Raw genomic sequence first — 144,179 nt, 5'->3', positions numbered from 1 at the left:
AATCATTTTTTGGCATTTTAAGATTTGCACACTAATTCCAAGTTTAATGAACGTACAGTTTTGTTGTATACCCAAGAGAAGAAAGTATTTGATGAATTTTCCAGTAAATTTAGTTGAAATACCAAACCGTTTTTAAATATGTCACATCTACATTTTTTAATAAAATTGAAAATATACGCTATGTTTGGAATTATATATGGCCAAGTCAAAACGTGCTGCTACTGTTTTGACATATTAAAATAGAATCTATAAGGTATCTGCTTTACTCCGAATGTGTCGTAGTGATGCCTTTATTGGCGGTTTTTGAGAAATCGCCTTTTCAAAAACGATAATTTTTTGAAATTTTGAAAATAATCCACAAAAGGACGTAAAATGCTTTTTGGTATTTTATACTTTCCGCAACTTATTCCAAGTTTAATGAACGTATAGTATATATGTATGTCCAAGAAAAAAAGATGTTTGATAAATTATCTAGGAAATTTATTTGAAATACCAAACCGTTTTTAAATATTTTACGACTGCATTGTTTATAAAAGTTTGAATACACGCTATATTTGGTATTATATATGGCCGAGTCAAAACGTGCTGCTACTGTTCTGACATAATAAAATCAAATCTATCAGGTATCTGCTTTACTCCGAATGTGTCGTAGTGCTGCCTTTATTGGCGGTTTTCGAGAAATCGCTATTTCAATTACCATAATTTTTTGGAATTTTGAAAGTAATCCACAAGAGGACGTAAAATGCTTTTTGGTATTTTATACTTTCCGCAACCTTTTTCCAAGTTTAATGAACGAATAGTATATATGTATGTCCAAGAGAAAAAGATGTTTGATAAATTATCTAGAAAATTTAGTTGAAATATCAAACCGTTTTTAAATATGTTACGTCTGCATTGTTTATAAAAGTTTGAATATACGCTATGTTTGGTATTATATATGGCCAAGTCAAAACGTGCTGCTACTGTTCTGACATAATGAAATCAAATCTATAAGGTATCTGCTTTACTCCGAATGTGTCGTAGTGATGCCTTTATTGGCGGTTTTTGAGAAATCGCCTTTTCAAAAACGATAATTTTTTGAAATTTTGAAAATAATCCACAAGAGGACGTAAAATGCTTTTTGGTATTTTATACTTTCCGTAACTTATTCCAAGTTTAATGAACGAATAATATATATGTATGTCCAAGAGAAAAAGATGTTTGATAAATTATCTAGAAAATTTAGTTGAAATATCAAACCGTTTTTAAATATGTTACGTCTGCATTGTTTATAAAAGTTTAAATACACGCTATGTTTGGTATTATATATGACCAAGTCAAAACGTGCTGCTACTGTTCTGACATAATGAAATCAAATCTATAAGGTATCTGCTTTACTCCGAATGTGTCGTAGTGATGCCTTTATTGGCGGTTTTTGAGAAATCGCCTTTTCAAAAACGATAATTTTTTGAAATTTTGAAAATAATCCACAAGAGGACGTAAAATGCTTTTTGGTATTTTATACTTTCCGTAACTTATTCCAAGTTTATTGAACGAATAGTATATATGTATGTCCAAGAGAAAAAGATGTTTGATAAATTATCTAGAAAATTTAGTTGAAATATCAAACCGTTTTTAAATATGTTACGTCTGCATTGTTTATAAAAGTTTGAATATACGCTATGTTTGGTATTATATATGGCCAAGTCAAAACGTGCTGCTACTGTTCTGACATAATAAAATCAAATCTATTAGGTATCTGCTTTACTCCGAATGTGTCGTAGTGCTGCCTTTATTGGCGGTTTTCGAGAAATCGCCATTTCAATTACCATAATTTTTTGGAATTTTGAAAGTAATCCACAAGAGGACGTAAAATGCTTTTTGGTATTTTATACTTTCTGCAACCTTTTTCCAAGTTTAATGAACGAATAGTATATATATATGTCCAAGAGAAAAAGATGTTTGATAAATTATCTAGAAAATTTAGTTGAAATATCAAACCGTTTTTAAATATGTTACGTCTGCATTGTTTATAAAAGTTTAAATACACGCTATGTTTGGTATTATATATGACCAAGTCAAAACGTGCTGCTACTGTTCTGACATAATGAAATCAAATCTATAAGGTATCTGCTTCACTCCGAATGTGTCGTAGTGCTGCCTTTATTGGCGGTTTTTGAGAAATCGCGCTTTCAAAAACGATAATTTTTCGAAATTCCGAAAAGAATCCACAAGAGGGCGTCAAATCATTTTTTGGCATTTTAAGATTTGCACACTAATTCCAAGTTTAATGAACGTACAGTTTTGTTGTATACCCAAGAGAAGAAAGTATTTGATGAATTTTCCAGTAAATTTAGTTGAAATACCAAACCGTTTTTAAATATGTCACATCTACATTTTTTAATAAAATTGAAAATATACGCTATGTTTGGAATTATATATGGCCTAGTCAAAACGTGCTGCTACTGTTCTGACATATTAAAATAGAATCTATAAGGTATCTGCTTTACTCCGAATGTGTCGTAGTGATGCCTTTATTGGCGGTTTTTGAGAAATCGCCTTTTCAAAAACGATAATTTTTTGAAATTTTGAAAATAATCCACAAAATGACGTAAAATGCTTTTTGGTATTTTATACTTTTCGTAACTTATCCCAAGTTTATTGAACGAATAGTATATATGTATGTCCAAGAGAAAAAGATGTTTGATAAATTATCTAGAAAATTTAGTTGAAATATCAAACCGTTTTTAAATATGTTACGTCTGCATTGTTTATAAAAGTTTGAATATACGCTATGTTTGGTATTATATATGGCCAAGTCAAAACGTGCTGCTACTGTTCTGACATAATAAAATCAAATCTATTAGGTATCTGCTTTACTCCGAATGTGTCGTAGTGCTGCCTTTATTGGCGGTTTTCGAGAAATCGCCATTTCAATTACCATAATTTTTTGGAATTTTGAAAGTAATCCACAAGATTACGTAAAATGCTTTTTGGTATTTTATACTTTCCGCAACCTTTTTCTAAGTTTAATGAACGAATAGTATATATATATGTCCAAGAGAAAAAGATGTTTGATAAATTATCTAGAAAATTTAGTTGAAATATCAAACCGTTTTTAAATATGTTATATATTTTTAAACCGTTTTTAAATATGTTATATATTTTTAAATATTTACGCAACCTTTTTCTAAGTTTAATGAACGAATAGTATATATATATGTCCAAGAGAAAAAGATGTTTGATAAATTATCTAGAAAATTTAGTTGAAATATCAAACCGTTTTTAAATATGTTACGTCTGCATTTTTTATAAAAGTTTAAATACACGCTATGTTTGGTATTATATATGACCAAGTCAAAACGTGCTGCTACTGTTCTGACATAATGAAATCAAATCTATAAGGTATCTGCTTTACTCCGAATGTGTCGTAGTGATGCCTTTATTGGCGGTTTTTGAGAAATCGCCATTTCAAAAACGATAATTTTTTGAAATTTTGAAAATAATCCACAAGAGGACATAAAATGCTTTTTGGTATTTTATACTTTCCGTAACTTATTCCAAGTTTAATGAACGAATAATATATATGTATGTCCAAGAGAAAAAGATGTTTGATAAATTATCTAGAAAATTTAGTTGAAATATCAAACCGTTTTTAAATATGTTACGTCTGCATTGTTTATAAAAGTTTGAATATACGCTATGTTTGGTATTATATATGGCCAAGTCAAAACGTGCTGCTACTGTTCTGACATAATAAAATCAAATCTATTAGGTATCTGCTTTACTCCGAATGTGTCGTAGTGCTGCCTTTATTGGCGGTTTTCGAGAAATCGCCATTTCAATTACCATAATTTTTTTGGAATTTCGAAAGTAATCCACAAGAGAACGTAAAATGCTTTTTGGTATTTTATACTTTCCGCAACCTTTTTCTAAGTTTAATGAACGAATAGTATATATATATGTCCAAGAGAAAAAGATGTTTGATAAATTATCTAGAAAATTTAGTTGAAATATCAAACCGTTTTTAAATATGTTATATATTTTTAAACCGTTTTTAAATATGTTATATATTTTTAAATATTTACGCAACCTTTTTCTAAGTTTAATGAACGAATAGTATATATATATGTCCAAGAGAAAAAGATGTTTGATAAATTATCTAGAAAATTTAGTTGAAATATCAAACCGTTTTTAAATATGTTACGTCTGCATTTTTTATAAAAGTTTAAATACACGCTATGTTTGGTATTATATATGACCAAGTCAAAACGTGCTGCTACTGTTCTGACATAATGAAATCAAATCTATAAGGTATCTGCTTTACTCCGAATGTGTCGTAGTGATGCCTTTATTGGCGGTTTTTGAGAAATCGCCATTTCAAAAACGATAATTTTTTGAAATTTTGAAAATAATTCACAAGAGGACATAAAATGCTTTTTGGTATTTTATACTTTCCGTAACTTATTCCAAGTTTAATGAACGAATAATATATATGTATGTCCAAGAGAAAAAGATGTTTGATAAATTATCTAGAAAATTTAGTTGAAATATCAAACCGTTTTTAAATATGTTACGTCTGCATTGTTTATAAAAGTTTAAATACACGCTATGTTTGGTATTATATATGACCAAGTCAAAACGTGCTGCTACTGTTCTGACATAATGAAATCAAATCTATAAGGTATCTGCTTTACTCCGAATGTGTCGTAGTGCTGCCTTTATTGGCGGTTTTTGAGAAATCGCCTTTTCAAAAACGATAAATTTTCGAAATTCCGAAAAGAATCCACAAGAGGGCGTCAAATCATTTTTTGGCATTTTGGGATTTGCACAATAATTCCAAGTTTAATGAACATACAGTTTTGATGTATGACCAAGAGAGAAAAGTGTTTGATGAATTATCCAGTAAATTAAGTTGAAATACCTAACTGTTTTTAAATATGTTACATATACATGGTTGATAAAATTAAAAATTATACGCTATGTTAGGTATTATATATGGCCAACTCAAAACGTGCTGCTACTGTTCTGACTTATTAAAATCGAATCTATAAGGTATCTGCTTCTCTTCAAATGTGTCGTAGTGCTGCCTTTATTAGCGGTTTCCGAGAAATCGCTATTTCAATTACGATAATTTTTTGAAATTTTGAAAATGATCCACAAGAGGACGTAAAATGCTTTTTGGTATTTTATACTTTCCACAACTTATTCCAAGTTTAATGAACGTATAGTATATATGTATGTCCAAGAGAAAAAGATGTTTGATAAATTATCTAGGAAATTTATTTGAAATACCAAACCGTTTTTAAATATGGTACGTCTGCATTGTTTATAAAAGTTTGAATACACGCTTTGTTTGGTATTATATATGGCCAAGTTAAAACGTGCTGCTACTGTTCTGACATAATGAAATCAAATCTATAAGGTACCTGCTTTACTCCGAATGTGTCGTAGTGTTGCCTTTATTGGCGGTTTTTGAGAAATCGCCCTTTCAAAAACGATATTTTTTTTAAAACTTCGAAAAAAATCCACAAGAGGGCGTCAAATCATTTTTTGTTATTTTAGGATTCGCCGTCTTATTCCAAGTTTAATGAACGTACAGTTTTGTTGTATACCCAAGAGAAGAAAGTATTTGATGAATTTTCCAGTAAATTTAGTTGAAATACCAAACCGTTTTTAAATATGTCACATCTACATTTTTGAACAAAATTGAAAATATACGCTATGTTTGGAATTATATATGGCCAAGTCAAAACGTGCTGCTACTGTTCTGACATATTAAAATCGAATCTATAAGGTATCTGCTTTACTCCAAATGTGTCGTAATGCTGCCTTTATTGGCGGTTTTTGAGAAATCGCTATTTCAAAAACGATAATTTTTCGAAATTCCGAAAAGGATCCACAAGGAGCGTCAAATCATTTTTTGACATTTTAAGATTTGCACACTAATTCCAAGTTTATTGAACATACAGTTTTGATGTATGACCAAGAGAGAAAAGTGTTTGATGAATTATCCAGTAAATTAAGTTGAAATACCTAACCGTTTTTAAATATGTTACATATACATGGTTGATAAAATTAAAAATTATACGCTATGTTTGGTATTATATATGGCCAACTCAAAACGTGCTGCTACTGTTCTGACTTATTAAAATCGAATCTATAAGGTATCTGCTTCTCTCCAAATGTGTCGTAGTGCTGCCTTTATTGGCGGTTTCCGAGAAATCGCTATTTCAATTACGATAATTTTTTGAAATTTTGAAAAAAATCCACAAGAGGACGTAAAATGCTTTTTGGTATTTTATACTTTCCGCAACTTATTCCAAGTTTAATGAACGTATAGTGTATATGTATGTCCAAGAGAAAAATATGTTTGATAAATTATCTAGGAAATTTATTTGAAATACCAAACCGTTTTTAAATATGTTACGTCTGCATTGTTTATAAAAGTTGGAATACACGCTATGTTTGGTATTATATATGGCCAAGTCAAAACGTGCTGCTACTGTTCTGACATAATAAAATAAAATCTATAAGGTATCTGCTTTACTCCGAATGTGTCGTAGTGATGCCTTTATTGGCGGTTTTCGAGAAATCGCCTTTTCAAAAACGATAATTTTTCGAAATTCCGAAAATAATCCACAAGAGGGCGTCAAATCATTTTTTGGCATTTTAGGATTTGCACAATAATTCCAAGTTTAATGAACATACAGTTTTGATGTATGACCAAGAGAGAAAAGTGTTTGATGAATTATCCAGTAAATTAAGTTGAAATACCTAACCGTTTTTAAATATGTTACATCTACATGGTTGATAAAATTAAAAATTATACGCTATGTTTGGTATTATATATGACCAACTCAAAACGTGCTGCTACTGTTCTGACTTATTAAAATCGAATCTATAAGGTATCTGCTTCTCGCCAAATGTGTCGTAGTGCTGCCTTTATTGGCGGTTTCCGAGAAATCGCTATTTCAATTACGATAATTTTTTTGAAATTTTGAAAAAAATCCACAAGAGGACGTAAAATGCTTTTTGGTATTTTATACTTTCCGCAACTTATTCCAAGTTTAATGAACGTATAGTATATATGTATGTCCAAGAGAAAAAGATGTTTGATAAATTATCTAGGAAATTTATTTGAAATACCAAACCGTTTTTAAATATGTTACGTCTGCATTGTTTATAAAAGTTTGAATACACGCTATGTTTGGTATTATATATGGCCAAGTCAAAACGTGCTGCTACTGTTCTGACATAATAAAATCAAATCTATTAGGTATCTGCTTTACTCCGAATGTGTCGTAGTGCTGCCTTTATTGGCGGTTTTTGAGAAATCGCCCTTTTCAAAAACAATAATTTTTCGAAATTCCGAAAAGAATCCACAAGAGGGCGTCAATTCATTTTTTGGCATTTTAACATTTGCACACTAATTCCAAGTTTAATAAACGTACAGTTTTGTTGTATACCCAAGAGAAGAAAGTATTTGATGAATTTTCCAGTAAATTTAGTTGAAATACCAAACCGTTTTTAAATATGTCAATCTACATTTTTTCAATGAAATTAAAAATATACGCTATGTTTGGAATTATATTTGGCCAAGTCAAAACGTGCTGCTACTGTTCTGACATATTAAAATCGAATCTATAGGGTATCTGCTTTTCTTCGAATGTGTCGTAGTGCTGCCTTTATTGGCGGTTTTTGAGAAATTGCCCTTTCGAAAACGATAACTTTGTGAAATTTATCAAAGAATCCACAAGAGGGCGTACATTTTTTTTCAGTATTTCAGACTTTACTCAACTTATTCTAAGTTTAATGAAGTGCATTATTGTTGTGTGACAAAGAGAAAAATATCTTCTTTGATGAACTATCCAGTAATTTCAATTGAAATACAAAATCAGTTTCAAATTTGTTGTATATACATTGTTTTAAAAATTGAAGAATATACGCTATGTTTAGTATTATATATATGGTCAAGTCAAAACGTGCTGAGACTGTTCTGACATATTGAAATCGAATCTTTGAGGTTTCTACTTTTCACCAATGGTGTTGCAATGCTGCCTTTATTGGAGGTTTTCATGAAACGACCATGTTACACGACGAAAATTCAGTCATTTTTAAACATCTCTCAAAGAATTATAAAAAAATTTTGTGCACTGTAACAGTCGCTTTAGCTTGTTTACCATATATTAACAATACGAGGAGTGTAGTTAATGATTGTTTTGCTTTAATTGCTATTGTGAAAATAATCAAAATATACACTTTCTTATAAAAATCATTGGGAACATTTAATTTTACGCGTGGGTATTTTCTGCGATTCTGTCAGTCACAATTTCGTGTTTTGCTGCTAGCTTCACAGAGGTCTCTTTTCGAGTTTCCATTTTTGTCTGATTGCTGGTTCGTGTATGTAGCTGCCCGAGGATTTCTGCATTCTCGCTGTCAGTAAATTTCCGGAAAGATGGATTCACGTGTGCACTTGAAATTGGATAGAACTGCTGGATCTTCCATCGATGCCTATTTAGAATATAAACGGTAAGCTCTGATTTTGGAACTGCCATGGTTCTGTGATAAAAAAAAATTACAATACCTGAATACACAAGACAAACAGACAGACAGGTATGACGAAAATTCAGAAAGCCTACAAACTACAAATGAGATTTGAAACAGCTTTCAGGATTTAAAAGTACTACATGAGACCCGACATAATGTTACAGACATGGTAAAACTCACCTTGTGCCATAAAATATACAAATATAGGTGAAAAACTTGATAAGATATCCTCAAATAGGCATTTAAGCTCAATGAGCATTGTAATAATCAAATATTACATAAACAAAACCTAGTATGCAAGGGAGTATATATCACATTGGAAATTGAAACTTGATCTCTTACAGAATTGTTGGAGACGATGATAATGGAAAACTTTTTACTCCTGAGGAGTATGAAGAATATAAGAGGAAAGTTCTTCCATTGCGATCTAAAAACAGGTATAAAAAACACTACCAGCGGAAGTATAAAAATAAATCAGTATTTGGATGCAATTCAAAATATTAATATGCATTAAGTATATTGGTTCTCCCCAACAATAGCAGCGTTGGTAACTTAGGATTGCATTTTGTGTTATGGATTCACTGAATTCAATAAAATAATGGTGTTTCAGTCGATACTTGTGTGAAAAATATGCTATTTCACACCTCATTTTGATATAAGAAACAAGTATGATACATGCAAGTTAGTGAGTAATTTTACTTTATAGTGTTTATTCTTTTTTATATTAATGCTCACAAAATGATTGAGAGTGAGTTATCCCAGAATAAAAACAAATGCAGGTATTTCAAGATTTCAGGGAGTGGTTTTCATCACAAATCCCTAGTGATCATCTTAGGAAATTTCAACTTTGCATATTTCCTATGTGGTCAATCACAGCTGGTGCTGGCCATCATACCTGAGCTGTTTCATTTTAACACAAATATAAATGCTATGACTTATTTTTATTAGATTGTATGTGAGCTGGAGTAACAGTCAAGGTATGGATTGCAAAATCATTGGACCTGAAACCAAATGTTTTTGTCAACACAGGTATGTATCAATAGACTGTTTTTAGTTCATTGATGTTTGAATGTATTATGTAAGATAGCAGAATGCACTGACCAAAGCGTATTAATAAGCGAGAGGTCTCTATGGGCAAGGCAAATGTTCAAAGCATATGGTTATGTTTCTTACAAATTTCTTCAAATGAAATAGTGAAGGGTTATTTGATGTTTTGAGAAATAGCCATGAGAAATTGTTATCCTTACTAAGGTTTGATTTATGGATAGTTTATCTTTTTTCTCTTGGGTAGCTTCTTTTATGTTGAAATGTAATTCATTTTGTAAGTATATATAAATCTGTTGTCAAATTGATCTAAATAGTATATAGTATGAAAAAGTTACAAATTGTGTAATATGGTGTGATATTTGTATTCATCAAATAAATTCTATTCTCAGATATAGACAACACCAAACTGATTTTGAATCAATTCCAGAAACAAGACCTATACATCTTCCATGCAAGGTTGACTGTTTTATTTATCGTATAAATCTTAATGTAAAAATCACAATTTCATGGAATTGGCCAAGCAAAAACCTATTTTTTCAATTATTGTATACAAGTATAAGCTGTATATTTTCACATATATGCTATATGTGGTCACCATGGAATATATTGGTAATACCTAATCCACCAAGCTCCAATACTCAGACTATGATTGTGATATTTCTGATAAATGTTGTTTGGATAGCAAAGCAACTAGAAACATTATAGAAATTGTTAATAATAATCTATACAAATAATATACTGATCTATTTTATTTTAAGGTGAAAAATTGCTCCTGTCGATCCTATGAATATATACCCACAATCGGCTCACAACCAATCAGATGTCACTGCAAACATTTCGCTACAGATCATTCTGCTAAAAATGATCATCAGTGTACTAAACCAGGTAGGTTCTTTGTAAGTATAATTCGAGACATCGATCAGAGGTCAAGGCCTTTTTACAAATGTAATGCAAGTTTCTTTATATCAAATATGTTTATTGTAATCCTGTTTACAGACTTGTCTCTTCTGGTGTGAACTTTCACCAACCGCATTTAACGAATCGAATGAAATCGTCATATTTATTTTTTATAAAATACCCCTGCGCTATGATTGAACATCAGCCAAATTATTATTATTTCTCTATTACGATGTCAGAAGTACCATTGTGTTATAAAATTTGGGTACTCCCGAAGTATGTGAAACAAGATGACGGACACCGGTACATAGTATGTGTACCAGGTTCTATTACGAGTTTGGGGACTAGCCAAGTGACTCTCGTAGAATTTGTACTTGAAATTATGGCCTATCCCTAACCTGGTACACACACTACTTTCCGGTGTCCGCCATCTTGGTTCACATACTTCGGAAGTATCAAAATTTTAGCATTTATCGATTTTTGTTAAGGTTCGATCATATCTTCACATAATCTGAAAATATGATTTTGGTATTTTGAGAATTTAATAAATTTTTCTTCCGATCTTTGCATTTCAACTATGCCAAGTTGGCAAAGTTTTCACAAAACAAAATAATTAAACTAAAAATGAAATGTTGAATTGAATTTCATAATAAATCAAGATATTTTAAGGTTGTACTTGTCAAAACTTTACAACCTCATTCAACTGTGGATGTGGAGAGATTGTTGGTTGTCATTCAATGATTGTTGAAACAAAAGAAGAAAGATTTGGACGTGGTCATCCAGTTGCGAGGGAAGAGCCAGGATATGCAGCAATGGGAGGTAATCGAAATATTCTGAGTTTATGTGAAAAACGTGATTTATATCAGTATATTCCTAATCAGAAGAAGGCTGTATTAAACTAGAATGTAGCGAGTATAACATATCAATATATAGCTGTTTAGTACAGTGTTTCCCAAGCTTTTTCAATATATTCCTTCCTAGTTTATAATGCGTGCATGATTATGTATTATGGTAATTGTAAATAAAGTAATGAATATTATTAATACTCCATCCTAATTGGAAATCCTTGTCAAAGACTTGTTCATAGTAAAACACGGGTATACAAATAGGTCAATAGGTCTTGCATTTCTTTCATTTTTCTTTTTTACCCATTATTCAATTTTATTAACCTAATATTCATAATATAACTGCAGGTATAACCGGATTCAGTTCATTAATTGATGGATATATGAGATTGGATGATAGTGGTGTAGGTGCTCCTCCTCTTGAATGGCTGGAGCAACCAACCACAAGTTCTGATCATCCATTTCTAAGAGCCTATGACCCCAAAGGTTTGTATACTTTCTTTTTTCAATACTCCAATAAAAGTAAAACAAAGTGGTAAGCTCGAATAGTCCATTTTCATGCATACATATGTTTGTAAACAAGATGGTATGCAATGATGTTTACAAATTTTTGTCATTGTTATGATGATGTAAGCTTTAGACTTGCTTGAACTGTTTACTCTAATAATTTTTGCTATTGGTGCTTTTCTGTGATATTCAGTATATTTGCTGCTTTTCTGTGGAGCAGCAGCAATACTGAATACCACAGAAAAGCACCAATAGCAAAAATTGTTTGATAGACTGCAAGCACATTCACAAAATGAAAGGCAAATTGATGTGAAAAACATGTAGCAGATGTGAATTTTACTCAAAATTTGATATTCAAAAACTGCTTCATATTTCTCATGGTAAGAATTGGTAATATGGAAATGTCTCTAAACAGGAGTGCAACCAGCGAAAAGCAGACCTGGCATAAAGCCAAAGCCATCATCTTTGACAACTCAGAAACAACCAATGACCAGAAAAGTTGCTTCAAAAACAACTTATCACCGGAAAGGGACTTGACAAACGCCTTGCCTGACTCGTTGTGGAATTGTTTGAAATATTTTTTATGAAGTGTTGTTAAATTCTTTGAAGTAGTGCTATCTGTATTGAAAAGATATCAGTATTCCTACACCTAAACCAACCATGATAGAGCAAATACAAGCCGAAGAACATAATTTATCAACAAATTATCCACAATTTTTGTGATGCAAAATTTCATTTCACGCGTAGCTGAAAATTTTGAACATGATTTTATCGTATAATTTCACAGACTGCTTTCAGCTTTTTTAAAGCATATTCTACATCTGAGGCATCTATTCCATTGTAAAACACTGCTCTCATTGATCGTTTTGCAAGAGCTAGTATTTTAACACATATTTTATTTTCACCTGATGTATCTGTTTCAAAACAAAATTTATTTTTGTTTGTTATGCTAATTTTAAAATAGTATGGTACCTTTTAAATATTCATTACATATTAACTAGTGTCTAAATGTCATGCACGTCAACAAAAGTGTTGAAGAGCCATTTTGCTATTACATCAGTTAAAAAAAGTATTGGACTTCACAGCAATTTATTAATGTGAGATTCGTCATCATCTAAGACTCCCCTTTACGATGTATAGACAATTTTGGGACAGTATGCGCACCAAGATGGCGCACAGCTTGAATTCAGGTTGTGTACCAGGTTAGGGTTCAGGCTGTGCGACATCTTGGTGCGCATACTCTAGGAGTACCCAATTTTGTTAATTCAGTTACCAATTCAATCTCAATGGCCGATATATGACTCAAGTCATTTTGAGTGTTTGGTTAATGGTGATGGTGACTAAGCATTATATTACCTTGCAACATTTTCACAAATTCTTCATCACTGCATTTGACATTATCTCGAAGATAGAACCAAACCACGTTGGTTTGGACATCATTCATTCTTATTTCTATCAAGTCATCAGCGAATGATTGCAAGCCTGAAAAAATTTTGCGTTAAATTTTTTCATGCTCTCCAATGGAAGCTTTAAATAGATGCAAAGAATATATAAATCTTATGTGGTGCAAGAAACACATATCATATATGGGGTGTACTAGAGTATTGTGTACTGAACTGCAAGTCCTTTCTCTTTGTTTCTTTCTATTACGGATTCGTATGTGTCAGTTGCCACAAGGATACTTGAACGAGATAGTATTGTGATCTAACGAGAGCTCATAAATAAACTTACTATTTCGTGGAAAGAGATTATATTATTCATAAATATATCCTAACTAAGAATAATCAAGATTTCAAATAATCTCAATGTCAATATCAAAATTAGTTCAAAGAGATTATTTCCTTTTAAAATGCTCTATAGGCAAATGCACAATTGCCTTCCAAAGGGAAAGTGTTTGATATGTAAGAAAAATTCATGTTTTTATTCAGCAAGTCCTGTATAATTTTTCACATGTGCCTTTTTGTCTCTGTTTAATAAAGCACTCACTGTATGTTTTGTATCACTGTATGCTTTTTTAGGTTTATTTGTTAAGCTTAATTATATTTTTGTATTCTTCTAATGTTCAATGTTAGTTTCCTTTTTTATTATAATAAATTCACCTTCAGCAAATCTTTTTGCATTGATATGATCATCTTCAAGTCGGTCTACCATTTTTGTTAAAGATATGATGCCGGCTGCAGCTAGTACACCACTTTGTCGCATCCCTCCACCTAACACCTGTTAATAAATAAAAAGTCATCGTAGCGTAATTTTTGAATTACTATATGTGAAATTGTTGTTCTGAACTATTTTTAATATCGCAGCATGAAGATATAATATTTGAAATCAAAACAAATGCCATAAAAGTAGAATACTAGCTATGCTTTTTGACTCAAAGATTTTTTTTGGTGTTGTCCGCTTCAAAGGATGCATTTTCAAACACAGAAGTGGTACACAGATTTGAAAACGGATTATACTGTAATTATATCTAAGCATTGCTGTTTTCTGTATTGAAGCACAATCCATCAACTTGACTACATGTGCCTTACTTTTCTCAATCTCCTTGCTTTATTTATGAAGTCTGTGCTTCCAACTATCACTGAACCAACAGGCGCTCCAAGACCCTGTGCATTATAAGGATTGTCAAGATTATAAAGTTTAAACAAAAACACAAACCAAGACAAACGAGGCGTGCGTCAGAAATGGCCATTGTATACTTTTGAAGCGCTCAAGGTGTAATCACCTGGTCAATCTGATACAATCACAGCATTTGGAATACAACGTGAAAAAGTGACAAAGATATTCCGAGTGAAAACTACTTAACTGTTATTCATCATTAATATACATTGCAAAATTACAAGACTTCGGGACAGTCACATTTCTTACGCCAGACGTCCAAAATGCGTTTTACCGTCAAATTTAGATCGCTTCTTATTGAAACAGTGCCATGCGGAAGTGTAAGATCAGCTAACAGCAAACGACTTTTATTCAGAAAAAAAACTTGTTTTAAACGATATTCAAAGGGTCGTGGCAACTCTACTCGGCATATCTCATTGAAGTATACACATACCGGAAAGAATATTTGACAATGTAGCGACAATTAGTGGGACGAAGCATTTGGTGTTACCTTCGAAAGACAGATATTTGCAGAATCCACCCATTTTGTTAGGTCAGTAGGTTTGCATTTAAGAGCAACCATCGCATTCCCTATCCGTGCACCATCCATATGAATTTTCAATCCCAAACTCTTGGCAGCATCATGCACCTGAAATATACCTAATTACATTATAAATTTATACATAATCAGCAGTCCTACGTGGTTGAAACAAGGGCAAATGAATAGCACTTGAGGCCGCTCTAATCGATAAAACCTAGTTCGGCCTTATCATGTTACTAATAAATTAAATGTTACCTCTTTCATGTATGAAATTGGAAGGACTTTTCCGTCAAACGGATTTTCAATTACAACAGCTTCGGGTTTAGCATGATGGAAATTTTCTCCAGTCCTGTGATGTCGGATCATGTCTTTAGTATTAAATTTTCCATCTGGCATCATAGGTAGAAACTTCGGAGAAATTCCTCCAATCTGTTCGAAATGCCCACAAAAAAATATTTTGAAAAAATATTATGAAATTGGACGTGTATCATCACAATATATAACATATAGTATATAATCATAATTAAGATATCTGGCATGAACACAAATTGTTAAATTTAAACCGGAAAGTCAGGGATAATGGAACTGTATAAAGCTGACACGAAGAATTGTTAATGGTCAAATTGACGACACAAAGATTATACTTCACCTGGGCAATGCCGCCTTGCTCCCAAACTGACATATGTGAATTATCTCCAATGTAAATTTGTGAACCTCGTCCCCAGCAGTGCGACATTGCAGACAAAAGGTTGCCCATAGTGCCCGTTGGTACGAAAAGCGCTTTTTCTTTTTCAAACATCTCAGCAGCAATTGTCTCCAATCCTAGCTTTAAAATAAAATAATTTATCGCATCTTATAGAGAGAAAATCGTGGTTTAATTTGTCTGCGACATGGACAGACTCTTTGGATCAGAGATATCCTCCATCGTGTAAGATATAAAACAAACCTAAATCATTCTAACAACCACTTACTGGCAACGGTTGGATCTTCCCCGAAAACATCGTCGCCAACTTCAGCTTCTGCCATTGCCTTCCTCATTTCATCGGTTGGTTTGGTCAGAGTATCACTTCTGATATCGACAACTCGAATTTCTTTACTGGTATCCATAAGGTCCGTCTCACGGCCTATTATTAAATCCTACGCCGAATGTATTCCAGATACCTTACGACAGTGCGAGGTCGAGAAGTTGTGCCTGTGAAGTGTAAACCAACCGAATCGGTCGTCACGTTTGAATCGTTGTGCAAACAATGCTGTTAATTCGCACGTTCTTTGTACTAGAGCTGAACCACTTGTCTGCATTCGCTTCCTCCTTATCAATCGTTAAACGCTATTATCCGATAACCTCCCGTAATGAACGCGGCATAAAACAATAAGTTAGCGGTCCAGCTTATTGAATAAGACACCTTTGGTGCAAGAATAGTTAAGTTTTTCTGCGATGAGTGAAATAAATGTATTGAACAGCTTGAAATGCGCCAACTTGCAAAATATACAGACTTAAAACTATATTTTAAGCGTATAAAGAAAATTAATACAAAACGCCCACCCTGGGGAAATGATTTTCTTCACAAATGCACGAAATCGAATGCAAATATCGGCTTATAATACCCAGAAATCATTTGAACATAGTAGATATTTTTCTCTTAGGGTAAGATTCTCACATTCATCTCTGATACGACAAAACCGCTTCGTACATCTTTGTCAGTAATAGCTACCATACCAGTGATTTCCCAACCCTCCCCCCCCCCCCCCCCCTATAGGAGGTGAAAACCCCCCTTAATGTTCAACCCCCCCCCCCCCACCCCTAATTTTGAGGTGCGATTCCACACTGTTATTCCCTGGTGCGATTCCACACTGTAATTCCTAACTCAATTATAATTGTATTCAAATATAACGATTATGGCATATTTATCAGTGTAGATGAGGGGGGCCAATTACATCCCGCGTAACGATTCAAAATGGCCCGCCGAACTTGAGTGAAATAGTTGAACCGTAAATATATGTTTAACCGTAAATATATACTATTGGTTTAACACTTCATGTGGTACCTCTTGAGTTTTAGATACCGTCTATCCTTACATCATTATCGCAGTTTAAGCACGTTTATTTCGTAACAATTGAATTATACCGGTATATCTTATGTATACGTATGGGTATTAAGATTACACACCGCAGTATTTTAGATATCAGCCGTATATTAAGAAAATTTAAAGATGTCATAAAACGAAAACTAGTCACTGGAAGCAGACATTTTCAGATGAATGGCAGCGTTTTTATTTCTTCATTGAAAAGAACCAAACTTCAGCGATTTGTCTTTCTTGCCAACAAAATATTTCAGTTCTGAAGGAATACAACATTATCCGCCATTGTGATCAGTTGACGCGCGTATTTCAAAATTTAATTCATTGCCTAATTCATACAAAAGTCAAACAAACATGTTCGAAAAAATGTTAAATGTGTAACAAAACAAGCCATAAGTAGCCATTCATACGATGCCAGGTGCTAGATGAACAAGTAACTTCATTAGTCACTATCATTTGTAAATTACTTGCTTGAAAGCCGTGCTTGTTATTTATTTCTCGGGAATTCTATCAGCCAAATATTATAACTATTAATTTCATTACATAATAAACTGCGATGCTATGTCTAGCTTAGAGCCTATTTTGGTGTCTATTTCTCAAAATTTGTGTCGTGTCGTCGCGCACTTTTCCTCGCTCTCTTTTCCAAGCCCTACAATTTTATTCTGCCGCGTATTTCGGCTCGCCGTCAATCAACTTGGGGGACCCCTCATGTACATCGTTTCTTAAATACATACAAATTTTTTAAAAATACAAATATCTTCCTCGCTAATAGCAAATTATTTACCACCCCCTAAATTTCGAAACACCCCGCCTAAAATAAAAAGCTGGGGAACATACTGTACCATACCACCAACATTTCCACAATCGCACTGCACCGCATACGCGATATCGCCACTTGCCAACGAGCTGTAATCAATGCAGACTTGAGCGAACTAAAACTATAAGTAGCGCAAAGACGTACATCATTTACTAACAATAAATATTTAGAAAGAACTACCACAACATAAAATAAATATAAGATATGAAAATATCAACTCAATTTTACTGCGGATCACCGGCACCCCGAATAAAAACTTTTGAAATTCCACAGAGACTATATCGTAATCCGTTGAATACAATTAAGAAACCTAATCCGATTGCCCTAACATTAAACGTGAAATTTAGGTTATGATAAATTTGGTAATCGTTAGTAACCTAAACCAAGAATCGAAGAATGGCAAGAAAAACTAAATATCTGAGTGAAAGTGAGTATAGAATAGAAAAGACAAGGCAGTGACTTTGGAAATAAAAGCATGGAAAGATATAGTTCAATGATTCAAGGAGAGATATGATTATTTATCTTTCTTCATAGTATAGACTTCGAATATGCTGGTGCACAATATTCCCTCATCTCATTTTTTTATCCTGAAAAAAAAAAATAGAAGAAATGAATACAAACAATTTAACAAAATTCTCAGCTGATGAACTCCCAAAGTTCTCTAACTGAAATACTTCAAGGAGTTATTAACTTGAAATGTAGTGGTTGAACTCTTAAGGATTTGACATTATTATGAATTTGAATAACTAGATGGGAAAACCGCTATCAGTGCAGACATGAAGCAATTTCAATGTGTATATTACTCAGAGTTCAGGCTTCCCAGATATTTCACAGCTTCATGTGTATTAAACTTAAAAAGTAATTTTCCATAATATTACCTAGTATTTTGTGCTTTGTTTCCTGCAAACGCTTTTTCGTTCTTAGCAACTTCATCATCGTACGATTTGAGAACATTTTTCTGAATCTCGTCCTGATAACAATCAATATTAAACATTAATGCCCAGTTTGTGGCTGTTTCAAACATGTCTCTATGTCATTTTTGTGTGACTGCAACCAGAATACAAAACCACAGATGGAATTATTCCATACTATGATGATAAAACTCTTATGAGTGAATTTTTTCATGAATGTCTGCTCAAAAACAGGGTCGGAAGACCCATTTATAAGCGAAGAAACTTTATTACAAATGAAATATATTTTAGCTTCCAGACAGAGGTCAAAAGACCCACATTGTTGTGATTCACTATAAAATTATAGTTAATTTGAACATTACGCTTAAAAGTTTACCAGAACTTGAATAACTGCAACATTCTTCACAATAACATTTAAATAATTTTTCATTGTCATGTCTTCTATTTTCTGGCAACCAAGTTTTAAAAATTTACAGTCCGGACTATGTGACTTATGTTCATCAAATGGAGAATCCTAGAATAAAATGAGTGAGTTGTTTTAGATGGGAAGACAAAGCAAAGATCTGCCGGTACATATAATTTTGTGACTGTGATATTGAGGGATTCAAATAGACAAAGATGTATACTGATTTAATATAGTAATAAAAACATATGGACTGTTATAATTTGGCAAACCAAATATACAATACTGAAATGAATATTTGCTATCATGTTTTATCTATCGCCAGGGATGGCCATTTCCGAATACTAAACTAGTCCGAATACATTCTAAAATAATGTTTTCGAATCTGGAATTCCGAATACATTCTAAAATCGAAAATAACACATTTTTGTTTAGTTTATTAAAACCCAGTAAATTAGGAAATAAGCTTCAATAAAAATATCAGAATAAAGCCACAAACCAACAATATATGTACACAAGATAATTGATAGTTTATAGCTATCAATAAAAAATAATAGCAACTTGTGACACAGTCAGTTTATTAAAATTATTCACTTTGTACAAATGACCATATGAAAAGATAGCCGAGGAGTTGTCTGACGCTTTCTATTATTGGTACCATGATATTATGATAATAGTCAAGTCTGTTGACAAAAATACTACTTGTATTCAGATAATTGTGTATATTTTCTGAGAGTAATAAAATTTATTGGCAATACAGGCAACTGAAACAAGCAACAATAATCGAAAATCCATTATGCCTTTAAAAATTCTAATATTTAAGCATAGAGTATTCTACTACCTACCAGTATATTTGTATATTAATTTATGTGAACCATATTGTTATTATGTGTAACATATTGTTGTGTTTGAAATTAGAAATAAATTAGTAGAGGATAAATGACCACCACTGCCAGCCGCGCAGCCAGGATTTTCGAAATCGGAAACTCCCATTGCCGCCTGTAACACCCAAAGTGACTTTGGTAACACCCACCGCGATTCCGCGATCGTTAAAAGAGCCGTCTTTTCGGCGTATAATGATCATCCTATTACGTAAAATATTCAATCCATGACAACTACGAGTTTCTAAAATATCTTTATATATTAATTTAATGTGTCCAACGTAACTCGCGGTTGCTTCTTCTTACGTCAAAAAAACACATTACTATTCGGTCCACGGCGATCTGTGACCTAAAAGTACGAGATAAACTGCCTGATGTATTTAATTTTAATACGTATTTTTGCAATCTTGCCAACTCGTTATCGCCGTTAGAAAAATCTCAAATAATGATATAAAATCCTGTTGAGTGTAGTAGAGTATAATTCATTTCATACAATGAATATAAATATAAAGTTTAGCAGTAAATTGAAAATAGGTATTCATCGTCTCGATTATGCCACCTGTTAAGAGAGTCGACTTTTACAACAAATAATATAACAATATATTTTTCTGTTGTGCAAAGTGATGAATTCGTGACCGATACGGGCATATTTAAAATGTCTTGCTTCATTATTAATTTAATTGTCTTCAATTTAACCTGCGGTTGCGTCGACAAAATAAAATCCTCACCACTCTTATATACCATTGCAATCCGCGGTCATAAAAATAAAAACGTGTGGTAAACTGCCCGATTAAATAATGTTTTGATCCGTGTAATGTTTTGCGAATTCGGCAAATATTTAGATGTACTTGTTAACAGTGTCTCCGCTCAATCGAAATGCTGCCACTCTGATTATTTTTAGATAAAACCGTTCGAAAAATCCGTAAATCTTCTGTAACATCTCGGAGTGAAATTTATTTCATCAAAATAAAATTGATTAAATATACTTTGAAAATATTCGACGGCAATTTAAAGTAATGGATAATCAGGCAAATCCCGCCCTCAATTCGTGACGATATGTTTCTAAACGCCGACCAAACATGATGTGTGCCAGAGGCACACGAAATTCTGCGATTTTCACTGCCTAGAAAAGCGTTTTTCAAATTTTCGCGGGCCTCAATAAAACTTATATTGTTTACGGTTTTATTATTAGTATTTTAAATTGCCGCTTTTCAATCAAAAAGTTGCGTTGTCTTTAGAAACTCGCCGCCGATGAACGTATTTACCAGATTCACAATTCCGTGCGCGTACAAAATAAAATAATTGTCTTGGTTACGTGGAACAAATTTGTGGAAAATTTTCGTTTGAAAGAAAATAACACAAACGTAAAGGCGTTTACGGCCTCAAAATAACACGTTACGCTGATGAGTGATGAAAACAATCACGCGCAAGTTTCTATCGAGAATGTTTTCATTCAACGGAAACGTTTTGAGGGCGCCGTCGAAAATGTGTGACGTCACACAAATATCCGATATTCTTATGAACGCTAATTCCGATATTCGAATGACGAGATATTCGAATACATTCGAATACTTTATTCGAATTGGCCATCCCTGTCTATCGCATTAGGATATTCACTACATGGGTGAGCGAACACCTACTACTTCCTTCATCAATACCTTTTTATCTAAAATCTGTACTTTTCGAACCCTTCTAGAGGTTTTGTTTGCTTTCCCGATTCTATTATCAGTTTTATTTATTTTGTTTTTTTAAATTACTTACCTACTCAAAATAAATTACTTTATCGCCTATTATGCTGATCATGGTGTCAAAATAAACTTATACTTATACGTTTAAAAAGCTATTTTTCAAGACCACAAAAATAATTCATACCATAGGTTCCCATCCCTCCAGTGGTTTCAAACATAGAAAGCATTGCAGAGCATCTGGATCACTGTCTGGATTGGGACAGAAGAAGCCAACTTCTGCTAACTAAAAACATACAAAATGGTTACACTGGTATTGTTCTAATTTTTGCAAAAGTGATATGTCTGGAATACAAAATGGCTGACTTATAAATGAATTTGATTTTAATATACAAAATTACAATATACAAATATACAAAATACAATTCACAAAATGAATAAAGTTGTTAAATAAATGCAACTAAACTTTTTGAAAATTTCTCTTATAGTATTACATATTACAAGAAATCAGAATGACCAACGTCCACTTGGAAGCATAACATATTTCATGGAAGCAAAAAACAAATTCAGAATGAACTCCTATCTGTCTAGGAAAAAAAAATTGTATTTTAATGCTGAAATATCAAAATGATCAACACATATTGATGTATTGAGATGCACAACTTCCGCAGCTACCGTATAAAAACATTAATCATAAAAAAACATGCAACACAAAATGTGAAATATACTTTTTCTGCAGTGCATGTAGCTCCGTCTCTTGCAGTGAATGGCCAGTGCTTCAGAGTATCAAGTCTTTTATCATATTCAATCATAGAGAGACGTTTGTCCATTATGACAAGAACTGTCTTGTAAAATATTTATTACTCCAAATGAATTGGTAGAACGAAAGTCTGCAAATACAGAAAGTGGAAAGTAATGGGTAATCATGTATTTGTACATTAAACTCAGTAGGCACACATCATCCTAATTGAAAATCTAGAGGCATAAAGTAATATATGCAAAATGAACAAGTGATTACTAAGAAATAGTGATAAGCGTTATGAATACGCTCGCCGCCGCATCTCGTCATTCAAAAATTACCTCACTGCAGTTTCAAGTTGCAGTGACGTAATAAAGTATAGGTAATAAATATAAAGTAATAAACAAAAGTAAAAGGGTGGTCGCCTAAAACAAGGAGATAAACGTCCGAAATCGTGCAAGCTATTTATCTTGTTTTCTCGTCTTAACGATACCAATAAGAGAGAGATTGCTGACGTTAGTGAGTTCATTATAGTCGGCACAGATGCAATTTCGGACCATCGTAGCTATACTTTAACAAGCTCTATGACATGATTGTGACGCCGTATGGTAACTTTCGACCCACTCAGTTGGGGGTTAATAATATTCTATGCAAAAATAGTTTAGCTACGCCCACTAGTAGTACTTGTGGGTACGTACTTCATGAGACCTGGCAAGTCTGCCAAATTGCCTATTTTACAGTTTTATTTTCATTGCCGTGTTATAACTGCAGAACTGTATAAAGGTACGGCGGTCATCTGCGTCTACCGCACAGAACAAGGACTTATGTTATACAAACAGGATTAAGAACAATACCAAGTTATTTCTCTATGGTAGTCTACCGTATCTCTGTATCTGGTGATGCCTTGCACAAGTATATTTCAACCCCATAATCAGCATAACAATACAGCAATAAAATGATTGATAAAAACAAAATAAATAAAAACTGATTATGGAGTCGGGGAGTGCAAACAAAATCTTAGATAAGGTTTATGACAGACAGGATATAAGATGGAAGGTTTTGCCAAGACTGCAAGAAGAAGTGGTGAGTTACCGTATGTGTTTACTCACCTAAAATTACTTCACACACACTCAATCCCCCCACACACACAACCACAGAGGAAATATTTAGGTATAAAAAAAACGTGATAAGCTTATAATACTGTTATAGCAGTATAGTAAACAACACACACTGACACATAGGGAGGTGGACAACTGACTACGGTAAGGTACACGGACAACTCGACTACAGAGAACCCTGGTAAGTTGTCCGTCTTTTCGAATTTTTTTACATCGGTGTTTTAGGTCTATAGAAATGTGATTTTGATATTTTTTGGGCTCAAATGTCGAGAAAAATACACAAATATTCTCTAGAAAGCATTTCTATTTGTATAAGTGGCTTACCGGTATTTTGCTCATGTTATATGAATACAAATAGGCCTACCGGTACCGGTACAGTCTCAAGACGAAACTCAAATTGGAGTACAGGAGTAACGTTAGCGAAGTTAGACTATTGACTTATAGGACGTTTAAATTTTTGAACTTTATTGGTACTAAATGTTTTGAATGAGCACCTTTAAATATATTAAAACCGGTACCAGCAGACACAGTACCGGTAGTCTAAACAAAAATGATGAAAAAAGGAGAAGATCAACAGACCCATTCAGTTTCATTACAAAACAAAGGCAACATCATGTTCCGTTCTATTAGAATAACAGGCGAGCGCGTTCGTGACAATACCTAACACCGACAGATTAACAAAATTTTTACACCCAACTGCCCAACGAAGAAAGAACAATCAGCAGCAAAATCTCGCCATTTAAAAACCCCGCGAAGGAGTCTACAGGCATTTTTCTACAACTTGCGGAGTCGTATCCGGTCAGAATTGTTCGTATTTAACTCGGAGATGACTATCGTGAGATTACCATTGGGATACACCTCAATGGAGATTACAGAGAGATATAAATATTGAGTGTGCTTCACTTTCATTTTAGCGGGACCAATTGAAGCCTCTCTCGTTTTGGCGATAGAGTTCCAACTTTTGCGTAACACATAATGCATTACTTATAGATTGGACAGAAATCAATCATTTGCGTCGATTTTTCTCGCCTATCCGCCTGATCTTGAATTGTTTATCATTAAATATGAGACGCTGATAGATCACAGTCCACTATGCCGTGCTTATTTTGACTTTTTATTTTTAATTTGCGTACGTCGTGGATGATCATATGGCCAACAACAAAAGCGAACATTAACGACCACAGAACATTGCCCAAGATGGCTTATCGGAATCGCCTTTCCATTTACCTGTATTTGGCCGTATTTTATCATCGTACTATATTTAGCGTTGCGATTTCAATATCATTGCATGGTTTGTCTTGGTACTATCCGAGCTATACATACAAATAGATCTGGAGTGCGCTTCGCCATCGTTTATCGGGATCATCTGAAGATCCCGTTTTGACTTTGGAGGTTGTTGTTATGAGATCAGTCAAAAACAATTAGTCTATTTATATCTATTGTGTCGCCTAAAGCTTAGGCCCTAAATGACCACATTTTCAAGCACGAGATTCCCAATAGGTCGTCTTCGACTGTCCATAACTAGCTGACGTATATTTACAGCGACCTATTTTTCATCCATATACAGCAAAACAAACGAACGCGAAAACAGGCCAGACCACGAGCAGTACGAAATTTGGAAGCATAAATTCCAAAATGGCAGTGATCAGATTGTCCGAAGCTCTGCCCACCGGCTGCCGCTCCGTTACTTCAGAACTTGGTCGGTCTTACCGAACCTTGCCTGACCTACCGTAGTGGTGTACATGTGCATGTCTTCTTGCCTGATCAGTTTTTTTTTATAACTAGGCCTCCCTCAATGCTGATCTCACCTGCGATCCTGCCTACCGTGGTCTACGCTTCCCTCATTTTCACTCACTTTTGAGCTTAATGTCGTCTCGCACGCGAACCTGCCCACTGGCCTGCCTTTCTGCCCTCGACCAAGGCTTCTGTTTTCTTGGCTGCTTGATACTGACTACTGCTGCTCTCCTGCTCCCTTTATTCTCATCGACCCATATCTGGTTTCTATTTTTGCTTGCTGCTCTGACTTGCTCACCTGCCCGTCAGCTTCCTTTTTCTCCCTGGGCCTCTCTCTCCCCTGTCCGCTGGTCCGCTATAGCTTGGACTACTTGGCAGCTTGTAGCTGGTCTGATGTCAGTCCTCTGGTTTCTATTTTTCTGGCTGCTTGGCTGATCGCCGCTGCTGCTGTCGATTGCTCTCTTGCTCGCCGGCTCCCTTTCATCTCTCAGTGCCTCTGGTTTCTGTTTCCTTCGCTGCTTGCTGCTATCGCTTTCTCCACTGCCCGCTGGATCTCCTCGGCCACCTGTCTGCTGGTCCCTACATATCGGTCTACCTTGCGGGGTTCGAACCCAACTTTGGACATTGTTACGCTTACCCTGAGCCTCCGCTACTGACGAGAACCGGTGGATCAGAATCTTACTTAATTAACAGCGGAAAATAATACGTTACAGTTCTTAATCGTTGCGGATTATGGTGAAACGCTATTCAAACGTTTAAGGACTGACACATTTTGACAATGTGGAAGTTACGGTGAAATGCTGTTAAACGTTTAAACGACTAACGCTTTTTGTGACAGTATTGAAGTAATCGTGAAATAATATTCAAACATTTTACAACTGACGCATTTTAAGAGTACCCTATCACTTTTATGTAAATTTAAGTCTTAAAAAATCTTTTACTTAAAATATCCTGTGTCCTTTCTCTTAATTAATGCCATTTTCAGTGATAAAAGTTGTCATTAGAAGGCTATTACTTTAATTTATTATTCAACTCTCCATGAAATGTAATATTTCACCAAAGAATTCGCTATATTATTTTTAATTCCTGGGAACACGGTTTTTAATCGGCCAACCGTGGCGATTGTCTTTCTTTTTGATTTTGCCAACTGGTGCATGACATTTTTTTGGAAATAGTTCTCATCCTTAAAAACATCAGTAGAAGTTTAAGAGGATACTTATACATCCCGCTTTAGGCGGGACAGTCCCGCTTTTCAGCGTTTTGTCCCGCCGTTCCGATAAGTCAGCCAAAAGTCCCGCTTTTCCAGCATAATACACAAACATGTTCTCGGTACTTGCTGAAGGTGAATGCGTTCGTTTCCCGCTGATTCCCATTGATGGCAGACGTATTGCATGTAAAACCAATTCTAATTAGTCTAAATTCGAATTATTTGTACCGGTGTCGTTAACGTCAATTTCTTCCTATTTTTCGAACTGAACCCAATATTTGGACAGAGAATATGCGCATGAAATTTCGATAACAATGTGGTCAATAAAGACAGCCGAGACAGCTTTAAATGTAGGAATGTTGGCCTATGTAGTAAAATCGGAAAATGTGAAGTTATAAAATCACAGATAAGGGGTCGTTGTCTTTCGAGGCGTCCCGATTTGAAGTCACAAAAATATGGTAACCCTAAGATTAGGGGTTATAGCAAATATATAATGGATATTGCTAATTCGTGGACTGTCTAAGTCTTAGACTCTTAGGTCTTAGACTCTAAGACCTGCCAGTCACCTGTTGAATTAGGGTAAACTCATGAGGGTTATTGCTATAGGATCGGCAAATTTTTGCCGTTCGCTGGCCAAAATAAAGGTTGCAAGTCATTGGAGGGCCGCACATATTTTTAGAAAATTGAAAACCGAGGGAATGGCCAATGAATCACATTTTTTCACACAGATTTCAGTAAAATTTTAAGCAGTGTGCGAAGATTGATCATTTGAATATTTCCTGCGCTATTAAACCATTTGCACTCAGCATCAACTTTTTTTTTACGTTCTGTTGCCATTTGTCTAATTATAATCAATTTATAGGCTCAATAAATGAGTGATTGTGAATTATATACTTGTTAGATTATAACATAATTTAGTCAAGTGTCTCAATACAAATTCTGTTACGTAAAGAATATAATCGTCAATACAGTTGTTCTGTTAATATAATTCAGTGAAGCGTCGCGGGCGGGATTATATTGTTCAGCGGGCCGGATCTGGCCTGCGGGCCGTAGTTTGCCGACCCCTGCTTTAGAACGAAAAACAAGCAAAAGTTCAATTTAACCGGGTCAATATTAAGCTCCGAGTTGTCCGACCAACTCTAATTATTTCATTGAAAATTCAACTAAATTTCTGCGGCTTCCCATAAGCACCTGCTTATTTCGCTTAAATGTCGATCCAAGTCTCTAGCACAGGTTTTTCCAGATGCTCCGTTCCTCAGTGTGTCCTGGACGATTCTAGCACTGTACATTAACCTTACACCCAACTACACACAGTCATAAATATCTCATGAAAAAATATATTAGAATACTGGCGTAGTGTAGAAAAAATTCGAGACACTGCCAAAACCATCCATTCACTTTGTAACACAATACCAATATTTCTTCCCCTCATTCCAATGTTGGGAGAGAAGTACATTGTAGTCACATGTCAATCGCATTCTTATTCTACGAATTGTTTCACAATATAAAAAGATCGGAAACTTAAAAAAGCTTATGAATTTAAAATACTATGGAGAGCAAATGCATCAATATACGAGGCCAGGGGACAGATAAGACAACTTAATCATATGGCAAACCACTTCCAATTACCAACCCATTCCGAGTATGGGATTAGTTGGCCAGATAAATTTACTTGCGTGGACTCGACGGTGAAGCCATAACTAACCAGTGGTTACGTGAACCCTTTATGGCAATGAGGAGTAGCGCAATCCTCTCGCACATAATTATTTTTTACATGATTCGAACCTGCTAACTCATGCCAAAATAAACCTATGCTGCGATGGCGAGTGTATTCCTATCGCTTAGCACTGTGTGCTACCTGCCACACAAGTGAGAAAATATCCTATTTATTACGAATTTATTCTGCCTGATGAAAGAGTGTAAATAATCACTTAGTATATAAATTCCATCCGGAAATTTGCCTGATGAATTTTTTCTTACATTAAAACACACATAGCCAACTTTACCACATAAGTCACACAGAAATACAATCTACCATCATTTAGATGTGTTAACTGGTGGATAAGGATAGGGTGGCATTTGTGAATAATTTAAGTTATGCGAGACTGCATACTGCAACTGATGTGTCTGTTGAGCAGCCGAAGGTGTGGATGATTGCGGTGGTATTACAGTTCGTGAAGATTGAACAGTCCGAGATGGCAAAGTAGGAGTCTGTGCCTAAAATCAAAAAAACATTTATAATCTTCAAAATTTTAAATTTTCTACATGCCATAAGCTATTGATAAAAGAGTTATTGAAGTTGAAATGGCGATTCGGCAGAAGACTACACTTCGCAAGAATTTTGACATGAAGTCTGGAGATTCCCTAGATCAGGGTTCTTCAAACTGGTCCCCATAGTTCTCCATGAAATGATTCTCCTAGAGCTGCAATTAAAGGCCTTCAATAGGTACCATATACCAGGACTACTGCAATAGAAGGCCTTAAATAGGAAGATTCAATACACCATGTCCATGACTACTTTAACTTGGAAGTAAATGTGACTTGTTTATTTATCATTTTTTCACATTTTTTTACTTTTGAATGATTGCTACTGTGATGAATTGGATGGAAACTCATTAAGGGAAAATTCAGGTATTATCTATAGATATAGAAGAGCAGAGGTGAGGCACGAATCATGTAAGTTGGGAATCGGATAGAACAGTTGAGAAGCACTAACCTAGATTGTACAATGTACACCATCACAGAACGTTCCTTTTCTTTAACAAAATTCATAAACAACGAAGACAAATTATTCGATTAGATCAGACCATTGATTATACATGATCTCTCAAAAATGGAAAAAAAAGTAACTCATATTTATTTTATACTAACTTGATGTGACATTGAAGTGTTGCGCTGTGTTGAGTTGTTTGAAGTGGTCGTTATTGTTGTTGACATATTATTGTTAGTTTGCAATCCCATCAATCTTGTTTTTATCAAGAGTAACTGGTCTCTCCTTTAACATATCAAAATACGAAGTAAATTAAAAAAAACTCTAAATATGGATATATAAAAGATGAAATAACAATACCTTCTGGCCATTTGTTCAATTGCTGATTGCATATTTCTGTTGTCTTCTCTGACCTTATGTAAAGCATCCATCAAAGCAGCAACTGTCAGAAAAATTATTTCATTCAACTTACCAATTAAATACTCAAAAGTAACTTAACATTAGCCAATTATTATCCTAAGTTATTAGTGTTTTAAAGTTAAACATTATATATCAACATACAAGTTGCTTGATTTGGGCCTGATAATTCAATTTGCAAAATAAAGGATTCACTGACAATTATTGATCCATCTTAAACTGATTCTTTGAAAGAACATATAACATATTATTGTCTTAGTCTGTCATCAGTATTATAACATATACATATTATAAAATTATTTGGAAAAGGATGGATAATATTCTATGCATTCACCATCAGGAGTTGTTCCATAATTCCGAAAAAACTCCAAACTGTCAGATTTTTGTTCTTCTTGAAATTGTTCCAGTGCAGTCACTCCATCGTAAGTAAAGTCTGGCTTGAAAATTCTGAGTTAACGAAAATAAGGATGCATGATAATAAGAGAGCAATGCTCAAATATATGGATACAAAGTTGGTACTCGGTACATACACACACTATTACAATGTGGGAAAAGTTTAATCCTGGAGTAAATAGAGAACAAAAAAGAAGACTTCTGGAGAGTTCCTTTCATACTTCATAGTTCGTATACTAGTGCAAATAGCAACAAACAAAGTACTTATTATTCTCTCCAATTTCATGAGGTCCATAGGTCTCACTTCTTCCACCAATATTCGCCAGAGTAACCACACTATGTCGTGGATATATAGCAGTACCAGCTTCTGTTGCAGGATCTTTCATTGTTAGTGAAGGAGGAATAGGCAAGTGGGCGACCACACCTGAAACCTGAGCATAACAAATAGAGGAGTGTGTTTTGTGTATTCTTTATGCCAAACTTACAGTCGTTTATATTAAAGCGAAACAAATATTCTCTCCTAAATTAATGTGATCAAAATCTGGGCATAGCCCAAATGATAACGGCCTTCACATACTGAATGTCAAGATGGTCAATTCACCTCACCTCAACCACAAAAATAACTAGCTAATTATATGCTACAAATAACAGATAGTAAGGCAAAAGTATGTTTTATTCAATAAACACAGTGAAAATATCCAAATAAGGCAAGCAAGATCAAATCGAACGAATATTTTTATTTTTAATTAGCTTCACGCCCTCTCAAAAATTGTTTATGCCCCACTTGTGGGTGGCACCCCATTGTTTGAGGATCACTGGTATAATTAAAATTTAAAGCTATATTTTTAAAAAGGGAGGCTATCCATGTCTTCTACGCAGTCTAGTATTAATGAACCCTTGTTAAGATTGTGATAATTTACAAAAAAAAAATTGTGTAGATGCCGTGAAGATAGTTTAATAATTATAAGGTAATATTTTTGTGCATTCTAAGCCAGAATAAACATTTGTAATCTATGATAAGAACATTTAATGAAAAATATGAATTCAAATACAAACCTTTGTTTTCTTTTTACTTTTACTTGCGGATTCCCCTTTCTTCGATGAATCTGAAGTCTTTTTTATTTCTAGAAATTAAAAATTTTGTTAGTGGCAAATGGCAATCATACTTGTAACAGACATTCAATTTGTTATTGCATATCGGTTTTTCAAGCAAGCATAGAAACGACCAATCATCAAGGTAGACGTAAAACTTGAACAGATCTGAAATATACATTACAAAATCATCTATTTGATCTATTTTTTTCAAAAATCTGATTCCGAAATTTTATACTATCAGGAGGCATACTGTAATTGTGGTCTCTCATCTTGCATGCGAGTGCATTGTTAGAAAAATACATTCAGCAAGTCACATGATGCAACAAGCAACGCTATTAAAATAGGGAAAACTGACCACCTCAAAAGCTGCAACATAATAGTATACAAACTTACTTGCTTTCTTTTCCTTTTGTTTCTTTTTTCCAGCTGTATCTTTATTTGTAGATTTCATTTTCTTTTTGTTTATTTCTGAAAATATATACAACTGCAGTTAACAAATGATTATAAGAACAGTCAATTATCATTACGAGTAAAATCATACCTCCTTTCGCTGAACTTTGACCTACTTCTTCTGCTTCTGCAGCTGATGACTGTGATATTGCAGATGCTGCTTCAGCAAGTGAGGATAAGGTTAAAGTAGAAGATGAAATTTTCATATTTTCTGTTGGAATCTGCGATGGAGTTTCTGTTATTGTAGAAGCGAGTACATTTGAATGTTCACTTGCTTCATAAGTACTGGTATCCATCTTTTCATCAGAATTTTCATTAACATTGGTACTTGTGATAGTATTGTTAGGTACAGATTCAGGATCTGCTGTATTAAGAGATTGAACACTAGATTTTATGACTAATTGTTCAACAGATACAACAGGTACAGGAGATGATTGAAGATTTGCTATTGTTAATGGATCTTTAGAAGACGGAGGTGGTGATTGTGGTGAATTTGTTACCGGCTCTTGACTTGAATTTCCTGAAAGGCAATATCGAATGAATTATCAATGAATGATGATAATTGAAGGAATGTAACATTCCTAGTTACCGGTATCCTAAAAGTTGCTTACTGTTCCCTCAAAAAATATCCTGGATGCTTTGGGTTGTGCCACTGACTCAGCGAAAAGATATTGAATTTATTGTAATAATAGTATAGCATCGATAATTTAAACCCCGTGGTACAGTCATACATGTGAAGAAAAATGAAGAAAGACCATATAATTGTATATATACATGAGAAAAAATAGTTTTAAAAAAAAAATTAAATTTTTAAATTCAAAATTTCACCTTCTGAAACCTCTTCTGATGAGTCAACGGAGGATGATACCTGAAATACTTTGAATGGTTACTTGAGGAAGACAGTCTACTATCTGCAGCCAATGCTTAAAATTTGGATATTTCATATTGCTAATGGGAATGTACATCAAAAAGTGGACATGCATGCATATAATATTGCCAATATGTATGATATATATAATAAGACTTAGGTACATTAATATACCTTGTTTTCAATTTCATCTGTAGCTAAACTTTCTTCCAAACTTTTGCTTCTCTTCTTTCCGGCTTTTGTGTATCTGATATCTCCAGGTTTCATTGTGCTATGATAGAACACATAAATAGCAAAATCTAAAGAAAACATCACCTACTACAGTGCATAAGTGACATTCATTTGACTATGGAATTTATGCAACATTGAAACTATGACTATTCATAACAAGATGCAAAATACAAAAATGATGCATGGCAATGGAAAAATATCACAATGCTGACATGGGCAAGATTACTATAACATAAAATTGAATTCTTACTTGATATGGCATAGAAATAATGTCCATGACAACAATTCAAGTTCAAACTTACTTCGGTAACAAAGGAATTGATCTTTCTGGAGAACCAAGCTCATCTGATGATGATGTTGTTGGAAGTTTGTAAACCTAAAAATAAGTCAAATATGAAGGACTTTATATTAGATCTCGACTCCAAACCCTGATTGATCAATCCATATAAAACACCAAATTCACTATCTCGCATACAGCACAGGGATTTCTGAAACGAATCGAATACATTCAAATTTCATTATATTCGATGAATTTTTGAATCTAGCAATAATCTAGAATATTTGTATTTACAAATTAAAAATTTTGAGCCATCAGACAAGCAAATCAAAACATACAATATCTCAACTAGTAACTAATGACCTTAATCTTTGTGCCATTTTAGATGTGATCAACATGAAGATATAATTATTTATGAAATTTTTCACATGAACTTGCCCCCAATTTAGAATGTATACAAAATTCTATATTCAAATATATTTTCTCAGAATGTATTCGAAATAGTGGTCGAAATAGTGGTCTTAGGGGTCGGTCGACATAGTTGACCTTGCAGTCTTGCCCATCCCCTCCCGATTATATTCTATAATTCTTCTTTTCCATTTATTGTAATTTTACATTTTTTGATATATTCGGAATATAAATCATTGTCTATCCATCTAGTGAAATATATACGGTTTTCGCCATTAAAGTGAAAAAAATTAAGTAGACAATGTCAAATACTAAGATTTTTTCCATGCCAGGGCAAAGCTGAAATGGATAGATTTCAATATTTATATGAAGTATTAGAAAATTATGATAAAAAAAATACTTATATAGTTAAGGACCTGGCGCCTCTAAATTTCTAGTAGCTCCAGCTCAAACGAAGCTAGAAAGCGCATTGTACAACATTCATAGTGTGGGTGTGGAAATCTCATCAAGATACATTCATGCAAATCATAAATTATACCTTGGCACAAGAGAGACTCTTATATGATGATGACATTTTCTTTCCCTTTGTTAAATGCGATTTACAATATCCACAATATTTTGTTTGATTACCTCCACTTGCTTCTTCACATAAGAGACCAGACATCTGAGCACTGTTAAAACACAAAAAACAAAAAATGAAAAGGTTCAAATAACAAATGTTCACAATAATATGTATAATCTATCAAATAAAAAAAAATTGGCGGAGGAGAATCATACACTCTTATCCTGAGAACTTTGTTCAAGTTGTAGCTGTTCGAATTAAGTTAGCATATTGTCATTTCGTTTGAGTACGATCAGAGTTATGCGAATATAAGCCGAATTCTTAGTGTAATCAGACTTATGCGCTTATAAGCCCCTTAGTTTGGCACCATTTTTTAGTTTTAAACTCGGCTTATATGCGAGTATACACAGTAAGTAATAATTTATGCTGAAGACTGGAAAGTTATTCCAATAAAACATACCAAGTAACATGAAATGAAGCTTTACATCCTTGCTTTGCACAAGTCATACAAGCTCCTGTGGATGCTTTACTTGATCGGCTTTCTTCTTCACATAAATAGCACGTCTGAAACAAGAACATAATTTATCAGTCCCAATTCCTGAATCTCTCCTACAAAGTTATCTCCAACAGACTTGTATGAATATTACCCCAGGTTTGTGTATATTTAAATAATAGAAAACTGGTAAGACAAAATCATATGACAATACAGGGCCACTGCTCTATACAAAGGTGATGTAGGCTAAAATCTTTGGCTTCTCACATCAATCAGTCAATAATCCTTTATTTGTCATAACAATATAAACATATCATGAGAAAAAAGAACATTACAACAAAAGGAAACAACAAACTTAAAGGGTGTGACCGGAGTCGCGACCAAATCTACATTGCAGATGCATGTTAGTGAGTGCAAAAAGTTAACGAAACACCTAAGCCAGGGGTCAGCAACCTTTTGTCGCTCGCGGGCCAAAATTAAGGTTGCAAGTCATATGCGGGCCGCACATATTTTTAGAAAGTTGAAAAACCGAACGGATGGTACTTTTTATAATAAAAACCAAGCAGTGACAGATACATCACTCGAATAGAATAATTGTTAGGTTATAATATAATTTAGTCTAAAGAATATATTCGTCAAAACGGATGTTTTGTTACTATAATTTAGTGAAGCGTCGCGAGCCGGATCCGGCCCACGAGCCGTAGGTTGCCGACCACTTCAATAAATATTTTTAAGAAAAAAAAAAGTGACCAAATATGTAGTGTATGTTTTATTGAAACATACCACTCTAGTTATGAGCAGATTTTTTAAAATCTGCAAATGTTCGAATTCAAACCTTATTGTATCTGTCTGGTGGTACTTTCAGAAGTATGATAGGTTCCATCGAGCTCACACTTCCAAATGTAACTTCAGGTATATATAATGCACAAACAACATGAGCCCACCCTGTGAAAAAAGTATGATTGTGTCACTGTCATTTCCGACACTATATATTGGGAAACACAATGGGATAATATCTGTTGAATAGCCTAACTGAGTTTAATATTGGTTGTGAATGTTGTTTGACAATATAATTGGAATAAAAGCATTAGGGTTTAACAAAAAACAACCACACTTGCTATGCTAGAAGTTTAATTCACAAAAGAACTATTTATTCCTTTATAGAATGTACCAAAACATAGAACATGACACTTCAAAAGACATAATCACTGCCAATTTATTGCATAATAATAAGAAATAAATTCTAGCATGGGAATGATGAAATAAAAGCATGAAAACTTAAGTTTTCATCAAACAAAATTTATACTAAATGGATATGTACCTGCATTATCTGTTCTCTTCAATGCACCATCACGATGTGGGCACAGCTCGCATTTCTGTCAAATAAGAATATTATGTTATATTGATAAAATTTGACAGTGACTTGTCATGTAGTCTGGTGAAATCAGTTTATGTCAAGTTTTACAAGAAAAGTAGTGAATGAAGTGAAATTCAAAAGTGGGTAAATCAATGACATGGGAAATTCTGAAATTACACAAAGGTACAATGCAGACAACATCTTACCACTTTAGCAGCTCTTTCCTGAGATTCACATTTTCTGCAAAACCAAGGCCCTGATGGTACCTTGACAATGCCATAGCAAGCTGAAACAAAATATCAAAATTTATTACTGTATAATCAAAGCAGATTTCTATTATACACACCCATATGGACATTTATCGACTCCCAATTTATTCTAGACATTCCCAGCAGTACATAAGTTGCCAGCATACAACATGAAATTTAATTATTTTTATATCAAAAATCGAATAAATTATCAAATGCATTTACCTTGATGAACCGCCACATTGCATGATTGTCCATCACAGTAAACTAGTGGATTTTCAGCCCAACCTCTTTCATCCAAACACACACAACAACCCCCTAGCATTGGTTTTTCCGCCATTCAAATTTGATTAATTACAATGCCCTTATTGCAATTTTAATGAACTAAATACAGAAATACAAAATGATGAAATGGGGTTTGTTAAAACCTATGAAGAAGCCACCTATTTCAACATCTCCAATATGACTTTTATGCTATCACCACTACCTGACTACAGAACCTATGAGTACAGAGTGGTCTCCATTTCAAACACCAGTCAGCCTGTAGGTAAGTTTATTAATTATTATTACTTTTTTTAATACTGAAATAAATTATCTCATTACAAAATTACAGACTGAGGTAGTTTAGGACTTAATTGAATGAACATGCAGACATGTACAACTTCTTCTGTTCTTTGGCAAAACCTTCTAACTTAAATTCGGTTTGCTATAAACCTTACTAAGGCTTTGTTTGCTCTTCTGAATCTATAATCCAGTAATCAGTTTTTATCAACTCATTTATCAGTTTATCGTCTGCCATGCTGATGGAGTCAAAATAAATTTATACCAGTACCGGTATACATTTAGGCAACTAGGAATTTAGCATTTGTAGAAGATAGTATAAGACAGCGATTCCCATCCAGGGGTCCTTTCTGAAAGAAGGCCACAATGGGGTTCCTTTAATTACCGGAACGGACCCTAAATTACCGGAACGGGGTGGAAAACATACATAAACCTACCGGAACGGACCCTTAGATGTCTTGCAAATGTCATTTCATATACTTCCATGCAATTTTTATATTAAATCGGCAAACTTGGGGGGGTACAGTGGTAAATTTAATTTTCTTTAATTACCGGAACGGACCCTAATTTGCCGGAACTGAGTGGAAAACCAACATAAACCTACCGGAACGGACCTTTAGATGTCTTGCAAATGTCATTCCATATACTTCCTTGCAATTTTTATAATAAATCGGCAAACTTGGGGGGGACAGTGGTAAAATTAATTTTCTTTAATTACCGGAACGGACCCTAATTTGCCGGAACGGAGTGGAAAACCTACATAAACCTACCAGAACGGACTTATAAATATCTTGCGAAGGACATTTTATGTCCCTCCAAGCGATTTCCCAAATAAAATGGGAAAATTGAGGGGGATAGAATAATAGAAAATAACAATTTCATTTTACGCCACCTAGCGGATGTAAATTGAGCAATGAATTCCTGAATCATCTCTTATCAATATGAATTGATGATAAAAATTGATAATCAAAACCTTCTTACATGTTATTAGTCTTTAATTTTCCTTGTAGATAAGATAACGTAGTCATAGATTCAGATTGAAACAAATAAAAATTGTTTCCACAAACATTCTTGTGTAGGTATTGTAACTATGTAGCACAATATGAATATCCACCTAAATCTGTCATTATTAGAGATGATGTTGTTATTTAAGTTCGTGTCACCCGTAAGACTGCTGTTCCGGCACTGTAATCTACCTTGATAGATTGCATATTGCTTCGTGTCCATATATTTGAGCATCGTCCTCTTGTTTACCTACATACATACAAATCTGATCATCTAAAATGACTCCTTCAAAATTTACTAATATGCTATTGACTTAGCTGCAGATTGTTAATTTCCCCACTAGGTCTCGAAATTTATACGCAAAATATAAAACGTGCTTTCTTATAATTTTTCACCAACTTAAACGTAGGAACTCATGCTCAAATTCGTTCTGCCAGTGGAGGTTTTTGCCACAATCGTCCGAAAATTCGCTTCGGTATCCATTCCTACGATTCTCTGCATTTTTGGTGTTTGTGATGAGAAAATATACATTTTCTTTGCTACCAGTTGGAATTTCAGGTAACACCGTGCCTGGTTCACAACGGCCAAAAATTTGAATAATATGTTCCAAGCTTAGGAATTTTCCGTTTGGCAGAGGAACGCCTCGATTATTGGATACTCTGCATGTATCGGATATAGAATGAGGCATGTCAGGAGTTACAACACCTACAGTTGCAGAGTCATTTGCTGCATCAACATGTTCATCTTTGCTGATCGACTCGTCTGATATTAATTTGTCATCATTACAAAATGTTTCCGAGTCCGATAGTATACTAGGGGAATCCGGAATTAAAATCGTATCGTATTTTTGAAGTGGTACTTCGAGGAGAGGTACAAAATGATTTGTTCTAAAATCTTTGGCTGTTGGAGGAATCGTCATTTGGGTCCACAGTATTGTCGTTTTCGATTGTTGCGTGGCTCTGACGTCACGGCCACAAATTTTCCTTGTGAAAGGCTGGCTTAGGAAAACGTTGGCGCTGGTTTGAGGGTAATAAGATTGAATCGAAGCTTTGATAACTGAACTCAAGCCATACATGTGCATCATTTCTGAAAAACATCCATCCGTTCGAGCTGAATGTATCAAATCCGAGTATTTTGATGTCACAACCCGATCATCATCAATCGGGTTTTTGAAAGCAGGAAATTCTATGTCGTAAAATTCTTGATGTTCCATAATTTCAATTGCTGTCAAGAGGCGTAAATGTTTGTGATAGTCTTGTGTTCCATATAACGAGACGGATACTGCCCTGTACAAGCAGTTTCCATCGCCTTCTACGTACATTGAGTAAAACAGTCCAGCATGATTGAATGAAACTTTTGCAAAATATTCTTAGACACTGAACATTCTCTTATATGATTCTCAGATTGTGGTGCTTCTAAGGGTATAACTTGATGATTGTCTAACAAACATTGCAACGATTTGGTCAAGTAAGGGCGACCTGCTAACATCCGTAACGCCATGTCGTAATCGAACTTTTGATTCGGGCACAAGCACCTTGCACATAAAAAGTGCATGTCTTTCTTGCTCCATACTTCCATGACTTTTGGTTGTTCTCCAAGACAGGAAGCATGTGTCCAGGTCTCACACATTTCACATTCAATGCACTCGTCAATACATTCAATGGAACAGGTGGCACATGGGTATCTTATTGCACTAGACATAGCGTAGTAGGCTGTCTTTTGACGTTTGCGTTGAATATCTGAACCAGAAAATGGAACTCTTAGTTAAAAGTAATAAAGGTATTTTTGATATCGACTAGTACAATTAAAAATTATCATTCTGACTCATTCATATATTATATACATTCAAGATCTTAGCGTTTTGCAACAAAGACACTTTTAAAATATGGACACCATTTCCTCATTCGAAGTAAACTTCAATAAATATATTAATCCTTATATAAAATACAAGTTGTACATACCGATAAAATCGTCGAACTGGCTTGGTATTCTATCCTTGGCAGGTTGATGGAGAAGATATAAAAACTAGGAGTACAATTACAAGAATCGTAAATAATCTGCTTTAAATTCGTGATTCGAAATGGCACATAGGTCGCTTTTCTGTCGCAAAGAAATCTCCGGCCATGACGAACAGCCCAGCGCCAGTCCTGCTGCATTTCAACTTTGGAGGCTCGAAGCTGTGTTATCAGTAGACAAATCAGTAGGAGCACTTTGAACCGTCCTCGCTATAAAGGCTATAGCGACAATCGTTTTCAACTCGTGGTCAACTCTCGCATTTTCCTATGCTGAAATTTTAAATTCAAGTATTTTGAGAAGTCATTTTAGAGGATCAGATTTGTATGTATGTAGGTAAACAAGAGGACGATGCTCAAATATATGGACACGAAGCAATATGCAATCTATCAAGGTAGATTACAGTGCCCGAACAGCAGTCTTACGGGTGACACGAACTTAAATAACAACATCATCTCTATGAATGACAGATTTAGGTGGATATTCATATTGTGCTACATAGTTACAATACCTGCACAAGAATGTTTGTGGAAACAATTTTTATTTGTTTCAATCTGAATCTATGACTACGTTATCTTATCTACAAGGAAAATTAAAGACTAATAACATGTAAGAAGGTTTTGATTATCAATTTTTATCATCAATTCATATTGATAAGAGATGATTCAGGAATTCATTGCTCAATTTACATCCGCTAGGTGGCGTAAAATGAAATTGTTATTTTCTATCATTCTATCCTCCTCAATTTTCCCATTTTACTTGGGAAATCGCTTGGAGGGACATAAAATGTCCTTCGCAAGATATTTACAAGTCCGTTCTGGTAGGTTTATGTAGGTTTTCCACTCCGTTCCGGCAAATTAGGGTCCGTTCCGGTAATTAAAGAAAATTAATTTTACCACTGTCCCCCCCAAGTTTGCCGATTTATTATAAAAATTGCAAGGAAGTATATGGAATGACATTTGCAAGACATCTAAAGGGCCGTTCCGGTAGGTTTATGTTGGTTTTCCACTCCGTTCCGGCAAATTAGGGTCCGTTCCGGTAATTAAGAAAAATCAAATTTACCACTGTACCCCCCCAAGTTTGCCGATTTAATATAAAAATTGCATGGAAGTATATGAAATGACATTTGCAAGACATCTAAAGGTCCGTTCCGGTAGGTTTATGTATGTTTTCCACCCCGTTCCGGTCCGTTCCGGTAATTTAGGGTCCGTTCCGGTAATTAAAGGAACCGGCCACAATGCTGTGTGCAAAACTGATCTTACTTGACAAGAACCCCTAAATGCTCGTTCTTCCTAGTTTCATTGCTTGATAAGGTTATTTTATTTAACAGGGTTTTTCACTTTGTTGAGCATGATTAACATTCATGAACGCATTTAGCCTAATTTTGAACATTTTTGCAATAGTTAAAAAATATGTAAAAGGTATATACTAGGTGACATAAATATTAACCCATGCCACAATTCCACTGATAACACACACAATGAGAATAATTAGTTCCATTTTTTTTACTTTATAAGTATAAGTTTATTTCGACTTCATACTGCCATAAACGATAGACGATAGCAATAGACGAAAAAATAATTGATAAAAACAAAATACGTTACCGGTATCCCATAATCGATTCATACCAAAACGTGATATGAGGAACTTCAGAACTTCGATGCCACTAACTTTGCTCAACTGTTCCACCAACCTAATGTTGATCAAAATTTAAATTTTCACTTCAAATAATTTGTCTGTTAAAGTCCCAAATCTACAGATCTATGTAGACTAATAGCCTAAACATCTGAACATGCACCACTATACGGCGTAAACCAGTAACCACAACGCAACTACAGAACTAGAAAGGAAACCCTGGGTCACACTGGCATTTTGCAATCAACCAAAGTAAGAGACAGATTGGACAAAACTCAGTTTATTAATGATCCCAAAGAACAAAAACTTTAGTCTACTACAAGCTGACAAAAATCAGAAAGGTACCCTACCACAAATTGCAATTATTACGTCATTGTTAACTTAGTGCTGATTGGTCATTGTTAGGGCAATAAACAATGGAAATCAATGTCCGGGGAACATCCATATAGATGAAATTCCGGGGTCGGAGGTCGGAAAAACAATCCAGACCGACTTCTCTCATATTTTCTGAATTTTCGCGGTTCGCTAGCAAACTTTGAATTTCTGAAATTGTTTGTCCTTTCATCTAATTGTTCATAGATTTTTTCTTCAGCTGCAAATCCTGAAATCGACGTTTCTGATAGCATAGTAGGGTTTTGGTGTACTGCTAGTAGACTACAGCGTGATGTATGCGTGGTACAGACAACTCCATCCTCCAACAGGGATAGAAAACTGCTTGCATTGTAATTTCACTTCAGAGAAATACGAGGACTTAGTTGTTTCTGCTGCTTCACAATTAACTATTTACAGATTGAGGAAAAAGTTAGAAGTAAGTATATATTGCAGTTAGATCCTCTATTTTAGGCATCTTCATCCTATTTCTCTAGGCTACTTGACGAAATACAGAAATACTGCAAAAATGAACATTTGATATTTACATCACTGTATTTGACAAAATGCAGAAATGTTATCATATTTTCATTATCCTTTACGAAGTTTACCTTGTATCACCATAATTTGAGTCAGAATATTTGGCTTATTTCTGAATTTGCTGATTTGGTAGTGAACCAGCAGTAAAATTAAATTTAATTAATTTGACTAAATTCACATTTTATTTTTCCAGATCGTCACCAAAGATGAGAAAGGTATATTCATACAAGTTGGGATTGTTTTGTAATTATTTCCACTGCCTTTACCTGAGTAATAATATTAGAATATCTAATGTTACAATTACAATGCTGCAATGCCTGTACCTTTTAATTTTCTGCCTCTTTATTGTAAACCTTTTGCTTTTTAATGAATCTTAAAAAATTTCATCCTAGTCCATCCAATAATTTCTAAAAACATTTTAACAAATCGATGTCATAGCTGTCAATAAAATTATCAGAAAACAAACAATATCTGAATATTTTTTTTTTCCTCCCTTTTTCGGGAAGGCAGGAAGGGGGGGATATATTGGCTCAACAGAAAATCTATTTAACAGAATTTGCATTAGGTGGGCAATAATATAAAGAAGTGATTATGTCTGTATGTGATTGCTTGAATTTGTAACTTCATAAGTGACTTAATAAATTTTAGTTTTCCATTGCTTGACTGGACCAATATTAAAATGTCCATTTTCTTGTCGAAATCAATACATTTTTAAATACTTTTACAAACGGGGTGTATAATATTCATTTGACTATTTATATCATCTATTATTACATCTTTGATCTTGATTCCTCCAGTTGTCCATTTCGAAAAATGTCGTTACTAACTTTCACATCATATGTCGTTAATATCTATACAGAAAAAGTACGTAAAGATAAATTGGAGCAAATTGGAACATGGCAGCTACATGGAAATATTCAGTCAATGAAAAAAGTCCGATTTGCAGGATGTGCGAAAGATTCAATTCTGCTCAGCTTCAAGTATGCTAAGGTGTGTTGAACTCATTCATTTTTTCATTTTGTATTTGAATTATATAAAATATACAGGCTGTGTCAAAGTTTTAAAACTATCTTGAGCCTGTACAAGAACATGCCAAAAACTATTAAATTGTTATAATTTTCATAAGTCATGGTAAATACAAGTCGAACTTATATTTTTTGTTTATTTTTAAACTGGCGTACTGTTTTTTTTTTAAATATTTGCTATTGTGAAGTGTGAAAATTTCTTATTCAGCTTTCTGTTATTGAATTTGATGAATCAACATTTGAAATTAAAACTTCTTCACTTCATTATTTTGAAGAAGATTTGTCTGAGGTAAGTATGTATTTACAGATTTCCTAGAAAATTCTGTGTCTGTTTAACTTTTTATTTGATGTACCGTTTGATATTCGTATGTATAAGGATGCCATGCTCAATATCTTGATAATAATTTAACCATTTAATACAATAGGATTCTTCATACCATTTCTTATATTTTGAAGTTTCAAACATTGCAAATCTTCTTTCTTCATTTCATTGGTGCAATGGCCTGACTGTTTTGACATCACAGATTAAGGATTTAGGTTTGAAACCCCTGGCTCTGACATCATTTCGATTATTTAAAGTAATCCAACATATCATTTTAGAACGGTTCTGTGAGCAGAAACACCATCCCAAAAATTTGCACTGATCCAGAAAATCGTTGTGCTTGCATGCAACTGACAAGTACTAATATTGCAATACTTCCATTCCGAACCCGTGAAACTGCTGTTGTAACTGATGATTCTGTTGGACTGTCAAATGCAGGGTATGTTTTACTACATTTTTTAGCTAAGTAATCTTAGAATCAAGATGATGTTTTTATAAACAAATTACAAGTTATCAGGTTCTACACAAATCGCCACCATGAAAGTTTTCACTCAAATCAACAATTATTAACAATGGAGGTCGGAGTTGAAGTTTTCCGTATGCAATGTTCAATATAGAGCATTTTCCATAGCTGGAATTTTTTAGTTGAATTTTTTTTAACTCTCGTAAATCTGAAATATCATGGAATATAGAGATTTTTGGCTTGTTTTGGGTTCCTAACTGTCTATAGTTTATCTGCGTATTGCTTCGAATCAACTTCAGTAAATATACTTCATCCAAAGCTTGATTGTGCTCCTATTATATGCTTATAGATTTTTGGTAATACCTTATTTGGGGTTTTTGCATTTTCTATTGATAATATCTTTCAATTGCAACAGAACTCGGGGTCATGTTCTATCAAGTTATGAGATAAATTTGAAGGAAGTTGATCCTCAAGTTCAGATTGTGAAAGATATGAAATTTTTACATGGATATTATGAACCAACGTTGCTGATTTTGTTTGAATCTCTGAGGACATGGGCAGGGTGAGCAATGATATTTTTGGCCAAATTTTTTTATTTCTTTGCATGGATTAAGTTATTATATAGAAAGAGTAACTCCCAGATATTCTAGGTTTTTCCACAGGAGAATATATTTTTGTGCATACTTTTGAAGTGTACACTTCTATTATCATTCTTCCTAGTAGCTAAATCACTAATGAGATTAAAATTATTTTTGGAAATCTCATTATTCTATGTTAGTTTGTTTCATAATCTAATTACTATGAAATCAGGGTAATTTTTACTTACTATTTTCAATAAAGTTAAACACTCTCGAGTGCTCTCACATATCCAATCTTAAATTTTCAATTGTGATGCTTTATTTTTATTTGAGAAATTTTATATTTTGTTTCAGTCGAATCGCTGTTCGTCAAGATACCTGCAATATTATAGCAATATCACTCAATGTGAGTGAAAAATTACATCCAGTTATCTGGTCACTTGGCTCCCTACCATATGATTGTAAATATGTTTATGCAGTTCCAAAGCCTATAGGTAAGTCTTTTTCTAATGGAATTATCCTATCCTGTAGGAATTGGTGCACAATGTTTTAAATAGAAAATTACACTAATTTGGAAAGACTAATGTAGGTAAATTGAGTACAATGAAATTGGGGATAGCATGCATAATTTGACTTGACTTCTTTCACAAACAAGTTTTAATTAATTAATTAAGGTTTGCTATTCATGATATTTCAACCCCAGAAACATATTGAAAATGTGACTGCTGACTCTATTAGTAAATTGTACTTAATACTATATAGCAGTAATTCAATAAACTCTTTTTATATCAAATCATTCAATTGGATTTCAGGAGGAGTTTTAATTTTCGCTGTATCTTCAATGATATATTTAAATCAAAGTTGTCCTCCCCATGGTATGTCACTCAACTCACACACAAAGAACTCAACATCATTTCCATTGAGTGAGTAAATCACAATGAATATACTCTATTATGTAACTGTTTGTCATAGCCAATTTTAAACTGAAGCCGGCTAACTTTATGATTAAAAAACCCTCATTTTAATTAATATTAGCTCATTAGAATGGGCAGTAAAAGTCATCAAATCAATTACTGTAGGGCATGAAATTGGGAGTACACCATGATGAATGACCAATCTGATAAATTTTCATTTTAAATCTCAGAAATCCAAGATGGGCTCGCAATAACGCTTGATCTTAGCAAAGCTGTATTTTTGTCACCGGACAGACTTGTTGTAACTTTGAAAGGAGGAGAATTGTGAGTTGTAGTAATAATCAAATACTTAACCAAATTACATGGCTTGATACAAATGTGTCATCTTTTTTCAGATATGTGATATCCCTTGTAGTAGATAGCATGAGAAGTGTCCGAAGTTTCCATATAGAGAAAGCTGCTGCAAGTGTTTTAACTACTTGTGTAAGTTCATTTTCATCTTATCTTAGGAGTCTTAGTTTGTTTGATACATCTATATATTTGTTTGCCACTGCTCGATAACCCGCTGTAGTTTTCTGCATCTTCCCATTCACTGCAGAAGTGTATGTTTTTTATTCTTACAATGTGGACATGTGGTATGGGTCGTTTTTTACTGACTGGGGAAAATAATCTCCATCATGAGTAATGACTATTTTCATTTTGATTGAATAGTTCATTTATAACATATTTGTGTAAATACATCTATATAGATAACTCTACTTGAAGAAGGATATTTATTTCTTGGATCGAGACTTGGTAATTCTCTGTTACTTCGTTACACTGAAGCAGCAAGGATGGAAATAAGTAGAGAAGAGAAGGTAATTTGAACTATGTCATTATGAAACTTGTTATATTTCATGATTTTAATTGAAAAAATATTCTGTTCAAAAGGCTTTGACAAGTGAACCAGCCTCGAAGCGCAAACGATTGAATACAGCTGCAGATTGGGCTGGTAAGTTCTAATTGATGATTTCGTGGTATGTCAATGTGCTTCAATATTTAAATTTTTATGTCATTCCAGAATGAAACATTCTATAGTCCACCTCATACTTTTTACCAGCCATGACCCACACGATTTATATTTTTGTAAACAATCGAAATTGGTTATATTTGGTGTAGTGAATACTTTTTTTGCAAGAATTTTAAACTTTTGAATGTGATTATCATTCTTCATTCAACTCTATAAAATAGAAAACCAGTCGAAAATTTTTTTTTATTGAATCATTCTGTGTTACCAAATTTAATTTGTATTGGTTAACACTAATTTTTGCAAGTAGTGAACATGACCTGATTAAGAATTTATTGAAGATTTCAAAATCAAAAATAATATTTCAAATTATATTCAGAGTAGTGAATCATTTGTTTATAGTCATCACTGCTACCACCCATTGAGTAAGAATAAATATATTGCTATTTGTTTTTAAACTTGGATAATGTAGGTACCGACCGGTATGTCCTGATTGACTTTATTGTTTTCAATTTTAGCGGCTGATGATGCAGATGATCTAGAAGTTTATGGACGAGATATTAGTACTGCAAGTTCTGGACAACTTTTTTCATATACATTTGAGGTATTTTGGGCACCAACACTACATACTAGCTAGACTGATAATATTGCTAGCTGAGTAAAAAATCTTTAAAATGATCTAAACACTTACAACTTTGCTTATTATGTATAAATATTTGATTTTAAAAATAATTTGAAATATTTCAATTATAAAATTTGTCATTTTGACAGCCGACAATCGAACCAGAAAAATAACTTCATTCGAACTGCTGATAACAATAAAAAGAGAAATACCAATATCTTTACTTCCATATCATATGCTTTAAAAATGTAAATGCATTGATTTGTTCAAATTTTTTTAATTTTTCTATTCAGCATGATCTAATTGAGAATGTATTTAATATTCCATTCTTGAATATTTTTTTAGATGGTATTTGGGATATGAAATTATACGGTTTCGGACATTGCTGAATACATTGTTAGGCTATGTGTGAAGAGATTATTTGTTTCATTTTTCAGGTTTGTGATAGTATATTGAACATTGGACCTTGTGGATCTTCAGAACTTGGAGAACCTGCATTGTTGTCTGAGGAAGTAAGTCGAGATTTTTTGCTTTTTTGGGTAAAAATGATAACTTATCTGATAAATATGCGATTAATTCATCATTACAATATAGCATGTCTTCTATTCTTGCAATCAATAGCACGAATACGAAAAGCACTTTTGTTTTCACCGCCTAATTTTTTAATAAAAATTATGCTTTTTCTACTTTTATTACTTTATATTGATGTACATGATTTTTTCATTGTGAAAACTGGAGTTTTCAAAATAAAGTATTCAAGTAGGCTATTTAGTTATAATTTTATATAATTTCATTTTGTAATTTAGCAATTTTGTGTTCTTCAATTTTTTTTGAATTATCAGCTACAATCTGAATCTTGCCCTATGTATAAATCTAATTCCGATTTTACGGTTTCTAATTCTGATTTGAAAATTTAACAAATCGTCATGTTTTCAACATTTTTATCAGTTTACACCTCAAAAAGAATCAGACCTGGAACTTGTTATCTTATCCGGAAAAGGCAAAAACGGAGCTTTATCAGTTGTTCAACGAACTATGAAGCCACAAGTAGTCACAACGTTTCAACTGCCTGGATGTATCGACATGTGGACGGTGAAAGGTCCTATTAAATCAAAAGATGAGGTAGAATATTTTTGCAGTAGGATTTTGAGCTGAAACTTGTTACCTTAGCTTGAAAACTTGATGTTGTTGTAAGATATACCGTAAAAGGAATTTCATATTCATAGAAGGAAAGCCTATGATTATATCACGCTTAATCATATCACAAACCACGGCCATGTTGGGTATGACGAGAATAGTTAACCAGTTGTTTCAGATGGCTCGGGTTCCAAATAGCGACTGTCATAATGGCGACTTCATAATAGCGACGTAATCAAGTGAGCGACTGTCAAAACAGCGATTGTCATAATGGCGACCGCATTAAAACAGCAACTGTTATGATAGGGTTAGGGTTAGTCCAAATAAAATGTTGTTTTAAAGTCCTTTTGGTTTTAATCTTTGCCTGTTTGTGCCGAAACCTTGGGGTTTTGCCGAGCCCTGATTGACGACCACTACACTAGATAAATCAATTTATCAATTTCCTATTTTGCAGTCCACAGATAAGGAAAGTAAGGAAGAATATCATGGATTTTTGGTATTGAGTAGAGAAGATTCAACATTGGTATGAAATTATTTTGTGTATTTTAAATTTTTTTGTTAGTAATTCCCAGATAGAGAGTATTTCTTTGTAGTTTGTATTTATACTCTGTATGTCATAAGGGGTGGTTGCCCAGGTAGTACTTTCGTTTTATATTTTCGTTCTGCGTGTTTATCTTACGTGTTTCATAAGAAATAGCTTATCTATTTATTATTCATTCCAGGTATTAGAAACAGGACGAGAGATTATGGAAGTTGAAGAAAGTGGTTTTTGTACTTCTCAATCTACTATTTATGTTTGCAATATGTGTTTACGTGATGGAAATAAAGTATTGCGAAGATACACAATACAAGTTTGTTCAAATGGAATATGGCTTGTTGAAGGTCTTAAACAGATTCAACATGTCCCACTCGATATTGGTAATTTCAATTCTTGGAATTATAAGTCAATTGAATTATTGGTTAAATAAGTTTCGATATATTGCATTAATATCACATAAAATCTTCATTTTCTGCTTAGAAATATTAACCAACATAGACTTTTTTAACTTATGATGGTTGTAGAGAGTAACGGAACCACTAAATACAACGTTTATTCAAACTTTTCCTATTTTTAGCTCAATGGTGGTGGTTGGCATCGGGGGCGTACCCAGGATTTGCGGGTCGGAACCCCTTTCCTTTTTGAAATGTAAAAAAATTAAATTTATATCCAACATAATAATTTTTCTAAGCTGGCTTCCTGGCTACTCCCCTGGTAGCATGGTGGTCTAGTTGTTAAAGCATTAGATTTAACTCTACTGACATCAGATACAAATCCCATTGGGTAGGTTACTTTATGTAGTGTAGTAACTAGGTAGTTGTATATTTATAATAATATATACACACATTAAAATTTTCTGTTCAAAGTTGATCTTTAAATTTGTCATATTGGCTGCTGAGTTTATTTGGATAACGTCTACTCATATCAGACATGGGCAAACTACGGCCCGCTGTCCAAATCCAGCTCGTTGGGTAGTTCAATCTGGCCCGTCGTCACACTTACATAGCCCGCCAGTCTAGGTGGACAAAGTTTTTGGCCCCTGGTCCACGAACCGTGCCCACCCCTGACTTATATTGTATTCTTTCATTGTACTGATGGAAACGTGACAAATAAACCAATGTGCTTTAGAATTCTTTGGAATGCGGAAATATTGCAACTCCCATTCTTCTTCAAAAATGCCATCTTTTTCATGTACTTCGCGTTTCATTTAATCCCTGAAGTGTTTTTTTCAAGTATTTTTCTGCTAGCTTGAAGTGTATCCATAATTGGGTCAAATGGAAAATAAATTAAATTTTGATTTTCCCAAACTACTTTCAGTAAATTGTCGTTTTCTGTGTGAATAATCAATTTCACTTTGAAAGGTTTGAAAAATTTAGATAAAAAAAAACTTACAATAAAATACTACAGTTATTGTTTGGCGTTCGAGGGCCGCACTGGAAGTTCTCTGGGGTCGCATGCCGCCCGCGGGCCGCGAGTTTGACACTCCTGATTTAGAGGAAATAAACACCAATGTAAAGGCTGTTTATGGCCTAAATAACAAGCCACGTTGATGAAAAAAATTGGTGATTTTAGCAGAAGGCAATTGCACGCGTTATTGGAGACTTTTTCAGTTTTCAAAAAAATTCAAAAGGGGGGGACCCCGAAAACCCCCCGTTGGCTGTGCCACTGATCACGACTTATATATTTTTTGAGCATATGAATTCTAATTACTGCGAGATACCTTATTCACAAATGTCAATATTTATTGCCTAGTTTATTCTGTATTTGCTTTCCTATTTCCTAAGACCCTAATGTTGAATGTACTAATTACAGGATCTCCGATTGTGAGATGTTCTGTCAGTGATCCATATGCCCTTGTTTTGACTGAAGATGGTCAAGTTGTTGTTGTCACATTGCAACAAGAGGAAGGCGAGAATACTGGGAAATTATATTGTTCAAATCCATCATTGCCTCAGGTTTGTAGATCAATCAAGTATTTTCACTTATCGATCTTAAGATCGTTGTTGATAAGTATTTGTCTGTCTGTTTGTTTGTTTGTTTGTCTGTCTGTCTGTTAGATACACGCGATATCTCACGAAAGCGAGGTTGAATCTGCTCCAAATTTTGCATGTGCATTCATCATATCTCGGATCACAAGCCTATAGATTTTGAATGAACTATGTCGTATAATTAGCGAGCTATTGATTAATTAGTAATGAGACACACGGTGTTGCTATGGAGTAAAAGCGCTGTTTTAGGGGATCCCCTAACTTCGATCGATAAGTCTTCGGTCTCCGACCGATATTCTCGTTTTGTACCTTGTTGTATATCCATAGCTAAGCAGTTGCTATTCTAGAGGAGGGCTACTCAACTAGCGGTCTGGATCCGGATCTTTCGAGATTTAAATTTGACACAATTCATAGTTTGACTACAGGAACATCATACTTTATAATAGAGAAAACATCTTAAAGAATATCCCATTTTGTTGGCTCCTCATACATTAGTGAATATCCCTTTAATTTCATAAGTTGCAACAAATATAATAAAAGATAACAATTAACTGTTACCAGGGTTGTCCAAAACGAATCGGATATACGAATATCCAAGTATTCGAATACCATTTCGGCTGATTTTCGAATTATTCCTAATAATAGCAATTCTTCGCCGTTAGCGAGGTGTTTCGTTTTCGAGGGAAATCTTCAAACACCTAAAGAGTATTTTTACACTTCAGCTTTTTTAAATTCAGGTTCCGCAAGTTGATTCAATATATTTGTATCGAGATACAAGTGGAATGTTCGTTACCAATGCTGAAGAATGTGATCCCAACTCATCAGTGATGGACCAAAGTATATCAGAAACAAATCGATCATTTGTATCCAAAGAAAAGTCAACATCTTCACTCAAGCCAATGTCTGAACCAGAGCCAATGAGAAAGACTATGACGTATTTGCAAATTTTATTGTTTAAATATGATTTGAGTTAAATTTTACTCTGTGCGAGACATAGACATGAAAATTGTGACAGAAGCTTGTTCGTGAATGCAAAGTAATCGAGTTCATACACGGTTATGGGAAGGATGCCTATCTTTCATCTTCTGTCTCAAGGATGCTTTAATAAGATGGAGTCATGTGATAACTTAAAGTTCAAGCAAGTTTTTCACTAGAGCATAGTCCAACTTTGTCAAGTACAGTACAAAACCAGTTTAAATAATTTAAGTGTTATAATCGCTGCTCCAGAAATGTGTGTACCAATATGGAGGTACCGGTAACTAATTTTGTTCACCTACTTTACATCAAGTTGCGCAAAGGGACTGAAACCTGTGGGCAGGGGGTATAATCACTTGGCCTACACAGACAGTACCCGAACTTGTAATAGATCTAAAATGAGAAAAAATCGGAATAAAAAAATGGCCTAACCCTAACCTGGTTTACACACTATTCAAATATCATTTTGGGCATCAATCATCAAGAGGTATTAAAAAATCATTTTAGGTTTTGAATGATTGTGCGTTATTAGCATTTGGTGAAGTATCTCAAAGATTTAAATTCACAACAGAGGATAATTTTGCTGAAATAAAACCTATTTCAAGTTGTGAAGTATCAAAATTCTCAATTTTGTTTTGTTTAGTACCAGTATCTCACTGGTTTATTCTTGCTTGTAACTTCATAAATTCTATTCTTAAGTGTTGATGAAGAAGATGAATTACTTTATGGAATATCTGAATCAAGTATGTTCTCAGAACAATCCAGTTTTCAGATGTCTTCAACTATGCCGACAACTTCAGATACTATGAATATGAAATCTTCAAAACAAGAAAATGAGAAAGATGCCACCTATTGGGCAATACTCGTACGAGCAAATAGAAATCTCGAGGTATGTTGAAAAGTAAAAGAAATAGGAATAATACTTTTTTTCTGAATACAGTAGGCGTGATAACCTTGTGGTTATAAGCATTGACATAACCGACCTATTTTTCAATTATAACAATTTAAAAACCTTTCATTTTAAACTTGTTTTAAGATGATTTCAATTTTAGAATAGGATAGGATTCATCCCAGGGGAGAAGAAAGCCGATAAGATGGCCGACCAGGGATGACGTGAACCACCCTATGGCGGCAGGGACTCCAGCAATCCTCTCACATATATTTATTCTCCATGGGATTCGGACCTGTGAACCCACGTAGGGTAATCAGATATGTGGTGACGAGCATATTCCTAACTCTTAGCATTTTGATCTGTAGCACTTAATCTCTTTCCTAGATTTACACTGTTCCAAATCTAACACTCGTATATGTTATCAAAAGCTTCTCAGTCGGCCATAAACTTATTGTTGATAGTTCTTCATCTCACTCATTCTCAAGTAAGTATTATTCATATTATATAATTGCATGATTGCCAATATTATTTTTTATACAATGAAATTGACTATTCAAATATAACGAACAATTTTTTATTCTTATGAGATGGATATATATATACCAGGGGTGCACAAATCAAATGAGAATATGCACTAAAGTTTTTAAAAAAATCCTGTCGCAATTGTTTATATTGTAAAGTTCATAATGTAAACAAACTTCCGTAAAACACATAACAACAAACTTGATCAAAACACATAATAACTATTCACTGGAACAATTTAATGCCCTGTCTTGAAGACGTTTTTGATGGACTAAATTTGAAATGTTAGGCTTCACAAAGAAAAATAGCGATATCACCAAGTTCCAATTCTTGAAAAAGCGAATTAATGGTAGCCTACTATCCTTCCTGGCAACAGAAGAATGCCAAAGGTGTTAACAAAAGGACGTCAAATCAAATAGTTTCTTAATGAACCATGAGCTGGGCATCTGACAAGCTCATGGCGTACCATACCGAACACACACGCCTTGTACATCCCTGGTATATATTATGAAAATATATTTGAAATAATATCTAATAAGAAATTGGATAATTTAATTTTACTTCATCCATACCAGCTTCAGATAGTGAAAAACAAACAGAATCCAGATATGAAGGTAGTCCACCTGTATGGGAAGTTATGATGGTTGGATTTGGTCATGAAGCTTCTCATCCTTATCTATTGGTAAGCATAGTAGGATAGAGGACAATTTTCACATTTATTATGAGGGGGAGAAAAGACGAGAAGATGGCCCAATCATATTGCGTACCATTCAAATTTACCTGTCCATATAGGGTATTGAAACAGTTAACAAGCTATTCATTTATCATTCATTAATGGTGGAGGAAGCCGTGTCCAGCCAATGGTTAACTGAACCACCCCACGTGGCCACTTAGAACTTTAGTACCCTGCTCACTTAATTGTGACGACTAGCTTTTTCCTATTGCTTAGCATGTTGTGCCAACCTCTGAAACGAATGGCATTTTAACGTTAAATCAAAGTTGCTGGTCTGCATGTGTAAAAAGTTTTGGAGCCACTGTAATAGAGTGATGCTGTTAATATGGATTCAATTTCTTTTTTCAGGCCAGAGTTGGAGACGAATTACTTATATACGAAGCATTCTCATATCGATCGAAATCTGATGCCAAAAAATTCAAAAGACCATCGCTAAAACTCAGATTTAGAAAGGTGATTTTCAGTGATGAATATTGTGGATACCTTTCTGTTATTCAAGCAATAAAAAATGTGTATTTCTCGTACTAGGTTGACCATGGTAAATTAATGAGAAGAATGGCAGGTTCCTATAGTCCTCAGGATGAAAAAACAGCAAGAAAAGAGGATTCAGTGTCAAAGTTGCGATATTTTTCAAACATTGGAGGATATGCAGGGGTGAGTGACGCAAATGAACGTTTGTCATTTTTTCCATGAATAAAATGAAGAATAATGATTTTGCTTTTACATAGACATATACTCAACACATTGGAAATGAATTGGTTTTTAGGTTTCACGTCAATCTTATTTGCTAGTGTATAATGCAACACCATAAATGTATACAGTTTCAGTTGCTCTTGTTGGCATTCCATTGGTCATCGTAACTTTGCTCAGAAATAAGTCTCTTTTACTTCTGGATGACTGCATGTGACTTTGCTTTGCGCATATTGTAAAAAAATTACCTTTTTATCAAAAAATTTAAAAGTAATTTGGATTACTAAGATTTGTTTTTTAATAGTTATTCCTATTGCATTTCCCAGGTTTTTATTTGTGGTCCATATCCTCACTGGTTGTTGATGACGGTTCGCGGAGCATTACGTTGTCATCCAATGATTGTTGATGGAAGAGTCACATGCTTTGTTCCATTTCATAATATTAATTGTCCAAGAGGATTCTTGTATTTTAATGGTCAGGTGAGAAACATTTGGTGGCAGTCAACTAATAAGAAAACATTTTATGAAACAGCCACATGTATAAAGAAATTTATGTTACTAATATTCATATTTGTTTGGATATACACTAGGTGCCACACTTGTGTTATTAATTCGAAGTTGTAATCTGTTCTTGTAAAGCCAGGTATAAGGTAATCACCTTTAATAAAAACAAAGACATATTTCAAATTGTATCAGATATTCTGAAGAAAGAATTTTATTCAACCAGTGTAAGTAATCGTATGGCGATGGATACACTGCATTTTGTGGTTTTACTGCATTTCCTTACATCCATCTATCTGCCTTACTGTTTGTTCGGGAATTTATTTTGAATGATATCAGTGAGAATCTGCTTATTTAAATGAATCTTGTTTTTTTTTTATCAGGGTGAGTTGCGGATATGTGTGCTACCCACTCATATGTTGTATGATCATCCATGGCCAGTACGAAAAGTTCCTGTCAGATGCACTCCACATTTCATAAATTATTCTGTTGAACACAAGGTATTTATTTATTTTTATTTTTTTATAATTAAATTGAGTTGATTAAGAGACTGTTCAGATATAATTTGAGTTTAAACTAATTATTTTAGGAATTTTCCAAATTTCTAGTCTAAAATACTTCAGTATCTCCAATATTTCCATCCAGTGATTTTTATTCATTCATGTTAGGTGGTAATATTATGTATAAGAAAGATTTGTGTACTTTTGAAAGAGTTTTAACGACTTTTTTAGTATATAAAATTTATCTAGATTGCCAAAATGATCGAACAATTGAATATGATTCAAGGATTCTTAAGTTTTCAGTTTTCTATGAAGTTGCTTTTTGTATTTCCAGCAAAGTGATTTTACATTGAAGTAAAATAGCCATAATTAGAAATTTGAACCAGGGGTGTGAAGTTGGGGAAATTTACACCCAATAGACGATTTTGACTCCAGTTTACTAAACTTTTTTTAATCCAAAACTGACTCCGAATTTCAACTTGATAAAATCAATTTTTGATCACCTATACTCTGGCGTACAAAAGCATTGATTTATTTGTCTACTGAGAATGGAGAGTATACCCAATGCTTACTGTTCGAAATTCTGACCATGATTATCATTATTTTGATGTCTGAAATTTTGACGAAGAACACAAAATTTCAACTCTGACTCCCGAGTTGAACTCTATATGGCTTCACAGTCCTTATTTAAACTGATGATTTTGTTAGAACATTTCATTATAGAGGTCTGCACACATCCTTAAAATTCTAATAAAACTTAATAATCGCTACTGTATATTTTTAGATATATGCGTTAGTTACCAGCGTTGACGAACCATGTACAAGAGTTCCGTTCATGGGACCAGATGGAGAAAGAGAATATGAATCCTTAGATGAAGGAGACAGATTTATTTATCCAACGATAAGAAAGTTTTCATTAGAATTATTCTCTCCTGTGGATTGGCAGATTGTACCCAATACCAGGTAAGATGAAAAGCATTTTTTTCTTCTTCTCGATGTTTCAAATGTCTTTTAATCTGTCACTTTGTCAAACTGGGCAATTATGCAGTTCACATATAACAATCTTGGCTATAATTCAGTGTGACATTGCAATCTAGCCATTATTAGAATTAGGTAGCATGCCTGTAGTAAGTATGTCAATTTATATTTATTTTTGTAATCAAGTATGATAATAAATATATTATATATATATATAATCCTCATGGATCAGAAATAATTACTAAAAAAATTACGCAATGTTGGGGCTTTTATGTTAGGTATCATTGTTAGTTATTACCTGTAATTGATTTTCCAAACAAAAAAATATCAAGTGTGATTTAATATCTGTCTTTACAGATGAAATTAATCATTGTGAAAAAAGGAAACAAATCAGATATGAACTCGATTGATTTAAATAAATATTTTTTTATTTATCGACAGGGTTGATCTCGATGAATTTGAGCATGTAACTTGTATGTGCATTGTGCCATTACAAAGTACAAATTTTCATTCATCTCATCAAAACTACTTATGTCTTGGTACTGCAAACATTATGGGAGAAGAAATGGGAACAAGGGGCCGAGTGAGTAATTTGTACTACTAATACATACAAAACAGTAGGTGATTTTGATCGTTTTCATGCATCAGTGTTCCCAATTGAGCTTCGATTTGAGTTTGTAAATGTGCCACTTTTCACATTTTCGGTAATACCCATACATCCTTCAGTATTATTACTTATCGATCTTAAGATCGGTGAGTATGTTGATAGGTATTTGTCTGTCTGTATGTCTGTTAGATGAACGCAATATCTCAAGAAGGCGAGGTTGAATCTGCTCCAGATTCTGCATGTGCATTCATCACATCTCGGACCAGAAGCCTATTGGTTTTGGATGAATTATGTCGTATAATTAGCGAGTTATTAATTAATTAGTGATGGGACACGCGGTGTCACTATAGAGTCATGATTCGAAACCGCAGTTTTGATCGATAAGTCTTCAGTCTTCGACCGACATTCTCGGTTGTTCTTTGTCAGCCTCGGGCCTCATTTAACTAGATTTGAATTTCTTACGTCTCTGTTGAATGAGTGCGGACGCATCAGATTCCTTGTTTTCTACACTTCGAAGAAGTATCTGTTCTGTATTTGTGGGTATCCTGTAGTTTTCAAAATAAAATATGTTAGAAATGATTTCTATTATCAATCAACTGTTTCATCATCTATAAAGCATCAGCTCAACATATGTGAGTGACTATTTGTCTGAAATTAGATCATGGTTGTAAGTCATTCAAATTCAATAATGTTGTTATTGTGTCAGATTTTGATCTTTGAAATAATCGAAGTTGTACCTGAACCTGGCCAACCTCTGACTAAAAACAAATTGAAGAAAATATATGCAGATGAACACAAAGGTCCCGTAACAGCATTATGTGGCGTGTCGGGATATTTACTTGCAGCAATCGGACAAAAGGTAGAATCAATTTATTTGCTTACCAAAGAATTAACATCACTTTTTATTTATTTTTAAAATTCTGGATTATTTTTTTCAGATGTTTGTTTGGAGATTGGACGACAATAATTCTTTAAAAGGTGTTGCTTTTGTTGATACACAAATTTACACAATCAATGCATTTAGCTTCAAAGAATTTGCTCTCATTGCTGACATACAGAGAAGCATCACATTGCTTCGATATAAGGTATGAAAGAGAAATGTTGCCTTATGTGACGTCGGTTACCTAATTATAATTTTTTCGGCTTTGAAGAATTAGAGTTCACTTATGATGTGAGTGAGGTATGTACATTTGTGATACTTATTAAATTTCTTATCTCATCAATTATACACTCGATAGTGGCGACAGGGTTTAAACCACAATATGATTGTTTTTCAAAGAAATATGTATTGCAGTATGTAAGTATGTATGAGTATGGCACGTGGCTCCCTTCTGGAGGCTTTTGGCACTCATGGCTCCCCTTTTTATCATTCCAGCAGTATTTATAATGTTATTATGATTTGTAGATTCCAAATCCCATTATGTTCTAGCAATTAATGCTCAATAAAGTGTGAACACACTCTGAAATAACCTTATCAAGCAATGAAACTATGAAGAACAGGGTGTTCCCATGTAAAGTGGAAAGTGAAATCAATTTTGCTCCAAGCACTGTGGTCCCCTCCAACTCCTCGGTGGCCCACTTGGGGGGGGGGGGGGGCATGGGCCTTCGGTTGGAAACCGCTGAATTGTATTGTAATCAAATTTACGAAATGAAATTTGGTATTGGTCTTATCTTGACTGCAGTATAAAATGAACTGACATACATACAGACAAGTAATAGTATTTAATCCTATAATATTTCTTTGAAAGTTGAGAATGTGCATTCTAAATAAATTTCTTGTTATCACGTCTTCATCCAGGACCAATATAAAACTTTGTCTGTCGTAAGCCGTGATGTTCGAACAATGGATGTTTATGCAACTCAACTTATTATTGACGGAACTTCACTGGCTTTTCTCGTTTCTGACAGAGAAAAAAACGTTACACTTTTTGTTTATAATTCTGAAGGTAGGGTATCTTTTATTTTATACAAACAATCTCCTGCAGTTTCCGTGAAATTCTTTCCATATAAACCTGATTGATTACCTGTTATATTGATCTATGACTAATCAATATTACTTAACCTCTTCCATATTTAGATTTCAGTAGGACACATCAAACAAAGATGTTTGCGAAGGTGTTATTATGATTTAGTATAGTTTCTTAAAACTTCAAAATAGAAAAACTGTTAATCAAACTGTCTTTTCTTTATTCATCGTCTCTTGTATATCGAATGGGAAAGTTGAACTGGGATTTTCTATTACTTATGGATCCAATTTGCAAGCTTCTATGACTTGTTTCATATTTTTTCATAAGCTGTTGAAAGTTCTGGAGGAACACGTTTACTCAGACGAGCCGATTTTCATGTTGGTGCTCATATAAATACAATGTGGAGGGTTTCAACTGTAGCATCTGATACCGCCAGTAATGCACCAAACGAAGTTTACTCCAAATCTCAAGTAACAATGTTTGGTAAGAAAACTCGTTACATTATATATTTTTTATTCCATGCATACAAACTGTTTATACATGCCAGTTTACAAACCAAGGTTTTTGTGACATTGCATGTGTGACGCTTAGTACCTAGAATGGACGCTAGAGTTTGGCACGCAGCATTGTATCTAAAATAAAGCCTCTGGCGAATATGAAAAGTGGGCCCCACAAATCACAATGTATATTGTAAAATCTAGTGTTCAGTTTGTGACATTGTATCGAGAATGCTGCTCGTCACAATACTATTATCTTGGCTGATGTTCTCTCGATCTGTTGCCTCAAATTTTCACTCTTAATACATTGGGGAAGCAAGACAAGCTGAAATCATATTTCGAACAGTGCGTGTCTAAACCTGACAACATGTAGTAACAGACAGTAACTGGTATCGGAAATTAAAGTGAAAGCATGCTGATATTTTAGAGATAAATATAATTAATGAAAATTCTAACGAATTGTGTTTCAAATGCTAATAGTCAATTTTAATTGTTTGGCCATATGCAACTGAACCATTTAATGTTGTAGGTACATTGGATGGTGCAATAGGAGAGATCTTGCCAGTTTCTGAGAAAATTTACAGGAGATTACTAATGCTGCAGAATGCTATTGTATCTGGTATTCAACACATTGCGGGTTTAAATCCAAAATCATTCAGGTATTTGATAATTCTTTTTGAATTGATGAAGTTTGATGATAAATTTTCTTCTGATAATGTTGCATTCTTAATATTGTATTTCCAGAACGGTTGTGAGAGAACAAAAATCTCTTCAAAATCCAATGAGAAATATATTAGATGGAGATCTTCTGTGGAAATTTACTGGTCTAAGTTTTCATGAAAGACAGGAATTGGCACGAAAAATTGGAACTACTGCTGATCAGGTATGTAATGATGAGATAAATTTTTCATGAAGGAGATTTTTATTGTTATTGATGAGTGTGGTATGGTATGATTTGGGATATTACCAACTACTACCTCTATCATGCACTCTGATAAGTATTCGGAATGCGTTTGCCCTATTGCAGCGCCGAGTTTGCTAGTGGTTGAATGTTTCGTGTATTCGTGGGTTAGTTACATATTCCTCCGCCAAGCAGTTTTGTACCAAGCCTGGGCGAACACCTGACACTAGTGAGCAGGCAATTTATAATTAGTCTGTCTTATCGACCCTTTTCTCTGGAATATGGTACTCACATAGTATGTGTACCAGGTTAGGGCTGGGCAATAGTTTTATTACGATTTTCCTTATTTTAGTTCTATTACGAGTTCGGGGACTGTCTGTGTGAGCCAAGTGAATATACCCCTACTCATAGGTTTCAGTTCCTTCACATAACTTGATGTAAAGTAGGCGAACAAAATCAGTTACCTCCATATTGGTACACATACTTCTGAAGCGCCAGAAATACAATATATCTTTTAGCGTGATACAATGTGGTATGTGATACCGTATTGTGACGTGATCTGCACAACTTTTTATTGTAAAAGTCGATTTTTCAGCCAATGTCATTGAAATAATAAATTTGCTAACATTGGGAAATGAATCCAAAATCATTATCAGAGAGTCTACTATTTTTAGTCAGGGTTAAAATATTTAATTTTTTTTCTAGATTCTTGACGATCTGATGGACATACATCGGGCTACTTGCGTTATGTAATGCCACAACTCACTCAATCATATGCTCTTAGTTTGAATATTCTATTTGAATAAAATAATGTGGAAGCGTTTATTTATTTCTACAGAATAGTATTAAAAATGTATTGCTTGTAATCGTAGGTTTAGAACAGTTTCAGGATCCTGCGAAACTTCACTTATTTATCTAATTGCTTGTATCAGTGATATAGTTACTTCTGTGATCTCAGATTGGTAAAAGAGCATGCGGCCCGCGAAACAACTTTTTGCGGCCTGCGTCATGGTTGAGATTTTTCCACAAAAAAAAACTAAAATGGCACGATGTCAAGTGACTTGTCAACTATGAGTAAGTTGTATCGTGTTATTTTTAGGAATGGGACGAGTCCGGTATTACAGAGATTCGACGAATCCGAGTAATAAGTCAAGGACTCTAATCGAATCCTCCGAGTCCGTGACGTCACAATGTAAAAGTAGAAAAACATGTTTTTGACCATACTACAGCATCGCGCGCTGGCAAACATACGTCGTAGCTCATATTTTTTGCCCAATGGTTCCGCAGATAGCTGTTGAATCAATTTAAAAATATGTTTTTCATTTTTCTTTTGGCGACCATAATACAAACGTAAACGTGGGTCAATGTGCGTCTTGGCTGTGAACTGGATTTCCAGTCCCCACCACCTTGCGTCAATTCTGCGCAGCTATTCAGAAATTCTTACATGTCAATATGAAAAATAAAAAGCTTTTGACCACAATGCTTTCCCATAATTCCAGATATTTCTAGCCTTGAATTTACTTTGTCGCATGTGCAAATGGTAAAGAGATGCCACTCGTCGTCAATACAATGCTTTCAATTTAGTAGTTCATGTAAACGTTCTAAAACGCTCCATGTTTTCCATTGCTTCTTTTTTAGAGAAAGGATTTCACGTAATAAACTCGATTTAAAAGAGGTATTGATGAGATTCCCCCTTGGGTTGATTCTGCGCATGTTTCATATTTATTTACGAGAATTGAAAACCCAAAAATATTGCGCTGACACATATTTTATTGTGTACCACCTGTATACCAAAATGAATAGATAGTTTGAAGGCGACTAGCGCGTCATTGTTATATTAGCTATCAATAGTTTTCAACTTGTGTTATATTATTTGGATATCTGTCGTCGTTTTTATTAGGAGTGTTTATAATACACACGAGTGATATTGTTACATATCTTACCTTGAATTTCAACCAGTTAAGGTATGTAGTGAGATTTATATTAGGTAAAGTACGAACATAGGCGTTAGTTAGTAAAAAAAAATTGATTATAGACTCTGTAAGAACGACGTGGATTCGAATCCGAGTCCGGATCCTAATTCCGGCCCATCCCTAGTTATTTTTCGACATCAAGAGTCCTGTCTAACAAACTTTAAAAAGTGAAATTTCCTTCTGTTATTCCACTTTACCACGTTCATATTTTATTCGTAACAATTACAAATCGGCAATAAGTTAACAACGAGAATATCGGTCAGAGACCGAAGACTTGTCGATCGAAAGTCAGGGGAGCCCCCAAAACAGAAACTGCGGTTTCGATTCATTCGCTCTTACTCCACAGCGCCTCGCTAATTAATCCACATAATTCATCCAAAATCAATAGGCTTCTGGTCCGAGATATGATGAATGCACATGCAAAATTTATGCCCGGCTCATACACTTCTTTCACTCAGACACAGAGGCGTAGCTTAGGGGGGGCAGTGGGGTACATATGCCCCCGGGCGCCAAGGTACAGGGGCGCCAAAATGGGGCTGGCAAAAATTTCACAACAAAGGTAAAAAACGGTCACAAGCAAGAACGCACCGGCGGCAGACATCTAATCTTAGTACATGGCAAACTGCACACTTGGTCAGACCACTTACGACTGCCGACGTCATCACGCACATAGCACGGTCAGATTTCCATCGTAATTACATGGCCAAAAAAATCTGGCAGGAAAACAAAGCAAAATTTGATTTGGTAACGTTAGGTAACAAAATGCACCGGGTTAATTACGTGGTTCTGTATCGTTAAGTTCTTGCCTGCGCACTCGGATGTAAGTTGATACTAGTTCTGTGCTGGAGACAAATGGAAACGGAATTTGGTTGAATGATGTTAATACATGTTTTGAGTAATACGTGGATTGTATTTTGTTGTCAAAGTACCGTACTTTGCGGCAGAGTTACATAAAATATATTATACTGTGCTAAAAGACCTCAATGCCGTTTTCGACAATTCGTCGAGATTGCACAGATTTTGCAAATCTCTACCCCACGGACATCAATGGCCACGAACTTTTCACCGAAATTGGAGATTGCAGAATGCTGCTCAGTAACAGAACTGTAGATCAACCAGAAACTCCTTTGGCTCTTCTTGGTTTTATTGTGTCTTTTGGAGACGACGTTTTATTCAATCTGCAAATTTCTCTACAAATTTTGTTAACAATATCAGTTTCAATTGCAAGCTGTGAACGGTCTTTCAGCAGATTGAAACTTATTTTGTCGTATTCGCGTGCATCAACGGGACAGGATCGTCTCCGTGATCTTGCACTTCTAAGTGTTGAAAGAGAAACATTGGAAAAAAACAGATTTTGATGACGTGTTAACCAGTTTACGACAGTGAAATTGAAAAAATGAATTTATTTTAGACTATGTAGATCATCTTTGACAGTAACTGAGTGGGACATATGCTCTATTTTGTATAGCTTTGCTTCTTCTTTAAATAAAATGTTCCATTAAAATTTGAATTTACATATACATATATTTTTGAATAAATAATAAAATATATAAATACATATAAATTTGAATTCACATATCGTCACGCTAATAACCGAATTGCGTAAGTCATTTTGGGCGGTTTTGAATTTTTCATAAAATAGGTATTTATGTAATGCTGCGCACCTGTCTGTTAACTCAGATTTTATTTTAAGAATTCCGAAACCCATAAAAATAGAAATTTTGTATGATATGCAAATTTGTTCAATTGTTCCGTCATAATGAATTATCATTGTTAACGCAGGACTATTGTGACGTCACAAAGGCAAAATAACCTAGGCGAAGGATTTTCGAGTTTTTGCATCTCAGATTCTAGCTTAGCGCTAATAATTTTTAATTTATACTACTGTATAGGAAGGCGTGCACTTGTGATATTTACTGTCTGAGTCCAATTCACCTTGGTTGACTTTTATATAAGAGTACATTACTGTTTTATTCTTTATATTTAACTTTAGTCTTATTTCGGTGATGTGCAGAGCGTGTTATATTGATGAAATATATATTTTTAAACATAAAAAATAATGTAATTGAAACAGATTAGCTATTTTGGGGATTTTGGATTGTTTGGTTTTCAGGACTGGTACATATAGACAAGTTGCAAAATTGCGTATGCCCTCTAGCCATAGACACATTTTTGCCTAAATCACAGTGTGCCATTATGACGTCACATGACTGCGTCATACAAATTAACTTAAATCCGGCTACGATCAAAAAGTTGAACTATGGCAAATTAAAGACTCTCAATGGCATAGCAATATCATTAGGAAGTTTTTTTACGTTTTTCTCAAAACAGCTAAAAATGACTTACGCAATTCGGTTATTAGCGTGACGAAATATAATTTTTTTTTACATATACAATTAAATCCAATAGAAAACATGATTAAACGTGGGGGCCGGGGCGCCAATTTTATATTTTGCCCCGGGCGCAAAATATGCTGGCTACGCCTCTGCTCAGACATATATATATCAAGCGCGATTGTAAACATTGTTGTCTCTTTTGGTAGTTTTGCGAGTTACTTTTCAGTTTTTAGTTGTTTTCAAAAATAGTTGAAACTAAAAGGACTTAATTATCATTGTGACTTCTGAGTACCTTTAGTAGGGGTGGGCATTTCGAATCGAATAGTAAGTTATTCGAATCGGTTCAGAGCTGAACTTCGAATCGCCGCCTTCTTGTTTTTAATTTTCCGCTAATGGTCAAGGTAAATTCCCGTTTTTTTTCACTGGAGTCATATTTTTTCAACTTAATTCTAGCATATATATGACTATTTCCTGTAGTGAGTTATTCTGTGGGAACGCTCAGTAATCTCTCTGAGTGATTTATTCTATGTCTTCAGTCAGTAATTCATTTGAGGACCCCTTACTATGATAAAGTCGCTTACAATTATATATTTTCGAGATTCGATTCGAAAAAATTATTCGATTCTATTCTGAAATCACAAGGTATTCGAAAATGCCCAGCCCTAACCTTTAGTTTAGTTACAATAATCCAAAATTGATACCGCAAACACTGCGATAGACTAGCCTAAAATGGCACGTGGTTCATTGTTTTGCATAAAAATGGTAGGTTGAACATGTGAGCCAGTTTGTAAGCGATAACTCTCTAAAACACTCTTAAATTCAGCGTTGGATAGTAGTAGATAGTACCTTTAGTTTAGTTACAATAATCCAAAATTGATACCGCAAACACTGCGATAGACTAGCCTAAAATGGCACGTGGTTCATTGTTTTGCATAAAAATGGTAGGTTGAACATGTGAGCCAGTTTGTAAGCGATAACTCTCTAAAACACTCTTAAATTCAGCGTTGGATAGGTACAATCATTCAGGGTTCAATTCAAAGACCGGTGAAACATCCATTGTGATTCAATAATTCTATTTCGCATTTTTATTATGACGAAATAAACAAGTTTCGGTAAGACCATTGAAGTATGCAGCTATCAATCATTAATTCTGAACAAGGGCAGTTAAAGCGCATAGAATGAAGCACTTTTCATAAAGTAGTAAACCCATGCGCAATGTCCACGAAGCGTAAATGTGCGGAAGAGCACAGAATATTTAAGAGAAAGGGTGGGATCTGCATTTTGTGCGAAATTATAATAACAAGGTTCAGCGTCTCATATGCTGTGCGATTATTGCTGTTCGAAAGGAATACAACATCCGCACATGAAAAAATACTATTTCTATACTGAAACAATTCGTCACGAAAAGGTATCGCAATTAAAATTTTCACTGATGAAATAGAGAAATTTTTTCTCCGACATAATTAAAACTTGTGAAGCCTCGGTGAAAGCGAGCTTTGTCATGGGTGAGATGATTGCGAAATCGTCGCGTTTTTGCGTTGATTTTTAACGGAGAGTATATTTTAATGGCTTGTGAAGTAACATCAGCAATTTTTTTCAACAATTAAAGTTAACAAATCACCCTTTCGCACACGACTAATCGACGAGCATTTGCATGCTATCTTAAGACTAGCAAACCAACGCAATGTTTCATGTCTCGTTAGGTTAAAGGTAATTCAAGTGTAATTTTAACAAAAGCATTTCTTTCGTTATTTTGTTTGTATCAATTTTGTACCTAATTTGTTAGTTTGCGGCCCGCGTCGACAATGAAGTTCAAAAATTGGCCCGTGACCTATTTTGAGTTGAAGACCCCTGGTATATATATATGGTTCCATTACATTTGAACCCACGTACATTTGAACCCACGACAACTGCACCTGCATACTATTGCACCTATGGATTTTTTTTGTCGTACGGATATTTGAACCCATACTAACCCTAACCCATGAGGTTTAGCACCCACATATAGATTGAACCCACGGATATACACATGGGTTCAAATGTACGGTCACCTATATATATATATAGATATGTTAAAGTGGAATTAGTTTTCGAGTTCCAGAATACAGGTTGAAATAAAGTGAGAAAACTATTTTGATGACAGCATCAACAACTTATTATATATATGTATAATATTTAAATGCAAAAAATATTCTTATATATATTAAGATTGCCCTTCTACACAAAAAGTTACTTTGGATGATTGTTTCGAATTCACTTCGAAAAATGATAACTTCAGATGAACGTTGACGTTACTATCAGCTCCATTTTCCAAACCCCACAATTTCTTCATTTTGTTTATGCTTTCATCTAACAGATCGGGTTCATGATGCATTTCCATCCATTTTGAAAACTCATTGTACTCAGGAATACCCAAAATGTATTTTCTCAACTTATCCAATGGCAATGTGACAGTACCAACCAAGTCGTCATTCCTGAACTTTTTCACGCCTGATATTTTTTGAAAAACGTTTGGTAACCGCGAACAAATCTCATATATCGGCGCAGAATTGGTTTTGAACCAGTGTTTTGCTTGTTTTAGGTATTTTGCAAAGACTGGCATTCCAGAATCACATCCATGAATTTCGCTTCGTAACAAAGTGATGCCAGCAAATTCAAAACTAGTAATAATTGCACACCCCGACAATTTCAAAACTCTTTTACATTCCTCTGCAAAATTTTCAACGCTCATGAAATGAATAAAAAACACGCTCCATATTAGATCTACCGTGTTTTCAAGAGCCGGCATATTGATCTCATATCCAATGATGTAGTGAATGTTGTCACTAACATTTTTCTTGTTGGCCAAATTTATTTGTTAAATCCAATGATCTCTTTAAAATGTTTAGCAAACATTGGGGTATTACCACCGCCACCACACCCCGCGTCCAGCATCAGATCATAGCGTCGTTCGCGTGTCTGGTTCGGGTCAAGTTGAACTAAACAATCAATTGCATACTTTCTTATAATATCTGGATATTCGATCATGCCACGCTCGAATTTCTTAACAACATCTTTTTTTTTAAAATAATCTTGCATCCATTCAAGACAGCCGTGTAGGATATTTTTTGACAATTTCGATATGCTTCAATACAATAGATATAATTGAGATAAATATTTTTTTGGAACACATTGTCATTGCAAAGGAGTACAGTGATATGAATACGCCACCAGCATTTGATAGATATATATTCACCAAGCGAGCTAAATAACCAAGAACGACAGCGTTGTTCAGAAAGAAAAGGTGGCCAAAATAAGACTGCTAAAAATACTCATCTTTCTGACGAGTATCTGATGCAAGGTAATAATCTACCTGCTAGACCAGTGATTCCCACAACCTGTGGTACGCGTACCACTACTACTGGTCCACTAGTGGCACGCGGAATCTTTTCAAGTGGTACGCGAGCAGTTTGAAATACTGCAACAATTAACTTTTGAGTTGGCTGAAATTATGGCGACAACGGGTTTATAGCGCAAGCAGGTCTTGTCTTGAGATCGCCCTCGACCGCTACTGCCCACCTAAAACGAAACGAGACGATGGACAGCGCTTACGGCAGTCAACGCAAATTAATACGTTGTTACTGCATAAAATTATTACGTTGAAATTTTGCACAAATATCTAAAATGGATGTAGCACCACATAAAATACTACCATAGCCCGTTTCTCGTGCCATTGTTCTCCACCACAAAAAGGATTTTGTCGGTGGTACGCGGCCAGAGTAAAAAGAACAAAAGTGGTACGCGGCCAGTCAAAGGTTGAGAACCGCTGTGCTAGACCTATTATTTTATACGCCTACCACGCCCAATATCCAATTTACAATAATCTAGATCAGTGGTTCTTAAACGGGGGGGGGGGGGGGGGGGGGGGGGGGGGGCGCGAGATGCTCACAGGGGGGGCGCGAGAGGTCACAGGATGGAATCGGAAATTTACATGTAAAGGCTCCTGAAACGGTCTCCACGTTTGTTAAAAATACCGGCTTTTTCGTAGTATAATACATTTTTTTGTCTCGTAATAACTACAAGAATTCAAAATGTTTCTCTATTTTAATTCATTTGTGTTCAAGGTAACTCGCGGTTGCGGCGACTCATGTCAAAATGAACTCATTACCGATCTAAAATACCACGCCAATCCGCGGAAATATTAAAGTGTGATCAACTGCCCGAATATATTTAGTTTTGATATATATATATATATATTGCACTCATGCGAATTCGTTTTCTTCATTAGAAAGATCTGGTATAATATCCCAGAAAGTATATTTAATTTAGTACAATTAAAATACATATTAATCGACTCGAAATCCCCGCGGTACGGATCCTGGGTCAGTCCTCGAGATTACGCCAGTCGTTATAAGAGCCGACTTTGTCTACGGATATGTAATGGTTTTGCTGTTGAATAAAATATTCAATCAGTGATCGATATACTTATTTAAAATGGTTGCTTTATTTATTTAATTGTGATGAATTAAATCTGCGATTGCGTCGATAAAATAAAAGCACCACTACTCCAAAATACCACGGTAATCCGCAACCATAAAAATGTGTGGCAAAGTTCCCGATTACATTTTGATTTGATTTGTATTCTTGCCAATTTCACCATTATGAGCTGTCCCTGCTACTCTTACTCCGCTCTATCGCAATGCTCGATTAATTTTAACACCGTTACAGAAATTTCTTAGTCTGCGATCAAATTCCATGGTGTAAAATTTATTTCAAGTCGGTAGTTTTGGAACACTACTGGTGTGCCGCAGGCACAAGGAATTGATAAGATTTGCAATGTCTAAGAAAGTGTTTTTGATCTGTCGCAGTCCACCTTAAAATAAAACTCATGTTGTTTTCCGTTTTATTTTTAGTATTTTATATCCTCGCTTTTACAATAAAGAAATATTTGGTGGCAGATTCACTACTTTATTCTATCTTTAGCATCTCGTCGCTGATGATTATATAATAAAAACTAACTCGTTTTCCTCAGAGGTGTCATGGTTCCATTCGAGAACAAAAAAAGTAATTATAATCGTCTTCGCGACACAAGAATATGTCGAGGGAAATGAGAATAAACACCGAAATCAAGATTTTCACGGTTTAAATAGCACGCCACGCTAACGAAAACATTCGAGATTTAAACAAAATGCAAACGCAAACGCCTTATCGACTTTATTTTTCAGCGGTCAAGGGCCGGGGAAACGTCCACATGCATAATAACTATTAAAAACTGCTTTTAAATTTACATAAATTCATTTGTACTTCTTCATTTTGTTTGAAACATTAAGCAGCCAGGAAGTCTGTAATTGTTGCATATTTTTAACACACAGTAAATAATTTTGGCATCGCTCAATGGTGATGAAGTAAACAATTGATTGAAATTCACGTGTCTTATGTAAACGTTTAAGAAGAAAATACATTAGAGCATAGGTTTGTTGTGTGTTTAGTTTTACTTGAAAATTAGTTTGACTTTACCAGATATTGCAAAGTGAGGGGGAAAACGAGAATGTAAGATGACCAACCACTATTTGGCTTTATACATACGACAGTGAATGGCGAAGTTGTACTCCGAAGCGTTTTATGCCTAAACAATCCGAGCAATGACCCTATGAGACCAACACTCTTATAGCGCCATTTTAATATATAGCAACCTGCCCATCACAAAAGCATTTTTTCAAAGCAAAAAGGGGGGGGGGGCGCGAAGTTTATAAAATTTTTCAAAGGGGGCGCGGCTCAAAAAGTTTAAGAACCACTGATCGAGATCTTTCCAATCTAGCCTTATACCTATACTTACGAGAGTCACATTTTTTTTATTAAAGAATAAAACATATTTCAAGTGAATACGTCATGGTCGCATTTATATAGTTACTCCGTATTCGCTTTTTTATATTGCAAGCCAAAAATTGGATGTGATGCTTTCAGTAACAAATCAAACACAGCATCCAATTTACAATATTCTAGATCTTTCTAAACTAGCCTTATACCTATATTTATGAGAGTCACATTATTTCTATCAAAGAATAAAACATATTTCAAGTGATTACGTCATGGTCGCGTTTTTTTTTATTCTATTGTAATCCTATTCTATTTAGCTAAGTAACTCAATTTTAACGTAACAATACGTAAATCATCCGTTTTCTGTGATAACACAATCTATAGTCTTATTGTGCGCTGTAATGGATGAGATGAATGATACCGTATCGAAAAATCGTTTATATTCGTTACGCCGCAGATATCGTGATATATGTTTGGGCCATCAAAGATCTTTGCGGGCCGCAAAATATGCATCGACGGGCCGCAAGTCGAGAACCCCTGTATCAGGAAATTGAAATGTCTAATTCCGTTATTCTATTCTCGGTAATACTGGTAATCTATCACAAGCAGGTTTTGTATATCCATTCTGAAAAGTTTCCTACGCCTCAACCTAGATTGTCTGAAAGAAATGGTTATGTTTGGTTACAATGGTTACAGCACGGGGATTCAAAATCTTCACGTTCACAGTTTGTTGTACTTGCAGATGAAGAATGCAAAAAAAAACGGAAAATGTGAGGACATTGAATTTATTCTATTTTCATACTAGGTAACCATCGATTTTTGATATTTAACATGGATATATATCAACAAATTTTCTTCACGAAACATGTCCTTCAGCGCATATCATACAAAATACAAGATCTTTTAAATATCTTGTCACAACGATTTGATATCATGCATTTTTTTCACATATACAGCAGAAAACAGGATTTAGGTATTTAGTCAGGTGGTTTGGCGATGAGCATGCTCGACATCACATTGCATTTTAATTTGTATTGGCTTTTTAAGTTCAATGATTAATCCAGCGGTTTCCAAACTTTTTGTTCATGCGGCGCCAAATTATCACGGAAAAAACTCACGGCGCACTTATACGAAAAAAATGCAGTTTTTCAAATAAAACTCAATTTTGTTATCGCTAATGTGTACTTTATGTATTATAAAGTTTTAAAACACGTAGGCATCAGGAATATAAGCAAAAGGTCAACGCTTCTTCCTCATCTCCGCTCGTTTTTCCTTCGCAATGATGGAAAAATCAACCATATTCGCTTTAACTCTGTTCAGTAGATATATGAACTGCATCTCACGTAATTGCACCAAGTAGTTTATCCCTCTATTGTTACGTAACATTAGAGGCAGACACTACGTAACAGGAAGTAAACGACATAAAAAGAAATTTATTGATTTATATACACAACATTTAAAATAGGGATCAAAAGAACATTTATAATGCACACGACGCACTAATGCGCCGCGGCCCACCCTTTTGGAACCGCTGGAATCTATTGTTCCGAAGAGAATAGAGTTTTTCAACAACAGCATTCACCTCAACAACAACAAGAGTAATAGCAACATGAATTATGAATTTAACATAACGATCTACAAGTCCACTTCGTGTAAAATGGATGCATTTTTTTCAATTTTCAGCTTATGTACATGTTTCAATCCCAAAATGTTCCTGAAATAATGAGTGGTAATTCAGGGAAATTCTGGTCTCAAAATATTGAATTCAGCCCCAAAATCCTAGTCCAAATACAATTTTAATTTTTTATTACGTGCTCACCACAAAACATAACATGGTCCAAATTGCTTTCTGACAAATTCTGAAAACTATTATTTAAAATACCATGACAGTTGGCTAAAATCAAGTTAAAATATGTAAACCAAATGCCTATGATGGAAGACATCCAAATTTCTATGCGATCGCGGCAATGGTAATAATCCCATGTCGCGTGAATTTAATTAAAATTATAAAAGAAACTCTTAACATGATAAGATTAAACACTTCATTGATTTTATCCTAACGAAAATTTCTAAATATTATCATGCAAAGAAAAGTTAAATTTTCATGATCGTTGCATCAAGTTCACTTCGAAAAACGAAGCGCGAAAAATGATACCTTCAGAAGAACGATGACTTCATTATCATCCTTATTTTCTAAATTCCACATTCTCTTCATTTCTCTGATGCTCTGATTTAAAGGATCGGGTTCATGATGCATTTCCATCCATTTTGAAAACTCATTCCACTCAGGAACACTCAAAATGAATTTTCTCAACTTATCCAATGACAATGTGATGGTACCAACCAAGTCGTCTTTCCTAGACTTTTTTACGCCTGATATTTTTTGGAAAACGTTTGTATACCGCTGAATAACCTCATATTCTGTTGCAATATGACTTTTGAACCAGTCAGATGAGTTCTTAAGGTATTTGGCAAATGCTGGCATTCCAGAATCACATTCGTGGATTCCGCTTCGTAAAACGGTGATATCAGCATAGCTAAAGCCAGCAACTATGGCACATCCCGTTGGTTTCAAAACTCTCTTACATTCTTCTACAAAAGTTTCAACGTTCATGTATTGAATAGAAAACATGCTCCATATTAGATCTACCGTGTTTTCACGAGCCGGCAGTTTGTTTTCATCTCCAACAATGTATTGAATGTTGCAATGAACATTTTTCTTGTTTGCCAAATTTATTTGTTTTTTGCTTTTGTCAAATCCAATAATCTCTTTAAACTGTTCAGCAAATATGCTAGTATGATGACCGTTACCACAACCTGCGTCCAGCATTAGGTCATAACGCCGATTATGTGTCTTGTCTGGATCGAGTTGAGCTAAACAATCAATTATATATTTTCTTAAAACATTTGGATATTCGACCGTGTTCTCCTCAAATTTCTTAACTGCATCTTGCTTTTCATATAATCTAGCCTCCATTTAAAACGGCTTTAAGATATTTTTGACAACAGCTCTATGCTTCAAAACGATAAATATTGCAGCGGTACGACTTTACCGGAATATGTGCTCGCCACTAATATAATGATGATTAGTTCAGAAGATCCCGTGTGCTGCAAAGCCACACAAATAGGTTGAAGTACACGATGCAAACAAAGAGAATATATTAAATAGTGTAAGATCCACGCCCAAAGCAGATAAAATAAGAGCGACAAAATACGGTCCTTACTCAGCGACAGCAAAATGATCGATCGCAGCACAGTTCACATATGCAGTGGTGGTTGGAGTCGAGAAACATGAGACATTAAGGCAGGATCCACACACCAATGCATATGCAATACCTAGACAAGAAATATGAATAAAATACAAAACAATAAAAAAAAAATAGGTCCAGTCCCGCCACAATCCCCCCCCCCCTTTTTTCTTTAGAGGTTATTCACAAAAAATTTACTCTACAAAAAAGTAAAAACATTCCATAAGAAAATTATTAAACACATTAAGGACACAAAACTCGTAGAAAACACAATATGTATGTCAATCAGTAGGTATTAGCAAAATATGGAACATAGGGGAACGAAATATGAAACAGTAGAAAGCATTCCTGAAAGTATGGCAAATATAAGGCATACTATTTACAAAATAAACAATAAAAATACAAAATTAAATATACCCTAACTAAAAATAATTACTAACTAGTCCTACCTAAGTATATAAATTATAGCAAAATTCCCATTGTATTTTAAACAAAATGTTACCAAGCACGGGAGGTCTGTATCTTGGCCTACCAGAACGAGTAAAAGCCTGATTTGCGCCAGACTCTTCAACAGGCAAATCAGAATTGAAATTAACTTTCGGTTCAAGTCTAACAGGAATAGTAACATCCTGTACATCGTCATTAGAAACAGCAATATTGTCTGGGAAATCTCTATTAATAGCATCACAATCCTCAATCAAATATAACCAAGATGATCAACGTGAGCTATTCTAAAACAATTACCAGTGTTAATGTTCCTAATACGATATACAAAATGTGAAAAACAATCTAACACTTCAAAAGAACCTATTCAACCAGTCGGAAGTTTTCTACTCTTAGGAGGATAAAAATATCAAACAAGATCACCAACATTAAAAGACAAAAGCTTGACAGTTGCATTAAAATTACGTTTCTATCGAACGGCAGATTTACCTAACTGTTCACGAGCAAATTCAAAAGCTTCAGATGTAGCATTATCAAACCATTCAAGAAATTCACTTAGGAACATTATGATCAGGAGGTTTACCAAAAAGTAAATCAGTCGGCAACACGGCCCAACATTAAACGATTCGGAGTAAAGCCTGTACTTTCATGCACAGTAGATCTATAAGCCATTAAAAGATAGAGAATGTGTTCTTCCTAGTCTGTACGGGTAGAATCCACAAACGCTTTAGGCATCTGCTGCAAGGTCTTATTCATTCTTTCACATAGACCATCCGATCTAGGATGATAAGGAGTCGTACAGGTTTTATCAATTTCAAATAAGGAACACATATGCTTAAACAAATGAGATTCAAAATAAACTCCTTGGTCACAATGAATAATTCGTGGAATACCCTATCTCAGGGGTTCCCAAGCTTTTTTTATAACGACCCCTATAACAACTTTCAAGGGTCCAGTGCGACCCCAGGTCAATATATATATATTTGATGAAACTTTGGAGCTTCTTTCATTGGACTTTTGAGTTTGGTCATGTGGTGATATTAAGTAAAATAAGCTAAAACCAAACAGTGATGTCGCAATAAGCACTTACATTTTCTATAGCATAAGCATATAGCGATGCTTATGGGCATGTTTTACAGTAAGCCATGGTACAAGCTGCTAAATTTAACATGATTTATCAAATCTTAGATGTTTTGTACATTCATCCTCCACCATACCTCAGCGACCCCATGACCTGTTTGCGACCCCACCTACTTATCACTCCGACCCAATTTGGGGTCGCGACCCCTGGATTGGGAACCCCTGCCCTATCTGCTAAAAAAAGTCTGTTACAAGTACATCGGCTGTTGTACTGGCCTTTTGATTAGGCAAAGGATAAACCTCAACCCATTTAGTAAAATTGTCTGTGTCTACTAAAAGATGTTCATTGTCCCGTTCAGTTTTAGGTAAAGAGCTCACGAATTCGAGACTAATTCTGAGAAGTGGCCTGGTACAAATCATTTTACGCATTTCTGCACGTCTTTTCCCATGAGGGGATTTGGTAGCAGTGCAAGCTTTACAATAACGACACTAAGAAGATAATTGACTGTGTATTCTAGGCCAATAAAATCATTCCCTCATTTATTTTTATAAATTCGTTCTTTACTCAAATGTCCACCAGTACGCAACTCGTGGATTTCGCGACGCGAAACTAAAAGTAAAACGATTCGAAAAATGGATTTTCCTATAGGCGCGGATGGCAAAAACTCGCGATGAAGTACCCCATCGATGACTCTCAATAACTTCCACTGGCTGCACAAAATTCGAAAAAAAAACGAAAGTTCTGCAGCTGGAGGTGGTTGATCCAATGTTTTCTTCATTGTCAGTACTTTAGAGATTTTTACCGTCCTTCATCTGCATCTCACGCATATCAGTCGGTGAATACGAAGCGAGCCATTCCATAGAATTACCATGACTCGGTTGCAAAGCAGCAACTTTGACAGTTTCCAATTCACACGGCTGATCACCATTCTCACAAATAGTGCAGGAATCACGCTTACATCGGCGACAAATACGACTCAAGCCATCAGCATTGCCATGCTTGGAACCAGCACGATGTTCAACTGTAAAACCATAAGTATCGAAAACGGATACCCAACGAGCTGCAATGCCTTCTGGATCCCTAAAATTCAAAAGCCAACGTAATACGGAATGATCAGTTCGTAGCTTAAAATGTCGACCCCACAAGAAATGACGAAAATGTTTAAAACTCCCCATGGCAATGCAAAAAGTTCTTTATATGTAGCACAATATCTCTTCTGTGCCTTGTTCAGGGTAACACTGGCAAATGCAAGAAACTTTCCTTCACCATTCTGCATTTGACTCAAAACTGCGCCAGCTCCGAACCCAGAACAATCAGTGTCCAGTATAATTTCGTCTCCATCTTCCTGTGGAAATGATAACAAAGAAGCACGAATTTTAAAGGTTCTTTCAAGCGAAGTAAAGCGACATCACACTGCTATGTCCAATCAAATTCTATTTTTTTCTTCGTCAGATGAACAAGAGGATGTGCAATTAGAGAGAAATCTTCAACAAACTGTCGGTAGTAATCACAAAAACCAAAAAATGACTGCAATTCCTTGACATTAGCAGGCTTAGGTCAATCGCGAATAGCAGAGATCTTGCCATCGCTTCAGCTTATACCATATTCAGATATTACATGTCCCGAATATTCCACTTTACGACGAAGAAGTTTACACTTCTCTGGCTTGAATTTATGTCCAGCAGCACGAATTCTTGCAAAAACTTCACGTAGGCTAAGCTGCTTACGGCCAGATCAAAGCTTTCCCCCTATGACAAATTATCATCTAAAAATGCGAGGCAAATTTTTCATAAAGTCCCAGCCAAAACTTTGTCGATTAAACGTTGAAAAAGCAAGCCCGAGAACACAAAACTGGAAATGAATATTTCCAAACTGATAGCTGTTTTTTCCCAATCTAGGTCGAGCTCACTTGCCAGTACCCACTCGTCGAGTCGAACGATGAAAGCCACTTTGCTTTACCCAACGCATTCGAAATATCATTTATTCTTGGCAAACTGTAGGCATCTTGAATTGTTACAAGGTTCAAAAATCTGAAATCAATACAAAATCTAGAAGTTCCGTCCTTCTTAGGAACGAGAACAATAGGTGAATTGTAGGGACCTCCACTCGATTCTATTACACCTTGATCAAGCATGCTATGTACTTGTTTCTCTGCAATTTCCCTCTTTGCCAATCCCATACGTCGAGGTGGAACTTTAATTGGTTCAGATGTAGACGTTTTCATTTTATGTTTGTCTACAGACGTTCGTACCAGTTTGCCATCAGAACCAGCAAAAACATCCTGATATTCGACAAGCAAATCATGAACACTTTGACGTTGTTCATTCGTTAAATCTTCTGGATCGTCGACGAGTTTTTTCAAATGTTCAGGTAGTTCTCTGTTGTCCATGACATCACCAGGCATAACTGGTTCCAGAGAAGAGACAGTATGTTGCAATCAATACAGACTGTTGCTGGGGAATATTCCCACCGTCACGAGGAGTTTGGGCATTCCCACCCCAGGCAGAATTTTTTGAGCTACTCCCCGGTGAAAAATTTCCTACCGAGCCATGGACCGTTTGCTCAGCCGAATAGTAGAGAACTGCGAATTCTGTGGAACCTATTAACTATCACACTGAGAAGCTATATGACCTCTGCCATGAAATCTTTGGCATAGGTTTTTAGGGCAATTCCTATACGTATGTGACCCTCGGCACCACAGCCATAACAAGTAATACCTTCATTCCTACGACCACCCTTCTGATGAGAAAATCGGGGTCGATGACCATCGTCTAACATAGCACCAAATCAGTCGAGTATCTCCTCAAAATCATTCCTCAGCTTACTAAATTCAGATTCACACACACCATCATTATTCACAATAGCTACCATGGGCTTACCAGCACGATTACAACTAGGGGCACTGTGCGTAGCATCAATGGAATGACAAACATCAGCCACAGTAATTAATTTATCAAGGCTCTGAGTCTGCCTGATTACCAAAGTCTTACACACTCAGGAACACTGAAAATGTAAATTTTTTATTCATCTTGAATTGCACTAGCCAGAATATATATCGAATTCTAATTTATCAAGAGGCTTGAGTAGACAGAACGATCATGACAACCAAAAATAAGGTAATGTCATTGATCCCGTCATTGTCCTAATCGGCTTTAGACCAAATCACGAAATACAACATAAGGACATAATAGATTGGAACATATACCTTTTTTATACATCTATTCAAAATAGATACAATCCAATCATGCATTGACCAAAGACAAAAGTTACTGTAATACGCTATTTCAGTATTTTTGTTACTGTCTATAACAGGGGTCACCAACCCGTTGCCCGCGGGCACAAAATCGCCCGTGAAGACTCCATATGTCACCCGCAGGTCTGTTCCGAAATAAGCGTAATAACGGCGCTTATGAGTAAGCTACATCAATTAATTTTTGTCCCGCTATTCTTGTATTGATCACACTTATATGGGAACTGGGAAAGGCACTGGAGTATATTAATTATTGTAATAACCAACCTGATTTGACCTCAGTAATGTGACGGGTCATTTAATAGTCTTCCAATTTTGACATCACACAGAGTAATCGTAATCGCATTTTTTGACATGTACTTCACCAGGAACAAACACGAAACACGCCTTTCTGATGATCTGCAAGTCTCGCTCAGAGTTACAACAGCACCTCAGTACAACACTACAGTGTGACATTTTATAGTATAACTGTTAAGTCCATTTTATCTTAGGCTTGTGCAGAGTGTTTGTAAATAATCCAGGTACATTGTGGTTTCCTAGGATATTATATATAGTAGTGATCATTTTAAAATCAATTTGAAAACACTCAGTTTCAAAACGCAAGTGTCATTGATGGTTCCCGTACATTTGATCCCACGACAATTGCACCTGCATACTATTGCACCTATTGACATTTTTTGTTTGTTTTGCGGATATTTGAACCCATACTAACCCTAACCCCTGGGTTTAGCACTCGCATATAAATTGAACCCGCGGATATACACATGAGTTCAAATGTACGAAATGTACGTGGGTTCGAATGTACGTTCACCGTCATTGATAGAAATTTATTGCAACGTTGTAATAAACGTTTGGTTTTTTGAAGAATCCTAAAGATTATCAGTGGGTCTACTTGACTAAATACCAGTAATTATCAATAGTTGAAGCTTAATCGAGCAAACTGACTTTTTTAGAAGTGTGCATTGAACTGGTAGCCTTCGGCTTAATCTGTACCCAGAAAGTAGCCCTCGGCTTCAAAAGGATTGGTGACCCCTGGTCTATAACTTATCTACTTCCGAATTGATGACTCGTTTCAATTGTAGCGTACACCGGTATCGGTTACGTGTCGACCTGTACAACTGTAAAATTGTCTGAATGAGTTACCTGAAAAAAATATTTTGTGCCTCATATAAAATCCCAATGAATTCATAACCCGGTAGTTGTAATTAAAGTATTTTATAAAGTAATGTCTAAAATCGAGTAATGTCTAAAATCGAACTCAAAGCGATTACAAAGCTTGCAAATTGAATAATTCTGTTATAAGGTTGCATGTTACTACTACCTAATATCAGAATATTGAAATGTGTAATTCCGATATTCTGTTTTCGGTAATACTGGTAATCGATCACACGCAGATTTTGCATATTCATTTTGAAAAGTTTCTATGCCCTAAGGCCTAAATTGTCTAGAAGATTTATTGAGGTTATAAAATAAAAGTCAAGGCAAATACACACTTACATTAACAAAGCACAAAGATTCAAAATCGCTCACAGTTTGTCGAACTTGCAGATGAAAAATGCAAAAAGAAACGAAAAAGTTGGGGAAATTGAATTTATCACATTTTCATACTAAATAACAATCGATTTTTGAAATGTAACATGGACATGGACAACATTTTCTTCAGGAAGCATGTTTGTAAGCCCATATTATACAGAATACAAGATCTTTCAAATAACTTGCTTTATCGATTTGATATCAATGCATTTTTCTTAGGTATACAGCAGAAAACAGGATTTAGTTGTTTAGACCAGGGCTCCTCAAACTTTTGATGTTGCGGAGCCCTTGAATAGGTTGACTATTTTTCACGGAGCCCCAAAATAAATGGTAAAATTGTTATTTTTCGATTAACATTTCTGAGTAAGTTAAAAGTACTTTATTTAAATTAAATGTTAAATCTTTTTTAATAGGGTTAAAACAAGTCATAAATAAATCAAAATTTCCTAGATAAATTATATATAATAAAGCTGTAAATTTAACACTTGACAAACATATTAATAAACCAGGGGTCGAATTTTTTCTCTTTGACATTTTTGGAATACATAAAAGGCTTCTAATAACGTGTGCGATTGCATTTTGTTACCATAGCCGATTGTTTTCGTCAGCATGGCGTGTTTTTAAACAATAAACATCTTTACGCTGGTGTTTATTTTACCCCAAATCAAAAATTTCCTTTGGCGTATACATGTATTTTTCCACAATGACGAAGATAATTGCTTTTTGTTTTCGTGGAGAATTGTGAGTTCAATGTAAAAAACATGTTACCACATTATAGTCATCGGCGACAAAATGCTAAAAATAATAATTTAAAAAGATTTAAATCCGCAACTCAAATTTCTTGATTTAAAAGCGGCATTCTAAAATATTGAAACTAAAACTTAAAATGGAAGATCACACTATAAATTTGGTTTCAGCAGACTCACGTCAGATCAAAAACGCTTTTATAGATATTGTAAATCACAAAATTTGGTGTTATGTTAGGTTTTATTTGGTTAATCATCGTAATAACTGCGAAATTGAAACACAGTCAATTGTGCGCGCGATGTACGGTTTTTTCATACTGAAACTACCGACGGAGCCGCATGCGATAGAATAAATTTTAATCGTTTGTAATTTGTCCAGAACTTGTGATTGTGATTGGGGCGAGAGGTCACAAAATGGAATCGGATATTTACATGTAACGGCTCCTGAAACGGTCTCCGCGTTCGTTAAAAATAACGGCTTTTTGTGGTATAATTAATTTTTCTGTCTCGTAATAACTACAATAATTCAAAATGTCTCTCCATTTTAATTCATTTGTGTTCAAGGTAACTCGCGGTTGCGGCGACTCATGTCAAAATAAACTCATTACAGATCTAAAATACCACGCCAATCCGCGGACATATTAAAGTGTGATCAACTGCCCGATTATATTTAGTTTTGATATATATTGCACTCATGCGAATTCGTTTTCTTCATTAGAAATTTCTGGTATAATATCCCAGAAAGTATACTTAATTTAGTACAATTAAAATACATATTCATCGACTCGAAATCCCCGCGGTACGAATCCTGAGTCAGACCTCGAGATTACGCCACACGTTATAAGAGCCGACTTTGTCAATGGGTATGTAATGGTTTTCGTGTTGAATAAAAGATTCAATCCATGACCGATATACTCATTTAAAATGGTTGCTTTGTTCATTTAATTGTGATCAATTAAATCTGCGATTGCGTCGATGAAATAAAAGCACCACTACTCCAAAATATCACGGTAATCCGCAACCATAAAAATGTGTGGCAAAGTGCTCGATTAAATTTTGTTTTGTATTCTTGCCAATTTCACCATTATGAGCTGTCCCTGCAACTCCTACTCCGCTCTATCGCAATGCTCGGTTAATTTTTAACACCGTTCGAGAAATTCATTAGTCTGCGATAAAATCCCACGGAGTAAAATTCATTTCAAGTCGGTAGTTTTAGAACACTACTGGTGTGCCGCAGGCACAAGGAATTTATAGGATTTGCAATGTATAAGAAAGTGTTTTTAATCTAACGCGGTCCACCCCAAAACAAAACTCATGGTGTTTTCCGTTTTATTTTTAGTATTTTATAATCTCGCTTTTACAATAAAGAAATATTTGGTTGCAGATTCACTACTTTATTCTATCTTTAGCATCTCGTCGCTGATGATTATATAATAAAAAACCAACTCGTTTTCCTCAGAGGTGTCATGGTTCTATTCGAAAACAAAAAAAGTAATTATAATCGTCTTCGCGACACAAGAATATGTCGAGGGAAATTTCTGATTTAGGGAGAATAAACACCAAAATCAAGATTTTTACGGCATAGCAGGCCACGCTTACGAAAACAATCGAGATTTAAACAAAATGCAATCGCAAACGCCTTAGCGACTTTATTTTTCAGCGGTCAAGGGCCGGGGAAACGTCCACATGTATAATAACTATTAAAAAATGAACTGCTTTCAAATTTACATAAATTCATTTGTACTTCTCCATTTTGTTTGAAACGTTAGACAAGCCAATAAGTCTGTAATTGTTGCTTATTTTTAACAAACAGTAAATAATTTTGGCATCGCTCAATAGTGATAAACAATTGATTGAAATTGTACGTGTCTTATGTAAACGTTTAAGCAGAAAATACATTAAAGCATAGGTTTATTGCGTGTTTAGTTTTACCTAAAAATTAGTTTGACTTGCTATTGCTAACTGAGGGGAAAAACGAGAATGTATGATGACCAACCATTATTTGGCTTTATACATACGACAGTGTATGGCGAAGTTGTACTCCAAAGCGTTTTATGCCTTAACAATCTGAACAATGATGCTATGAGACCAACACTCTTATAGCGCCATTTTAATATATAGCAACCTGCCCATCACAAAAGCATTTTTTCAAAGCAAAAATAGGAGGGGGGCGAAGTTTGTGAAATTTTTCAAAGGGGGGCGCGGCTCAAAAAGTTTAAGAACCACTGCTTTATATCCTCGCATTGGTCATGGATTGAATATAACAGAAATTTCGTTATCCATTTTTTTTCAATCGCGGAGAATGTTGCGCGCAAATTTCTGATTCGAATTTTGAATCTCTTCCCTCTTAAAAATCCTGGCTGCGCTCCTGCTTATAAACAATTTTTCGCCTCTTTCCACATTTCGAGGTTATATATTTGTCAAATTTTATTAAAGCTGTTATTGCTTCTTTAAACAGTTACAAAATTAGCCAAGTCAGTATTTTGAAAAGTAATCACATAGCTCGCGGAGCCTCTGGGTTTCTCTCGCGGAGCCCTGGGGCTCCGTGCGCAGCACTTTGAGAACCTATGGTTTAGACGAGTGGATGGTCGATGAGCATGCTCGACATAGCATTACATTTTTATCTCACTTTTATGGCATATTAGGTTTGAGATTAATTAATTTATTGTTTTGAAGAAAAGTGAGTTTCTTTTAACAACAACATTCACCTCAACAACAACAATAGAATTCATAAAAACTATCTACAAGTCCACGTTGTGTCAAAATGGATATATTGTCCCAATTTTCAGCTCATGTACATGTCTCCATCCAAATAAATTCCTGAATTGTTGGGTGATGATTCCGAGAAATTCTGGTCTCGGGATATCTATTCCAATCCTAATGTCCTAGTCAAATTACTACGCACGCAACTGACTTTCAATTTTCATTTTAAGTAAATTTTTATTACGTGTTCCACAAGGCATTGTCAAGTTGTTTCTGACAAATTCTGAAAACATTTGTTTATAATAACATGACAGTTGGCTAAAAACAAGTTTATAATATATATACAAAATGAATATGACGGAAGACGTCCAAGTTTTTATGTGATGGTGAAAATGGTAACAAACTCATGTCAGGTGAATTCATTTAAATCATTGCAGAAATGTTTAACATGATAAGATGCAGATGCAACACTTTATTAATTTTATTTTAACAAAATAAAAATAAAATGCTGAAGAATAGTAATCGAAGAAAAGTTGAATTCTCATGATTGTTAAATCAAGTTCACTTAGAAAACTGAAGCACAAAAAATGATAACTTCAGAAGAACGATGACTTCCTTATCATCTTTATTTTCTACACTCCACATTTTCTTCATCTCTTTAATACTCTGATCCAAAGGATCGCAATCGTGATGCATTCCCATCCATTTTGAAAACTCATTCCACTCAGGAACACTCAAAATGTGTTTTCTCAACTTATCCAATGACAATGTGATGGTACCAACCAAGTCGTCTTTCCTAGACTTTTTTATGCCTGATATTTTGTGAAAAACGTTTGTATAACGCTCACAAACCTCATATTCTGCTGCAAAGTGACTTTTGTACCATTCAGATGATTTCTCAAGATATTTGGCAAATGCTGGCATTCCAGAATCACATTCGTAGATTCCACTACGTAAAAAGTGGATATCAGCAAAGTCAAAGCCAACAATTATGGCACATCCCATTGGTTTTAAAACTCTTTTACATTCTGTTACAAAAGTTTCAACATTCATGTATTGAATCGAAAAGAAGCTCCATATTAGATCTACTGTGTTTTCAGAAGCTGGCATTCTGTTCTCATCCGCAACAACATATTGAATGCCGTCATGACCATTCTTCTTGTTTGCCATATTTATTTGTTCTTGGCTTTTGTCAAATCCAATAATTTCTTTGAAATGTTTAGCAAACATGCTTGTATGACCACCGTTACCACAACCCGCATCCAGCATCAGGTCGTAACGTCGATCACGCATCTTGTCTGGGTCGAGTTGAACCAAACAATCAATTGCATATTTTCTTATAATATCTGGATATTCGAACATGCCTTCTTCAAATTGTTCAACGACATCATGTTTTTCATAAAATCTAGCCTCCATTTAAGACAACTGTGTTAGATATTTGACGATATAGGCTGAAAAACAATATAGAAATAACCAAGATAATGAATTTATTGGAACGCAATTTCATTGCTATAGGAACTAGGAAGGGTAGTCTACTCAATGGAATACACTAATTTTTTATTTCAGCAGTGACGGCCCTTCAAAACCTTTACAGTATTAACTTGAACAATTTAGAATTACATTTAGGTTAGCTAATAACGTTACGTCTGTCAGAACATTCAATCAAGATTTTGATTTTTAAAGGCTGACGTCGAAGGGTCAGAATTACTGTGAAATATAATTTTTTAAAAAAAAAGTACTTTTTTAAAATGTAACGTGGACCATTGTAACGAATCATCGATGTTTTTGTCCAAGATAAAAGAACTTAGACCCAAATCATTAACTCAAACAAAACTAGGTTAAATTTAACTTTTTATACCAAACTCAGCTCATGGGATCCGATTGACGATGACAATATTTCATGATATCGAAATAGCGCATCTGATAGCGTTTTGAAATTGTTTGTAAACTTATTGAATATTGCAACAAAGGAAACCCTGATACCAATATAGCAAGTTAGAATACGTATGTGAATCGCAGTATCCCTGTTTATTTGAAAACAAGCAATCTATCCTACAGATTCTTGATACAAACAACACTCCGCACATGAGGTTTATTTATCTGGAAATGATATTTTATGGCCTTCAATTGCACTAGCTAGAATATATGTCAAAATATTATTTACCTACAGGCTAAACAGAACGACCTTGATATTCAGATATACAGCGGCCCATGTCAGTGATGCAGTCATTGTCATTATCGTCCTTAGACCAAGTCACGAAATACACCATAAGTTATAGATTGGAACATCATGAATACACAAGATGACTATGATGAACGACGTCCAAGTTTTATGTAATTGAGGCATTTGTAACAAAGTTATGTCGGGTGAATTCAAAGCATCAAAGAAACGCTTAACATGATAAAATGCAACACTTTATTATTTATATTTAAAGTGAGAAAAAGAAATTCCTATCATGCCGTGAAAAGTTGCTCTGAATTCTCATGATCGTGACGTCAATTTCTTTGTGAAAACCCAAGCGCGAAAATGATAACTTCAGAAGAACGATGAATACATTATCATCCTTATTTTCTAAACTCCACATTCCTTTCATTTCTATAATGCTATATTGCATGATGCATTTCAATCCATTTTGAAAACTCATTGCACTCAGGAACACTCAAAATGTAAATTTTTTATCCAACTTGAATTGCACTAGCCAGAATATATATCGAATTCTAATTTATCAAGAGGCTAGAGTAGACAGAACGATCATAACAACCAAAAATAAAGTACCTCATCATGTCATTGATCCCGTTATTGTCATTATCGGCTTTAGACCAAATCACGAAATACAACATAAGTTATAGATTGGAACATATTTCATGCAATGACGTGTTTATAATAGATACACAAAAAGACTAAAAAAAGGCAGAAATGTTTAGAAATATTTATCCATTGTAATCGATTCAATTGTATAATTATATATTCGTAAATATTGTATTATGTTAGTGTAGAAGTTTTAAATACGAATTGATCAAAGGCGCAAAAAGACCGCTGAAGTTATTAGCGCCACAAACCATATAACAACAACAACAAAAAGACTACGATGAACGACGTCCGAGTTTTATGTAATTGCGCCATTTGTAAAAAAAATCATGTTAGGTGAATTCAAAGCATTAAAGAAATGCTTAACATGATAAGATGCAACACTCTATGAGTGTCTCAAAAATGTCTTGTCCCACGTGTCACACTTGTTCCAATTGTTTCCATTATATCGTTATTATGAATTACTTTTGGCCAAAAAACGTTTATCCTGAGAAATTTTGCATCCGCGGAAATTTTCGTCAGCGATTAGTTTTATCAAAAATCATGCTTTGGCTTTAGATACAACCTTATTCCCCTTTGATCCTGGATATGGCCCAACAATCACAGGAAATGGTTACAAAAACCCCGCCATTTGGATCGGACTTGATGATAGAACGTACTTTTTCGTTGTATCAAATAAATTTAATACCTGGCTGATTAGCGTTATTGTAAATACTATTATTGGAAAAAATTATTATTGTAATACTGTTATTTTATCATCGTAAACAATACAAATGGAACCTATTCGTTAACTCTATACAAATGAAATGTTTTGTCTTTGCCAATTTGTATATTTGTACAGAAAATCGGCGGTTGCCAATCTTTGACGGCCCTGTCACATACATACCGCCTCCTGCGTGCATAAGGGTGGCATAAAAAATATATTCTCTTGAACACATTTCTATCAATATAATCGGGGATTTTTGTTAACTACCGATTTGAGATTAGTTCACATCAAACATTTTTAATAATAGTCTTCTATTGTCTCAGTCGGAGGATATCGATATTTGGGCACACTGGCGTAATTCATCAAATTCCAATTTCATAATCTTTAAAGATCACAACAATATTAATATAAAAATCTAGTTAAAATATATTTCAAGCGTTGTACGTAGTTTGAAACAGTGGTCGCAGTCTTCGGAAAGCAGTGCAATGTCATATCGTTAGATGGACCATGCAATAGGACCATGATATTTGCTTATCTTAAATTTGGATACGGTAAGATAAAACGATATAAGTTTACGCAAAATAATATTCAACAGAGAATATTTATCGTTAATCAATATCTAACATTAGAATTCGTTTGCGTTATATAGTTGAGTTGGACTTGTATCCCCTATACTTATCAACGACGTGTGTATTACCCGATTAAAACTCGGTCTGAGATAGAAATGCAGTCCCAACATTTCTATATCGGAAATAACAACAAAAGTTTCAACTCAAATAACTGCAAAAGCGAGAAAAAAAGTGCGAACCGCTCACATCTACGAAAAATTCCAAATTGCATAATTATATTTTCCATGACGAATTTTTCTGAAGTATCCCCACAGTACTTTTTACAGATTTTTCTATTGCGATTCTGCTTTCTCCAAGTTGAAATCATCTAGATTGAACGTTTCATTCGATATCAAATAGTTCAACATTGCCTGAGTCAAAAAATAACCAATTGATTATTGAACGACATTGTTTAATTAATTATTGTTTCTGTTTGGAATATCCTTTTTGGGTAATAATCAGGCGTCAGTTTAGCTGTAAAACCCTTTTACTTTAGACCTGCAAATCTGCCCAAGATAAGTACAATGTACATAAGTACATGTATTCATTTTAAAATTATTTGATTATGTGAGTAATAAATCACCACATAATCTGGGGTGTCCCAGAAATGTTGTGTGTCACTTGTCTCGTGGGACAAGTGGGGCGGGCCCATGGGATACGTGGGACAAGCAGGACATGTGGGTCACGTCATTTTCGTGGTGTGGAACAATTGAGACGCGACATTTTCAAGACACCGACACTTTGTTATTTTTATACATTATATTATTTTTATTTTAACCAAAATATTGGAAACATTCTAAGAATTGTCATACTATGAAATGTTACTACTGAATTATCATGATCGTAGCACTCGTTGCAAGTTCAGAAGAAGAACGATGACTTCATTATCACCTTTATTCTCTAAGCTCCACGTTTTCTTCATATTTTTAGTGCTCTGATGCAAAGGATCGGAATCATGTTGCATTCCCATCCATTTTGAAAACTCATTGCGGTCAGGAATACTCTAAATGGAATTTCTCAACTTATCCAATGACATTGTGATGGTACCAACCAAGTCATCTATTCTAGACTTTTTTACGCCTAATATTTTTCGGAAAACGTTTGTAAACCGCTCACAAACCTCATAAAACAAGCATTAAAACACAAAAGAATTGCATTGGGATCGGTAATTGGCTCGGAAACTTTTTTTTATAGAGCCTTGTATTTTTTTTACAAACATCCCATCTATCATTACAATTAATCCAACGTTATTGGAATTTCTGATCTAATAAATAAGATTCTCATTTCGTGCCAAACTCCCAAATTAATCAGTTTAGAGATTTCATGTCCATCTTTCGGCATAGCCATTTCCCCAAACTGCCTAATTAATCAGTTTAAAGATTTTAGGCCCATCTTTTGACATAGCTGATCTCATCTGGGTCGATATACCGAAGATATATATATTTAAATATTGTATATATTAGTGAATTAGTAGGACAAACCGCATCGCAAGTCATTTATCTAAATAAAATTTGGGATTATTGTTGAAATGGGTTATAACACCGCAATGTAACTTAAAATCGGTTTCGATTACTTGCATCTTGAATCATATAGTCATCATCTAAAAGTGCGTTGTGTGGCGAAACTTCTATTGAGATTAGTTGAATATTTCCATCTAATCATTTTAACATGCATGCTTGGATTAATATTGGAAAATCCGTTGTTTTGAAATTTTGAACTAATATAAGAGGACCACACTCCCGTGTTATTGAACACACGTTAACACAGAGTATTTCCGATCTGAACTCCTTCAGGGGTCAATAAAGCCCACAATGTATTGTATTGCCAAATGTTGTTATATTGTAAAGTTTCATAATCGAATTGATCCAAATAACAGATATATTGAAAATGCACTTCAAACCTTAACGTAAGCATATATATGTGATGAAACTAAATTTCTAACTAACAAAGAACGACAAGGACAAGCAACACTGAGCGAGGGAAAATATATCATGAAGGAAATTAATTAGAACAAAGACCTTGTTTCAGGCAAATAACATGCACTATTAACAATATATGGTGGAAATATTGAAATACACAGTAACTATCTTTATGTACTAGCTACAACATTTACAATTTAAAGTAATTTTACCAAATTCATATAGATTACAAAATTATTACATAAATCTATGATGAGCATTGTGTAAACCATAAAATTTATTACCAATCACTAAACATCATACAATATCTCATTATATAATCAGTCATAATTGATCATCTGTCTGCTGAACTTTAAAATCTTTAAATGAAGTTTGTATTTCCCCAAAATAGCAATTAACAGGAATATTCACAAAACTGTAAATAAACTACAGAATAACACTAAACAGAACCATCTTGACCACCTGATTACACAATGCCCTCACGTTAATGATGTGGTCATTATCATAGCCGAATAGAGGATAAGCACGAAATTTCAACGAGAAGTATTTTGAAACAATATACTTATTTAAAAAAAAAACTATTTTGTACCTTAGATTTGTTTTCGTGTTTTATATATAGTTTAGACTAGAGTAATATGTTATTACCGCGATGAATATCAAATGTAATGCCCCGCTTATTTGTATTTAATCTGTGACAAGAGGCTCTCTCTCTCTCTCTCTCTTTGTCTACCTATCTTCTCTTTTATATAGGTCCAAATGCTAAATGAATTCATATTTGTCAGAAAACAGCATGCATTTAACGAATATAGTTTCAGATGAAATCTGAAAAATCAATTACAAACTTATTTTCATAATCAAAAGACATATATTATATATGTTGAAATCACTCCTAATTCAAAATCACAGATACAATTGAGTGTGCAGACAAAAATACGTGTACAGACAACACATTATATTTTCCCGTTTCGTGCAAAACTGATGCGGTTTTTATAGGGAAAATCATGTTTAAAAATAAGTCGAAATTTCACAAAAAAGATGTAAAATATTTCATTAATTTTCCAGAGGTACAGAAATTTTTTTTGTAAGGAGAACTTCGACAACGGAATATTGCCTGATAATTTCACCAATATCGGCCTTTACCTGAAATAAAGCATGGAGGATATTTGACATAGCATTTGCCACATGTAAACGAATTGAAATAGTTGTTGAAAAGCCAAAGGATAGTTAGTCGGAAATATAATGGTAATGGGTTTGGCCAAGCACCTGGATAATGTGATGAATTCGAAATCAAGATACAATCGAAAACTATCTACAATATTAAGAAATGTCAACAAACTTGATTAGTTAAAGATAAAAAATACGTAAACAATAAAATCTAATTCAAAATAATACATTTGATAATATAATTAAACAGTCTGTAAGTAGTAAGTACTCTATGTTCTGATGGCATTGTCAAAGATACAATAAAAGATTGTTATGCAGCTTAATTCTGTATAAATTTTTGATGATAATCAAAAACGATTTGAAAAGTGTAATTTATTGTTTACCTGTATTCATTTTGATTCGTATTCTACCGGCGTCTGTACGTTTTTTTATGTGTTTGTGGTAGTTCATCCAAAATTTATAAAGTTATCTTGTTCAATTTTCGTTCTTGCTGAAACCTAGTACAAAGAACGATAATTTCAGGATTACGCTAATGTCGCTATCAGCATAGTTTTCCAAACCTAAATTTTCTTCATTTGTTTTAGGGCCTCATCCAAAGGATCCGATATATGATGTATTTTCATCCATTCCAAAAACTCGTTGTGTTCAGGAATAGCAATGAAGCATTCTCGCAATTCTTCCAAATATAACGTGACAGTACCAACCAAGCCGTCATATCTAAATTTTTTTACTCCTGATATTTTTTTGTAACGTTTGTGAACCGTAAGGAAAGAGTGAGTTTTGAACCAATCTTCCGACATCTTGAAATATTGAGAGAACGCGAGCATTCCAGAATCTGACTGATGGACCTCCCTTTGTGCCAACACAATATCTGCGATGTCGTAGCCATAAAGTATTGCGCAACCCGTAGATTTCATAACTCTTTTACACTCCGAAACGAATTTGTCCACATCCATGTATTGAATCGCAAATGAGCATGTTACCAGATCTACAGTATTGTCCAAAGCTGGCATTTTTCTTTCATCTCCAACTATGTATTGAATGTTATCATAATCATATTTTTTACTTGCCAATTTATTTTTTTCTTTACTAATATCGAAACCGATTATTTCAGTGACTTGTTTAGCAAACATGGCAATTTGACAACCGATTTGGATATGAGAAATGAATTGTAACAATCGGAAAGTAGATGTAATAAAATATCATGACATGAGCATCATTCACCGGTAAGCCAATACATATGCTTACGCAACATAAGGCATACAACTACTGGTGCGCATGGTTCTTGATAAATGTACAATAGGTACCAATCTATGATGTCATAATACCCCACAACAGCTGGTCGTTGAAAACATGAAAATGGGGTGGCTGAAAATCCCTCTTCAGGGAATTATATTTTGACCAGTACGAATAAACTGTCCATAAACTAATTAAATTAACGCTTAATGAAAAATATAAGACATAAAACTGTCGGTGCGCGTAGTTTCCGATAAATGTACAATAGGCACCAATCTATGATATCATAATACCCACATCAGCTGATTGTTGATAATACGAAAAATGTGATGGCTGAAAATCTCTTTTCGGTGAGCTATGTTTTGCCTATTCGCAATAAAGTGTCCACATACTAATCAAAATAACGCTTGATGGAAAATATGAGACATAAAACTGCCGGTACACGCAGTTTTTGATAAATGTACAATGGGCGCTAATTTATGGTATCATAATACCTCACAACAGCTGATAGTTGAAAACATAGGAAATGTCTGTCTGAAAATCTCTCTTCAGTGAACAGTTATTACTTCATAACTAACGACATAATGGGCCAAAAATCAATGGGCTTTTGGTCCGAGATTATGATGAATGCACATGCAAAATTTGGAGCAGATTCAATTTCGCTTTCGTGAGATATCGCGTGCATCTAACAGACATACACACAGACAGACAGACAATTACCTATCAACATACTTACCGATTAAAATCGAAGTAATAATCACAACATAAATCTAACAAAACGATTTATAAGTCCACTCTGTGTAGAATAGATTTATTTTTCTCAATTTCCAGCTCATGTACATGTTTCCAATATCGAAAAAATCCTTAAATAGTTTAGTGATAATTCCGGAAAATCCTGGTCTCGAGATATCAAAGCCAGTCCCAAAACCTAGTACAATTACATGAACCTCACTATTAATTTTAAGTAAATTTTATTCCGTGCTCGTCACAAAAAAAGTTCCTTTCTGACACATTCTGAAAACATTTATATATAATAACATGACAGTTGGCTAAAATCAATTTTGAAATATATACACAAAATCACTATGATGGATGATGTCCAAGTCATAATGTGACTGTGGCATTGGTAGCAAACTCATGTTAATTGAATTAGATGCTCCACAGAAGTGCATGTACCAATATGGAGGTAACGAATTATTTGATCGCCTATATACATCAAGTTATATAAAAAGACTCAAACCTATGGGCAGCAGATATATTCATTTGGCTAACATAGAAAGTTCTCGAACTCGTAATAAAACTGAAATAAGTCAAATCGGAATAAAATTATGACCTAACCCTAACCTGATACATATATAATTTCCATATAAAGAAAAATTGTATTTCATAATCATTGCACTAAGTTGACTTCGAAAATCGAAGCATGAAATAGGATAACTTCAGATGAACGATGATGTTACTATCAGCTTTCATTTTCAAACCCCCCGTTTCTTTCATTTCGTTTATGCTTTCATCTAACGGATCGAATTCATGATGCATTTCCATCCATTTTGAAAACTCATTGTACTCAGGAATACCCAAAATGTATTTTTTCAACTGATCCAGTGACAATGTGAGGGTGCCAACCAAGTCTTCATTCCTGCTCTTTGTTACACCTGATATTTTTGGAAAAACGTTTGGTAACCGCGAACAAATCTCATAAATCGCCGGAGAATGGGTTTTAAACCAGTCTTCTGCTTGCTTATGGTATTTTGCAAAAGCTGGCATTCCAGAATCACATCTATGGATTTCGCTTTGCACCAAATTGATGTCAGCAAAGTCAAAGCCGGTAATAATTGCACACCCCGTAGGTTTCAAAACTCTTTAACATTCTTCTACAAAAGTTGAAATATCCATGTAATGAATAGAAAACATGCTCCATATTAGATCTACCGTGTTGTCAATAGCCGGCATTTTGGTCTCATCTCCAACGATGTATTGAATTTTGTCACAAACATTTTTCTTGTTTGCCAAATTTATTTGTTCTTTGCTTTTATCAAATCCAATAATCTCTTTGAAATGTTCAGCAAACATTGGGGTATTACCACCGCTACCACACCCCGCGTCCAGCATCAGGTCATAACGTCGATCGCGTGTCTGGTTCGGGTCGAGTTGAACTAAACAATCAATTGCATACTTTCTTATAATATCAGAATATTCGATCATGCCCTTCTCAAATTTCTTAACGTTATCCTGTTTTTCATATAATCGGGCATCCATTTGAGACTGCCGAGTAAGATATTTTTGACAATTTAGCTATGCTATGCAATAAAACATATATAATTAAGATAAATATTTTTTGGAACACATTGTAATGACAAAGAAAGTGCAGTAATAGTAATCCCTCCCAAGGCCCAGATGTTCACTAAGCGTGCCAAATGAACAAGAATGACAACGTTGTTCGGACAGCGAAAGCGATAAAAATAGGCCTGCTTAGAATACTCATCTTTTTGAATCAGCTGGTTTCATTATGCAAGAAACTTATCGATAAGTATTTGGCCATAAACACCAAAAACGGGTTTTGAGTGCTCAAAAAAAAAATCAATTAAATTAAAAACAATTATACATTAACAAGTAAAATGCCTGTTTTTGGCCAAAATCAAATAATTTACTTTTCGAATGCTCTGAAAAAAATATTTCTGAATATAAATTATATTCCATATTGGGTCATGTACCATAAGATAACTCAATATTTCACAACACATGACGCATCATCTTAATAGTTCTAGTCACACAGTGGATAAATGCTGTCGAACTGTGTCCAACAAAGCATCTCCCATTGAACCCCGCGTTCCACTGTTCCCCATAAGCACCAAATGTTTTTAAAAGAAGATGGAGGTACATCCACTCGACCAGGTTATGAATACGGTATTCATTTCACAGTGGACTAAAGACAAAAATGCCAGACAGTGATTTGACTTGTTGGAAAGGCTGAAGTAAAGAAAAAATAAAGACAAAGATGGTGAAATGTTATTTTTGAACCCCCAAAACCAATTTCATATAATAGCCAGCGTCTTTCTACACAGTCGCTGTCCGTTTGCGGGGACGTCGTAACACTCGTAACTCATCGAAAGACCGAGCCAGAGGTCAAATGCGTGACTGATAGAGGGTATTGAATGAACGCATATTTTCCACTGTGTCCCATGTCCCACCGTGACCACCTCTCTATATGGGCCAAAATATTTCATTAATTCGAAACGGCGCGTCTGTTACTGTTTTAAAGCTGTTTGCATCAATAAACGCAAGGCCTGCACTAAGCTAACATACATGGTGTCGATATAGTTTTAAAAACTTTAAAATGCAAAGAGAATCTATCGATACCATATATTGTTTTGGACTTCACAGATGTATTAAATGAAGTAAAAATACTTCTAATAAAACAATTACTGATTAAAACATCAAACCAGGTTAAGATATATTGAGAACTGACTCCGTAACAAAAATTGAAATTAAAAAGGAACTTTATGGACACCGTGTATATAACTATTGAATTGTATTTCGCTGGTATAAATTGTACGATTAAATTAGTAAAAAGTGGTATTATTCCGATCAGATACAAAACTTACCAAAACATTTATAATAATTGCAGTATTTCGATAACGACTAGGCCTTATTCCAAATATTACGATAGGTTAGTTACTTACAAAGTCTTGATTCATCTAAATAAAGTTGATCATCCACTAATTTCAAAATAAAGAATATAAGCCAGTTCTTCATTAACTGACTAGACCAGAAGCATTTTGACACACAGCAATATAGTGTCTCACTGATATATAAATATCTGAATCTCATATTATTGATCCGGCACTCATATATATCCGGCAAGAGAACAATCAGGAAAACGATCATACGTTGCGGATTACAAAATATTTATTTGATTCATACCATAATTATTTCTTTCGTCCTAACGCCTTCGATATGTCAGTATGCACGGAAACTGGCAGTTACATCTCAGTTTCGTAGTTGCTTCTGTTATTACTGTATTATTAATCTGGATGCCTAATCACGGCTCTTCATATTTCGTTATGTTTCTTTTCAAATAGTTGTTTATCCATATGAAAAGTCTTCTGTGCTCTAAAACGTTTCTCAACCTCTGCGTCGCGCCAAAAATTTTTGGGTCACTTCTCATTTAACAAAATCTAAATCTAAGCTATTTTTTATTTCGTATTTGCTATAGTTGAGTGTTGTTCGATAGTAGTTTTATGTGAGAAGTATTACAGCATGACATTTTGACAGCAGCTATTTTCTTTAAGTAAAGCCCGACCACGGTTGTAGAAAATTGCTGTTGAAGATAATAAAGTTGATGAAATTGAAATAAATTTAAAATGTTGGGTAGATCAGTGGTTCTCGACCTTTTTTCCGTCGTGCCTTATTTTTATTGCACAAAAATTCCATGGCCTATTGAATTTCATCCGCCAGAGTAAAACTACGAGAAAAGCGAATAGTTCCTTCCGCAATATAGACACTTTCACGATGATATTTAGAATGTAAATTTCCACTCTGCTGCAATCAAAATTTACATACAGTGACACAAATGAAACTAAATTTATAAATAACTATTGTAGTCTTCAATAGGTCATTAAGTTTGTGGCCGACCTGAAACTTTTTTTTGTGACCCGGCAGTGAGCCGTGGCCCATTAGTTGAAAACCAATGCTCTATAGATTGTCTGAAAGATAAGATTTAAAATAAATAAATAAAGGAAAATACGCGCTTACCTCGACGTTTTTCACGTTTAGAGTTTGTTGTACTTGCTGACGAAGGATGCGGAAAAAATGAAACAGAATTAGAAAAAAGTTTTTTGTGGGTTTGGAATTTAAGTATTTACATATGGTTCGAATGTTGTACGACGTAATCAGATATTGTAAATCGTCCTACTGGGCAAGACCTGAAGTATGGAGACATTGTGGCGACCCCTGGGTTTATTAAGTCATTCACAAGACACAATAAAAGTCGAGAATACGTTTATGACGTCATAGATCTGGGGGAAACCCGGCGTGCCAACAGTCTTAGCATCTTTTGAGGTCGATATATTTCATGTTACTTTAAATGTCACTAACGGCTTTTAAAAGGACAATTTAGGAAACTAAACAAATCGTTTCTATCACATATTTGTATATTATAGTGATGCCGAATAAAAATAATTTGCTCCAAACATTTTTATCAAATTTTTATTTTCTGCCCACTACAATAGAAAGATAGCGAGTTATTACTCTTTGGAATGAAGTTACATACAGAGACTGAAATAACGTTTTAATTAGTGATAGATTAATAGTGTTTTTGGCATAAATAGCAGAAAACATATGGCGTCACATCAAAGTGGAAATCTAGCTATGTTCACTACTGAATGACTTTCGCGATCGATAACTCGTGTCTGATTTGAATTCAGATAGTCAGTCTTATTTCGCTGGAAAGGGGGATGTAAAGCTCTATCCATAATAATAGACAAGTAGTAATAATATCTATATTCTGTTTACTATGGCTGACGTTAATTAAAATTCTCCAACAACATTTTTTTAAATTCTGTTTCAACATCCACCTCGGCAGAAAGAAAAGCAATCATCGCTTTTTAGCAACCTCACGCGGAAAAAGACCTAAAATCCATTTCAGGGATACTTGATTGGTAATTCTAGCACGTTTAAACGGGTAGAAAAATGTTTTTATGAAAAGTCCCCAAATTTTTAATCCTCTCGCAAAATCCTGATCCAATTACGACGCACACAATTGGCTTTAATTTGAAACAGGAAGCAGAATCCAGTTTAAAAAGAAGTCGAAAATTCATACGCCTAAAAATTAAATTTTATTTAATGCAAAATTTTTTTATTAATTTTCCACCTTTAAAATTCTGCTTTTTTGCAAGGAGAATTTGGAAAAGAATTTGGAGAATTCAGAAACTATGTACAATTATAAGGAATTTTTATACTAGTAAGTAAGTACATACGTAAGTTTAAGTACGCAAGTGCGTAATTACGAAAGTACGGATGTAGGGAGGTAAGGAAGTACGAAGGTAAGCAAGTGAGGAAGGAAGGAAATAAGTAAGGAAATAGGTAAGAGAATAAGTGAGGAAGAATGTAAGTAAGTTTTCCCTCTTCTGGTGGCTTGGTAAGAGATACATTAAAAGATTGTTATGCAGCTCAATTCTGTATAGATTTTCAATAATGACCTCAAATCAAGGAATAAAAATTAAAAACTTTGCGATCGATAACTCGTGTCTAGTTTGGATTCAGATTGTCAGTCTTATTTCGTTGGAAAGGGGATGTAAAGTTCTATACACGATAATAGACAAGTAGTTTATATCTTTATTCTGTTTACTATGGCTGACGTTGATTGAAATTCTCCAACAACATTATTTTGAATTTTGTTTCAACAGCCACCTCGGTAGAGAGAAAAGCAATCATCGCTCTATAGCAGGGGTCATCAAACTACGGCCCGCGGGCCGGATCCGGCCCGCGGCGTCATTTTATCCGGCCCGCAATAACACGCAAAAATGGCTAAATTTTTTTCCTAGGAAGATTTCCCCGAGCATCGTCTTCCTTGTTTATTTCGTAACATTGACCAATCAGCAAGATGCAAAAAAACGTGACGTAATAAAGAGCCTCTTCGCATCTCAACTCAGATAACTTTTGTCATCCTCACAGATTTCCAGTCGTGGTTGTAAACAATACTTCGTTTTTGCGACTTTGCGAATTTTCAAAAGCGTCGAAAGCTGAGAAATGTATGCGCTAATGAAAAAAATCAAATACCAGATATGTTGTTTATTTTATCTAAATTATGTCAAAATTTCATGGAATTCCAAGCTACAGCAGGCAGTCCGTAGTCGTTTTTAGCAGTAGCCGTATTCCAACACGGCGTAACAGTACTTAGAAGACGTGAAGCGTACATTATTTTGGCGCGAAATAGCCGATTTTGTAACATTCCTAATTCATGACAGCAACGTTTTGATAACAGCTAAACTCAGGATAGTCGTCTAGATATAGAAATCTTGTATATTTGTTTTCCTAGGATGTTTTTGATCTATATACATTTCCGGGATACTTGATTGGTAATTCTAGCACGTTTAAACGGGGAGAAAAAATGTTTTCATGAAAAGTTTCAGAAGTCCCAAGATTTCCAATTCTGTCGCAAGCAAAATCCTAATCCACTTACGACGCACTCAATTGGCTTTAATTTGGAACAAGAAGCTATCTCCTCCCTCTCCATCTATCAATCTATCTTCACTTCTCATATGGACCAAATGCTAAATGAATTTCTTATTTGTCTGAAAACATAACTCATATTATGAATGTAGTTCTACCTGAAACCTGAAAAATCCCTTACAAACCTATTTTTATAACTCAATGACATATATGTGTTAAAATCACAAAATCACTTCCCATTTATAATCACAATTGAGTGTGCAAACGAAAATAGGTGTTCTTACAACACATTATTATTTCATGTTTTGTGCGAAACTTGCTTGCTTTCATATGCAAAATCCAGTTTAATTAAAAAGAAGTCGAAAATTCATACGCATAAAAAATTAATTTTATGTAATGCAAAATTTTATTTAATAATTTCCCACCGTTATATATCTGCTTTTTAGCAAGGAGAATTTGGAAAAGTTTGACAACGAAACATTGCTTGGTTAATTTTACCTATGTATCCCCGATATAAAGAGTGAAGGATATTTGCCATAGCATTTGCCACATGTAAAAGAATTGAAATTGTTGATAAAAAGGCATAAAAGATAATAGTTAGCCGGAAATATAATGGTAATGGATTTGGCCAAGCAACTAGATAATGTGTTGAATTCAGAAACTATGTACAATTATAAGAAAGTTGGTTAGATAAAGACAAAATTATTATATTTTTTCTCAAGATAACAATTGCGTGAATAATAGAATTTATTCCAAATTACTTGATATTATCTATCTCGGTGAACATCTACTATATGCTGGTGGGATTCATAATACTGTACTTTTTATGGCAATGACCATTTTGTTCCGAATAAAATATTTATCTTAATTATATCTATTGTATTGAACCAAAGCAAAATTGTAAAAATATTTTGCACGGCTGTCTTAAAAGATTGTTATGCAGCTTAATTATATATGATTTTCAATAATGAAAAAGTGTCATTTATGATTTAGATATCTTTATTTTGATTCGTTTTCCACCAGCTTCTGAATTTTCATTTGAAAAGCATTATTATGAAAACGATTTCATCTTTGTTCTAGTGTACACAAAGTATAACTTATATCATCCAAATTTATAAATTTATTCTGTTAAATTGTCGTTCTTGCTGAAACAGAGTACAAAGAATGATAATTTCAGGATTACGCTAATGTCGCGATCGGCATGGTTTTCCAATCTCCACATTTTCTTCATTTGTTTTATGGCATCATCCAAAGGATCCGATATATGATGTATTTTCATCCAATTTAAAAACTCGTTGTGTTCCGGAATAGCAATGAAGTATTTTCGCAATTCTTCCAAGGATAATGTGACAGTACCAACCAAGCCGTCATTTCTAAATTTTTGTACTCCTGATAATTTTTTGTAAACGTTTGTGAACCGTAAAGAAAGTTCATATTGTCCCGGAGCGTGAATTTTGAACCAATCGTCTGACATCTTGATATATTGGCAGAACGCGAGCATTCCAGAATCGGACTGATGGACCCCACTTGGTGCTAAGACAATATCTGCGATGTCATAGCCATAAAGTATTGCGCAACCCGTACATTTCATAACTCTTTTACATTCTGAAACGAATTTGTCCACATCCATGTATTGAATCGCAAATGAGCAAGTTACCAGATCTACAGTATTGTCCAAAGCTGGCATTTTGCTTTCATCTCCAACTATATATTGTATGTTGTCATAAACATTTTTCTTACTTGCCATATTTATTTGTTCTTTACTAATGTCGAAACCGACTATTTCAATAAAATGTTTGGCAAACATGGCGATTTGACAACCATTTCCACACCCCGCGTCTAACATTAAATCGTAACGTTCAATATGTTTTCGACGTGAGTCAAGTTGAATCAGGTAATTCATTATATATTCTCTTATAATTTCTGGATTCTTGAATATGCCTTCCTCAAATTTCTTGACGGCGTCTTGTTTTTGATATAGTTTTGCTTCCATTTTAAGATATATATGGAATATCATGGGCAAGCGCTCTATGCTCTATGTAATTTTCCAAATAACTAAGAACGACGGCGTTGCTGAAGCGGAAAAATTGACAAAACTAGGAATGTCCTTTCAAAATATTCTCACCTCTCGCAAAAGTAGACTCTCCGCATTCAAATTAATGCATCTGCCAGAGAAGATAAATTGGAGCCGAAGATCAAAACCCTAAACTTCTGTTCCACGCCACTAGTTACAGTTATATGCATAAAAATGCTCTATATTCATAGTTGCCTTTAACGCTGACACGGACAAACAACGGCTGCGGGCTAAATCTAGTAATTAAATCTGGCGCGCATGGGTTGCCACAGACAAACAAAAATTTATGTTTTCTCGCTCACTCGCTTCTTCGGCGTGCTTTTCCACCACTTTTTCGCCTCTCGCGCTTGTCTTGTGCGGTCACGCACAGGTTCCAATTTCAATTAAATGTCAGTGATAAATGGCAGTGATTCGGCCATTGTCATTCATTATCGGCCTTAGACCAAGTCACGAAATACACCATAAGTTATAGATTGGAACACCATGGATCCAAAAAATGACTATAACGAACGATGTCCAAGTATTATGTAATTGAGGCATTTGTAACAATGTTATGTCAGGTGAATTCAAAGCATTAAAGAAACGCTTAACATGGTGAAATGCAACACTTTATTATTTATATTTTAAGTGAGAAAAAAAATTCCTATCATGCTGTGGAGAGTTGCCACTGAATTCTCATGATCGTGACATCAAGTTCATTTCGAAAACCGAAGCGCGAAAATAATAACTTCTGAAGAACGATGAATTCATTATCATCCTTCTTTTCTAAACTCCAAATTCTTTTCATTTCTATAATGCTATATTGCATGATTCATTTCCATCCATTATGAAAACTCATTGCACTCATGAACACTCCAAATGTAAATTTTTTATCCACCTTGAATTGCACTAGCCAGAATATATATCGAATTCAAATTTATCAAGAGGCTAGAGTAGACAGAACGATCATGACAACCAAAAATAAAGTATCTCATGTCATTGATTCGAATTGATCAAAGGCGCAAAAGACCGCTGAAGTTATTAGCGCCATAAAACATATAACAACAACAACAACAAAAAGACTATGATGAACGACGTTCAAGTTTTATGTAACTGAGCCATTTGTAAAAATTCCTGAGTGAATTCAATGCATAAAAGAAATGCTTAACATGATAGGATGCAACACTCTATGAGTGTCTCAAAAATGTCGTGTCACACTTGTTCCAATTGTTTTCATTATATGGCTATTATTGGAGTACTTTTGGCCAAAAAAACCTTATCCTGAAAAATTTTGAATCCGCGGAAATTTTCGTCAGCGATTAGTTTTATCAAAAATCATGCTTTGACTTTAGATATAACCTTTATTCACCTTTGATCCTGGATATGGCCCAACAATCACAGGAAATGGTTACAAAGATCATTTGGATCGAACTTGATGATAGAACGTACTTTCGTTGTATCAAATAAATTTATTACCTGGCTGATTAGCGTTGATAAAATACCAGTGGCGGCGCGTGGTCATTTTGACAACCGGGGCAAGCTACTGCGGGACCAAGTCACCCCCATCTACGGGGACAGGATGAGCGCTGTAAGTTCTCCCATCATTTTATGAGTATAAAAACCATTCCATCGGTAACAACCAATCGGCAAAAGCGACAATTTTTAACAATAAGAAAGTGTCTTTAAAACCGGTCCAAGTCAAGGGATTAATAAATATAGACATAGTTTATTTTGAAACCTCTTTCAAAAGGAAAGGCAATATTTAACCAGATAAATACAATGACATATTAACAGAAACTTCGGGACTGCTTGAACATATATGCAACACGCCGCGGTTTCTTGGAAGCAAAATGCTCAATAACGCGCTGATTAAAGTCATGCATCCCAGAAATAACGTCTTTGTGAATGGATGAAACAGCCAAGGAATTTAATCTATCTTGCTTCATTGTGTTTCTGAGATACGTTTTAATACGCTTCAGCGTGCTGAATGTTCGCTCTGCGTCGGCGGAAGAAATAGGCGTCGTCAAAATGATGTCCAGAAATTTTGCAGACGCCGCAAAGGTAGTTACTAGAGTGTTATCTATGAGGAACCCATAGAGCGCGCAAGTTGATGTGATGTTCAAAAAAGTTTGATTGGTGTATATACATCGCAATTCATTTTCCAATTTACCCACGTTTATCATGGGGTAAAATTTGGAGACAGTAGCCAACAAATGGATGAGAAATTGACGTGCAAATTTTGAAAAATTTTTGGGGTTTATCAAAGAGAACGCGGCAAGGTGTTCAGTGCGCAGACGATCGCCTATTTGATTCACCAGAATGTCACAGCATTCCTTTGCAGACAAAATCAAACGCTGCGTTGTTTGCCCGCGGCGTAAAGAAGCACTCCATGTGTCGTCGTATTTTATTGTTTCCCGAATACGAGATACAGCATCGCAGCAGTCTAAAATACACGACTGCACAGACGCTCCATCCATTAGCCTTGACTGCAATGCGCCGTATAATACATCCACGTGATAGAATATTGTGGAGAAAAAAGCGAGAAAAAATGAAAACTCACCATCTCTAGCAGACGCTTTAGACCTGCCGCCTCCCTCACAGAGCGTTCGTCCCAAACCGGAGAGCTCTGAATGCCATTGAAACACTCAATGAGCTCAGACCTAATTTCGGACACGACCTGCACCACGCGTGATTGGAAGTTCCAACGTGTTGGTACACAAGCTGGGAGACGGCGGCTACATATCTGGCGAAGGAGGTCAGAGCGCTTCGGCGAAACAAAAAAAAAATGAAGAAAACCCCGAAACATTTGCAAAAAATATACGGACGAGAGGGGTATCAAGACACATATTTTTAATAACGAGGTTAAATTGGTGTGCATAACAATGTAAAAAATGCGCATAAGGAAAATCTTCTTTTATATAAACTTGAACACCATGTTTCGACCCACTCATGACTGCCGCGCCGTCATAAGTTTGAGCTATCAATTTTGACTTCACGTTGTAAGGCTGTAACACTTCTTTCAGTACAGCCGATATCCCGCAAGCCGTGCGATCAACGATTGGTACAAAGCTGTGAAATCTCTCGGTAGGTTTACCATCTTTCACAAACCGAAAAATCACAGCCAGTTGGGAAACGCACGTGATGTCAGTTGTCTCGTCAGACTGAATCGAAAGGAACTGGCAATTCTCAATTTCCAGAGCCATTTGTTGTAAATAAATTTTATACATTGAGTCGAGCAAATCATTTTGGATATCCTTAGATGTCCCTTTCGAAACAGTTGCGGCATCAAGATGATCTCTCAATACTGTATCTAGGGATGCGGTGTATTCCACCATATCCAAAAATACCCCTCTATTAGAAGAGCCAGCCCGTTCATCGTGCCCACGGAGGGACAGCTCGTGACAACCAATGAACTTCAAAACATCTATCAATCGACCGAGAACATGGCGGTTTTTCTCGACGTTTTGGTTGTGCCGACGAATAGAAACCGCGCGTCCTTCATCCAACTGTGCTGCAATATTAACATTTCCGAATGTTCGGTATTTTACTGCATTGTCCAGATGCTCCATAGAAGATTGATGGTCCCTGGCACGCTCGGAAAGATGTTTAAGATCTCTAAAACCAAATTTACACCAATGTGAGTCACGGGCGGTAGCAAAAAGTAGGCAATAAAAACAAAAAAGTGCATTTTTGTCCTCGCTGTAACACAACCATTCGTGTTTTTTATACCAAGTTTCTGCGCAGAATGTACGCCAACGCTTTCCTCCGTCATGGGATTGTTCCCGTGAACAATTTTTTGGTTGATCAGGCCCAAGACGTTGTACCTCGAATTTTTGTTCCAGCGGCAGCTGCGAAAACGGAGTGAAAAGTAGTGCATCAACCTTATTCATTATGAGGTCTAAGGCTAAGAAATGCGAAGCCGGAAAGAAGTGAGGAGCTCAAAAGGAATGTGGAAAATCGAAAGCAAATGGACTAAAGGTCTCTAACTGATTCAAATAGCAAAACAAGCGACAAAAACGAAGGCGAGGAAACTATCAACTCTTCAAGCAACCAACGAACGAGAAGGAATGCGTGAATATGTCAACACGTTGTTGTAAGAAACGTCAGCATTGTGTCGTCATAATTTTGGGGCTAGCCCCGATCGGCCCCGATGATTTAGTAAAAGAAACAGAAAACAAACGAGACAACCGCGGCGAGTGGAAGATAAAAGAGAGAATACGATATACAATGAGCAACCGGGGCAAAATCGGCGTCGCCCCGTCGACGTTCGGCGAAGGCTTTGCGAGCGAAAAATGAACCATGTCGGGAGAATATGGCTAGTGTAGACAGTCTGTGCAACTGATATTGAGGTATTTTTCGAATATTTTTTATTATACCGGTTGCCCCGGTTGACCCTATTGACGCGCCGCCACTGTAAAATACTATTATTTTATCATCGTAAACGATACAAATGGAACCTATTCGTTAACTCTATATAAAGAAATGTTTTGTCTTTGTCAATTTGTATATTTGTACAGAAAATCGGCGGTTGCCAATCTTTGACGGCCCTGTCACATACATACCGCCTCCTGCGTGCATAAGGGTGGCATAAAAAATATATTCTCTCTAACACATTTCTATCAATATAATCGGGGATTTTTGTTAACTACCGATTTGAGATTAGTTCACATCAAACATTTTTAAAAATAGTCTTCTATTGTCTCAGTCGGAGGATATCGATTTTGGGCACACTGACGTAATTCATCAAATTCCAATTTCATAATCTTTAAAGATCACAACAATATTAATATAAAAATCTAGTTAAAATATATTCCAAGCGTTGTAGGTAGTTTGAAACAGTGGTCGTAACCTTTGGAAAGCAGTGCAATGTCATATCGTTAGATGCAATAGGACCATGATATTTTGTTATCTTAAATTTGAATACAGTAAGATGAAATGATATAGTTTTATGCAAAATAATATTTAACAAAGAAAATTTATCGGTAATCAATATCGAACATTAAAATTCGCTTGCGTTATATAGTTGAGTTGGACCTCTAAGTTAAGTAGAAGAAATGTTTTTGAAGGGCGGTGCGCAAATGAATTTAGATTCAAACTGGCCCGCTGATTGACGACGCATGGTTCAAAATATTCAATCGGTACATTACTTTCTGGAACAGGCTTCTAACCCGTATGCTTATCAACGACGTGTGTATTACCCGATTAAAACTTGGCCTGAGATAGAAATGCAGTCCAAACATTTCTATATCGGAAATAACAACAAAAGTTTTAACCCAAATAACTGCAAAGGCGAGAAAAAAAGTGCAAACCGCTCACATCTACGAAAAATTCCGAATTGCAGAATTATATTCCCCATGACAATGTTTCTGAAGCATTTCTTCAATACTTTTCACCAAATTTTCTCCATTTTTATAATGCGATTCTGCTTTCTCGAAGTTGGAATCATCCAGATTGGACTTTTACTCGATATCAAATAGTTCAATATTGTCTGGGTCAAAAAATAACCAATTGAATATTGAACGACATTGTGTAATGCTTGTTTCTTTTTGGAATATCCTTATTAGGTGATAATAATCAGGCGTCAGTTCAGCTGTGAAACCGTCTTACATTAGACAGCAGAACCGCCCAAGATAAGTACAATGTTCATAAGTACTTGTAGGCTATTCATTTTAAAATTTCTTTGATTATGTGCGTAATAAATCACTACAGAATGTGTGGTGTCCAAAAAAAGTTGTGTGCCACTTGTCCCTTGTCTCATTCGGCCACGTGGTCCAAGTGGGACGACACGTGGGACAAATGGGACATGTGGGTCACGTGGAACACGACATTTTCGAGACACCGACACTTTATTATTTATATTTCATCCAAACTATAAAATTTTTTTTTTAAAAATTATCATACCATGAAATGTTACTACTAAATTATCATGATCGTTGCATCAAGTTCACTTCGGAAACCGAAGCACGAAAATGCTAACTTCACTCTTTTAGGCTCTGATCTGAAGGATCGGAATCCTGATGTTCTTCCTGTCGTCTTGTCCGACGCATTCGATAAATCAGTGTATAGGCCATCCGACAGTTATATATTAGTTCTGTGGTTGCTTTTGTTATCACGGTGTTTACGATAGTTTTATAAGGTATACAGGCAAAGCAGTGAGAGTTTAATCCAATCATGCATTGACCAAAGACAAAAGTTACTTTAATACGCTATTTCAGTATTTTTGTTATTGTTTATAACTTATCTACTTCCGAATTGATGACTCGTTTCAATTGTAACGTACACCGGTATCGGTTACGTTTCGACCTGTACAACTGTAAAATTGTCTGAATGAGTTAACTGAAAAAATATTTTGTGCCTCATATAAAAACCCAATGAATTCATAACTCAGTAGTTGTAATTAAAGTACTTTATAAATGTCTAGAATCGACCTCCAAAGCGATTACAAAGCTTACAAATTGAATAATTCGGTTATAAGGTTACATGTTACTTTCGTTTGTACCAGTTTATCTTCATGTTAGGTACTTAACGCAGCAAGAGATTGGTTTGTCTTTTCAACCAGTCTGAATATTTTAATTAGCAAATTGCAATATTATATGCCCTGCTTCATTCAAGCTTCTAGCCTTTATGCTTGGAATATTTTAATATTAGGATCTGAAGGACGGATATCTGCTGGGGTGACAAGAGAAAAGGAATTCACCTTTCTGTGTAGTGTGCTACCTAATATCAGAATAAATTGCCCTAAATTGTCTGGAATATATATTTAAGTTATAAAATAAAAGTCAAGGCAAATACACACTTACATCGACAAAACACAAAGATTCAAAATAGCTCACAGCTTGTCGAACTTGCAGATGAAAAATGCAAAAACAAACGAAAAAGTTGGGAAAATTGAATTTATCACATTTTCATACTAAATAACAATCGATTTTTGAAATGTAACATGGGCATGGACAACATTTTCTTCAGGAAGCATGTTTTTAATTGAGCCCATATTATACAGAATACAAGATCTTTCAAATAACTTGCTATATCGATTTGATATCATGCATTTTTCTTAGGTATACAGCAGAAAACAGGATTTAGTTATTTAGACGAGTGGGTGGTCGATGAGCATGCATGGCATATTAGGTTTGAGATTAATTAATTTATTGTTTCGAAGAAAAGCTATTTTTTTTAACAACAACATTCACCTCTACAACAACAATAAAATTCAAAAAAACTATCTATAAGTCCACGTTGTGTCAAAATGGATGTATTGTCCCAATTTTCAGCTCATGTTCATGTTTCCATCCAAATAAATTCCTGAATTGTTGGGTGATGATTCCGAGAAATTCTGGTCTCGGGATATCGATTCCAATCCTAATGTCCTAGTCAAATTACTACGCACGCAACTGACTTTCAATTTTCATTTTAAGTAAACTTTATTACACGCTCCACACGGCATTGTCAAGTTGTTTCTGACAAATTCTGAAAACATTTGTTTATAATAACATGACAGTTGGCTAAAAACAAGTTTAAAATATATACACAAAATCAGTATGACGGAAGACGTCCAAGTTTTTATGTGATCGTGAAAATGGTAACAAACTCATGTCAGGTGAATTCAATTCAAATCATTGCAAAAATGTTTAACATGATAAGATGCAGATGCAACACTTTATTAATTTTATTTTAACAAGAATAAAAACAAAATGCTGAAGAATAGTAAGCGAGGAAAAGTTGAATTCTCATGATTGTTGCATCGAGTTCACTTAGAAAACTGAAGCACGAAAAATGATAACTTCAGAAGAACGATGACTTCCTTATCATCTTTATTTTCTACACTCCACATTTTTTTCATTTCTTCAATACTCTGATCCAAAGGATCGCAATCATGATGCATTCTCATCCATCTTGAAAACTCATTCAACTCAGGAACACTCAAAATCCATTTTCTCAACTTATCCAATGACAATGTGATGGTATCAACCAAGTCGTCTTTCCTAGACTTTTTTACGCCTGATATTTTGTGAAAAACGTTTGTATAACGCTCACAAACCTCATATTCTGCTGCAATGTGACTTTTGTACCATTCAGATGATTTCTCAAAGTATTTGGCAAATGCTGGCATTCCAGAATCACATTTGTATATTCCACTACGTAAAAAGTGGATATCAGCAAAGTCAAAGCCAGCAATTATGGCACATCCCATTGGTTTTAAAACTCTTTTACATTCTGTTACAAAAGTTTCAACATTCATGTATTGAATCGAAAAGAAACTCCATATTAGATCTACTGTGTTCTCAGAAGCTGGCATTCTGTTCTCATCCGCAACAACATATTGAATGCTGCCATGGCCATTCTTCTTGTTTGCCATTATTATTTGACTTGGCTTTTGTCAAATCCAATAATTTCTTTGAAATGTTTAGCAAACATGCTTGTATGACCACCGTTACCACAACCGGCGTCCAGCATCAGGTCATAACATCGATCACGCATCTTGTCTGGGTCGAGTTGAATCAAACAATCAATTGCATATTTTCTTATAATATCTGGATATTCGAACATGTCTTCTTCAAATTGTTTAACCACATCATGTTTTTCATATAATCTAGCCTCCATTTAAGACAGCTGTGTTAGATATTTGACGATATATGCTGCAAAACAATATAGATATAACCAGAATTTCTTGGAAAACAATTTAATTTTTTATTTCAGCAGTGACGGGCCTTCAAAACCTTTACAGTATTAACTTGGACAAGTTAGAATTACATTTAGGTTAGGTAATAACGTTACGTCTGCCAGAACATTCAATCATGATTTTGATTTTTAAAGGCTGACGTCGAAGGGTCAGAATTACTGTGAAATATATTTTTTAAGAAAAAAAGTACTTTTTCAAAATGTGACTCGGCCCATTGTAACGAATCATCGATGTTTTTGTCCAAGATAAAAGGACTTAGACCCAAATCATTAACTCAAACAAAACTAAATTAAATTCAACTTTTTATACCAAACTCAGCTCAGGGGATCCGATTGACGATGACAATATTTCATGATATCGAAATAGCGCATCTGATAGTGTTTTGAAATTGTTTGTAAACTTATTGAATATCGCAACAAAGGAAACCCTTATACCAATATAGCAAGTTAGAATACGTATGTAGATCTCAGTATCCCTGTGACTATAATGAATGATGTCCAAGTTTTATGTAATTGAGGCATTTGTAAGTTATGTCAGGTGAATTTAAAGCATTAAGGAAACGCTCAACATGGTGAAATGCAACACTTTATTATTTATATTTTAAGTGAGAAAAAAAATTCCTATCATGCCGTGAAAAGTTGCCACTGAATTCTCATGTTCGTGACATCAAGTTCATTTCGAAAATCCAAGCGCGAAAATGATAACTTCAGAATAACGATGAATTCATTATCATCCTTTTTTTCTAAACTCCACATTCTTTTCATTTCTATAATGCTATATTGCATGATGCATTTCCATCCATTTTGAAAACTCATTGCACTCATGAACACTCCAAATGTAAATTTATAATCCACCTTGAATTGCACTAGCCAGAATATATATATATCGAATTCTAATTTATCAAGAGGCTAGGATAGACGGAACGATCATGACAACCAAAAATAAAGTACCTCATGTCATTGATCCCGTTATTGTCATTATCGGCTTCAGGCCAAATCACGAAATACAACATAAGTTATAGATTGGAACATATTTCATGCAATGACGTATTTATAATAGATACAGAAAAAGACTAAAAAAACGCAGAAATGTTTAGAAATATTTCCTTTTTGTAATTGATTCAATTGTATAATTATATATTCGTAAATATTGTATTATGTTAGTATAATATTTTTAAATTCGAATTGATCAAAGGCGCAAAAGACCGCTGAAGTTATTAGCGCCATAAAACATAACAACAACAACGAAAAGGCTATGATGAACGACGTCCAAGTTTTATGTAATTGCGCCATTTGTGAAAAAAACTCATGTTAGGTGAATTCAAAGTATTAAAGAAATGCTTAACATGATAAGATGCAACACTCTATGAGTGTCTCAAAAATGTCTTGTCCCACTTGTTTCCATTATATCGTTATTATTGAAGTACTTTCGGCCAAAAAAACGTTTATCCTGAGAAATTTTGCATGCGCGGTAATTTTCGTCAGCGTTTAGTTTTATCAAAAATCATGCTTTGACTTTAGATACAACCTTTATTCATACATACCGCCTCCTGCATGCATGAGGGTGGCATAAAAAATATATTCTCTTGAACACATTTTATCAATATAATCGGGGATTTTTGTTAACTACCGATTTGAGATTAGTTCACATCAAACATTTTTAAAAATAGTCTTCTATTGTCTCGTTTGGAGGTTATCGATTTTGGGCACACTGGCGTAATTCATTAAATTCCAATTTCATAATCTTTAAAGATCACAACAATATTAATATAAAAACTAGTTAAAATATATTTTAAGCGTTGTACGTAGTTTGAAAAAGTGGTTGCAACCTACGGGAAGCAGTGCAATGTCATATCGTTATATGCAATAGGACCATGATATTTGCTCTAATTTGGATACGGTAAGATGAAACGATAAAAGTTTACGCAAAATAATATTCAACAGAGAATAATTATCTTTAATCAATATCGAACATTAAAATTCGTTTGCGTTATATACTTGAGTTGGACCTCTAAGTTAGGTAAAAGAAGTGCTTTTGAAGGGCGCAAATTTATTTAGATTCAAACTGGCCGCTGATTGCCGACGCATGGTTCAAAATATTCGATCGGTACATTACTTTCTAGAACAGGCTTCTAGCCCATATACTTATTAACGACGTGTGTAAAACTCGGCCTGAGATAGAAATGCAGTCCCATTTCTATATCGGAAATAACAACAAAAGTTTTAAGTCAAATAACTGCGAAAGCGTGAAAAAAGTGCGAACCGCTCACATCTACGAAAAATTCCAAATTGCAGAATTACATTTTCCACGACGAATTTTTCTGAAGTATTTCCCCAGTACTTTTTACAGATTTTTCTAATGCGATTCTGCTTTCTCGAAGTTGAAATCATCCAGATTGAACGTTTCACTCGATATCAAATAGTTCAACATTGCCCGAGTCAAAAAATACCCAATTGATTATTGAACGACATTGTTTATTGATCGTTTAAATTTGGAATATCCTTGTTAGGTAAACCGTCTTACTTTAGACCTGCAAAACTGACCAAGATAAGTACATGTATTTATTTTAAAATTTATTTGATTATGTGAGTAATAAATCACCACATAATCTGGGGTGTCCCAAACATGCCGTGTATCACGGGACAAGTGGGGCCCATGGGATACGTGGGACAAGCAGGACATGTGGGTCACGTCATTTTCGTGGTGTGAAACAATTGGGACGCGACATTTTCAAGACACCGACACTTTGTTATTTTTATACATTATATTATTTTTATTTTAACCAAAATATTGGAAACATTCTAAGAATTGTCATACTATGAAATGTTACTACTGAATTATCATGATCGTTGCACTCGTTGCAAGTTCAGAAGAAGAACGATGACTTCATTATCACCTTTATTCTCTAAGCTCCACGTTTTCTTCATATTTTTAGTGCTCTGATGCAAAAGATCGGAATCATGATGCATTCCCATCCATTTTGAAAACTCCTTGCGGTCAGGAATACTCTAAATGGAATTTCTCAACTTATCCAATGACATTGTGATGGTACCAACCAAGTCATCTATTCTAGACTTTTTTACGCCTAATATTTTTTGGAAAACGTTTGTAAACCGCTCACAAACCTCATAAAACAAACATTAAAACACAAAAGAATTGCATTGAGATCGGTAATTGGCTCGGAAACTTTTTTTTATAGAGCCTTGTATTTTTTTTACAAACATCCCATCTATCATTACAATTAATCCAACGTTATTGGAATTTCTGATCTAATAAATAAGATTCTCATTTCCTGCCAAACTCCTAAATTAATCAGTTTAGAGATTTCATGCCCATCTTTCGGCATAGCCATTTCCCCAAACTGCCTAATTAATCAGTTTAAAGATTTTAGGCCCATCTTTTGGCATAGCTGATCTCATCTGGGTCGATATACCGAAGATATATATATTTAAATATTATATATATTAGTGAATTAGTAGGACAAACCGCATCGCAAGTCATTTATCTAAATAAAATTTGGGATTATTGTTGAAATGGGTTATAACACCGCAATGTACCTCAAAATCGGTTTCGATTACTTACATCTTGAATCATATAGTCATCATCTAAAAGTGCGTTGTGTGGCGAAACTTCTATTGAGATTAGTTGAATATTTCCATCTAATCATCTTAACATGCATGCTTGGATTAATATTGGAAAATCCGTTGTTTTGAAATTTTGAACTAATATAAGAGGACCGCACTCCCGTGTTATTGAACACACGTTAACACAGAGTATTTCCGATCTGAACTCCTTCAGGGGTCAATAAAGCCCACAATGTATTGTATTGCCAAATGTTGTTATATTGTAAAGTTTCATAATCGAATTGATCCAAATAACAGATATATTGAAAATGCACTTCAAACCTTAACGTAAGCATATATATGTGATGAAACTAAATTTCTAACTAACAAAGAACGACAAGGACAAGCAACACTGAGCGAGGGAAAATATATCATGAAGGAAATTAATTAGAACAAAGACCTTGTTTCAGGCAAATAACATGCACTATTAACAATATGTGGTGGAAATATTGAAATACACAGTAACTATCTTTATGTACTAGCTACAACATTTACAATTTAAAGTAATTTTACCAAATTCATATAGATTACAAAATTATTACATAAATCTATGATGAGCATTGTGTAAACCATAAAATTTATTACCAATCACTAAACATCATACAATATCTCATTATATAATCAGTCATAATTGATCATCTGTCTGCTGAACTTTAAAATCTTTAAATGAAGTTTGTATTTCCCCAAAATAGCAATTAACAGGAATATTCACAAAACTGTAAATAAACTACAGAATAACACTAAACAGAACCATCTTGACCACCTGATTACACAATGCCCTCACGTTAATGATGTGGTCATTATCATAGCCGAATAGAGGATAAGCACGAAATTTCAACGAGAAGTATTTTGAAACAATATACTTATTTAAAAAAAAAACTATTTTGTACCTTAGATTTGTTTTCGTGTTTTATATATAGTTTAGACTAGAGTAATATGTTATTACCGCGATGAATATCAAATGTAATGCCCCGCTTATTTGTATTTAATCTGTGATAAGAGGCTCTCTCTCTCTCTCTCTTTGTCTCCCTATCTTCTCTTTTATATAGGTCCAAATGCTAAATGAATTCATATCTGTCAGAAAACAGCATGCATTTAACGAATATAGTTTCAGATGAAATCTGAAAAATCAATTACAAACTTATTTTCATAATCAAAAGACATATATTATATATATGTTGAAATCACTCCTAATTCAAAATCACAGATACAAATGAGTGTGCAGACACAAATACGTGTACAGACAACACATTATATTTTCCCGTTTCGTGCAAAACTGATGCGGTTTTTATAGGGAAAATCATGTTTAAAAATAAGTCGAAATTTCACAAAAAAGATGTAAAATATTTCATTAATTTTCCAGAGGTACAGAAATTTTTTTTGTGAGGAGAACTTCGACAACGGAATATTGCCTGATAATTTCACCAATATCGGCCTTTACCTGAAATAAAGCATGGAGGATATTTGACATAGCATTTGCCACAGGTAAACGAATTGAAATAGTTGTTGAAAAGCCAAAGAAGAGGATAGTTAGTCGGAAATATAATGGTAATGGGTTTGGCCAAGCACCTGGATAATGTGATGAATTCGAAATCAAGATACAATCGAAAACTATCTACAATATTAAGAAATGTCAACAAACTTGATTAGTTAAAGATAAAAAATACGTAAACAATAAAATCTAATCCAAAATAATACATTTTATAATATAATTAAACAGTCTGTAAGTAGTAAGTACTCTATGTTCTGATGGCATTGTCAAAGATACAATAAAAAAAAGGTTATGCAGCTTAATTCTGTATAAATTTTTGATGATAATCAAAAACGATTTGAAAAGTGTAATTTATTGTTTACCTGTCTTCATTTTGATTCGTATTCTACCGGCGTCTGTACGTTTTTTTTATGTGTTTGTGGTAGTTCATCCAAAATTTATCAAGTTATCTTGTTCAATTTTCGTTCTTGCTGAAACCTAGTACAAAGAACGATAATTTCAGGATTACGCTAATGTCGCTATCAGCATGGTTTTCCAAACCTAAATTTTCTTCATTTGTTTTAGGGCCTCATCCAAAGGATCCGATATATGATGTATTTTCATCCATTCCAAAAACTCGTTGTGTTCAGGAATAGCAATGAAGCATTCTCGCAATTCTTCCAAATATAATGTGACAGTACCAACCAAGCCGTCATATCTAAATTTTTTTACTCCTGATATTTTTTTGTAACGTTTGTGAACCGTAAGGAAAGAGTGAGTTTTGAACCAATCTTCCGACATCTTGAAATATTGAGAGAACGCGAGCATTCCAGAATCTGACTGATGGACCTCCCTTTGTGCCAACACAATATCTGCGATGTCGTAGCCATAAAGTATTGCGCAACCCGTAGATTTCATAACTCTTTTACACTCCGAAACGAATTTGTCCACATCCATGTATTGAATCGCAAATGAGTATGTTACCAGATCTACAGTATTGTCCAAAGCTGGCATTTTTCTTTCATCTCCAACTATGTATTGATTGTTATCATAATCATATTTTTTACTTGCCAATTTATTTTTTTCTTTACTAATATCGAAACCGACTATTTCAGTGAATTGTTTAGCAAACATGGCAATTTGACAACCGATTTGGATATGAGAAATGAATTGTAACAATCGGAAAGTAGATGTAATAAAATATCAGGACATGAGCATCATTCACCGGTAAGCCAATACATATGCTTACGCAACATAAGGCATACAACTACCGGTGCGCCTGGTTCTTGATAAATGTACAAAAGGTACCAATCTATGATGTCATAATACCCCACAACAGCTGGTCGTTGAAAACATGAAAATGGGGTGGCTGAAAATCCCTCTTCAGGGAATTATATTTTGACCAGTACGGATAAACTGTCCATAAACTAATTAAATTAACGCTTAATGAAAAATATAAGACATAAAACTGTCGGTGCGCGTAGTTTCCGATAAATGTACAATAGGCACCAATCTATGATATCATAATACCCACATCAGCTGATTGTTGATAATACGAAAAATGTGATGGCTGAAAATCTCTTTTCGGTGAGCTATGTTTTGCCTATTCGCAATAAAGTGTCCACATACTAATCAAAATAACGCTTGGTGGAAAATATAAGACATAAAGCTGCCGGTACACGCAGTTTTTGATAAATGTACAATGGGCGCTAATTTATGGTATCATAATACCTCACAACAGCTGATAGTTGAAAACATAGGAAATGTCTGTCTGAAAATCTCTCTTCAGTGAACAGTTATTACTTCATAACTAACGACATAACGCGCCCAAAATCAATGGGCTTTTGGTCCGAGATTATGATGAATGCACATGCAAAATCTGGAGCAGATTCAATTTCGCTTTCGTGAGATATCGCGTGCATCTAACAGACATACACACAGACAGACAGACAATTACCTATCAACATACTTACCGATTAAAATCGATAAGTAATAATCACAACATGAATCTAACAAAACGATTTATAAGTCCACTCTGTGTAGGATAGATTTATTTTTCTCAATTTCCAGCTCATGTACATGTTTCCAATACCAAAAAATCCCTAAATAGTTTAGTGATAATTCCGGGAAATCCTGGTCTCGAGCCAGTCCCAAAACCTAGTACAATTACATGCAACTCACTATTAATTTTAAGTAAATTCTATTCCGTGCTCGTCACAAAAAAAGTTCCTTTCTGACACATTCTGAAAACATTTATATATAATAACATGACAGTTGGCTAAGATCAATTTTGAAATATATACACAAAATCACTATGATGGATGATGTCTAAGTCATAATGTGACTGTGGCATTGGTAGCAAACTCATGTTAATTGAATTAGAGGCTCCACAGAAGTGCATGTACCAATATGGAGGTAACGAATTATTTGATCGCCTATATACATCAAGTTATATAAAAAGACTCAAACCTATGGGCAGCAGATATATTCATTTGGCTAACATAGAAAGTTCTCGAACTCGTAATAAAACTGAAATAAGTCAAATCGGAATAAAATTATGGCCTAACCCTAACCTGATACATATATAATTTCCATCTAAAGAAAAATTGTATTTCATAATCATTGCACTAAGTTGACTTCGAAAATCGAAGCATGAAATAGGATAACTTCAGATGAACGATGACGTTACTATCAGCTTTCATTTTCAAACCCCACGTTTCTTTCATTTCGTTTATGCTTTCATCTAACGGATCGAATTCATGATGCATTTCCATCCATTTTGAAAACTCATTGTACTCAGGAATACCCAAAATGTATTTTTTCAACTGATCCAGTGACAATGTGACGGTGCCAACCAAGTCGTCATTTCTGCACTTTTTTACACCTGATATTTTTGGAAAAACGTTTGGTAACCGCGAACAAATCTCATGAATCGCCGGAGAATGGGTTTTAAACCAGTCTTCTGCTTGCTTATGGTATTTTGCAAAAGCTGGCATTCCAGAATCACATCTATGGATTTCGCTTTGCACCAAATTGATGTCAGCAAAGTCAAAGCCGGTAATAATTGCACACCCCGTAGGTTTCATAACTCTTTTACATTCTTCTACAAAAGTTGAAATATCCATGTAATGAATAGAAAACATGCTCCATATTAGATCTACCGTGTTGTCAATAGCCGGCATTTTGGTCTCATCTCCAACGATGTATTGAATTTTGTCACAAACATTTTTCTTGTTTGACAAATTTATTTGTTCTTTGCTTTTATCAAATCCAATAATCTCTTTGAAATGTTCAGCAAACATTGGGGTATTACCACCGCTACCACACCCCGCGTCCAGCATCAGGTCATAACGTCGATCGCGTGTCTGGTTCGGGTCGAGTTGAACTAAACAATCAATTGCATACTTTCTTATAATATCAGAATATTCGATCATGCCCTCCTCAAATTTCTTAACGTTATCCTGTTTTTCATATAATCGGGCATCCATTTGAGACTGCCGAGTAAGATATTTTTGACAATTTAGCTATGCTATGCAATAAAACATATATATATAATTAAGATAAATATTTTTTGGAACACATTGTAATGACAAAGAAAGTGCAGTAATAGTAATCCCTCCCAAGGCCCAGATGTTCACTAAGCGTGCCAAATGAACAAGAATGACAACGTTGTTCGGACAGCGAAAGCGATAAAAATAGGCCTGCTTAGAATACTCATCTTTTTGAATCAGCTGGTTTCATTATGCAAGAAACTTATCGATAAGTATTTGGCCATAAACACCAAAAACGGGTTTTGAGTGCTCAAAAAAAAATCAATTAAATTAAAAACAATTATACATTAACAAGTAAAATGCCTTTTTTTGGCCAAAATCAAATAATTTACTTTTCGAATGCTCAACATTTTTCTTGTTTGACAAATTTATTTGTTCTTTGCTTTTATCAAATCCAATAATCTCTTTGAAATGTTCAGCAAACATTGGGGTATTACCACCGCTACCACACCCCGCGTCCAGCATCAGGTCATAACGTCGATCGCGTGTCTGGTTCGGGTCGAGTTGAACTAAACAATCAATTGCATACTTTCTTATAATATCAGAATATTCGATCATGCCCTCCTCAAATTTCTTAACGTTATCCTGTTTTTCATATAATCGGGCATCCATTTGAGACTGCCGAGTAAGATATTTTTGACAATTTAGCTATGCTATGCAATAAAACATATATATATAATTAAGATAAATATTTTTTGGAACACATTGTAATGACAAAGAAAGTGCAGTAATAGTAATCCCTCCCAAGGCCCAGATGTTCACTAAGCGTGCCAAATGAACAAGAATGACAACGTTGTTCGGACAGCGAAAGCGATAAAAATAGGCCTGCTTAGAATACTCATCTTTTTGAATCAGCTGGTTTCATTATGCAAGAAACTTATCGATAAGTATTTGGCCATAAACACCAAAAACGGGTTTTGAGTGCTCAAAAAAAAATCAATTAAATTAAAAACAATTATACATTAACAAGTAAAATGCCTTTTTTTGGCCAAAATCAAATAATTTACTTTTCGAATGCTCTGAAAAAAATATTTCTGAATATAAAATATATTCCATATTGGGTCATGTACCATAAGATAACTCAATATTTCACAACACATGACGCATCATCTTAATAGTTCTAGTCACACAGTGGATAAATGCTGTCGAACTGTGTCCAACAAAGCATCTCCCATTGAACCCCGCGTTCCACTGTTCCCCATAAGCACCAAATGTTTTTAAAAGAAGATGGAGGTACATCCACTCGACCAGGTTATGAATACGGTATTCATTTCACAGTGGACTAAAGACAAAAATGCCAGACAGTGATTTGACTTGTTGGAAAGGCTGAAGTAAAGAAAAAATAAAGACAAAGATGGTGAAATGTTATTTTTGAACCCCCAAAACCAATTTCATATAATAGCCTGCGTCTTTCTACACAGTCGCTGTCCGTTTGCGGGGACGTCGTAACACTCGTAACTCATCGAAAGACCAAGCCAGAGGTCAAATGCGTGACTGATAGAGGGTATTGAATAAACGCATATTTTCCACTGTGTCCCATGTCTCACCGTGACCACCTCTCTATATGGGCCAAAATATTTCATTAATTCGAAACGGCGCGTCTGTTACTGTTTTAAAGCTGTTTGCATCAATAAACGCAAGGCCTGCACTAAGCTAACATACATGGTGTCGACATAGTCTTAAAAACTTTAAAATGCAAAGAGAATCTATCGATACCATTTATTGTTTTGGACTTCACAGATGTATTAAATGAAGTAAAAATACTTCAAATAAAACAATTACTGATTAAAACATCAAACCAGGTTAAGATATATTGAGAACTGACTCCATAACAAAAATTGAAATTAAAAAGGGACTTTGTGGACACCGTGTATATAACTATTGAACTGTCAAGTATTTCGCTGGTATAAATTGTACGATTGAATTAGTAAAAAGTGGTATTATTCCGATCAGATACAAAACTTACCAAAGCATTTATAATAATTGCAGTATTTCGATAACGAGTAGGCCTTATTCCAAATATTAGGATAGGTTAATTACTTACAAATTCTCGATTCATCTAAATAAAGTTGATCATCCACTAATTTCAATGAGAGGAATATAGGCTAGTTCTTTATTCACTGACTAGACAAGAAGCATCCTGACTAACAGCCATATAGTGTCTAACTGATATATAAATATCTGAATCTCATATTAATGATCCGGCACTCATATATATCCGGCAAGAGAACAATCAGGAAAACGATCATACGTTGCGGATTACAAAATATTTATTTGATCCATACCATAATTATTTCTTTCGTTCTGTTCAACGCCTTCGATATGTCAGTATGCACGGAATCTGGCAGTTACATCTCAGTTCCGTAGTTGCTTCTGTTATTACTGTAATATTAATCTGGATGCCTAATCACGGCTCTTCATATTTCGTTATGTCGTTTCTTTTCAAATAGTTGTTTATCCATATGAAAAGCCTTCTGTGCTCTAAAACGTTTCTCAACCCCTGCGTCGCGCCAAAAATTTTTGGGCCACTTCTCATTTAACAAGATCTAAATCTCTAAATCTAATCTATTCTTTATTTCGTATTTGCTATAGTTAAGTGTTGTTCGATAGTAGTTTTATGTGAGAAGTATCACAGCATAACATTTTGACAGCAGCTATTTTCTTAAAGTAAAGCCAGGTCACGGTTGTGGAAAATTGCTGTTGAAGACAATAATGTTGATGAGGTTGAAATAAATTTAAAATGTTGGCTAGATCAGTGGTTTTCGACCTTTTTTCCGTCGTGCCTTATTTTTATTGCACAAAAATTCCATGGCCTATTGAATTTCATCCGCCAGAGTAAAACTACGAGAAAAGCGAATAGTTCCTTCCGCAATATAGACACTTTCACGATGATATTTAGAATGTAAATTTCCACTCTGCTGCAATCAAAATTTACATACGGTGACACAAATGAAACTAAATTTATCAATAACTATTGTAGTCTTCAATAGGTCATTAAGTTTGTGGCCGACCTGAAACTTTTTTTTGTGACCCGGCAGTGAGCCGTGGCCCATTAGTTGAAAACCAGTGCTCTATAGATTGTCTGAAAGATAAGATTTAAAATAAACGCTAAGGAAAATACGCGCTTACCTCGACGTTTTTCACGTTTAGAGTTTGTTGTACTTGCTGACGAAGGATGCGGAAAAAATGAAACAGAATTAGAAAAAAGTTTTTTGTGGGTTTGGAATTTAAGTATTTACGTATGGTTCGAAAGTTGTACGACGTAATCAGATATTGTAAATCGTCCTACTGGGCAAGACCTGAAGTATGGAGACATTGTGGCGACCCCTGGGTTTATTTAGTCATTCACAAGACACAATAAAAGTCGAGAATACGTTTATGACGTCATAGATCTGGGGGAAACCCGGCGTGCCAACAGTCTTAGCATCTTTTGAGGTCGATATATTTCATGTTACTTTAAATGTCACTAACGGCTTTTAAAAGGACAATTTAGGAAACTAAACAAATCGTTTCTATCACATATTTGTATATTATAGTGATGCCGAATAAAAATAATTTGCTCCAAATATTTTTACCAAATTTTTATTTTCTGCCCACTACAATAGAAAGATAGCGAGTTATTACTCTTTTGAATGAAGTTACATACAGAGACTGAAGTAACGTTTTAATTAGTGATAGATTAATAGTGTTTTTGGCATAAATAGCAGAAAACATATGGCGTCACATCAAAGTGGAAATCTAGCTATGTTCACTACTGAACGACTTGAGTTCTGATTTGAATTCAGATAGTCAGTCTTATTTCGCTGGAAAGGGGGATGTAAAGCTCTATCCATAATAATAGACAAGTAGTAATAATATCTATATTCTGTTTACTATGGCTGACGTTAATTAAAATTCTCCAACAACATTTTTTAAATTCTGTTTCAACATCCACCTCGGCAGAAAGAAAAGCAATCATCGCTTTTTAGCAACCTCACGCGGAAAAAGACCTAAAATCCATTTCAGGGATACTTGATTGGTAATTCTAGCACGTTTAAACGGGTAGAAAAATGTTTTTATGAAAAGTCCCCAAATTTTCAATCCTCTCGCAAAATCCTGATCCAATTACGACGCACACACTTGGCTTTAATTTGAAACAGGAATCAGAATCCAGTTTAAAAAGAAGTCGAAAATTCATACGCCTAAAAATTAAATTTTATTTAATGCAAAATTTTTTTATTAATTTTCCACCTTTAAAATTCTGCTTTTTTGCAAGGAGAATTTGGAAAAGAATTTGGAGAATACAGAAACTATGTACAATTATAAGGAATTTTTATACTAGTAAGTAAGTACATACGTAAGTAAGTACGCAAGTGCGTAATTACGAAAGTACGGATGTAGGGAGGTAAGGAAGTACGAAGGTAAGCAAGTAAGGAAGGAAGGAAATAAGTAAGGAAATAGGTAAGAGAATAAGTGAGGAAGAATGTAAGTAAGTTTTCCCTCTTCTGGTGGCTTGGTAAGAGATACATTAAAAGGTTGTTATGCAGCTCAATTCTGTATAGATTTTCAATAATGACCTCAAATCAAGGAATAAAAATTAAAAACTTTGCGATCGATAACTCGTGTCTAGTTTGGATTCAGATTGTCAGTCTTATTTCGTTGGAAAGGGGATGTAAAGTTCTATACACGATAATAGACAAGAATTTATATCTTTATTCTGTTTACTATGGCTGACGTTGATTGAAATTCTCCAACAACATTATTTTGAATTTTGTTTCAACAGCCACCTCGGTAGAGAGGAAAGCAATCATCGCTCTATAGCAGGGGTCACCAAACTACGACCCGCGGGCCGGATCCGGCCCGCGGCGTCATTTTATCCGGCCCGCAATAACACGCAAAAATGGCTAAATTTTTTTCCTAGGAAGATTTCCCCGAGCATCGTCTTCCTTGTTTATTTCGTAATATTGACCAATCAGCAAGATGCAAAAAAACGTGACGTAATAAAGAGCCTCTTCGCATCTCAGCTCAGATAACTTTTGTCATCCTGACAGATTTCCAGTCGTGGTTGTAAACAATACTTCGTTTTTGCGACTTTGCGAATTTTCAAAAGCGTCGAAAGCTGAGAAATGTATGCGCTAATGAAAAAAATCAAATACCAGATATGTTGTTTATTTTATCTAAATTATGTCAAAATTTCATGGAATTCCAAGCTACAGCAGGCAGTCCGTAGTCGTTTTTAGCAGTAGCCGTATTCCAACACGGCGTAACAGTACTTAGCAGACGTGAAGCGTACATTATTTTGGCGCGAAATAGCCGATTTTGTAACATTCCTAATTCATGACAGCAACGTTTTGATAACAGCTAAACTCAGGATAGTCGTCTAGATATAGAAATCTTGTATATTTGTTTTCCTAGGATGTTTTTGATCTATATTCTGCGATATAGATAAAATTAAATATTCAAGTCTTCAGAAATGTAGATACGCACAATCGTGAAAAAAAAAATATATATATATATTGTTAAATAAATTGGATGAATTTCCCAACTTTTGTGAATTTATTTTATTGCATTGACAAAAAAAATTTATCCGGCCCGTTTCAACCCAGTTTGAGTCATACCAAGCCCGCGGTCAAAAAAGTTTGGTGACCCCTGCTCTATAACAACCTCACGCGGAAAGAGACCTAAAATCCATTTCCGGGATACTTGATTGGTAATTCTAGCACGTTTAAACGGGGAGAAAAAATGTTTTCATGAAAAGTTTCAGAAGTCCCAAGATTTCCAATTCTGTCGCAAGCAAAATCCTAATCCACTTACGACGCACTCAATTGGCTTTAATTTGGAACAAGAAGCTATCTCCTCCCTCTCCATCTATCAATCTATCTTCACTTCTCATATGGACCAAATGCTAAATGAATTTCTTATTTGTCTGAAAACATAACTCATATTATGAATGTAGTTCTACCTGAAACCTGAAAAATCCCTTACAAACCTATTTTTATAACTCAATGACATATATGTGTTAAAATCACAAAATCACTTCCCATTTATAATCACAATTGAGTGTGCAAACGAAAATAGGTGTTCTTACAACACATTATTATTTCATGTTTTGTGCGAAACTTGCTTGCTTTCATATGCAAAATCCAGTTTAATTAAAAAGAAGTCGAAAATTCATACGCATAAAAAATTAATTTTATGTAATGCAAAATTTTATTTAATAATTTCCCACCGTTATATATCTGCTTTTTAGCAAGGAGAATTTGGAAAAGTTTGACAACGAAACATTGCTTGGTTAATTTTACCTATGTATCCCAGATATAAAGAGTGAAGGATATTTGCCATAGCATTTGCCACATGTAAAAGAATTGAAATTGTTGATAAAAAGGCATAAAAGATAATAGTTAGCCGGAAATATAATGGTAATGGATTTGGCCAAGCAACTAGATAATGTGTTGAATTCAGAAACTATGTACAATTATAAGAAAGTTGGTTAGATAAAGACAAAATCATTATATTTTTTTCTCAAGATAACAATTGCGTGAATAATAGAATTTATTCCAAATTACTTGATATTATCTATCTCGGTGAACATCTACTATATGCTGGTGGGATTCATAATACTGTACTTTTTATGGCAATGACCATTTTGTTCCGAATAAAATATTTATCTTAATTATATCTATTGTATTGAACCAAAGCAAAATTGTAAAAATATTTTGCACGGCTGTCTTAAAAGATTGTTATGCAGCTTAATTATATATGATTTTCAATAATGAAAAAGTGCCATTTATGATTCAGATATCTTTATTTTGATTCGTTTTCCACCAGCTTCTAAATTTTCATTTGAAAAGCATTATTATGAAAACGATTTCATCTTTGTTCTAGTGTACACAAAGTATAACTTATATCATCCAAATTTATAAATTTATTCTGTTAAATTGTCGTTCTTGCTGAAACAGAGTACAAAGAATGATAATTTCAGGATTACGCTAATGTCGCGATCGGCATGGTTTTCCAATCTCCACATTTTCTTCATTTGTTTTATGGCATCATCCAAAGGATCCGATATATGATGTATTTTCATCCAATTTAAAAACTCGTTGTGTTCCGGAATAGCAATGAAGTATTTTCGCAATTCTTCCAAGGATAATGTGACAGTACCAACCAAGCCGTCATTTCTAAATTTTTGTACTCCTGATAATTTTTTGTAAACGTTTGTGAACCGTAAAGAAAGTTCATATTGTCCCGGAGCGTGAATTTTGAACCAATCGTCTGACATCTTGATATATTGGCAGAACGCGAGCATTCCAGAATCGGACTGATGGACCCCACTTGGTGCTAAGACAATATCTGCGATGTCATAGCCATAAAGTATTGCGCAACCCGTCCATTTCATAACTCTTTTACATTCTGAAACGAATTTGTCCACATCCATGTATTGAATCGCAAATGAGCAAGTTACCAGGTCTACAGTATTGTCCAAAGCTGGCATTTTGCTTTCATCTCCAACTATATATTGTATGTTGTCATAAACATTTTTCTTACTTGCCATATTTATTTGTTCTTTACTAATGTCGAAACCGACTATTTCAATAAAATGTTTGGCAAACATGGCGATTTGACAACCATTTCCACACCCCGCGTCTAACATTAAATCGTAACGTTCAATATGTTTTCGGCGTGGGTCAAGTTGAATCAGGTAATTCATTATATATTCTCTTATAATTTCTGGATTCTTGAATATGCCTTCCTCAAATTTCGTGACGGCGTGTTGTTTTTGATATAGTTTTGCTTCCATTTTAAGATATAAATGGAATATACTTGGCAAGCGCTCTATGCTCTATGAAATTTTCCAAATAACCAAGAACGACGGCGTTGCTGAAGCGGAAAAATTGACAAAACTAGGAATGTCCTTTCAAAATATTCTCACCTCTCGCGAAAGTATACTTTCCGCATTCAGAGTAATGCAGCTGCCAGAGCAGATAACTTGGAGCCGAAGATACACCTCAGTGATTAAAACCCTGAACTTCTGTTCCACGCCACTAGTTACAGTTATATGCATAAAAATGATCTACATTCATAGTTGCCTTCAACGCTGATACGGACAACTACGGCTGTGGGCTAAATATAGTGATTAAATCTGGCGCTTGGGTTGCCACAGACAAACAAAATTTATGTTTACTCGCTCACTCGATTCTTCGGCGTGCTTTTCCACCACTTTTTTCGCCTCTCGCGCTTGTCGTGTGCGGTCACGCACAGGTTCCAATTTCAATTAAATGTTAGTGATAAATGTCAGTGATTCGGCCATTGTCATTATCGGCCTTAGACCAAGTCACGAAATACACCATAAGTTATAGATTGGAACACCATGGATACACGAAAGTTTTATGTAATTGAGGCATTTGTATAAAGTTATGTCAGGTGAATTCAAAGCATTAAAGAAACGCCTAACATGGTGAAATGCAACACTTTATTATTTATATTTTAAGTGATAAAAAAAAAAAATTTCTATCATGCCGTGAAAAGTTGCTACTTAATTCTCATGATCGTGACATCAAGTTCATTTCGAAAAACCAAGCGCGAAAATGATAACTTCAGAAGAACGATGAATTCATTATCATCCTTCTTTTCTAAACTCCACATTCTTTTCATTTCTATACTGCTATATTGGATGATGCATTTCCATCCATTTTGAAAACTCATTGCGGTCAGGAATACTCAAAATGGATTTTCTCAACTTATACAGTGACATTGTGATAGTACCAACCAAGTCATCTATTCTAGATTGTTTACGCCTCATGTTCTTTGGAAAACGTTTGTAAACCGCTCACAAACCTCATAAAACAAACATAAAACACAACAGAATTGCATTAACGTCGTTATTTGGTTTGGAAACTTTTTCATGAAGCCTTTTATTTCTTACAAATTTCCATCGATTATTACAATTAATCCAACGTTAATGGAAATTCTGATCTAATAGATAAGATTCTCATTTCCTGCCAAACTGCCAAATTAATCAGTTTAGATATTTTAGGTCAATCTTTCGGCAAAACCGATCTCATCTGGGTCGATACTGAAGATAAACATATTTGCATATTATATATATATTAGTAAATTAGTAGGGCAAATTGCTGTTTTTACATTGTAACTCATTAATCCAATTATAATTGGGGGTTATAGTTGAATTGCGCAATGTAACCCAAAAGTCGGTTTTGATTACTTACACCCAGAATCATGTAGTCATCATATAAAAGTGCGTTGTGTTCTCTTTAGATGAGTTGGATACTTTCATCTAATCATCTTAACATGTACAGCGTGAATTAAAATTGGAAAATACGTTGTTTCGAAATTTTTATCCACAATTTAAAGTAATTTTAACAAACTTAACAGAAGAGAAAGATGACAAAATTATTACACGAATCTATTATGAGCATTGTATAAATCATCAAATTCATTACCAATCACTGAACATTATAATATATTATTATTTCATGTTTCGTGCAAGACTGGGCGCGGTTTTCAAAAAAAGTCGAAAGTTCACACACAAAAAAAATCAAATTTCATTTAATGCAAATTTTTTTTTAATAATTTCCTACCTTTATAGATCTGCCGATGTAAAGAGTTAAAGACATTAGCCATAGCATTTGCCACGCGTGAAAGAAATTGTTGATGGAAAGCAAAAGAAGATGATAGTTAGTCGGAAATATAATGGTAATGAAGAGAAAAAAAGTGCAAACCGCTCACATCTACGAAAAATTCCGAATTGCAGAATTAACAACATTTCCTTAATACTTTTAACAAAGTTTTTTCCATTTTTATAATGCGATTCTGCTTTCTTCAAGATGGAATCATCTAGTTTGAATTTTTTACTCGATATCAAATAGTTCAATAATGTATGAGTCAAAACATAACCAATTGATTATTGAACGACATTGTGTAATGCTTGTTTCTTTTTGGAATATCCTTATTAGGTAATAATAATCAGGCGTCAGTTTAGCTGTGAAACCGTCTTACATTAGACCTGCAGAACCGCACAATGTTCATAAGTACTTGTAGGCTATTCATTTTAAAACAGGATTTAGTTGTTTAGACAAGTGGATGGTCGATGAGCATGCTCGACATAGCATTACATTTTTATCTCACTTAATGGCATATTAGGTTTGAGATTAATTAATTTATTGTTTCGAAGAAAAGCTATTTTTTTTTAACAACAACATTCACCTCAACAACAACAATAGAATTCATAAGAACTATCTACAAGTCCACTTGTGTCAAAATGGATGTATTGTCCAAATTTTCAGCTCATGTACATGTTTCCGTCCAAATAAATTCCTGAATTGTTGGGTGATGATTCCGAGAAATTCTGGTCTCGGGATATCGATTCCAATCCTAATGTCTCAGTCAAATTACTACGCACGCAACTGAATTTCAATTTTCATTTTAAGTAAACTTTATTACGCGCTCCACAAGGCATTGTCAAGTTGTTTCTGACAAATTCTGAAAATATTTGTTTATAATAACATGACAGTTGGCTAAAAACAAGTTTAAAATATATATACAAAATTAGTATGACGGAAGACGTCCCAAGTTTTTATGTGATCGTGAAAATGGTAATAAACCCATGTCAGGTGAATTCAATTTAAATCATTGCAGGTCATCATTGAAATGTTTAACATGATAAGATGCAGATGCAACACTTTATTAATTTTATTTTAGGAAAATAAAAAAAAATGCTGAAGAATAGTAATCGAAGAAAAGTTGAATTCTCATGACTGTTAAATCAAGTTCACTTAGAAAACTGAAGCACAAAAAATGATAACTTCAGAAGAACGATGACTTCCTTATCATCTTTATTTTCTACACTCCACATTTTCTTCATTTCTTTAATACTCTGATCCAAAGGATCGCAATCGTGATGCATTCCCATCCATTTTGAAAACTCATTCCACTCAGGAACACTCAAAATGTATTTTCTCAACTTATCCAATGACAATGTGATGGTACCAATCAAGTCGTCTTTCCTAGACTTTTTTACGCCTGATATTTTGTGAAAAACGTTTGTATAACGCGCACAAACCTCATATTCTGCTGCAAAGTGACTTTTGTACCATTCAGATGATTTCTCAAGGTATTTGGCAAATGCTGGCATTCCAGAATCACATTCGTAGATTCCACTACGTAAAAAGTGGATATCAGCAAAGTCAAAGCCAACAATTATGGCACCTCCCATTGGTTTTAAAACTCTTTTACATTCTGTTACAAAAGTTTCAACATTCATGTATTGAATAGAAAAGAAACTCCATATTAGATCTACTGTGTTTTCAGAAGCTGGCATTCTGTTCTCATCCGCAACAACATATTGAATGCCGTCATGACCATTCTTCTTGTTTGCCATATTTATTTGTTTTGTCAAATCCAATAATTTCTTCAAAATGTTTAGCAAACATGCTTGTATGACCACCGTTAGCACAGCCCGCGTCCAGCATCAGGTCGTAACGTTGATCACGCATCTTGTCTGGGTCGAGTTGAACCAAACAATCAATTGCATATTTTCTTATAATATCTGGATATTCGAACATGCCTTCTTCAAATTGTTCAACGACATCATGTTTTTCATAAAATCTAGCCTCCATTTAAGACAACTGTGTTAGATATTTGACGATATATGCTGCAAAACAATATAGAAATAACCAAGATAATGAATTTATTGGAACGCAATTTCATTGCTAGGAAGGGTAGTCTACTCAATGGAATACACTAATTTTTTATTTCAGCCGTGACGGGCCTTCAAAACCTTTACAGTATTAACTTGAACAAGTTAGAATTACATTTAGGTTAGCTAATAACGTTACGTCTGCCAGAACATTCAATCATGATTTTGATTTTTGAAGGCTGACGTCGAAGGGTCAGAATTACTGTGAAATATATTTTTTAGGAAAAAAAGTACTTTTTTAAAATGTGACTTGGACCATTGTAACGAATCATCGATGTTTTTGTCCAAGATAAAAGGACCTATTAAATTCAACTTTTTATACCAAACTCAGTTCAGGGGATCCGATTGACGATGACAATATTTCATGATATCGAAATAGCGCATCTGATAGTGTTTTGAAATTGTTTGTAAACTTATTGAATATTGAACAAAGGAAACCCTGATACCAATATAGCAAGTTAGAATACGTATGTAGATCGCAGTATCCCTGTTTATTTGACAACAAGCAATATATCCTACAAACTCTTGATACAAACACACAACACCATAAGTTATAGATTGGAACATCTGTATACACAAAATGACTATAATGAACGATGTCCAAGTTTTATGTAATTGAGGCATTTGTAACAAAGTTATGTCAGATGAATTCAAAGCATTAAGAAAACGCTTAACATGGTGAAATGCAACACTTTATTATTACTTATCGATCTTGAGATCGGTAAGTATATTGATAGGTATTTGTATGTATGTCTGTGTGTGTGTGTGTGTGTGTCTGTTAGATGCATGCGATATCTCACGAAAGCGAGATTGAATCTGCTCCAGATTTTGCATGTGCATTCATCTTATCTCGGACCAGAAGCCTATTGATTTTGGGCGAATTATGTCGTATAATTAGCGAGTTATCAATCAATTATTGATATAGTGATCTAGATTTTTGTAAAGCGAGAGAATTTTGAAACCCGCCGAGTGTGTGTGTGCGATGCGCAGTGCGCAAGTTACAAGAGCGGATGAATCGAAACTGCAGTTTCTGTTTTGGGGGATCCCCTAACTATCGATCGATAAGTCTTCGGTTTCCAACCGATATTCTCGTTTATATTTTGAGTGAGAATAAAAAATTCCTATCATGCCGTGAAAAGTTGCCACTGAATTCTCATGATCGTGACATCAAGTTCATTTCGAAAACCCAAGCGCGAAAATGATAACTTCAGAAGAACGATGAATTCATTATCATCCTTCTTTTCTAAACTCCACATTCTTTTCATTTCTATAATGCCATATTGCATGATGCATTTCCATCCATTCTGAAAACTCATTGCACTCAGGAAGACTCCAAATGTAAATTTATAATCCACCTTGAATTGCACTAGCCAGAATATATATCGAATTCTAATTTATCAAGAGGCTGGAGTAGACAGTACGATCATGACAAAAATAAAGTACATCATGTCATTGATCCCGTTATTGTCATTATCGGCTTTAGACCAAATCAGGAAATACAACATAAGTTATAGATTGAAACATATTTCATGCAATGACGTATTTAAAATAGATACGCAAAAAGACTAAAAAAAGGCAGAAATGTTTAGAAATATTTACTTTTTGTAATTGATTCAATTGTATAATTATATATTCGTAAATATTGTATTATGTTAGTATAGTATTTTTAAATTCGAATTGATCAAAGGCGCAAAAGACCGCTGAAGTTATTAGCGCCATAAACCATATAACAACAACAACAAAAAGACTATGATGAACGACGTCCAAGTTTTATGTAATTTGTAAAAAAAACTCATGTTAGGTGAATTCAAAGCATCAAAGAAATGCTTAACATGATAAGATGCAACACTCTATGAGTGTCTCAAAAATGTCTTGTCCCACTTGTCCCACGTGTCACACTTGTCCCAATTGTTTCCATTATATCGTTATTATTGAAGTACTTTTGGCTAAAAAAACGTTTATCCTGAGAAATTTTGCATGCGCGGAAATTTTCGTCAGCGATTAGTTTTATCAAAAATCCTGCTTTGACTTTAGATACAACCTTTATTCACCTTTGATCCTGGATATGGCCCAACAATCACAGGAAATGGTTGCAAAGACCCCGCCATTTGGATCGAACTTGATGATAGAACGTACTTTCGTTGTATCAAATAAATTCAATATCTGGCTGATTAGCGTTGATAAAATACTATTATTTTATCATCGTAAATGATACAAATGGAACCTATTCGTTAACTCTATATAAATGAAATGTTTTGTCTTTGCCAATTTGTATATTTGTACAGAAAATCGTGCCAATCTTTGACGGCCCTGTCACATACATACCGCCTCCTGCGTGCATAAGGGTGGCATAAAAAATATATTCTCTTGAACACATTTCTATCAATATAATCGGGGATTTTTGTTAACTACCGATTTGAGATTAGTTCACATCAAACATTTTTAATAATAGTCTTCTATTGTCTCAGTCGGAGGATATTGATATTTGGGCACACTGGCGTAATTCATCAAATTCCAATTTCATAATCTTTAAAGATTACAACAATATTAATATACAATAAAAATCTAGTTAAAATATAATTCAAGCGTTGTTCGTAGTTTGAAACTGTGGTCGCAACCTTTGGAAAACAGTGCAATGTCATATCGTTAGATGCAATAGGACCATGATATTTGCTTATCTTAAATTTGGATACGGTAAGATAAAACGATATAAGTTTACGCAAAATAATATTCAACAGAGAATATTTATCGTTAATCAATATCGAACATTAGAATTCGTTTGCGTTATATAGTTGAGTTGGACCTCTAAGTTAAGTAAAAGAAGTGTTTTTGAAGGGCGGTGCGCAAATAAATTTTGATTCAAACTGGCCGCTGATTGCCGACGCATGGCTCAAAATATTCGATCGGTACATCACTTACTGGAACAGACTTGTATCCCGTATACTTATCAACGACGTGTGTATTACCCGATTAAAACTCGGTCTGAGATAGAAATGCAGACCCAACATTTCTATATCGGAAATAACAACAAAAGTTTCAACTCAAATAACTGCAAAAGCGAGAAAAAAAGTGCGAACCGCTCACATCTACGAAAAATTCCAAATTGCATAATTATATTTTCCATGACGAATTTTTCTGAAGTATCCCCACAGTACATTTTACAGATTTTTCTATTGCGATTCTGCTTTCTCCAAGTTGAAATCATCTAGATTGAACGTTTCACTCGTTATCAAATAGTTCAACATTGCCTGAGTCAAAAAATAACCAATTGATTATTGAACGACATTGTTTAATTAATGTTTGTTTCTGTTTGGAATATCCTTTTTGGGTAATAATCAGGCGTCAGTTTAGCTGTAAAACCCTCTTACTTTAGACCTGCAAATCTGCCCAAGATAAGTACAATGTTCATAAGTACATGTATTCATTTTAAAATTATTTGATTATGTGAGTAATAAATCACCACATAATCTGGGGTGTCCCAAAAATGTTGTGTGTCACTTGTCCCGTGGGACAAGTGGGGCGGGCCCATGGGATACGTTGGACAAGCAGGACATGTGGGTCACGTCATTTTCGTGGTGTGGGACACGACATTTTCGAGACACCGACACTTGTTATTTTTATATATTGTATTATTTTTATTTTAGCCAAAATATTGGAAACATTTTAAAAATTATCATACTATGATATGTTACTACTGAATTATCATGATCGTTGCACTAAGTTCAGAAGAAGAACAATGACTTCATTATCATCATTATTTATTACACTCCACATTTTCTTTATTTCTTTAATACTCTGATCCAAAGGATAGAAATCATGATGCATTCCCATCCATTTTGAAAACTTATTTCGGTCAGGAATACTCAAAATGGATTTCTTCAACTTATACAATGACAATGTGATAGTACCAACCAAGTCATCTATTCTAGACTTTTTTACGCCTAATATTTTTCGGAAAACGTTTGTAAACCGCTCACAAACCTCATAAAACAAACATTAAAACACAACAGAATTGCATTAACATCGATATTTGGCTTGGAAACTTTTTTTATGACAGTTTTTATTTTTTTTTTACAAACATCCCATCTATTATTACAATTAATCCAACGTTATTGAAATTTCTGATCTAAAAGATAAGATTCTCATTCCCTGCCAAACTCCCAAATTAATCAGTGTAGAGATTTTATGTCGATCTTTCGGCATAGCCACTTCCCCAAACTGCCAAATTAATCAGTTTAAAGTTTTTCGACTTTAGGCTAGGATTATCTTTTGGCATAGCTGATCTCATCTGGGTCGATACCGAAGATATACATATTTAAATATTATATATATTAGTGAATTAGTAGGACTAACCGCATCGCAACTCATTTATCCAAATAAAATTTGGGATTATTGTTGAAATGGGTTATAACACCGCAATGTACCTCAAAATCGGTTTCATATTACTTACATCTTGAATCATATAGTCATCATCTAAAAGTGCGTTGTGTGGCGAAACTTCTCTTGAGATTAGTTGAATATTTTCATCTAATCATCTTAACATGCATGCTTGGATTAATATTGGAAAATCCGTTGTTTTGAAATTTTGAACTAATATAGGAGGACCCTATATGCGTGTCCACACTCCCTTGTTATTGAACACACGTTAACACAGTGTAATTCCGATCTGAACTTCTTCTGGGTAACGATATATTGTATTGCTAAATGTTGTTATATTGTAAAGTTTCATAATCGAATCGATCCAAATAACAGATACATTGAAAATGCACTTTAAACCTTAACTTAAGTATATGTGATAAAACCAAATTTCTAACTAACAAAGAACGACAAAGACAAGCAACACTGAGCGAAGGAAAATATATCATAAAGGAAATTAATTAGAGCAAAGATCGTGTTTCAGGCAGATAACATGCACTATTAACAATAGGTGGTGGAAATATTGAAATACACAGTAACTATCTTTATGTACTCGCTACAACATCTACAATTTAAAGTAATTTTAACGAATTCCTATAGATTACAAAATTATTACATAAATCTATGATGAGCATTGTGTAAACCATAAAATTTATTACCAATCACTAAACATCATAATATATGTCATTATATAATCAGTCATAATTGATCATCTGTCTGCTGAACTTTAAAATCTTTAAATGAAGTTTGTTTTTTTCCCCAAAATAGCAATTAACAGGAATATTCACAAAACTGTAATTAAACTACAGAATAACACTAAACAGAACCATCTTGACCACCTGATTACACAATGCCCTCATGTTAATGATGTGGTCATTATCATAGCCTAATGAAAATGAAATGTAATGCTCCACTCATTTGTATTTAATCTGTGACAAGAGGCTCTCCGTCTCTCTCTCTCTCTCTCTCTCCAATCACTCCTAATTCAAAATTACAGATACAAATGAGTGTACAGACAACACATTATATTTTCCCGTTTTGTGCAAAACTGATGCGGTTTTTATAGGGAAAATCATGTTTAAAAAGAAGTCGAAATTTTACAGAAAAGATGTAAAATATTTCATTAATTTTCCACAGGTACAGAGTTTTTTGTGAGGAGAAGTTTGACAACGGAATATTACCTGACAAATTTACCAATATAGGCCTTTACCCGATACAAAGCATGGAGGATATTTGACATAGCATTTGCCACATGTAAACGAAATGAAGTAGTTGTTGAAAAGTCAAAGAAGATGATAGTTAGTCGGAAATATAATGGTAATGGGTTTGGCCAAGCACCTGGATAATGTGTTGAATTCGGAAACTACCTATACAACATTAAGAAATTTTAACAAACTTGATTAGATAAAGATAAACAATACGTTAACAATAAAATCTAATCCAAAATAATATATTTTATAATATAATAAAATTAAACAGTCTGTAAGTAGTAAGTATTCTATGTTCTGATGGCTTTGTTAAAGACAATAAAAGATTGTTATGCAGCTTAATTCTGTATGAATTTTTGACGATAATCGAAAACAACGAAAAAGATTTCAAAAGGTGTAATTTATTGTTTGCCTATCTTCATTTTGATTCGAATTTTACCGGCGTCTGTATTTTCATTTTAAAGGCATTATTATGAAAACGTTTTCTTTTATGTCATTGTGCTCGTGTACACAAAGTATATCTTATATCGTTCAAATTTATTTTGTTAAGATCTCGTTCGTGCTGAAATCGAGTACAAAGAACAATAATTTCAGAATTACGCTAATGTCGCGATAAGCATAGTTTAACCAAACTCCACATTTTCTTCATTTGTTTTATGGCTTCATCCAAAGGATCCGATTTATGGTGTATTTTAATTCATTCCAAAAACTCGTCGTGTTCAAGAATGGCAACAAAGTATTTTCGCAATTCTTCCAAGGATAATGTGACAGTACCAACTAATCCGTCATTTTTTTTTCACTCCTGATATTTTTTGTAAACGTTTGTGAACCGTAAAGAAAGTTCATATTGTGCCGGAGAGTGAATTTTGAACCAATCGTCTGACATCTTGATATATTGGGAGAATGCGAGCTTTCCAGAATCTGACCGATGGACCGTACTTGGTGCTAAGACAATATCTGCGATGTCATAGCCATAAAGTATTGCGCAACCCGTAGATTTCATAACTCTTTTACGAATAATACCTCTGAAACGAATTTGTCCACATCCATGTATTAAATTGCAAATGAGCACGTTACCAGATCTACAGTATTGTCCAAAGCTGGCATTTTGCTTTCATCTCCAAATATATATTGAATGTTGTCATAAACATAATTTTATACTTGCCATATTTATTTGTTCTTTACTAATGTCGAAACCGACTATTTCAGTGAAACGTTTGGCAAACATGGGAATTTGACAACCATTTCCACCCCCCGCGTCTAAATCGTAACGTTCGATTTTCGTTGGGGGTGAAGTGAATCAAGTAATCCATTATATATTCTCCTATAATTTCAGGATTCTTAAATATGTCTTTCTCAAATTTCTTAGCGGCGTGTTGTTTTTGATATAGTTTTGCTTCCATGTTAAGATATATTTGGCAAGCGCTCTATTCTCTAAAGATAGAATTAAGAAGAAAATCGATTGCAAATACCCGATTTCACCGACAACATTGCGAGGATAAAAAATAAAGATTGAATATTTTGACGATAAGACGACGAGCGCAAAAAATGAGGAGTCTGACAAAACCGAATTTTCATATCAATTTTCAGTAATTTGTGCCCATAAAATTGGCAACAACATTGGGCGCAGACATCTTGCCTTTGCTGAGATTGGTCATGTATACTTGTAGGCTAGCTTATCACACTTTTAAGAACCTAAATTTTATGTGATGTAATCCTGTTGTTCAATGTTTGCAGCGGGCCAAGAGCAGGTTTAGCAGCAGTTACAATTACTGTTAAATATATTCGGTGCGAAATTTTTGAGAATACATTGTCGAACATTGTTTATATTGTGTCTCTTATCTATTGACAAGGGCAAAACGTTTATTTTCCAACATGAAATAATTTAAATGAAAAAAGTATTTCATGCCTTGTCAGTTTTAGTGAAACGTGAGGAGTGGACTCGAATCCTAAAACCAGCTACAAATAAGCCAAATTCGACTTTTTTAGCAAATGCTTACGTAAATAAATGTTCATGCGGCGAGATATTTGTCAAATAATTGAGAATGACGACTGAGAAGGAAAAATTGACAAAACTAAGAACTTCGTATTGAAATAATAATATTCTCTCCTCTCGCGAAAGTAGACTCTTTCTGCATTCAAATTCAAGCATCTTCTGGAAGCTCACAAAGCCTGATGTTTGCACTTTTATATGTTAAGAAATGCCAGGTATACCAGAGAAGTTACCCTGTGTCCAAATATTTGGACCCTATAACTACCGTTACGCGCCACTAGTTATGAGTTATACGACATTAGTTTGTCAGATAACGCTCAACATTTATAGTTGACTCCATCGGTATATAACAATTTTCTCGAATATTTGTGCGTATACGCGGAGAAGTTGTAATTTGCATTTTAAATTTAAAAAGAATAATAACGATATGGAAAAGAACATATTCAGCATAGTATTTTCCACCAAGGATAAGAAATTAAAAAAAGCATCGTAGTTGGAAGAAATTCAAAGGCGATAATTAGTCAACAAAAATAATTGAAAAATGATTGTTAAAACAAACTTAAATAAAGTAAAACGTAATATTTAATAAATTACTACACTGCATTAACTTCTTTATGCAAACATTTTAACTTCTAACATAATCAGTCACGCATGAATGAAGAATATTGAAGCTGAAACTGTTGACTGGTCAGATTAACAATAGAAATAGGAATTCCGCCAGGTAATTGAGTCTAAACTGTAAGCATTAAACCTGTTTAATGACTTCTATATGAATTTTATGCACGATTGAATAAGATGATGCTCTCTCATGAATAGGCCTATTAACCTTTCGGTATGTGTTATTATAGGTTTTATTTTTGTGGAGTTTACCCCCCACTCAATAGGTTTTTCACAGTGCCTCGCAGTTATCACTACAAAAAAGTCGGAATCGTAGGATTGCAATGAAATTTTTAATTTTTTAGTAACTTTGCAGCTTACAATTATGCTCGTAATTTGCGCCAATACTAAATTTTAAACAGGTTCGCCGATGTATAGTTTTACGCTCTAGTTGGATCGTTTTATTTCATGGGGTGGGAAGTAATATTAAACTTGTCAAAGATTCGCTCAAATCCACGATCCAACGTCAATGATTGATATTCTGGTGCGTTGCTATCTTGCACAATAAATTTTCGAAATGTTGAACACTGGCGTCGAAACAAAGTCGGAAAAATGAATGAGTTTGTTGTAAAGTTTAGCGAATACATAATATACTTTTCCATTTTAAGGTATAAATATCGCAAATAATTATACTATCAATAGTTTTGTATTTAAAATATCTAAATTGATTGGCAATTTACACTTTTTTTGTTCGCCCGGTAATATCTTACTTGCCTCCGGGCCATTATTTACATTAAGGGTGTCTTGAAACACGTTCCGTCTTGATTTTAAGCTTTTTAGTTTGTTCAGTAATGGCAGCAACATCTAATTTATGACGCATTCGACTGTTGACTCTCGAGAGTATTACTGTTCGATTGGGAGTTAGTTTAATATGGCACCAAAATTCTCTAAGTTATGGTCTATATCCACTATTTCACTTTACCAACGGTCTTTGTCGAGAGGTACCCCAATCTGGGCCTACATTCACAAAGAAGATTTGACTAAATGGTTTCACGGCGATATATTTCACAATGATTGATTTTTGTAATCCTGTACCACCCCAGACAGAATTTCATTCCGGATCATATACTACACGGCATCGAATAGTAGACAAACACATTCCGTGGATACAGCTTTTTGTGTCATTGAAATATTATGCAAATGCTAACAGACTATTTATGGCATCACAGTATAGCGTCACATGGAACATGGCATCACACATAGTCATTGCTATATTGGATGAACTACCATTTGACAAACAGGTAGCTGATTCAATTACAATCTGTTATTAAACAATGAGCATACTAGAATAATACTCTATTTTTTCAATATTAAACAAAAAATATTTCTCTAGAATATCATACTATAGAAAGTTACAACTAAATACTTTCAATGTTCGCATGAGGTTCATTTTGAGAAACAAATCACGAAAAACGATATCTCCAGACAAACGTTGACTTCACTATCAGCCTTATTTTCCAGACTCCACATTTTCTTCATTTCTTCCATGCTTTCTTCTGAAGGATCGGTTTTATGGTGGATCTTTGACCATACTATAAACTCATTTAATTCAGGGACACTCGCAATGTATTTTTTCAACTTCTCCAATGACAATGTGATGGTTCCAACCAAATCATCATTCCTGAACTTTTGTACGCCTGATATTTTTTGAAAAACGTTCGGTAACCGCGAATAAACTTCATATTCTGTCGTTAAGTGAATTTTGGACCACTCAATTGCTTTCTTGAGGTATTTTGCACCTTCATGGATTCCTGTTTCTAACAAAGTGATATCAACAATGTTAAATCCGGTAAGTAATGCACATCCTGATGGTTTCAAAACTCTTTTACATTCTGTTACAAAAGTTTCAATGTTCATGTATTGAATGGAAAAGAAGCTCCATATTAGATCAACTGTGTTTTCAGAAGCCGGCATTCTGTTCTCATCCCCAACAACATATTGAATGCCGTCATGACCATTCTTCTTGTTTGCCATATTTATTTGTTCTTGGCTTTTGTCAAATCCAATAATTTCTTTACAATGTTTAGAAAACATGCTTGTATGACCACCGTTACCACAACCCGCGTCCAGCATCAGGTCATAACGTCGATCATGTATCTTGTCTGTGTCGAGTTGAACCAAACAATCAATTGCATACTTTCTTATAATATCTGGATATTCGAACATGCCTTCTTCATATTGTTCAACGACATATTGTTTTTCATAAAATCTAGCCTCCATTCAAGACAGCTGTGTTAGATATTTGACGATATATGCTTCAAAACAGTATAGATATACTCAAGATAATGAATTTCTTGGAACACAATTTCATTGCTAGGAAGGGTAGTCAACTCAATGGAATGCACTAACTTTTTATTTCAGCAGTGGCGGGCCGTCAAAACCTTTAGAGTTTAGTTTAGAGTATTACCTTGGTTACAAGTTAGAATTACATTTAGGTTAGCTAATAACGTTGCATCTGCCAGAACCTTCAGTCATGATTTTGATTTTTAAAGGCCGACGTCGGAAGGGGTCAGAATTACTGTGAAAAATTTAAATTACAGCAATTTTTTTTTTTAAATGTGACTTGGACCATTGTTGCAAATCATCGATGTTTTTGTCCAAAATAAAAGTACCTAGACCCAAATCTTTATTTCAAACAAAACTAAGTCAAGTTCAACTTTTTATACCAAACTCAGCTCAGCTCAGGTAGATAGACACGCGATGTAAACAAGTTGTATGGTGCTACTGCTGACTACCAGGGGATCCGATTGCAGATGACAATATTTCATGATTTCTAAATAGCGCATCTAATAGTGTTGTAATATTGTTTGTAACGTTATCGAATATCGCAACAAAAGATCTCTGGTACCAATATAGCAAGTTAGAATACGTATGTAGTTCGCAGTATCCCTGTTTATTTGACAACAAGAGAGCTACGCACAAATATATGGACACGTTAGACCAGAGCGAATCAGTCCTTACCGGTACCTTTGACGCTACCGGTACCCTCAAAAAAGTTAGGCCGCGAGCCGAGGCCATTTATCTTTCAGTTTCGTAGCGCACATAAGGTAACTACCTGAAAATGATTTTAAAATGTTCCTTAGAAATTTAGTAACAAATATTGCTTTGTTCCCACTTCCAAAAGTTGCACGTTTTACAGAAAAGACGCTTTTACTACAATAAATATGTGTTACCATCTGTCCTATTTTCTCTGCTTTTCCGGTATCATGGGCCAATGAACGCAGACTTCTGCATGACGTAACAATCGAATTAGTCAGCTGTAGGTGGATCCCCAGTGGTCGGATGAATATCAGACGTACTACTACTGCTCGCTTTTGCGTTGAGTAGCCTTTCCATAGTTTTTTTCAGTTATTATTAGTTCAGTTATTCTAAGGAGGTGTTGAAAAGTATAAGTAAGATATTAAACACTTGTATATCCTTACCATAAGAAGCAATTTTGGTTGAGCACTAGCTCATAAGACGTTGTTAAATAGGTACTCCAAGGTAACTTCAAGGAAGGCTAGACCTGAATAATAAATGTCACAAACAACGATATTTTCTGGCTTGCATGAAATGTTTATAATTAGTCTAATTTAATGACTGTTCTTGACTATTCAGCAGACTTATACTACTTATAGACCACAGCATATTTGGAAATAGAAATTAATGGCCGTTTCTGTAATGCACGGTTGTGTGAAAGAGAAGAAAATAATCAATTTTACTAATGTCGGTTGGTCTAAATCTAAATTCATATAGTCGACAAGAACCTGGGAAGCAATGATAAGTTATGCCGGAGTGGAAAGAAAGTAGCATTGGAAACGATTGAGAGGTGAGAAATCAAGTTGTAGACAGACAGTTGATGTTTTAAAATATAGTCTATAGTCCATACTCATACTGTCATAGGGCATTTCAGACTGTGATATATCAAAAGTTAGTGTAGATATAGTCTAGTAATGGTATGCAAACACTGCTGGACTGTAGTACATGCAATGAGCATATATACGCTCATTGAGTACATCAGATAAAATGCATTATGTATTCAAGGTATTAGTTAGTATTTAGTGGTATTTTTACACTCATGCTGTTCCAAATATGATTTTCTTCCTCATTTTAGATACTGTATTACAAAAGAAAACGGCAATGTTCCACCAATCCGACCTAACGCAGGCTCTAATCCCTGCTGCTATCAGTGCTATAAAATGGATTAAACAAGAAGTTTTGAAGCGTAAAGGTATATGAGAATCATAATAGTTGCAAACAGCTTAGATGTGCCCATCAAACTCATGTTGGAGACTTCAGTTGAAGTTTTCAATTCATTTTTTTCTCAACTATGAAGATCTTTTGAGGTTAACGAGGCATTAATAAATAAAGCTGAGGAACTTGTTTGTTCACTGTATGAAGAGGATATGAAGAATGTAAATGATACCAGGGCACGTCTATTTAACACTGGCAAACATAAGAATTATAGCCTACTCCCCCACCCAACAATGATTCACTGAAGAAGCATGTGGCCCTCAAATCAGTTCTTGAGTTGGCAAACTGCAAGTGTAAGAAAAATAGTCAAAATAATTTATGCAAGTGTGCCAAAATCAACTTAAATTGTACAGATTTTTGTTTTTGTATTGACTGCAAAATCACAGTACACTTATAGAGGAAAAGTCGATTTTCGAGATAGTGGATTTCGAAAACAATTCAGAAGAAAGTGAATTAGATATTGCAGTTGATTTAATAAGTATCATTTATTTGTTTGTTTTTTCCGGACATTTGTTAGTGTCGTAGTCCTGTTTCTAGAAATAATATTGCCTTTGTTCAAATACATAACCACATAATTTAAAAAAAGACTAATTGTAATATTTCTGTTCACTATGTTATGTACATATTGTACATTCATTTAATTTTCTTGACTTTTCCGGTAAATTTCTAAGTGAGAAATAACTGATTTATTTGTGTTTTCGTGCTCACGATGTTAATTTGTGACTTCATTGCTTAAAAATAAATACGTTTGATAGCTTCTATAAAATGGATGTAGCTTTTTATGCTGTTCTTGTTGTAAACTGCTTGTGGTTATTACATAAAATTTATTCGCTAATGTGAATCAGCGTTGTTGGTGTCGCTGCTTTCGAGGTCACTCGCGACTCCTGTCACACAATTGAAGTATTTTTTTGTTGTTGGTTACATGTATGCCATATTTTTCGTAATCTACCTAACAAATAATGATTGACTTAGGAAGTCCGATTTTGGTCAGGCAAAACATTACAGGAATACATTTGTGTTAGTGTGCTGTAGGGCTCTCAAATTGCATAGTTCTTATGTATGTGTTGTAAACTTATGGTTATTGAATTTCCGAGAACCTCTTATATTCAATTTCGCATCAGGATTGTGGAACAAGCTGTAATGCGTTCAGTATGTTCATTTTCACACAAAACTGAAGAATTTATTTAGTTACCAGATGTGCGCTACGAAACTCATTTTCTGGGCTAATATTGACTAAACAGGGCTATGGAAAGGCTGCCCAACTCAACGCAAGGTCGAGCAGTAATAACTAATATTCATCCGCTCGCTAACAGCTGATTCGATTCAATTGTTACGTCATGCAGAAGTCATTGTTCA

General features: G+C 34.5%; 11 protein-coding genes across 15 annotated transcripts; 2 read left to right on the top strand and 9 right to left on the bottom strand.

Annotated features, from left to right (window-relative positions):
• Positions 1-8,348: 8,348 nt before the first annotated feature.
• LOC120337537 (uncharacterized) lies at positions 8,349-16,674 on the bottom strand. 4 transcript variants are annotated; one of them, XM_039405356.2, is made up of 8 exons: positions 15,933-16,673; positions 15,611-15,783; positions 15,217-15,390; positions 14,932-15,069; positions 14,354-14,428; positions 13,925-14,042; positions 13,182-13,307; positions 8,349-8,493 (listed from the first exon to the last, which is right to left on the bottom strand). In XM_039405356.2, exons 1-8 carry the CDS (start codon positions 16,066-16,068, stop codon positions 8,444-8,446), a joined length of 990 nt encoding a protein of 329 aa, XP_039261290.2. In that variant the 5' UTR covers positions 16,069-16,673; the 3' UTR covers positions 8,349-8,443. The 4 variants fall into 4 exon arrangements, with proteins under 4 accessions (XP_039261290.2, XP_039261291.2, XP_039261292.2 ...); XM_039405357.2 differs by having other exon boundaries at positions 8,412-8,541; XM_039405358.2 differs by lacking the exon at positions 8,349-8,493 and adding an exon at positions 12,579-12,739 and having other exon boundaries at positions 15,611-15,787; positions 15,933-16,674.
• On the top strand, positions 8,370-12,897 carry LOC120337538 (protein FAM221A-like). 2 transcript variants are annotated; one of them, XM_039405359.2, is made up of 8 exons: positions 8,370-8,511; positions 8,874-8,966; positions 9,478-9,558; positions 9,966-10,032; positions 10,335-10,461; positions 11,143-11,292; positions 11,667-11,804; positions 12,241-12,897. In XM_039405359.2, the coding sequence occupies exons 1-8, from the start codon at positions 8,438-8,440 to the stop codon at positions 12,360-12,362; spliced, it is 852 nt and encodes a 283-aa protein (XP_039261293.1). In that variant the 5' UTR covers positions 8,370-8,437; the 3' UTR covers positions 12,363-12,897. The 2 variants fall into 2 exon arrangements, with proteins under 2 accessions (XP_039261293.1, XP_077973218.1); XM_078117092.1 differs by lacking the exon at positions 12,241-12,897 and adding an exon at positions 11,902-11,983 and having other exon boundaries at positions 11,667-11,850.
• A 1,310-nt stretch (positions 16,675-17,984) lies between the features above and the next one.
• Positions 17,985-22,644, bottom strand: LOC120337539 (baculoviral IAP repeat-containing protein 5.2-like). The gene is made up of 5 exons (XM_039405360.2): positions 22,465-22,644; positions 21,924-22,022; positions 19,144-19,281; positions 18,735-18,826; positions 17,985-18,443 (listed from the first exon to the last, which is right to left on the bottom strand). Exons 1-5 carry the CDS (start codon positions 22,564-22,566, stop codon positions 18,431-18,433), a joined length of 444 nt encoding a protein of 147 aa, XP_039261294.2. The 5' UTR covers positions 22,567-22,644; the 3' UTR covers positions 17,985-18,430.
• A 5,772-nt stretch (positions 22,645-28,416) lies between these two features.
• Positions 28,417-36,430, bottom strand: LOC120337467 (uncharacterized). The gene is made up of 17 exons (XM_039405248.2): positions 36,269-36,430; positions 36,002-36,081; positions 35,760-35,814; positions 35,274-35,383; positions 34,406-34,509; positions 33,922-34,054; positions 33,001-33,074; positions 32,642-32,738; positions 32,428-32,467; positions 31,691-32,119; positions 31,543-31,617; positions 31,111-31,178; positions 30,319-30,485; positions 29,996-30,108; positions 29,605-29,686; positions 29,406-29,529; positions 28,417-28,751 (listed from the first exon to the last, which is right to left on the bottom strand). The coding sequence occupies exons 1-17, from the start codon at positions 36,381-36,383 to the stop codon at positions 28,572-28,574; spliced, it is 2,046 nt and encodes a 681-aa protein (XP_039261182.2). The 5' UTR covers positions 36,384-36,430; the 3' UTR covers positions 28,417-28,571.
• Positions 36,431-41,736: 5,306 nt separating this feature from the next.
• On the top strand, positions 41,737-61,373 carry LOC120337919 (cleavage and polyadenylation specificity factor subunit 1-like). The gene is made up of 35 exons (XM_039405825.2): positions 41,737-42,065; positions 42,360-42,381; positions 43,026-43,156; positions 43,400-43,480; positions 43,792-43,952; positions 44,392-44,538; positions 44,909-45,048; positions 45,367-45,477; positions 45,699-45,792; positions 45,864-45,951; positions 46,218-46,325; positions 46,399-46,459; positions 46,993-47,078; positions 47,534-47,608; positions 48,045-48,218; positions 48,688-48,756; positions 48,956-49,151; positions 50,584-50,726; positions 51,497-51,693; positions 52,434-52,623; positions 53,011-53,110; positions 53,724-53,830; positions 54,230-54,334; positions 54,410-54,535; positions 54,898-55,050; positions 55,455-55,571; positions 56,356-56,534; positions 56,991-57,132; positions 57,863-58,015; positions 58,095-58,241; positions 58,955-59,102; positions 59,451-59,606; positions 60,150-60,279; positions 60,365-60,503; positions 61,227-61,373. The coding sequence occupies exons 1-35, from the start codon at positions 41,922-41,924 to the stop codon at positions 61,272-61,274; spliced, it is 4,368 nt and encodes a 1,455-aa protein (XP_039261759.2). The 5' UTR covers positions 41,737-41,921; the 3' UTR covers positions 61,275-61,373.
• An 11,375-nt stretch (positions 61,374-72,748) lies between these two features.
• Positions 72,749-73,603, bottom strand: LOC144428249 (putative methyltransferase DDB_G0268948). The gene has a single exon (XM_078117207.1). The coding sequence runs from the start codon at positions 73,601-73,603 to the stop codon at positions 72,749-72,751; it is 855 nt and encodes a 284-aa protein (XP_077973333.1).
• Positions 73,604-84,192: 10,589 nt separating this feature from the next.
• Positions 84,193-85,047, bottom strand: LOC120334537 (malonyl-[acyl-carrier protein] O-methyltransferase-like). The gene has a single exon (XM_039402049.2). It carries the CDS (start codon positions 85,045-85,047, stop codon positions 84,193-84,195), a length of 855 nt encoding a protein of 284 aa, XP_039257983.2.
• An 8,889-nt stretch (positions 85,048-93,936) lies between these two features.
• LOC144428247 (putative methyltransferase DDB_G0268948) lies at positions 93,937-94,332 on the bottom strand. The gene has a single exon (XM_078117205.1). It carries the CDS (start codon positions 94,330-94,332, stop codon positions 93,937-93,939), a length of 396 nt encoding a protein of 131 aa, XP_077973331.1.
• Positions 94,333-100,366: 6,034 nt separating this feature from the next.
• Positions 100,367-101,239, bottom strand: LOC144428246 (uncharacterized). The gene has a single exon (XM_078117204.1). The coding sequence runs from the start codon at positions 101,237-101,239 to the stop codon at positions 100,367-100,369; it is 873 nt and encodes a 290-aa protein (XP_077973330.1).
• A 16,461-nt stretch (positions 101,240-117,700) lies between these two features.
• On the bottom strand, positions 117,701-118,561 carry LOC144428245 (uncharacterized). Its single transcript, XM_078117203.1, has one exon. The coding sequence runs from the start codon at positions 118,559-118,561 to the stop codon at positions 117,701-117,703; it is 861 nt and encodes a 286-aa protein (XP_077973329.1).
• A 6,967-nt stretch (positions 118,562-125,528) lies between these two features.
• LOC144428244 (uncharacterized) lies at positions 125,529-126,401 on the bottom strand. The gene has a single exon (XM_078117202.1). The coding sequence runs from the start codon at positions 126,399-126,401 to the stop codon at positions 125,529-125,531; it is 873 nt and encodes a 290-aa protein (XP_077973328.1).
• Positions 126,402-144,179: the final 17,778 nt, after the last annotated feature.

This window comes from Styela clava, chromosome 10 (assembly GCF_964204865.1).
Source record: "Styela clava chromosome 10, kaStyClav1.hap1.2, whole genome shotgun sequence".
NCBI lineage: Eukaryota > Metazoa > Chordata > Ascidiacea > Stolidobranchia > Styelidae > Styela > Styela clava.
The sequence above is the reverse complement of the archived record's forward strand: the minus strand, read 5'-3'. Positions and strand labels throughout refer to the sequence as shown.

Coding starts and splice junctions, on each gene's coding strand:
- LOC120337537 (XM_039405355.2), bottom strand. CDS start 16,068: ATGGATACCAGTAAAGAAATTCGAGTTGTCGATATCAGAAGTGATACT. Junction 15,784..15,932: donor GGAAGATCCAACCGTTGCCA/GTAAGTGGTTGT, acceptor TTTTAAAGCTAG/GATTGGAGACAATTGCTGCT. Junction 15,391..15,610: donor AGCAAGGCGGCATTGCCCAG/GTGAAGTATAAT, acceptor CATTTCGAACAG/ATTGGAGGAATTTCTCCGAA.
- LOC144428246 (XM_078117204.1), bottom strand. CDS start 101,239: ATGGAAGCAAAACTATATCAAAAACAAGACGCCGTCAAGAAATTTGAG.
- LOC120337539 (XM_039405360.2), bottom strand. CDS start 22,566: ATGGACAAACGTCTCTCTATGATTGAATATGATAAAAGACTTGATACT. Junction 19,282..21,923: donor TGGAGGGATGGGAACCTATG/GTATGAATTATT, acceptor ATTTTATTCTAG/GATTCTCCATTTGATGAACA. Junction 18,827..19,143: donor TTGCAGTTATTCAAGTTCTG/GTAAACTTTTAA, acceptor GATTGTTATCAG/GACGAGATTCAGAAAAATGT.
- LOC120337538 (XM_039405359.2), top strand. CDS start 8,438: ATGGATTCACGTGTGCACTTGAAATTGGATAGAACTGCTGGATCTTCC. Junction 8,512..8,873: donor GCCTATTTAGAATATAAACG/GTAAGCTCTGAT, acceptor GATCTCTTACAG/AATTGTTGGAGACGATGATA. Junction 11,293..11,666: donor AGGATATGCAGCAATGGGAG/GTAATCGAAATA, acceptor ATATAACTGCAG/GTATAACCGGATTCAGTTCA.
- LOC120334537 (XM_039402049.2), bottom strand. CDS start 85,047: ATGGAGGCTAGATTTTATGAAAAACATGATGTCGTTGAACAATTTGAA.
- LOC144428247 (XM_078117205.1), bottom strand. CDS start 94,332: ATGGATGCCCGATTATATGAAAAACAGGATAACGTTAAGAAATTTGAG.
- LOC144428244 (XM_078117202.1), bottom strand. CDS start 126,401: ATGGAAGCAAAACTATATCAAAAACAACACGCCGTCACGAAATTTGAG.
- LOC120337467 (XM_039405248.2), bottom strand. CDS start 36,383: ATGGCGGAAAAACCAATGCTAGGGGGTTGTTGTGTGTGTTTGGATGAA. Junction 32,739..33,000: donor TCAATTCCTTTGTTACCGAA/GTAAGTTTGAAC, acceptor GTTCTATCATAG/CACAATGAAACCTGGAGATA. Junction 32,120..32,427: donor ATCAGAAGAGGTTTCAGAAG/GTGAAATTTTGA, acceptor ATTGCCTTTCAG/GAAATTCAAGTCAAGAGCCG.
- LOC144428249 (XM_078117207.1), bottom strand. CDS start 73,603: ATGGAGGCTAGATTATATGAAAAGCAAGATGCAGTTAAGAAATTTGAG.
- LOC120337919 (XM_039405825.2), top strand. CDS start 41,922: ATGTATGCGTGGTACAGACAACTCCATCCTCCAACAGGGATAGAAAAC. Junction 47,609..48,044: donor CTGCATTGTTGTCTGAGGAA/GTAAGTCGAGAT, acceptor CATTTTTATCAG/TTTACACCTCAAAAAGAATC. Junction 58,016..58,094: donor TTGCAGCAATCGGACAAAAG/GTAGAATCAATT, acceptor TATTTTTTTCAG/ATGTTTGTTTGGAGATTGGA.
- LOC144428245 (XM_078117203.1), bottom strand. CDS start 118,561: ATGGATGCCCGATTATATGAAAAACAGGATAACGTTAAGAAATTTGAG.